This window comes from Melospiza georgiana, chromosome 1 (genome assembly GCF_028018845.1).
Source record: "Melospiza georgiana isolate bMelGeo1 chromosome 1, bMelGeo1.pri, whole genome shotgun sequence".
Lineage (NCBI taxonomy): Eukaryota > Metazoa > Chordata > Aves > Passeriformes > Passerellidae > Melospiza > Melospiza georgiana.
The window spans coordinates 154,882,567-155,026,745 of record NC_080430.1 but is presented as its reverse complement, the minus strand read 5'-3'; the positions used below and the strand labels follow the sequence as shown (position 1 = coordinate 155,026,745).

The 144,179-nt window shown below is 48.7% G+C and overlaps 3 protein-coding genes and 1 long non-coding RNA gene across 10 annotated transcripts; 1 reads left to right on the top strand and 3 right to left on the bottom strand.

Annotated features, from left to right (window-relative positions):
• Positions 1-67,106: 67,106 nt before the first annotated feature.
• On the bottom strand, positions 67,107-119,069 carry THUMPD2 (THUMP domain containing 2). 7 transcript variants are annotated; one of them, XM_058022355.1, is made up of 11 exons: positions 118,971-119,069; positions 118,230-118,362; positions 116,717-117,132; positions 115,199-115,276; positions 112,507-112,559; positions 112,116-112,203; positions 111,313-111,384; positions 110,430-110,544; positions 108,135-108,252; positions 104,639-106,695; positions 67,148-67,194 (listed from the first exon to the last, which is right to left on the bottom strand). In XM_058022355.1, the coding sequence occupies exons 1-10, from the start codon at positions 119,067-119,069 to the stop codon at positions 106,194-106,196; spliced, it is 1,674 nt and encodes a 557-aa protein (XP_057878338.1). In that variant the 3' UTR covers positions 67,148-67,194; positions 104,639-106,193. The 7 variants fall into 7 exon arrangements, 1 of the variants encoding a protein (XP_057878338.1); XR_009114358.1 differs by lacking the exons at positions 104,639-106,695; positions 108,135-108,252; positions 110,430-110,544; ... (5 more) ...; positions 118,230-118,362; positions 118,971-119,069 and adding exons at positions 67,535-67,844; positions 67,962-68,037; positions 68,725-68,788; positions 69,407-69,471; positions 73,214-73,261 and having other exon boundaries at positions 67,107-67,194; XR_009114359.1 differs by lacking the exons at positions 104,639-106,695; positions 108,135-108,252; positions 110,430-110,544; ... (5 more) ...; positions 118,230-118,362; positions 118,971-119,069 and adding exons at positions 67,535-67,844; positions 67,962-68,037; positions 68,725-68,788; positions 69,407-69,471; positions 71,995-72,126 and having other exon boundaries at positions 67,107-67,194.
• On the bottom strand, positions 84,791-85,266 carry LOC131082466 (uncharacterized). The gene is made up of 4 exons (XR_009114365.1): positions 85,221-85,266; positions 85,076-85,119; positions 84,954-84,994; positions 84,791-84,872 (listed from the first exon to the last, which is right to left on the bottom strand). It is a non-coding gene; the product is annotated as an uncharacterized LOC131082466 (long non-coding RNA).
• A 1,004-nt stretch (positions 119,070-120,073) lies between the features above and the next one.
• MAPK15 (mitogen-activated protein kinase 15) lies at positions 120,074-135,103 on the top strand. The gene is made up of 13 exons (XM_058033228.1): positions 120,074-120,157; positions 123,279-123,377; positions 123,686-123,715; positions 125,805-125,895; positions 126,028-126,158; positions 126,944-127,107; positions 128,617-128,756; positions 129,163-129,220; positions 129,980-130,117; positions 130,338-130,443; positions 130,856-131,147; positions 131,390-131,532; positions 132,915-135,103. The coding sequence occupies exons 1-13, from the start codon at positions 120,089-120,091 to the stop codon at positions 133,119-133,121; spliced, it is 1,668 nt and encodes a 555-aa protein (XP_057889211.1). The 5' UTR covers positions 120,074-120,088; the 3' UTR covers positions 133,122-135,103.
• FAM83H (family with sequence similarity 83 member H) lies at positions 135,019-142,382 on the bottom strand. Its single transcript, XM_058033213.1, has 4 exons — positions 141,936-142,382; positions 140,433-140,597; positions 139,993-140,117; positions 135,019-137,897 (listed from the first exon to the last, which is right to left on the bottom strand). The coding sequence occupies exons 1-4, from the start codon at positions 142,380-142,382 to the stop codon at positions 135,251-135,253; spliced, it is 3,384 nt and encodes a 1,127-aa protein (XP_057889196.1). The 3' UTR covers positions 135,019-135,250.
• Positions 142,383-144,179: the final 1,797 nt, after the last annotated feature.

The following is a 144,179-nucleotide window of genomic DNA, read 5'->3' as shown; positions in this document are numbered from 1 at the left end:
GGAGATTTAGACTTGCCCCGGGAATTGAGACCTCAGCAAGAATGAAGGCTACTGGTCACTGCTCACGTTGCCTTCTTGAACTTGACTGCTGAAATCCACCTTGGCATCCTAAAAACAAAGACAAAAAACAGACCTGTAACACGGTCACACTTACCACACACCCTGCACAGACAACTGTTGACTGACCTGATTTCAGGAACCCCTCACGCAGGATGGGGTGCGCAGCGATGGATGCAATGCACCTGCACCTGAAAGAAAGTAAGAACATAGGTCAAATACCAGGATGATAACTCAAAATCGGCAAAAACCTTCTATCGACCTAGGAGTATTATCTAGAGTCCAAGTACACCCAACATTACAAATTCCAAGTCAGCAGGATTACTCCAATTACACCAGGCTAGGCAACAGGGCAGAGCAGCTCCGGCACAAATGTGTGCAGACACCCGTGACACAGAACAAACAGGACAGGACAAACAAAGGGCACAACAGACAGACAACAATCTCTTGGCAAGGAAAATGGCTGCAAGGACTGAGAGAATGCAAAGGGAGATGACTGAGTTCAAACTGACGGTCAGCTGATGAGGCTCAGAGAACCCTGGAGGAAGAAGATGCTAACTGAAGGATTTATTCCAAGAACAGCAAAGATCGATGCCTAGGAATCCTATGGTCAGAATCCTCTGCCTGCCCTCACATTCTTACAAGTCCTAATCCACCAAAATGGATCCAGGTGGGGCACAGCTGTCCGGACAGCTCAGAACAAGACCTGACAAGACACCTGACTGGATGCGTCCGAAGACAGAAGAGAGTCTGATGCCTGTCTGAGCTCCTCAGTCAAAAGTTCTGTGGCCTGGGTGCCAGGCCAGGGAATGCAGTGATCACAGATGCTAACAAGGATGCCAAGGTTTCTGACAGGCGCTCCTAAGGTAAAAGACACGGGATACACAAACAACACATAATGCACAACAGACAAGTGACACGAGACACACCGGGACTGCTCTGCCCTGCGCTCCTCAGCACTGGGATCAAAAGTGAGACGTGGCTTTTATGGGGCCTAAGGGGCCACTTCATGAACACCCCCCACCTCCAAACGGGACTCAAAAACCCCTCCCAGTAATTCCCAAAACAGCACCATGCCTTCATCCCCTCTGTGGGTCACAGCCCTCTACTTATCTCTCAGACATCTGGGGATGCCAGTCCGTCTCAGGTGCAAAGAAAGGCCACCTCGTCAGCTGGGAAGGTCCTGCTGGCACCGGGCTGATGTCTCTCAGACAGCTAGATGAAAGAGAACCAAACATCAGCGCCTGACCTTGGCACCGCATCGGCCGAAACCCCACCACTCTGCTACTCACCGCGCTCCTAAGAAGGCCCGGCACCTCCTAACCCTGACACTCTGCCACACCTGGAATCCATCTGCACCTGAAAGAAAGTTAGAACATATGTCAAACACCACCAGGATAACTCAAAAGATGCAAACACCTTATGTCAATCTAGGAAGAGCATCTAGAGCTCAAGTACAGCCCACATTACAAATTTCAACTCCCCATGGTTTGTCCTATTGCAGCAGGCCAGGCGGCAGGGCAAAAGAGTTCCAGCACAAATATGTGCAGACACCCGTGACACGGAAGGTGACCAACAGGGGGACGTGAAACACGACACATCATGCTTGCGGTGAGGGCCTCAAGGGAAGAGCGCAAAAGGGACCCCACAAACACACCAGGTGACAGGCACACGGGACAACACCAGACAGACCGGAGCTGTTCTGCACTGCCCGCCTGAAAGCTGCCATCAAAAGTAGAGTCCCTCCCTTCACTTGTCCTAACATGCCCTTGGACAAGATTGCTTCTGCCTCCGCTATTTGTTAAAACTGGCCCAAAAACTCCCAATCTGCTACACTCCCATCTCAAGGCCGTGGCCCCCAACTTATCTTTTGGATGATGAGTGATGGCAATCCACGTTGGTCCTGAAATGAGTCTGCCTCGGAGGGCCCCTGATAGCCTGTTAGCCTCTTGGTCAGCTACAATAAAGAAAACCAAAACAAAAGTGTGAGTCCAGAATTATGGGGGACATATCCCAGCCAGTCAGCTACTTGCCCTCTCCTGAGTGTGCCTGGCTCCCTCAGGCTCCAGCTTCATCCTGATTCCAAGGCTGTGGCCTTCATTAGGGGTGGCACCTGGGTAAGAGAAAGGCACAGTTAAACGGCATTGCTGTGAGTGCAGTGGATGACCTTGTGTGCTGCTAGACATGGGAATGCCTCTGCTAGGCTTCTGAACAGCCTTGTGTGGGGAGGCCCTCAAATAAACACCCTTTCTCACCCTGCTGCCTGCAAACCCCCTCCCAAGAACGCCTAACTGGATACCTGATCACCCACCCTCTCCAAGTCACAATCCTCAACTCACCTGAAGCCTCAATCTCAAACATCATCCTTGACACTGGGCAGACCTCTCTTGCGAGATGATCGATCCACTGAAAAATTGTTTTTCTTGACAGCTGAGCAATAAGAACCACTTCTCTCCGCTGCTCACCTTGACTGCTGGTATCCAGATTGACTTCCTAAAAAGAAAGACAAAGAACAGTGCTGTAACACAGTCACCATACACACTTCTGCTGCAGAGACAAATGGGGCCTCACCTGGTCAGGGCAATCCCCTCAACAAGAAGGGGCCCTCTGGCACAGATTTAATCCATCTCAATCTGAAAAAAAAGGTAGGACAAGAGTCAAACAGTTGCAGGATAACTGAGGAGCGCCAGATATCCTGAGTCCATCTGCAAATCCCACCTAGAGTCCAACTACACCCCACATTACACATTCCAAGTCCCCGGGCCCTCTCCTATCGCACCAGGCTGTGCGACAGGGCAGAGCAGCTCCGGCACATACGTGTGCTGACACCCGTGACACAGGACAGGCAGGACAGGACAGAAAACGGGGACACAACAGGAACAGAAATCTCTTGGCAAGGAAAATGGCTGCAAGGACTGAGAAAATGCAAAGGGAGATGACTGAGTTCAAACTGACGGTCAGCTGATGAGGCACAGAGAACCCTGGAGGAAGAAGATGCTAACGGAAGGATTTATTCCAAGAACAACAAAGATCGATGCCCAGGAATCCTATGCTCAGAATCCTCTGCCTGCCCTCACATTCTTACAAGTCCTAATCCACCACAATGGATCCAGGTGGGGCACAGCTGTCCGTACAGCTCAGAACAAGACCTGACAAGACACCTGACTGGATGCTTCCAAAGAGAGAAGAGAGTCTGATGCCTGTCTGAGCTCCCCAGTCAAAAGTCCTGTGGCCGGGCTGCCAGGCCAGGGAATGCAGTGATCACAGATGCTAACAAGGATGCCAAGGTTTATGACAGGCCCCACTAAGGTAAAAGACATGGAATACACAAACAACACATAATGCACAACAGACAAAGGACACAAGACACACCGGGACTGCTCTGCCCTGCACTGCCCTGCCTCAGCACTGTGATCAAAAGTGAGACGTGGCTTTTATGGGGCCTAAGGGGCCACTTCATGAACACCCCCCACCTCCAAATCGGACTCAAAAACCCCTCCCAGTAATTCCCAAAACAGCACCATGCCTTCATCCCCTCTGTGGGTCACAGCCCTCTACTTATCTCTCAGACATCTGGGGATGCCAGTCTGTCTCAGGTGCATAGAAAGGCCACCTCGTCAGCTGGGAAGGTCCTGCTGGCACCGGGCTGGTGTCTCTCAGACAGCTAGATGAAAGAGCACCAAACATCAGCGCCTGACCTTGGCACCGCATCGGCCGAAACCCCACCACTCTGCTACTCACCGCCCTCCTAAGAAGGCCCGGCACCTCCTAACCCTGACACTCTGCCACACCTGGAATCCATCTGCACCTGAAAGAAAGTTAGAACATATGTCAAACACCACCAGGATAACTCAAAAGATGCAAACACCTTATGGCAATCTAGGAAGAGCATCTAGAGCTCAAGTACAGCCCACATTACAAATTCCAACTTCCCAGGGTTTGTCCTATTGCAGCAGGCCAGGCGGCAGGGCAAAAGAGCTCCGGCACAAATATGTGCAGACACCCGTGACACGGAACGTGACCAACGGGGGGACGTGAAACACAACACATCATGCTTGCGGTGAGGGCCTCAAGCAGAGAAGGCAAAAGGGACCCCAAAGACACACCAGGTGACAGGCACACGGGACAACACCAGACAGACCGGAGCTGTTCTGCACTGCCTGCCTGAAAGCTGCCATCAAAAGTAGAGCCTCTCCCTGCACTTGTCCTAACATGCCCTTGGACAAGATTGCTTTTACCCCCGCTATTGGTTAAATCTGGCCCAAAAACTCCCAATCTGCTACACTCCCATCTCCAGGCCGAGGCCCCCGACTTATCTTTTGGATGATGAGTGATGGCAATCCACGCTGGTCCTGAAATGAGTCTGTCTCGGAGGGCCCCTGATAGCCTGTTAGCCTCTTGGTCAGCTACAATAAAGAAAACCAAAACAAAAGTGCGAGTCCAGAATGATCAGGGCCATATCCCAGCCAGTCAGCTACTTGCCCTCTCCTGAGTGTGCCTGGCTCCCTCAGGCTCCAGCTTCATCCTGATTCCAAGGCTGTAGCCTTCATTAAGGGTGGCACCTGGGTAAGAGAAAGGCAAAGTTAAATGGCATTGCTGTGAGTGCAGTGGATGACCTTGTGTGCTGTAAGACACGGGAATGCCTCTGCTAGGCTTCTGAACAGCCTTGTGTGAGGGGGCCCCTCAAATAAACACCCTTTCTCACCCTGATGCCTGCAAACCCCCTCCCAAGAACTCCTAACTGAATACCTGATCACCCTCCCTCTCCAAGTCACAATCCTCAACTCACCTGAAGCCTCAATCTCAAACATCATCCTTGACACTGGGCAGATCTCTCTTGCGACATGATCCATCTGCTGAAAAATTGTTCTTCTTGAGAGCTGAGCAATAAGAACCACTTCTCTCCGCTGCTCACCTTGGCTGCTGGTATCCAGAGTGACTTCCTAAAAAGAAAGACAAAGAACAGTGCTGTAACACAGTCACCATACACACTTCTGCTGCAGAGACAAATGGGGCCTCACCTGCTCGGGGCAACCCCCTCAGCGGGATGGGGCCCTCTGGCACAGATTTAATCCATCTCAATCTGAAAAAAAAAATAGGACAGGAGTCAAACTGTTGCAGGATAACTGAAGAGCTCCAGAAATCCTGTGTCCATCTACAAACCCCACCTACAGTCCAACTACACCCCCTATTACACATTCCAAGTCCCCGGGATTTCTACTATTGCACCAGGCTATGCGGCAGACCAGAGCAGCTCCGGCACAAATGTGTGCTGACACCCGTGACGCAGGACAGACAGGACATGACAAACAAAGCACACAACACACAGACAGAAATCTACCGGCAAAGAAAATGGTCACAAGGACTGATAGAATGCAAAAGGACATGACCGAGTTGAAACTGATGGTGACCTGATGAAGCTCAGATAACCCTGGAGAAAGAAGGTAACCGAAGAATTTATTCCAAGAACAGCAAAACTGGATGCCTAGGAATCCTATGCTCAGAATCCTCTGCCTGCCCTCACATTCTTACAAGTCCTAATCCACCACAATGGATCCAGGTGGGGCATAGCTGTCCGGACAGCTCAGAACAAGACCTGACAAGACACCTGACTGGATGCTTCCAAAGAGAGAAGAGAGTCTGATGCCTGTCTGAGCTCCCCAGTCAAAAGTTCTGTGGCCTGGGTGCCAGGCCAGGGAATGCAGTGATCACGGATGCTAACAAGGATGCCAAGGTTTCTGACAGGCCCCCCTAAGGTAAAAGACATGGCATACACAAACAACACATAATGCACAACAGACAAGTGACATGAGACACACCGGGACTGCTCTGCCCTGCGCACCTCAGCACTGGGGTCAAAAGTGAGACGTGGCTTTTATGGGGCCTAAGGGGCCACTTCATGAACACCCCCCACCTCCAAATCGGACTCAAAAACCCCTCCCAGTAATTCCCAAACCAGCACCATGCCTTCATCCCCTCTGTGGGTCACAGCCCTCTACTTATCTCTCAGACATCTGGGGATGCCAGTCCGTCTCAGGGGCATAGAAAGGCCACCTCGTCAGCTGGGAAGGTCCTGCTGGCACCGGGCTGGTGTCTCTCAGACAGCTAGATTAAAGAGAACCAAACATCACGGCCTGACCTTGGCACCGCATCGGCCAAAACCCCACCACCCTGCTACTCACCGCCCTCCTAAGAAGGCCCGGCACCTCCTAACCCTGACACTCTGCCACACCTGGAATCCATCTGCACCTGAAAGAAAGTTAGAACATATGTCAAACACCACCAGGATAACTCAGAAGCTGCAAACACCTTATGTCAATCTAGGACGAGCATCTAGAGCCCAAGTACATCCCACATTACAAATTCCAACTCCCCATGGTTTGTCCTATTGCAGCAGGCCTGGCGGCAGGGCAGAAGAGCTCCAGCACAAATATGTGCAGACACCCGTGACACGGAGCGTGACCAACAGGGGAACGAGAAACACGAGACATCATGCTTGCGGTGAGGGCCTCAAGCAGAGAAGGCAAAAGGGACCCCAAAGACACAGTAGGAAACACGGCACACTGGACAACATGATGCAGACCGGAGCTGTTCTGCGCTGCCCGCCTGAAAGCTGCCATCAAAAGTAGAGCCTCTCCCTTAAGCTCTCCTAAGAGGCCCTTGGACAAGGTTGCTTTCCCCTCTGCTAATTTTTAAATCTGGCCCAAAAATTTCCAATCTGCTACTCTCCCATCTCCGTGGCCCCCGACTTATCTTTTCAATGATGGGTGATGGGAATCCACGTTGCACCTGAAATAAGTCTGCCTCCAAGGGCCTCGTAAAGGCCTGCGTGCCTCTCGGTCAAGTACAATAAGAAAACCAAAACCAAAGTGTGAGTCCAGAGTTATGTTGGCCAAATCCCAGCAAGGCAGCTACTTGCCCTCTCCTGAGTGGGCCGGGCTCCCTCAGGCTCCAGCTTCATCCTGACTCCAAGGCTGCGGCCTTTATTCAGAATGGCACCTGGGTTAGACAAAGAGAATGTCGAACGGCATTCCTGTGACTGCAGTGGATGACCTTGTGTGAGAAAGACATGAAAATGCCCCTGCTATGCTTCTGAAAACCTTGGGTGGGGGAGCCCTCAAATAAACACCCTTTCTCACCCTGCTGCCTACAAACACCCCCCCCAAGAACTCCTGACTGGATACCTACTCTCAATTCTCAAATCCCCTGAAGCTCCAATCTCACACATCTTCTTGGACACAGGGACGATCCCTCTTATGACATGATTTATCTGCTGAAAAATGTACTGGAGTTGACACACCCTGGAATCTGTGAAAGCTGCCCTCCTACTAAACTTTATGGAAAAAAAAAAAAAAAAAAAAAAAAAAAAAAAAAAACAACAAACACAAGAACAAAACCAGAAACTACAAATGTACTTTACCCCCCCTAAACACAAAACTCAAAACCACAAACCTAAATACTCCCTGTATTCCATGGCATTTTCTTCACTGTATTTCCCAAGCCTCTGTTACTTTAGATGCCCAGAAACACCTGCTGAAAATGAGCTGAGATAAGCTAAAAGAGACTCTTCACTGAAATGAGAGGAGAGCTCTTACCCCAGCAGTTCCCAGGGAGGGAATGAAGGCCCCCAGCCAAGGCTGGGGTTAATATACCCCTGATAGTGCCCGCCTCTCCTTCCCATGATGCCCTGGAAAAGGGAGGGGACTAATCCCACCGGGTATAAAAGCCCTCAGAAGAGCTGCAGCAGTTTGGCTCCTCTGACTCAGATTCAAGAGGAGCAAAGGGCTTGTTAAAGAAGAAAGCTCTTCATAGAAAAAACAGTGCTTTCCATTTTCACAGCGACTACTGGCAGCTGAAGAACAGAAAACTGGTAAGACATTAAACTTTTTCTTAAGGTTACATAGATAGATACATTGGGTGATATGCTGCTGCCTTACATAATTAGTCTTTGATAATTGCTAAGTAGAACATCATGTAGGACAAATTAGGGTGGAGAAGAATGATAATGACATAAATAGTCTAAGTCTCATTGGGACTCCTAATTAGGCCTAACTGCATTAGAAATAAAAATGGGAAAAAAAACCTCCTGGGTGGCTTATGTGTTAAGTACACGCCGGGCTCGCTCTTCTCTAAGATACCTGCTCCAAAGGCACGGAAAAAAAGTGGCCGGAAATGAATACTTAAATCCTAAAAATGCTGAAAAAGACACAGCTTCCTTCAAGTGAACCCATAAAAATTAGACAGCGGGGCAGTTAGGTCCACTGAAACTGATAACATGACAAATAAACTGATTCTACCCTATAATTCGTTCTCCAAAAATATTGTGAAACGAAGGGTTCTCCTCAATTTAAATCCCTCAAGCAATGAAAAAACAGAATTTTTTCTGTCAATCAAAACCCTTAACAACGAGGGACAGCTGGGGAAGGTTTGCAGGAGGCACTTAAGACTCACAAAGCTACCTGACTTTGCGGTGGTGACGGCTTGTGTCTGTGAGACGTCTGGCGCGAGGCACGTTTTTCAGCAAGCGGCCGGCCGCTCTGGTCCGTAGACCTCTGAACACCGGTGCTGGCCCTTTTCCCTAGCAATGACAGCTAACTAACTCAGGTTCAAGATGGCAATTTGCAAGAGGCACTTGGCACTACCAAAGTACCTTGAGGTGTCCCTGGTGCCAGCTGGAATCTGGAAGGCATACTTCACAAAATAGAATTTCAGCAGACACCGCACCGGGCTACAGGCCCGTGAACGCAAACACCGGCCCTTTCCCCTGGCAAACGAAACTCACCTGCCCGGGTTGGTTCAGAGGAGGCGCTTGGGACTGACTACACGGCCTGATTTTGCAGAGGTGCCGGTGTGGGCTTGAGAGGCATCCTGTGCCATGCAAAATATGAGGAGCCGGCTGGGCACTCGTGACAGCTGAGTCCTTACCAAAAATACCACCCCGTTTCCTAGGTAAACAAAACTAACCGTTCCGGGTCCCTGGTGTCCCTTTGCAGGAGGCGCTTGTTATTGTTAATGCAGCCTGAGTGTTCACTGCTGCCGGCTTGGGTCTGGCAAGGCATCTGGCGCAATGCAGAATTATAGGAGCCAAACAGCCGCTCCAGGCCGCGGGCACCCAAACACCAAAGCTAGGTCTCTCCCCGGAAAGAAAATGCAACAGACTACGTTCCTGATGGCAGATTGCGGGAGCGCCTTAAGACGCTCAAACCAGCCTGACCTGCAAGTTGTGCCAGCTTACGACCTGGAAGCATCCTGTGCAATAGGGAATTTCAACAGGCAGCAGAACACGCTGGGCCTGAGGCACCTGAAAAAAAATGCTGACCCGTTGCCCTGGGAAACAACGCTCAACGGCGCAGGGTCCTGATGGCAGATTCCGGGAGACGCTGGGCGCTGTCAAAGTAGCCTGACTTTGCAGTGGTGGCAGCTAGAGTCCGGGAGGTATCCTCTGCAATGCAGAAGTTCAGCAGGCGATGGGCCTCTCCGGACAACTGGCCCCTCAACACGGAGACCGGCCTTTTCCCCTATCAATCCACACTCACCGGATCACGTTCCAGATGGCAGATTACAGAAGCCCCTTAGGACTGTGAAACCAGCTAGAGCTGGAACTGATTCCACCTGAGGTCTAGGGGGCACCTGCGCAAGGCAAAAGGTCAGTAGGCGGACGGCCCCTAGGACCTGAACACAATAGGCAGCCCTTTACACAGGGAAGTGTAACTCACCGGCCGAGGTTCCTGATGGCAGACGGCAGGAGACGCGTGCTGAGGAAAAAGCAGCTGGAGTTGGAACTCGTGCCACCTTGGCTCGAAGAGGCATATTTGGCAATACAGAAATTTCAGCAGGCAGCCAGCAACTCCAGGCAAGGCCTCCTGAACACCAATGCCGGCCCTTTCCCAGAAGAAGAAAACTCAGCAGCTCAGGTTCCTGATGGAATATTGCTGGAGCCATTTGGGACCCTCAAACGAGACTGACTGTACGGTGGTGGCAGCTTGGGTCTGGGAGCCATCCTGCGCAATGCAGAATTTTAGCCGGCTGATGGCCACGAAGGGCCCCTGGGCCCTGAATGTGAACACCAGCCCTTTTCTCAGATAAGCGTGACTCAGCTGCCAGGTTCCTGATGGGAGATAGGAGACACGTGCCGAGGCCAAAGCAGCTGGTATTGGGACAGGGGCCAACTGGGTCTGGGAGGCAGATTGGGAAATGCAGAAGTTCAGAAGGCAAACAGCCGGCCACTCCGGGCCAAACGCCCCTGAACACTAATGCTGACCCTTTTCCCAGGTAAAGAAAACCGAGCAACCCGGGTTCCTGATTTCAAATTGCTGGAGGCGCTTGCGAGTGTCAAACCGTCTCGACTCAGCACCTATGGCAACTTGGATCTGGGAGGCATCCTGCGCAATGCGGAATTTCAGGAGCTAGCCGTCCACTAAGGGCCCCCGGCCCCTGAACAGGAACGCCAGCCGATTTCTCAGGGAAGCGTTACTCAGCCACCCGGGTTCCTGATGGCAGATGGCAGGAGACACGTGCCGAGGGAAAAGGAGCTGGACTTGGAACTGGTGCCGACTTGGGTCTGGAAGGCACATTTGGCAATGCAGAATTTCAGCAGGCAGTCAGCCGCTCGAGGCAAGGCCTCCTGAACAACGCCAGCCCTGTCCCAGAAGAAGAAAACTCAGCAGCCCAGGTTCCCGATGGAATATTGCTGGAGCTATTTGGGACCCTCAAACCAGCCTGACTTGGCGGCGGTGGCAGCTTGGGTCCGGGAGGGATCCTGTGCAATACAGAATTTCACCAGACAGCCGTCCACAAAGGGCCCCTGCGCCCTGGACACAAATGCCGCCCATTACCCCAGGTAAGTGTAACTCACCAGCTCGGGTTCTTCATGGAAGATTGCTGGGGACATTCTGAACCTTCAAACCAGCCTGACTTCGCAGTGCAGGCAGCTAGGGTTTGGGAGGCATACTGTGCGATGCAGAATTTCAGATGGCAGACAGCCAGCCCCTCTGGACCAGAGGCTCCTAAACACTAGTGCTGTCCCTTTTCCCAGGTAAGCAAAACTCAGCCCCCCAGGTTCCTTGTTGCAGATTAGTGGAGGCACTTGGGACTCTCAAACGAGCTCGATGCGGCTGAGGTGGCAGCTTCGGTCGGGGAGGCATCCTGAGCAATGCAGAACTTCAGCAGGCAGACAGCCGGCTGCTCCGGGCCACGGGATCCTTAAAATTAGTCCTGTCCCTTTTCCCAGATAAGGAAAACTCAGCCACCCAAGTTCCTGGTGGCATATTGTTGGAGGCGCTTGGGACTCTCAAAAAGATCAACTAGGCACAGGTGGCAGCTTGGGGCTGGGACGCATCCAGACCAATGCAGAATTTCAGGACACAGCAGGCCACTACGGGCCACTAAGGGCCCGGGACACCAATGCTGCCCATTACACAGGGAAGTGTAACTCAGCAGCTCAGGTTCCTGAAGGAAGATTGCTGGAGCCACTTGAGACTCTCAAACCAGCTTGACTTTGCGGTGGTGGCAGCTGGGGTGCGGGAGGCATCCTGCGCAATGCGGAATTTCACCAGGCGGCCGGCCGCTAAGGGCCCCTGGGCACTGGACAAAAATGCCGCCCATTACGCAGGGAAATGTAACTCAGCCACCCGGGTTCCTGATGGCAGATGGCAGGAGACACGTGCCGAGGACAAAGCAGCTGGAGTTGGAACTGGTGCCGGCTTGGGTCTGGGAGGCACGTTTGGCAAAGCAGAAATATCAGCAGGCAGCCAGCCAATCCAGTCAGGGCCTCCTGAACACAAATGCCAGCCCTGTCCCAGAAGAAGAAAACTCAGCAGCCCAAGTTTCTGATGGGAGATTGCTGAAGCCATTTGGGAGCCTCAAAGCCTAGTCACTCTGCAGCGGTGGCAGCTTGGGTCCGGGAGGCATCCTGCACAATGCAGAATTTCAGCAGACCGCCGGTCACTAAGGGCCCCTGAGTCCTCGACACCAATGCTGCCCTTTACACAGGGAAGTGTAACTCACCAGCTCAGGTTCCTGATGGCAGGTTACTGGACACATTTGAGGGCCCTCAAAGCAGCCTGACTCCGCAGTGCTGGCAGCTTGGGTCTGGGAGGCCTCCTGCGCAATGGAGAATTTCAACAGGCAGCTGGCCACAAAGGGCCACTGGGCTCTGAACAGCAATGCTGCCCTTTACACAGGTAAGTGCAACTCACCAGCTCAGGTTCTTCATGGAAGATTGCTGAGGCCATTAGGGACCCTCAAACCAGGAAGACTCTGTGGTGGTTGCAGCATGGATCTGGGCAGTATCCTGTGCAATGCAGAATTCCAGCAGGCAGACGGATGGCCACTCCAGGCCACAGGCTCTTGAACACTAGTGGCGTCCCTTTTCTCAGGTAAGCAAAACTCAGCCGCCCAAGTTGCTGGTGGCAGATTGCTCAAGGCGCTTGAGACACTCAAACAAGCTCAACTCGGCTGTGGCAGCAGCTTGGGTCAGAGTGGCATCCTGCGTAATGCAGAAATTCAGCACACAGCAGGTCACTAAGGGCCCCTGGGCCCTGAAAAAAAATGCTGCCCTTTACACAGGGAAGTGTAACTCACCAGCTCAGGTTCCTGATGGCAGATTTCTGGGGCCATTTGGGACCCTCCAAGCAGCCTGACTCTGCGGTGGGGGCAGCTTGGGTCTGGGAGGCATCCTGCGCAATGCGGAATTTCAGCAGGCAGACAGCCACTCCAGGCAAGACCTCTGGAACACCACTGCCAGCCCTCTCCCAGAAGAAGAAAACTCAGCAGCCCAGGTTCCTGATGGCATATTGCTGTAGGAGCTTGGGAGTCTCAAACAAGTTCGACTCAGGTGAGGTGGCAGCCTGGGTCTGGGAGGCATCCTGCGCATTGCAGAACTTCAGAATGCAACCAGCCACTAAGGACCCCTGGGCCCTGTATACCAATACTGCCCTTTACACAGGGAAGTGGAACTCACCAGCTCCGATTCCTGATGTCAGATTGCTGGAGCCATTTGGGACTCTCAAACCAGCCTGACTTTGCGGTGGTGGCAGCTTGGGTTGAGAAGGCATCCTGCGCAATGTGAAATTTCAGCAGACATCCAGCCACTCCTGTCCCCAGCCTCCTGAAGACACATGCTGACCCTTTGCCCAGGTGAGCAAAACTCAACCCCCAGGTTCCTTGTTGCAGATTGGTGGAGGCGCTTGGGACTCTCAAACGAGCTCGACTCGGCTGAGGTGGCAGTTTGGGTCTGGGAGGCATCCTGCGCAACGCGGAATTGCAGAAGGCAGTCGGCCACTAAGGACCCCTGGGCCCTATACACCAATGCCGCCCTTTACACAGGGAAGTGTAACTCACCAGCTCAGGTTCCTGATGTCAGATTGGTGGAGCCATTTGGGACCCTCAAACCAGCCTGACTTTGCGGTGATGGCAGCTTAGGTCTGGGAGGCCTCCTGCGCAATGTGAAATTTCAGCAGGCAGCTGGCCACACTGGTCCACAGGCTCCTGAACACTACTGCTGACCCTTTCCCCAGGTCAGCAAAACTCACGCCCCAGGTTCCTTGTTGCAGATTGGTGAAGGAGCTTGGGACTCTCAAACAAGCTCGACTCAGGTGAGGTGGCAGCTTGGGACTGGGAGGCTTCCTGGACAATGCAGAATTTCAGCAGAGTGCCGGTCACTAAGGGCCCCTGGGCCCTAAAAACCAATGCCACCCTTTACCCAGGGAAGTGTAACTCACCAGCACATGTTCCTGATGGCAGATTGCTGGGGCCATTGGGGATCCTTAAACCAGCCTGACTTTGCGATGGTGGCAGCTTGGGTCTGGGAGGCATCCTGCACCATATTAAATTTCAGCAGGCAGCCACCCACTCCCATCCCCAGGCTCCTGAACACTAATGCTGACCCTTTGCCCCAGGTAAGCAAAACTCAGACGCCCGGGTTCCTTGTTGCAGATTGCTGGTGGTGCTAGGGACTCTCAAATGAGCTCGACTTGGCTGAGGTGGCAGCTTACGTCTGGGAGGCATCCTGTGCAATGCGGTATTTCAGAAGGCACACAGACAGCCGCTCCAGCCCACAGGCTCTTTAAAAGTAATGATGACCCTTGCCCCAGCTAAGCAAAACTCAGGCCCCCAGGTTCCTTGTTGCAGATTGGTGGAGGCGTTTGGGACTCTCAAACAAACTCGACTCGGCTGAGGTGGCAGCTTGGGTCTGGGAGGCATCCTGCGCAATGCAGAATTTCAGCAGACAGCCGGCCGCTCCGGGCCCCTGGGCACTGGACACAAATGCCGCCCATTGCACAAGGAAGTGTAACTCATCTTCCAGGTTCCTGATGGCAGATGGCAGGAGACAGGTGCCGAGGCAAAAGCACCTGCAGTTACCACTGTTGCCAGCTTGAGTCTGGGAGGCACATTTGGCAATGCAGAATTTGAGCAGACAGCCAGCCGCTTCAGCTGAGGACTCCTTAACACCAATGCCAACCCTTTCCAAGAAGAAGAAAACTCAGACGCACAGGTTCCTGATGGAAGATTGCTGGAGCCATTTGGGACCCTCAAACCAGCCTGACTTTACGGTGGTGGCAGCTTGGGTCTGGGAGGCATCCTGCACAATGCGGAATTTCAGCAGGCAGATGGATGGCCACTCCGGGCCACAGGCCCCTGATCATTGGGGCGAACCCTTTCCCCATGTAAGCAAAACTCAGCAGCCCAAGTTCCTGGTGGCAGATTGCTCAAGGCGCTTGAGGCTCTCAAACAAGCTTGACAAAGCTGAGGTGCCAGCTTGGGTCTGGGTGACATCCTGCGTAACGCAGAAATTTAGCAGACAGCAGGTCACTAAGGGCCCCTGGGCCCTGAAAAACAATGCTGCCCTGGACACAGGGAAGTGTAACTCACCAGCTCAGGTTCTTGATGGCAGATTTCTGGGGCCAGTTGAAACCTTCAAACCAGCCTGGCTCTGCGGTGGTGGCAGCTTGGGTCCAGCAGGCATCCTGTGCAATGTTAGATTTCAGCAGACAGCCAGCCACTCCTGTCCCCAGGCTCCTGAACACTAATGCTGACCCTTTCCACAGGTAAGCAAAACTCAGCCCCCCAGGTTCCTTGTTGCAGATTGGTGGAGGGGCTTGGGACTCTCAAACGAGCTCGACTCAGGTGAGGTGGCAGCTTGGGTCTCAGAGGCATCCTGCGCAATGCGGAATTTCAGAAGACAGCCGGTCACTAAGGGCCCCTGGGCCCTGAAAACAAAAGCTGCCCTTTAGACAGGGAAGTGTAACTCACCAGCTCAGGTTCTGGATGGCAGATTGCTGGGCCCATTTGGGACCCTCAAAGCAGCCTGACTCTGCGGTGGGGGCAGCTTGGGTCTGGGAGGCATCCTGCGCAATGCGGAATTTCTGCAGGCAGACAGCCACTCCAGGCAAGACCTCCGGAACACCACTGCCAGTCCTTTCCCAGAAGAAGAAAACTCAGCATCCCAGGTTCCTGATGGAAGATTGCTGGAGCCATTTGGGACCCTCAAACCAGCCTGACTTTACGGTGGTGGCAGCTTGGGTCTGGGAGGCATCCTGCACAATGCGGAATTTCAGCAGACAGCCGGCTGCTCCCATCCCCAGGCTCCTGAACACTACTGCTGACCCTTTGCCCAGGTAAGCAAAAGTCAGCCGCCCAAGTTCCTGGTGGCATATTGCTGGAGGAGCTTCGGACTCTCAAACAAGTTCGACTCAGGTGAGGTGGCAGCTTGGGTCTGGGAGGCATCCTGCGCAACGCAGAATTACCGAAGGCAGCCAGTCACTAAGGGCCCCTGTGCCCTGTACACCAATGCTGCCCTTTACACAGGGAAGTGTAACTCACCAGCTCAGGTTCCTGATGGCAGATTGGTGGAGCCATTTGGGACCCTCAAACCAGCCTGACTTTGTGGTGGTGGCAGCTTGGGTTGAGAAGGCATCCTGCGCAATGTGAAATTTCAGCAGACAGCCGGCCACTCCTGTCCCCAGCCTCCCGAAGACACATGCTGACCCTTTGCCCAGGTAAGCAAAACACAGCCCTCCAGGTTCCTTATTTCAGATTGGTGGAGGCGCTTGGGAGTCTCAAACAAGTTCAACTCAGGAGAGGTGGCAGCTTGGGTCTGGGAGGCATCCTGCGCAACGCAGAATTTCAGAAGGCAGCCAGCTGCTCCGCTCCCCAGGCTCCTGAACACTACTGCTGACCCTTTCCCCAGGAAAGCAAAACCCAGCATCCCAAGTTCCTGGTGGCATATTGCTGGAGGAGCTTGCGACTCTCAAAATAGTTCGACTCAGGTGAGGTGGCAGCCTGGGTCTGGGAGGCATCCTGGACAATGCAGAATTTCAGAAGTCAACCAGCCACTAAGGGCCCATGGACCTTGTATACCAATACTGCCCTTTACACAGGGAAGTGTAACTCACCAGCTCCAGTTCCTGATGTCAGATTGCTGGAGCCATTTGGGACCCTCAAACCAGCCTGCCTTTTCGGTGGTGGCAGCTTGGGTCTGGGAGGCATCCTGCGCAATGTGAAATTTCAACAGACAGCCGGCCACACCTGTCCCCAGGCTCCTGAAGACACATGCTGACCCTTTGCCCAGGTAACCAAAACTCAACCCCCAGGTTCCTGGTGGCAGATTGCTCAAGGCGCTTGGAACTCTCAAACGAGCTCGACTCCGCTTAGGTGGCAGCTTGGGTCTGGGAGGCATCCTGCGCAATGTTAAATTTTAGCAGGCTGCCGGCCACTCCTGTCCCCAGGCTCCTGAAGACACATGCTGACCCTTTGCCCAGGTAAGCAAAACACAGCCCCCCAGGTTCCTTATTGCAGATTGGTGGTGGCGCTTGGGACTCTCAAACGAGCTCAACTCGGCTGAGGTGGCAGCTTGGGTCTGGGAGGCATCCTGCGCAATGCGGAATTTCAGAAGGCAGTCGGCCACTAAGGGCCCCTGGGCCCTGTACACCAATGCCGCCCTTTAGACAGGGAAGTGTAACTCACCAGCTCAGGTTCCTGATGTCAGATTGGTGGAGCCATTTCGGATCCTCAAACCAGCCTGACTTTGAGGTGGTGGCAGCTTGGGTCTGAGAGGCATCCTGCGCAATGGAGGACTTCAGCAGGCAGACGGCCGGCCACTCCAGACCACAGGCCCCTGATCATTAGGGCTGACCCTTTCCCCACGTAAGCAAAAGTCAGCATCCCAAGTTCCTGGTGGCAGATTGCTCAAGGCACTTGGAACTCTCAAATGAGCTTGACTCAGGTGAGGTGGCAGCTTGGGTCTAGGAGGCATCCTGCGCAATGTTAAATTCCAGCAGAAAGCCGGCCCCTCCAGTCCCCAGGCTTCTGAACACTAATGCTGACACTTTCCCCAGGTAAGCAAAACTCAGCCCCCCGGGTTCCTTGTTGCACATTGCTGGTGGCGCTTGGGACTCTCAAAGAAGCTCGACTCAGCTGAGGTGGCAGTTTGGGTCTCAGAGGCATCCTGTGCAATGCAGAAATTCAGCACAAAGCAGGTCAGTATGGGCCCTGGACACCAATGCTGCCCATTACACAGCAAAGTGTAACTCAGCTTGTCAGATTCCTGATGGCAGATGGCTGGAGAGAGGTGCCGAGGCAAAAGCACCTGGAGTTGCCGCTTGTGCCAGCTGGGGTGTGGGAGGCACATTTCGCAATACAGAATTTGAGCAGGCAGCCAGCCGCTTCATGGCCTCCTTAGCACCACTGCCAGCCCTTCCCCAGTAGAAGAAAACTCAGCAGCCCAGGTTCCTGATGGAAGATTGCTGGAGCCATTTGGGACCCTCAAACCAGCCTGACTTTGCGGTGGCGGCAGCTTAGGTCTGGGAGGCATCCTGTGCAAGGTGAAATTTCAGCAGACAGCTGGCCACACCTTTCCCCAGGCTCCTGAACACTACTGCTGACCCTTTCCCCAGGTAAGCAAAAGTCAGCAGCCCAAGTTCCTGGTCGCATATTGCTGGAGGTGCTTGGGACTCTCAAACAAGGCGAAGGCAGGGAACGCGGCAAAAAAGAACAGGGCGGACCCACGCCACAAACTCCTCTGAAATAAATGCCCCAAAACAACCAGGAAGAAGAAAAAAAACCCTCCTGCCTCTAACCTCATAGGATAAAAAAGAAAACAAAAACCAAAACCGAGTAAGTTCTTTTAAGAAATATTTAAATATTTTTATGAATATTTTTCATAATAATACTCACCTTTTTATTTACAATGTATATTGATGTATACTGTCTATTATACATTTTATTTATAAACAAATTTATATTCTATATTACATCTATCCCTAATACCTAAATGTATTGATTTATTTTTATACATATTTTTACGTTGTGTTACAAAAGTAAAAATGCTAACAAAAATATATACTTAATTTCTTTTAAAAAATTACTCTGCCTCCACCCGTATAAAAGCCAAAAAGAACCCCTTAAATTTACGTGTATTTAATTTTTTTAAAATTATGTTTATTATATTTATATCCAAATTTATATTCACAATGTATATTGGTGTGTATAATGTTTAACTTTTCATTTTTAATGTCCGATTACTTTATAAATTTATTTTCTATTTTACATCTGTTAGTATTCCTTATATTTATTTATATATTTTTATTAATATCTTCATATATTTATTATTTCTTTGTGTTAGGATTTTTACTTCTGTAACACTTTGAATTTTGAAAAATATTGAAATACAGTTTAAAAAAGGGGGTTCTTTTTGGCTTTAATTTGAGACAGGATTTTTTTTTAATAATCTTTTTTTTGGGTTCATACTCACTTTTACATTTAAAATGTATACTAATGTATACTCTTATTTGTATTCTCCATTACATCTCTTCCTGATATTTATATTTACTTATATAATCAAGATATATATTTCTCAATATTGAGATGTATTTGATATTTCTATGTATATTTATAACAGTAATATCCATATTCATATTATTTATAATAAAAACCCTGCCTCTAACCCAGTAAGAACCAAAAAAAACCCCAACCCTTTCTTTTAAAAGATATTTAAATATATATATCCTTATGTTTTCATATTTACATTCACATTTGTATTTACAATGTATACTAATGTATATTGCTTACTTATACATTTATCTTTATCAATGTCAATTTATAAATAAATTTCTATTCTATATTACATCTACTCCAAGCACTTATTTATATATTTTATACATATTTTGATATATTGATTATATATTCCTGTGTCAAGATTTTTACTTCTGTAACACTTATTTAAAATAAAACCCCTGCCTCTACTGAAATGAAAGCCAAAAAATTCCCTTTCCTTTAAAATATATTTACATATTTTTATATTTTTATTCCCATTTATAATTTATATTGCCATATAATGTTATTTATATTCTATATTACAAATCTGCATTTTACTTACTTATATTTATATTTTAGTTAAGATTCTCTTTATATAATTATTATATATTTCAAATTGCTGAACTATGAATATAAAGATTCACATTTTTATAATACTTATATTATTTAAAATGAAACTCCTGCCTATAACCAAATAAAAACCAAGGACACCCCTTGATTTAAACAATAGTTAAAATTCTATTCACATCTACAAATTTAATTTATTATACTTATAGATGTGATAGATTAGAGAGAATACCTTTTAATAAAAAAATAATAGATCTATTATTTTTATAATATGTATTTCTTTTACTTATATTTATTCATATTAAATGTTTATAGATATATAAATATGTAATTTATATACTGATATCTGGATTTCTACTTTTATATTATTTCTATTTATATTATTTATAAAAAAAAAACAGCCTATAACCTAAAAAAACCCCAAAAAATCTCCAAGTTATTTTAACATTTTTATATTTACATTCTATATATATATATCTTTGTTTATATATGTAATAGATTATATAATATATGGTATAGAATTGTAACATAGTATATATCAATTAGTTTTACGTATTTATCTATTTGATTTCTATATTTGTTTACCACTCTAATGTTATATTTATTTTTAAATTTATATTTATTTCTATTTTCATCTATATATTAGACCATATAAATTCATTAACCTGTCACATCAGAGCCATAAAAATACTGTACCTTTGTCAGCAGCAGTACGCAGCACAAGCTCATCGCATCGCAGCACAGCAAAATAAAACCTATTTCTATTACTAAGAGAACAAACATCCCACAACATTGAACCCCAATAAAAACTGAAATAAACCAAACTGTAAATAACTGATAGTGGGATTTAGAAGTAGCCCTAAACCTCCGCACATTCTCATCATAAACTGCCTCCTAAACCAATATCTCAAACACCCAAATACACCTTGAAAATGACACAGCTGCTAATAAAAACAAACACCCACTAAAAATTAAAGCAAAGCAACTCACTAGACTCAAAACTGTACAACTGACCCTAAACATTACTAAAAAAAAACCTCTACCTTTATGCACAAATAATAACATATAATCTATAAAAGCTATTTGACAAAATTTAAAAAAAATTAAAACCATGAAAATAAAAAATCTAAATTATTAAAATACTAAAAAAATCACGAACTAAATTACAAAAAATATTGCCTATAAAACCCCACCATATAAATGCCCCTGTCCCAAAAAATATAAATAAAAAAACCTATCCAACCAGAAAGAAATCAGAACTTAGGAACACCAAAACCATAGCGTTCAAGAAGTCACACCACATCCCTTATCATACACCAACTACAAACAACATAAAACAATATGAGTTCTTAAAAACCACCTTAAAACCACTACATCGAAAAACATTTCAAAAATTAAAAACTGCATTTAACAAAAGCCCTCTAATAAATTCACACCCAAAACTCCAGCAGCCCAGCTGGCCCTACCAAAGCTCTAGGTTTATACATACAGTAAACAAAACCAAAATCCCAGTAATACCTATCAGAAGTCTATGAAAGAAACCTATTGAAATTACTCCTACCTCAAATACAAAACAACCCATCCAAAGTCAGCTTCACTCAAAAAACAATCTACACAGAGTTAATAACACCAAGAAATTAAACAACACACCATATACCACCAATTAATGTAATAGTTTAAAAAACAAAAAGAAAAAAAAAGTGTTTTTTTTTTTCTTCACTAACTTCTTTTATTAGCTAGAACAAAAGCTTTTGCCAGGACTGTAACAACAACTCCTTCTTCTTCTGAAAGGTCCCTTCTCATTCCCAAATTCCTTACAACTTCGGAGTTTAAATCCAAGCAAAAAAGCAAAATTCGTGCACTTTGTACGTTCGATGCTACTGTCAGATTCTCTGTTTCCCTCCACATCTTCTTACATTTTCAGTCTTCACGCTGTCCTGCCGTGATGAGTTGACAAAAGATTTTGGTAAATGTTAAGAGAGGATTTTCCTCCCTCCCTCCCTCCCCAGAACTGGGTTCCTCAGCGCATTTCACTCAATCCCAAGCCGGCAATGATGCACGCTCACCTGAAGCAGGGGAATAAATCTGTAAAGGTCACTAAATAAATAAAAGCGCATCCCCATTGTTCCAGCACTCAGCAGCCCATGCGGCCAAGGTCAGAGCTCTCTGCTCACCGAGGACACAGCAACCAGCACGGACCTTTCTCCCACTGTCCAGCACAGACCTGCAAAGCCAGAGAGGAGTTTACAGAGACCGGGACGCGGCGGGACGGGACGGGCGCCCGGCCCGAGCTTCCAAAGCTGTCGGCAGCGAGGGCGGGGAGCGCCACGGCCCCGCTCCGCCGCCTGCCCGGGGCCGCCCCGCCGGGATTGTCCAGCCCGCGGTCGCTCCCAGAGCCTGGAGCAGGGCGGGGGCGGGCGCGGGGTCGGGGGCTGCCGCCCTGTTCCGATGCCGCTCGCCCGCCCCCGTCCGCTGCCCCGGAGCGCTACGACCGCACCTCCGCCGCCCGCCGAAACCGGTCCCGCCGGGCCACCCCCGCCGCGGCCATTCTTCTCGGCCATCGCGTCCCTTTGCACTCCCGAATGTCCTTCCCCCGTCCCCGCCATTTACAGACCCTGGCCCGACCACCGCTAGCTCCCGCCCCTCGCCCTTCCTTCGCTCGGCAGCGGCGTCCTTGCCCCGCCCCCGGCACTCAGCGGCGAGGGGCAGGGCGCTGGCTCGGGGGGATGCGATCCCGCTCTGTGGCCACAGGGGGGCAGATTTACAGGGGTGTGCGATTTCCCCGCCCATTTCGCCGCCATCTTGAGAAGGTCAAAGAAAGTCCGCGACATTCACGACGTGCCCTTCCCAAGCTGGCGAGTGAAAGAGGACCCTCGGAAGAGATAGGCGATTAGGCAGATGCCTGTCAGCAACCCGCCTAAATACGCCCGCCCGCAGCGCCGCTGACCACATAGCCCGTGTCTTATACACTAAAAATGCCACATAAAAAGCCGTCGGGGCCGCCCTGGCGTCGGTGTTCCATGCAGGCAGCCGATTAGACCGAGCCGGGTCCTCGACTTCCCAGCCCTTTTCACCGCCGTCTTGAGAAGGTCAAGAAAAACTCCGTGACATCCGCAACTCGCCACTCCCAACATGGCGGCCTCTCGGCTGCCTGGCGGCTGAGAGCTGCAGTACCGCGCTCTGCCCACAAAGCGGCAGCACTGCCGCCCGCCCCAGCCAGGGGCGCAGCGCGCCTCAGGGCTGCGGGCAGAGAAGGCGGCAAAAAATAACAGGGGCGACCCCCACCAAAAACTGGCCTGAAATAAATGCCAAAAACCTGCCTCTTACCCGACCAGAACCAAACAAGCCCACTTGATTTAAAGCCATGTTTACATAATATAAATAAGAAAAATAGAAATATAAAATTTCACATGCATCTTTACAGTGGACATTGATGTAGCATGTAATTTATATAACATATTCTGTCTATTCCTATTATTTATATTTACTTATATTTTCTGGTTTGATAAATATCTTTCTATATTGATTGTATATTTCTATGTTTAAAATTACATTTCTATCATGCTTTTATTGTTTAAAATAAAAATCCCATCCTAACTAAAGAAATAAAAAAGCTCTATTCTTTTAAACTATATTGAACTGTTTTTATATTTATAGCTTGCATGACTAATATAATGCTTAAATATAAACATAAATGTGAATATAATAATAATATATAATATGTATCCTATTCAAATAATATAAGAAACAATAAGTTAAAAAAGAATTTATCTGTAAGTTGGAGCAGTAGATATGGTACATATTTTTAATTTTTATATTAACTTTTACCTATTTATTGTCTATTTCTATACTTAGATTTCTAGCTTTATATTATTTGTATTTATAATTTTTATACTAAAACACTTGCTTTTGCCAAATAAAAAACAAAATCCCCCTTTATTTTAAACTACTTAAAAAAACATACAGTATAGCAATATGGTGTAATATATAACAAACTATATAAATAAGATACGATACACATAAATAATCTATTTTATATCAATATCCTATAATACACTATAATAAGATATATGCAGTATTACAGATTGTGTTGATTTAGGTTATTTTATATTTTATATAAAGAATTGTTAAATTATTTATCTGCATATATTTGAAACACATTTCTATATTTATACTTTGGTTGCGATTTTTTCTGGGTGTTTTCTGGGTCTTTTCTTGCCCTTGTTGGAATTTTCTTCTGGGTTTTTTTCTGGGTTTTTTCTTGCCCACCTTCAGGGTTTTTTTCTTGTTTTTTTCTGGTTTTTTTCTTGCCCATTTTCAGGTTTTGCTCTAGGTTTCTTCTTGCCCATCATCGGGGTATTTTTCTGGGTTTTTTCTCACCCATCTTGGGATTTTTTCCTGGGTTTTTTCTTGCCTATCTTCGTCTGTTTTTCTGGGTTTTAAGCCAACATAGGTACATACCATGTCAGAACATACAATGTAACCCAGCTGGGGATTTTTTATTCTAAATTTAACAATGAGTTGCAAAACCTGGAAAGCACAAGTCACACACACAAGCTTAAATCCAGTCAGCATGTGCTCACACATGCAGAGACGAGCAGACACAGACACAGTCACATGCTCTCACACACGCTCACACACTCTTTCCATTTACACGCTCACTGCATCCCGTACTCGAGACGCAGAAGAAAGTGCACATCTTCTGGCTGCTGGTCCCTGACGTCAAATGGCAGATTCTGGGGAAATCAGCAGGCTCGGGGACCTGTGAGATGACAGGAAGGGTCAACGAGTGGCTATCTGACAGCCAGGACTTGTCCCCGCTCGGGACCGATAAATTTTGTACCCAAAATCCCATAGAACACAGATGACCAGTAAAATTTTGATAAATGTTCTACCTAACTGTGACTACGTGCCAGGGCAGGGCAGCTCCAATCATAAATGGCACAATGTAAGTACACACAATATATAAGCTGAGGAAAACAGGGCAAGTGTACACAGGGTGTAAGCATACACCATATAAGGCGACGCACTTACATGCTGTGTAAGTACACACATGTACAAGTCAAGATAGGTACGTACAATACAAGCCAGGACTTGATATAACTCTTTGCAAGATGAATTCTTGAACCCTATACCCTTTGAGAAGATGGAACCTCCAGAACTACTGTAGTCATCTCAGGAGGTGCATCTGAAAAAAAAGTTAGGAAAGGAGGCAGACAGTTGCAGGATAACTTAAGAGCTCCAGAAATCATGTGTCCATCGACAAATCCCATCTAGAGGCCAAGTACACCCCACATTACAAATTCCAACTCCCCATGGTTTGTCCTACTGAAGCACGCCATGCAGCAGGGCAGAACAACTCCGGCACAAATACCCGCAGGCACCCGTGACACAGAACGTGACAAACAGGGGGACGTGAAACACGACACATCATGCTTGTGGTGAGGGCATCGAGGGAAGAGGGCAAAAGGGACCCCAAAGACACACTAGGGAACACGGCACACCGGACAACACGACGCACACCGGAGCTGTTCTGCACTGCCCGCCTGAAAGCTGCCATCAAAAGTAGAGCCTCTCCCTTTAGCTGTCCTAAGAGGCCCTTGGACAAGATTGCCTTTCCCTCTGCTCATTTTTAAATCTGCCCCAAGAACTACCAACCCACTATTCACTCATCTCCAGGCCATGGCCCCCGACTTATCTTTTGGATGATCGGTGACGTGGATCCACGTTGCACCTGAAACAAGTCTGCCTCGGAGGGCCTCATGAGCGCCTATGAGCCTCTTGGTCAGCTACAAGAAAGTAAACCGAAACCAAAGTGTGAGTCCAGAGTTAAGCGGGCCAAATCCCTGCAAGGCAGCTACTTGCCCTTTCCTGAGTGTGCCTGGCTCCCTCAGGCTCCAGCTTCATCCTGATTCCAAGGCTGTGGCCTTCATTAGGGGTGGCACCTGGGTAAGAGAAAGGCAAAGTTAAATGGCATTGCTGTGAGTGCAGTGGATGACCTTGTGTGCTGTAAGACACGGGAATGCCTCTGCTAGGCTTCTGAACAGCCTTGTGTGGGGGGGCCCTCAAATAAACAAATAAACACCCTTTCTCACCCTGCTGCCTGCAAACCCCCTCCCAAGAGCTCCTAACTGAATGCCTGATCACCCTCCCTCTCCCAGTCACAATCCTCAACTCACCTGAAGCCTCAATCTCAAACATCATCCTTGACACTGGGCAGATCTCTCTTGCGACATGTTGTTCTTGAGAGCTGAGCAATAAGAACCACTTCTCTCCACTGCTCACCTTGGCTGCTAGTATCCAGATTGACTTCCTAAAAAGAAAGACAAAGAACAGTGCTGTAACACAGTCACCATACACACTTCTGCTGCAGAGACAAATGGGGCCTCACCTGCTCGGGGCAATCCCCCCACTCGGGATGGGGCCCTCCGGCACCGATTCAATCCATCTCAATCTGAAAAAATATGTAGGACAAGAGTCAAACTGTTGCAGGATAACTGAGGAGCTCCAGATATCCTGAGTCCATCTACAAATCCCACCTAGAGTCCAACTACACCCCGCATTACACATTCCAAGTCCCCGGGCCCTCACCTATCGCACCAGGCTATGCGGCAGGGCAGAGCAGCTCCGGCACATACGTGTGCTGACACCCGTGACACAGGACAGGCAGGACAGGACAGGACAGACAACGGGGACACAACAGGAACAGAAATCTCTTGGCAAGGAAAATGGCTGCAAGGACTGAGAGAATGCAAAAGGAGATGACTGAGTTCAAACTGACGGTCAGCTGATGAGGCTCAGAGAACCCTGGAGGAAGAAGATGCTAACTGAAGGATTTATTCCAAGAACAGCAAAGATCGATGCCTAGGAATCCTATGGTCAGAATCCTCTGCCTGCCCTCACATTCTTACAAGTCCTAATCCACCAAAATGGATCCAGGTGGGGCACAGCTGTCCGTACAGCTCAGAACAAGACCTGACAAGACACGTGACTGGATGCTTCCAAAGAGAGAACTTTGACCGGGGAGCTCAGACAGGTATCAGAATCGCATCTATGGCCTGGGTGCCAGGCCAGGGAATGCAGTGATCACAGATGCTAACAAGGATGCCAAGGTTTATGACAGGCCCCCCTAAGGTAAAAGACATGGCATACACAAACAACACATAATGCACAACAGACAAGTGACACGAGACACACCGGGACTGCTCTGCCCTGCATACCGCAGCACTGGGATCACAAGTGAGACGTGGCTTTTATGGGGCCTAAGGGGCCACTTCATGAACACCCCCCACCTCCAAATCGGACTCAAAAACCCCTCCCAGTAATTCCCAAACCAGCACCATGCCTTCATCCCCTCTGTGGGTCACAGCCCTCTACTTATCTCTCAGACATCTGGGGATGCCAGTCCGTCTCAGGGGCATAGAAAGGCCACCTCGTCAGCTGGGAAGGTCCTGCTGGCACCGGGCTGGTGTCTCTCAGACAGCTAGATTAAAGAGAACCAAACATCAGGGCCTGACCTTGGCACCGCATCGGCCAAAACCCCACCACTCTGCTACTCACCGCGCTCCTAAGAAGGCCCGGCACCTCCTAACCCTGACCCTCTGCCACACCTGGAATGCAGCTGCACATGAAAGAAAGTTAGAACATATGGCAAACACCACCAGGATAACTCAAAAGCTGCAATCACCTTATGTCAATCTAGGAAGAGCATCTAGAGGCCAAGCACAGCCCACATTACAAATTCCAACTCCCCATGGTTTGTCCTACTGAAGCACGCCATGCAGCAGGGCAGAACAGCTCCGGCACAAATACCCGCAGACACCCGTGACACAGAACGTGACAAACAGGGGGACGTGAAACACGACACATCATGCTTGTGGTGAGGGCCTCGAGGGAAGAGGGCAAAAGGGACCCCAAAGACACACTAGGGAACACGGCACACCGGACAACACGACGCACACCGGAGCTGTTCTGCACTGCCCGCCTGAAAGCTGCCATCAAAAGTAGAGCCTCTCCCTTTAGCTGTCCTAAGAGGCCCTTGGACAAGATTGCCTTTCCCTCTGCTCATTTTTAAATCTGCCCCAAGAACTCCCAACCCACTATTCACTCATCTCCAGGCCATGGCCCCCGACTTATCTTTTGGATGATCGGTGACGTGGATCCACGTTGCACCTGAAATGAGTCTGCCTCGGAGGTCCTCAAGAGCGCCTATGAGCCTCTTGGTCAGCTACAATAAAGTAAACCGAAACCAAAGTGTGAGTCCAGAGTTAAGCGGGCCAAATCCCTGCAAGGCAGCTACTTGCCCTTTCCTGAGTGTGCCTGGCTCCCTCAGGCCCCAGCTTCATCCTGATTCCAAGGCTGTGGCCTTCATTAGGGGTGGCACCTGGGTAAGAGAAAGGCAAAGTTAACTGGCATTGCTGTGACCTTGTGTGCTGTAAGACACGGGAATGCCTCTGCTAGGCTTCTGAACAGCCTTGTGTGGGGGGGCCCTCAAATAAACAAACAAACACCCTTTCTCACCCTGCTGCCTGCAAACCCCCTCCCAAGAACTCCTAACGGGATACCTGATCACCCTCTCTCTCCCAGTCACAACCCTCAACTCACCTGAAGCTTCAATCTCAAACATCATCCTTGACACTGGGCAGATCTCTCTTGCGACATGATCCATCTGCTGAAAAATTGTTCTTCTTGAGAGCTGAGCAATAAGAACCACTTCTCTCCACTGCTCACCTTGGCTGCTAGTATCCAGATTGACTTCCTAAAAAGAAAGACAAAGAACAGTGCTGTAACACAGTCACCATACACACTTCTGCTGCAGAGACAAATGGGGCCTCACCTGCTCGGGGCAATCCCCTCACCCGGGATGGGGCCCTCTGGCACAGATTCAATCCATCTCAATCTGAAAAAATATGTAGGACAAGAGTCAAACTGTTGCAGGATAACTGAGGAGCTCCAGATATCCTGTGTCCATCTACAAATCCCACCTAGACTCCAACTACACCCCGCATCACACATTCCAAGTCCCCGGGCCCTCTCCTATCGCACCAGGCTGTGCGGCAGGGCAGAGCAGCTCCGGCACATACGTGTGCTGACACCCGTGACACAGGACAGGCAGGACAGGACAGGACAGACAACGGGGACACAACAGGAACAGAAATCTCTTGGCAAGGAAAATGGCTGCAAGGACTGAGAGAATGCAAAAGGAGATGACTGAGTTCAAACTGACGGTCAGCTGATGAGGCTCGGAGAACCCTGGAGGAAGAAGATGCTAACTGAAGGATTTATTCCAAGAACAGCAAAGATCGATGCCTAGGAATCCTATGGTCAGAATCCTCTGCCTGCCCTCACATTCTTACAAGTCCTAATCCACCACAATGGATCCAGGTGGGGCACAGCTGTCTGTACAGCTCAGAACAAGACCTGACAAGACACCTGACTGGATGCTTCCAAAGAGAGAAGAGAGTCTGATGCCTGTCTGAGCTCCCCAGTCAAAAGTTCTGTGGCCTGGGTGCCAGGCCAGGGAATGCAGTGATCACAGATGCTAACAAGGATGCCAAGGTTTATGACAGGCCCCCCTAAGGTAAAAGACATGGCATACACAAACAACACATAATGCACAACAGACAAGTGACACGAGACACACCGGGACTGCTCTGCCCTGCATACCGCAGCACTGGGATCAAAAGTGAGACGTGGCTTTTATGGGGCCTAAGGGGCCACTTCATGAACACCCCCCACCTCCAAATCGGACTCAAAAACCCCTCCCAGTAATTCCCAAACCAGCACCATGCCTTCATCCCCTCTGTGGGTCACAGCCCTCTACTTATCTCTCAGACATCTGGGGATGCCAGTCCGTCTCAGGGGCATAGAAAGGCCACCTCGTCAGCTGGGAAGGTCCTGCTGGCACCGGGCTGGTGTCTCTCAGACAGCTAGATTAAAGAGAACCAAACATCAGGGCCTGACCTTGGCACCGCATCGGCCAAAACCCCACCACCCTGCTACTCACCGCGCTCCTAAGAAGGCCCGGCACCTCCTAACCCTGACCCTCTGCCACACCTGGAATGCAGCTGCACATGAAAGAAAGTTAGAACATATGGCAAACACCACCAGGATAACTCAAAAGCTGCAATCACCTTATGTCAATCTAGGAAGAGCATCTAGAGGCCAAGCACAGCCCACATTACAAATTCCAACTCCCCATGGTTTGTCCTACTGAAGCACGCCATGCAGCAGGGCAGAACAGCTCCGGCACAAATACCCGCAGACACCCGTGACACAGAACGTGACAAACAGGGGGACGTGAAACACGACACATCATGCTTGTGGTGAGGGCCTCGAGGGAAGAGGGCAAAAGGGACCCCAAAGACACACTAGGGAACACGGCACACCGGACAACACGACGCACACCGGAGCTGTTCTGCACTGCCCGCCTGAAAGCTGCCATCAAAAGTAGAGCCTCTCCCTTTAGCTGTCCTAAGAGGCCCTTGGACAAGATTGCCTTTCCCTCTGCTCATTTTTAAATCTGCACCAAGAACTACCAACCCACTATTCACTCATCTCCAGGCCATGGCCCCCGACTTATCTTTTGGATGATCGGTGACGTGGATCCACGTTGCACCTGAAATGAGTCTGCCTCGGAGGTCCTCAAGAGCGCCTATGAGCCTCTTGGTCAGCTACAATAAAGTAAACCGAAACCAAAGTGTGAGTCCAGAGTTAAGCGGGCCAAATCCCTGCAAGGCAGCTACTTGCCCTTTCCTGAGTGTGCCTGGCTCCCTCAGGCCCCAGCTTCATCCTGATTCCAAGGCTGTGGCCTTCATTAGGGGTGGCACCTGGGTAAGAGAAAGGCAAAGTTAAATGGCATTGCTGTGACCTTGTGTGCTGTAAGACACGGGAATGCCTCTGCTAGGCTTCTGAACAGCCTTGTGTGGGGGGGCCCTCAAATAAACAAACAAACACCCTTTCTCACCCTGCTGCCTGCAAACCCCCTCCCAAGAACTCCTAACGGGATACCTGATCACCCTCTCTCTCCCAGTCACAACCCTCAACTCACCTGAAGCTTCAATCTCAAACATCATCCTTGACACTGGGCAGATCTCACTTGCGACATGATCCATCTGCTGAAAAATTGTTCTTCTTGAGAGCTGAGCAATAAGAACCACTTCTCTCCACTGCTCACCTTGGCTGCTAATATCCAGATTGACTTCCTAAAAAGAAAGACAAAGAACAGTGCTGTAACACAGTCACCATACACACTTCTGCTGCAGAGACAAATGGGGCCTCACCTGCTCGGGGCAATCCCCTCACCCGGGATGGGGCCCTCTGGCACAGATTCAATCCATCTCAATCTGAAAAAATATGTAGGACAAGAGTCAAACTGTTGCAGGATAACTGAGGAGCTCCAGATATCCTGTGTCCATCTACAAATCCCACCTAGACTCCAACTACACCCCGCATCACACATTCCAAGTCCCCGGGCCCTCTCCTATCGCACCAGGCTGTGCGGCAGGGCAGAGCAGCTCCGGCACATACGTGTGCTGACACCCGTGACACAGGACAGGCAGGACAGGACAGGACAGACAATGGGGACACAACAGGAACAGAAATCTCTTGGCAAGGAAAATGGCTGCAAGGACTGAGAGAATGCAAAAGGAGATGACTGAGTTCAAACTGACGGTCAGCTGATGAGGCTCAGAGAACCCTGGAGGAAGAAGATGCTAACTGAAGGATTTATTCCAAGAACAGCAAAGATCGATGCCTAGGAATCCTATGGTCAGAATCCTCTGCCTGCCCTCACATTCTTACAAGTCCTAATCCACCACAATGGATCCAGGTGGGGCACAGCTGTCCGTACAGCTCAGAACAAGACCTGACAAGACACCTGACTGGATGCTTCCAAAGAGAGAAGAGAGTCTGATGCCTGTCTGAGCTCCCCAGTCAAAAGTTCTGTGGCCTGGGTGCCAGGCCAGGGAATGCAGTGATCACAGATGCTAACAAGGATGCCAAGGTTTATGACAGGCCCCCCTAAGGTAAAAGACATGGCATACACAAACAACACATAATGCACAACAGACAAGTGACACGAGACACACCGGGACTGCTCTGCCCTGCATACCGCAGCACTGGGATCAAAAGTGAGGCCCCATAAAAGCCACGTCTAAGGGGCCACTTCATGAACACCCCCCACCTCCAAATCGGACTCAAAAACCCCTCCCAGTAATTCCCAAACCAGCACCATGCCTTCATCCCCTCTGTGGGTCACAGCCCTCTACTTATCTCTCAGACATCTGGGGATGCCAGTCCGTCTCAGGTGCATAGAAAGGCCACCTCGTCAGCTGGGAAGGTCCTGCTGGCACCGGGCTGGTGTCTCTCAGACAGCTAGATTAAAGAGAACCAAACATCAGGGCCTGACCTTGGCACCGCATCGGCCAAAACCCCACCACTCTGCTACTCACCGCGCTCCTAAGAAGGCCCGGCACCTCCTAACCCTGACCCTCTGCCACACCTGGAATGCAGCTGCACATGAAAGAAAGTTAGAACATATGGCAAACACCACCAGGATAACTCACAAGCTGCAAACAACTTATGTCAATCTAGGAGGAGCATCTAGAGCCCAAGTACAGCCCACATTACAAATTCCAACTCCCCGTGGTTTGTCCTACTGAAGCACGCCATGCAGCAGGGCAGAACAGCTCCGGCACAAATACCCGCAGACACCCGTGACACAGAACGTGACAAACAGGGGGACGTGAAACACGACACATCATGCTTGTGGTGAGGGCCTCGAGGGAAGAGGGCAAAAGGGACCCCAAAGACACACTAGGGAACACGGCACACCGGACAACACGACGCACACCGGAGCTGTTCTGCACTGCCCGCCTGAAAGCTGCCATCAAAAGTAGAGCCTCTCCCTTTAGCTGTCCTAAGAGGCCCTTGGACAAGATTGCCTTTCCCTCTGCTCATTTTTAAATCTGCCCCAAGAACTCCCAACCCACTATTCACTCATCTCCAGGCCATGGCCCCCGACTTATCTTTTGGATGATCGGTGACGTGGATCCACGTTGCACCTGAAATGAGTCTGCCTCGGAGGTCCTCAAGAGCGCCTATGAGCCTCTTGGTCAGCTACAATAAAGTAAACCGAAACCAAAGTGTGAGTCCAGAGTTAAGCGGGCCAAATCCCTGCAAGGCAGCTACTTGCCCTTTCCTGAGTGTGCCTGGCTCCCTCAGGCCCCAGCTTCATCCTGATTCCAAGGCTGTGGCCTTCATTAGGGGTGGCACCTGGGTAAGAGAAAGGCAAAGTTAACTGGCATGTCTGTGAGTGCAGTGGATGACCTTGTGTGCTGTAAGACACGGGAATGCCTCTGCTAGGCTTCTGAACAGCCTTGTGTGGGGGGGCCCCTCAAATAAACAAACAAACACCCTTTCTCACCCTGCTGCCTGCAAACCCCCTCCCAAGAACTCCTAACTGGATACCTGATCACCCTCTCTCTCCCAGTCACAACCCTCAACTCACCTGAAGCTTCAATCTCAAACATCATCCTTGACACTGGGCAGATCTCTCTTGCGACATGATCCATCTGCTGAAAAATTGTTCTTCTTGAGAGCTGAGCAATAAGAACCACTTCTCTCCGCTGCTCACCTAGGCTGCTGGTATCCAGATTGACTTCCTAAAAAGAAAGACAAAGAACAGTGCTGTAACACAGTCACCATACACACTTCTGCCGCAGAGACAAATGGGGCCTCACCTGCTCGGGGCAATCCCCTCACCCGGGATGGGGCCCTCTGGCACCGATTCAATCCATCTCAATCTGAAAAAATAGGTAGGACAAGAGTCAAACTGTTGCAGGATAACTGAGGAGCTCCAGATATCCTGTGTCCATCTACAAATTCCACCTAGAGTCCAACTACACCCCACATCACACATTCCAAGTCCCCGGGCCCTCTCCTATCGCACCAGGCTGTGCGGCAGGGCAGAGCAGCTCCGGCACATACGTGTGCTGACACCCGTGACACAGGACAGGCAGGACAGGACAGACAACGGGGACACAACAGGAACAGAAATCTCTTGGCAAGGAAAATGGCTGCAAGGACTGAGAGAATGCAAAAGGAGATGACTGAGTTCAAACTGACGGTCAGCTGATGAGGCTCGGAGAACCCTGGAGGAAGAAGATGCTAACTGAAGGATTTATTCCAAGAACAGCAAAGATCGATGCCTAGGAATCCTATGGTCAGAATCCTCTGCCTGCCCTCACATTCTTACAAGTCCTAATCCACCACAATGGATCCAGGTGGGGCATAGCTGTCCGTACAGCTCAGAACAAGACCTGACAAGACACCTGACTGGATGCTTCCAAAGAGAGAAGAGAGTCTGATGCCTGTCTGAGCTCCCCAGTCAAAAGTTCTGTGGCCTGGGTGCCAGGCCAGGGAATGCAGTGATCACAGATGCTAACAAGGATGCCAAGGTTTATGACAGGCCCCCCTAAGGTAAAAGACATGGCATACACAAACAACACATAATGCACAACAGACAAGTGACACGAGACACACCGGGACTGCTCTGCCCTGCATACCGCAGCACTGGGATCAAAAGTGAGACGTGGCTTTTATGGGGCCTAAGGGGCCACTTCATGAACACCCTCCACCTCCAAATCGGACTCAAAAACCCCTCCCAGTAATTCCCAAACCAGCACCATGCCTTCATCCCCTCTGTGGGTCACAGCCCTCTACTTATCTCTCAGACATCTGGGGATGCCAGTCCGTCTCAGGTGCATAGAAAGGCCACCTCGTCAGCTGGGAAGGTCCTGCTGGCACCGGGCTGGTGTCTCTCAGATAGCTAGATTAAAGAGAACCAAACATCAGGGCCTGACCTTGGCACCGCATCGGCCAAAACCCCACCACCCTGCTACTCACCGCGCTCCTAAGAAGGCCCGGCACCTCCTAACCCTGACCCTCTGCCACACCTGGAATGCAGCTGCACATGAAAGAAAGTTAGAACATATGTCAAACACCACCAGGGTAACTCACAAGCTGCAAACACCTTATGTCAATCTAGGAGGAGCATCTAGAGCCCAAGCACAGCCCACATTACAAATTCCAACTCCCTATGGTTTGTCCTACTGAAGCACGCCATGCAGCAGGGCAGAACAGCTCCGGCACAAATACCCGCAGACACCCGTGACACAGAACGTGACAAACAGGGGGACGTGAAACACGACACATCATGCTTGTGGTGAGGGCCTCGAGGGAAGAGGGCAAAAGGGACCCCAAAGACACACTAGGGAACACGGCACACCGGACAACACGACGCACACCGGAGCTGTTCTGCACTGCCCGCCTGAAAGCTGCCATCAAAAGTAGAGCCTCTCCCTTTAGCTGTCCTAAGAGGCCCTTGGACAAGATTGCCTTTCCCTCTGCTCATTTTTAAATCTGCCCCAAGAACTCCCAACCAACTATTCACTCATCTCCAGGCCATGGCCCCCGACTTATCTTTTGGATGATCGGTGACGTGGATCCACGTTGCACCTGAAACGAGTCTGCCTCGGAGGGCCTCATGAGCGCCTATGAGCCTCTTGGTCAGCTACAATAAAGTAAACCGAAACCAAAGTGTGAGTCCAGAGTTAAGCGGGCCAAATCCCTGCAAGGCAGCTACTTGCCCTTTCCTGAGTGTGCCTGGCTCCCTCAGGCCCCAGCTTCATCCTGATTCCAAGGCTGTGGCCTTCATTAGGGGTGGCACCTGGGTAAGAGAAAGGCAAAGTTAAATGGCATTGCTGTGAGTGCAGTGGATGACCTTGTGTGCTGTAAGACACGGGAATGCCTCTGCTAGGCTTCTGAACAGCCTTGTGTGGGGGGGCCCTCAAATAAACAAACAAACACCCTTTCTCACCCTGCTGCCTGCAAACCCCCTCCCAAGAACTCCTAACGGGATACCTGATCACCCTCTCTCTCCCAGTCACAACCCTCAACTCACCTGAAGCTTCAATCTCAAACATCATCCTTGACACTGGGCAGATCTCTCTTGCGACATGATCCATCTGCTGAAAAATTGTTCTTCTTGAGAGCTGAGCAATAAGAACCACTTCTCTACACTGCTCACCTTGGCTGCTAGTATCCAGATTGACTTCCTAAAAAGAAAGACAAAGAACAGTGCTGTAACACAGTCACCATACACACTTCTGCCGCAGAGACAAATGGGGCCTCACCTGCTCGGGGCAATCCCCTCACCCGGGATGGGGCCCTCTGGCACAGATTTAATCCATCTCAATCTGAAAAAATAGGTAGGACAAGAGTCAAACTGTTGCAGGATAACTGAGGAGCTCCAGATATCCTGTGTCCATCTACAAATCCTACCTAGAGTCCAACTACACCCCGCATCACACATTCCAAGTCCCCGGGCCCTCTCCTATCGCACCAGGCTGTGCGGCAGGGCAGAGCAGCTCCGGCACATACGTGTGCTGACACCCGTGACACAGGACAGGCAGGACAGGACAGGACAGACAACGAGGACACAACAGGAACAGAAATCTCTTGGCAAGGAAAATGGCTGCAAGGACTGAGAGAATGCAAAAGGAGATGACTGAGTTCAAACTGACGGTCAGCTGATGAGGCTCGGAGAACCCTGGAGGAAGAAGATGCTAACTGAAGGATTTATTCCAAGAACAGCAAAGATCGATGCCTAGGAATCCTATGGTCAGAATCCTCTGCCTACCCTCACATTCTTACAAGTCCTAATCCACCACAATGGATCCAGGTGGGGCATAGCTGTCCGTACAGCTCAGAACAAGACCTGACAAGACACCTGACTGGATGCTTCCAAAGAGAGAAGAGAGTCTGATGCCTGTCTGAGCTCCCCAGTCAAAAGTTCTGTGGCCTGGGTGCCAGGCCAGGGAATGCAGTGATCACAGATGCTAACAAGGATGCCAAGGTTTATGACAGGCCCCCCTAAGGTAAAAGACATGGCATACACAAACAACACATAATGCACAACAGACAAGTGACACGAGACACACCGGGACTGCTCTGCCCTGCATACCGCAGCACTGGGATCAAAAGTGAGACGTGGCTTTTATGGGGCCTAAGGGGCCACTTCATGAACACCCCCCACCTCCAAATCGGACTCAAAAACCCCTCCCAGTAATTCCCAAACCAGCACCATGCCTTCATCCCCTCTGTGGGTCACAGCCCTCTACTTATCTCTCAGACATCTGGGGATGCCAGTCCGTCTCAGGTGCATAGAAAGGCCACCTCGTCAGCTGGGAAGGTCCTGCTGGCACCGGGCTGGTGTCTCTCAGACAGCTAGATTAAAGAGAACCAAACATCAGGGCCTGACCTTGGCACCGCATCGGCCAAAACCCCACCACCCTGCTACTCACCGCGCTCCTAAGAAGGCCCGGCACCTCCTAACCCTGACCCTCTGCCACACCTGGAATGCAGCTGCACATGAAAGAAAGTTAGAACATATGTCAAACACCACCAGGATAACTCACAAGCTGCAAACACCTTATGTCAATCTAGGAGGAGCATCTAGAGCCCAAGCACAGCCCACATTACAAATTCCAACTCCCCATGGTTTGTCCTACTGAAGCACGCCATGCAGCAGGGCAGAACAGCTCCGGCACAAATACCCGCAGGCACCCGTGACACAGAACGTGACAAACAGGGGGACGTGAAACACGACACATCATGCTTGTGGTGAGGGCATCGAGGGAAGAGGGCAAAAGGGACCCCAAAGACACACTAGGGAACACGGCACACCGGACAACATGACGCACACCGGAGCTGTTCTGCACTGCCCGCCTGAAAGCTGCCATCAAAAGTAGAGCCTCTCCCTTTAGCTGTCCTAAGAGGCCCTTGGACAAGATTGCCTTTCCCTCTGCTCATTTTTAAATCTGCCCCAAGAACTACCAACCCACTATTCACTCATCTCCAGGCCATGGCCCCCGACTTATCTTTTGGATGATCGGTGACGTGGATCCACGTTGCACCTGAAACAAGTCTGCCTCGGAGGGCCTCATGAGCGCCTATGAGCCTCTTGGTCAGCTACAAGAAAGTAAACCGAAACCAAAGTGAGTCCAGAGTTATGCGGGCCAAATCCCTGCAAGGCAGCTACTTGCCCTTTCCTGAGTGTGCCTGGCTCCCTCAGGCTCCAGCTTCATCCTGATTCCAAGGCTGTGGCCTTCATTAGGGGTGGCACCTGGGTAAGAGAAAGGCAAAGTTAAATGGCATTGCTGTGAGTGCAGTGGATGACCTTGTGTGCTGTAAGACACGGGAATGCCTCTGCTAGGCTTCTGAACAGCCTTGTGTGGGGGGGCCCTCAAATAAACAAATAAACACCCTTTCTCACCCTGCTGCCTGCAAACCCCCTCCCAAGAGCTCCTAACTGAATGCCTGATCACCCTCCCTCTCCCAGTCACAATCCTCAACTCACCTGAAGCCTCAATCTCAAACATCATCCTTGACACTGGGCAGATCTCTCTTGCGACATGTTGTTCTTGAGAGCTGAGCAATAAGAACCACTTCTCTCCACTGCTCACCTTGGCTGCTAGTATCCAGATTGACTTCCTAAAAAGAAAGACAAAGAACAGTGCTGTAACACAGTCACCATACACACTTCTGCTGCAGAGACAAATGGGGCCTCACCTGCTCGGGGCAATCCCCCCACTCGGGATGGGGCCCTCCGGCACCGATTCAATCCATCTCAATCTGAAAAAATATGTAGGACAAGAGTCAAACTGTTGCAGGATAACTGAGGAGCTCCAGATATCCTGAGTCCATCTACAAATCCCACCTAGAGTCCAACTACACCCCGCATTACACATTCCAAGTCCCCGGGCCCTCACCTATCGCACCAGGCTATGCGGCAGGGCAGAGCAGCTCCGGCACATACGTGTGCTGACACCCGTGACACAGGACAGGCAGGACAGGACAGGACAGACAACGGGGACACAACAGGAACAGAAATCTCTTGGCAAGGAAAATGGCTGCAAGGACTGAGAGAATGCAAAAGGAGATGACTGAGTTCAAACTGACGGTCAGCTGATGAGGCTCAGAGAACCCTGGAGGAAGAAGATGCTAACTGAAGGATTTATTCCAAGAACAGCAAAGATCGATGCCTAGGAATCCTATGGTCAGAATCCTCTGCCTGCCCTCACATTCTTACAAGTCCTAATCCACCAAAATGGATCCAGGTGGGGCACAGCTGTCCGTACAGCTCAGAACAAGACCTGACAAGACACGTGACTGGATGCTTCCAAAGAGAGAACTTTGACCGGGGAGCTCAGACAGGTATCAGAATCGCATCTATGGCCTGGGTGCCAGGCCAGGGAATGCAGTGATCACAGATGCTAACAAGGATGCCAAGGTTTATGACAGGCCCCCCTAAGGTAAAAGACATGGCATACACAAACAACACATAATGCACAACAGACAAGTGACACGAGACACACCGGGACTGCTCTGCCCTGCATACCGCAGCACTGGGATCACAAGTGAGACGTGGCTTTTATGGGGCCTAAGGGGCCACTTCATGAACACCCCCCACCTCCAAATCGGACTCAAAAACCCCTCCCAGTAATTCCCAAACCAGCACCATGCCTTCATCCCCTCTGTGGGTCACAGCCCTCTACTTATCTCTCAGACATCTGGGGATGCCAGTCCGTCTCAGGGGCATAGAAAGGCCACCTCGTCAGCTGGGAAGGTCCTGCTGGCACCGGGCTGGTGTCTCTCAGACAGCTAGATTAAAGAGAACCAAACATCAGGGCCTGACCTTGGCACCGCATCGGCCAAAACCCCACCACTCTGCTACTCACCGCGCTCCTAAGAAGGCCCGGCACCTCCTAACCCTGACCCTCTGCCACACCTGGAATGCAGCTGCACATGAAAGAAAGTTAGAACATATGGCAAACACCACCAGGATAACTCAAAAGCTGCAATCACCTTATGTCAATCTAGGAAGAGCATCTAGAGGCCAAGCACAGCCCACATTACAAATTCCAACTCCCCATGGTTTGTCCTACTGAAGCACGCCATGCAGCAGGGCAGAACAGCTCCGGCACAAATACCCGCAGACACCCGTGACACAGAACGTGACAAACAGGGGGACGTGAAACACGACACATCATGCTTGTGGTGAGGGCCTCGAGGGAAGAGGGCAAAAGGGACCCCAAAGACACACTAGGGAACACGGCACACCGGACAACACGACGCACACCGGAGCTGTTCTGCACTGCCCGCCTGAAAGCTGCCATCAAAAGTAGAGCCTCTCCCTTTAGCTGTCCTAAGAGGCCCTTGGACAAGATTGCCTTTCCCTCTGCTCATTTTTAAATCTGCCCCAAGAACTCCCAACCCACTATTCACTCATCTCCAGGCCATGGCCCCCGACTTATCTTTTGGATGATCGGTGACGTGGATCCACGTTGCACCTGAAATGAGTCTGCCTCGGAGGTCCTCAAGAGCGCCTATGAGCCTCTTGGTCAGCTACAATAAAGTAAACCGAAACCAAAGTGTGAGTCCAGAGTTAAGCGGGCCAAATCCCTGCAAGGCAGCTACTTGCCCTTTCCTGAGTGTGCCTGGCTCCCTCAGGCCCCAGCTTCATCCTGATTCCAAGGCTGTGGCCTTCATTAGGGGTGGCACCTGGGTAAGAGAAAGGCAAAGTTAACTGGCATTGCTGTGACCTTGTGTGCTGTAAGACACGGGAATGCCTCTGCTAGGCTTCTGAACAGCCTTGTGTGGGGGGGCCCTCAAATAAACAAACAAACACCCTTTCTCACCCTGCTGCCTGCAAACCCCCTCCCAAGAACTCCTAACGGGATACCTGATCACCCTCTCTCTCCCAGTCACAACCCTCAACTCACCTGAAGCTTCAATCTCAAACATCATCCTTGACACTGGGCAGATCTCTCTTGCGACATGATCCATCTGCTGAAAAATTGTTCTTCTTGAGAGCTGAGCAATAAGAACCACTTCTCTACACTGCTCACCTTGGCTGCTAGTATCCAGATTGACTTCCTAAAAAGAAAGACAAAGAACAGTGCTGTAACACAGTCACCATACACACTTCTGCTGCAGAGACAAATGGGGCCTCACCTGCTCGGGGCAATCCCCTCACCCGGGATGGGGCCCTCTGGCACAGATTCAATCCATCTCAATCTGAAAAAATATGTAGGACAAGAGTCAAACTGTTGCAGGATAACTGAGGAGCTCCAGATATCCTGTGTCCATCTACAAATCCCACCTAGACTCCAACTACACCCCGCATCACACATTCCAAGTCCCCGGGCCCTCTCCTATCGCACCAGGCTGTGCGGCAGGGCAGAGCAGCTCCGGCACATACGTGTGCTGACACCCGTGACACAGGACAGGCAGGACAGGACAGGACAGACAACGGGGACACAACAGGAACAGAAATCTCTTGGCAAGGAAAATGGCTGCAAGGACTGAGAGAATGCAAAAGGAGATGACTGAGTTCAAACTGACGGTCAGCTGATGAGGCTCGGAGAACCCTGGAGGAAGAAGATGCTAACTGAAGGATTTATTCCAAGAACAGCAAAGATCGATGCCTAGGAATCCTATGGTCAGAATCCTCTGCCTGCCCTCACATTCTTACAAGTCCTAATCCACCACAATGGATCCAGGTGGGGCACAGCTGTCTGTACAGCTCAGAACAAGACCTGACAAGACACCTGACTGGATGCTTCCAAAGAGAGAAGAGAGTCTGATGCCTGTCTGAGCTCCCCAGTCAAAAGTTCTGTGGCCTGGGTGCCAGGCCAGGGAATGCAGTGATCACAGATGCTAACAAGGATGCCAAGGTTTATGACAGGCCCCCCTAAGGTAAAAGACATGGCATACACAAACAACACATAATGCACAACAGACAAGTGACACGAGACACACCGGGACTGCTCTGCCCTGCATACCGCAGCACTGGGATCAAAAGTGAGACGTGGCTTTTATGGGGCCTAAGGGGCCACTTCATGAACACCCCCCACCTCCAAATCGGACTCAAAAACCCCTCCCAGTAATTCCCAAACCAGCACCATGCCTTCATCCCCTCTGTGGGTCACAGCCCTCTACTTATCTCTCAGACATCTGGGGATGCCAGTCCGTCTCAGGGGCATAGAAAGGCCACCTCGTCAGCTGGGAAGGTCCTGCTGGCACCGGGCTGGTGTCTCTCAGACAGCTAGATTAAAGAGAACCAAACATCAGGGCCTGACCTTGGCACCGCATCGGCCAAAACCCCACCACCCTGCTACTCACCGCGCTCCTAAGAAGGCCCGGCACCTCCTAACCCTGACCCTCTGCCACACCTGGAATGCAGCTGCACATGAAAGAAAGTTAGAACATATGGCAAACACCACCAGGATAACTCAAAAGCTGCAATCACCTTATGTCAATCTAGGAAGAGCATCTAGAGGCCAAGCACAGCCCACATTACAAATTCCAACTCCCCATGGTTTGTCCTACTGAAGCACGCCATGCAGCAGGGCAGAACAGCTCCGGCACAAATACCCGCAGACACCCGTGACACAGAACGTGACAAACAGGGGGACGTGAAACACGACACATCATGCTTGTGGTGAGGGCCTCGAGGGAAGAGGGCAAAAGGGACCCCAAAGACACACTAGGGAACACGGCACACCGGACAACACGACGCACACCGGAGCTGTTCTGCACTGCCCGCCTGAAAGCTGCCATCAAAAGTAGAGCCTCTCCCTTTAGCTGTCCTAAGAGGCCCTTGGACAAGATTGCCTTTCCCTCTGCTCATTTTTAAATCTGCACCAAGAACTACCAACCCACTATTCACTCATCTCCAGGCCATGGCCCCCGACTTATCTTTTGGATGATCGGTGACGTGGATCCACGTTGCACCTGAAATGAGTCTGCCTCGGAGGTCCTCAAGAGCGCCTATGAGCCTCTTGGTCAGCTACAATAAAGTAAACCGAAACCAAAGTGTGAGTCCAGAGTTAAGCGGGCCAAATCCCTGCAAGGCAGCTACTTGCCCTTTCCTGAGTGTGCCTGGCTCCCTCAGGCCCCAGCTTCATCCTGATTCCAAGGCTGTGGCCTTCATTAGGGGTGGCACCTGGGTAAGAGAAAGGCAAAGTTAAATGGCATTGCTGTGACCTTGTGTGCTGTAAGACACGGGAATGCCTCTGCTAGGCTTCTGAACAGCCTTGTGTGGGGGGGCCCTCAAATAAACAAACAAACACCCTTTCTCACCCTGCTGCCTGCAAACCCCCTCCCAAGAACTCCTAACGGGATACCTGATCACCCTCTCTCTCCCAGTCACAACCCTCAACTCACCTGAAGCTTCAATCTCAAACATCATCCTTGACACTGGGCAGATCTCACTTGCGACATGATCCATCTGCTGAAAAATTGTTCTTCTTGAGAGCTGAGCAATAAGAACCACTTCTCTCCACTGCTCACCTTGGCTGCTAATATCCAGATTGACTTCCTAAAAAGAAAGACAAAGAACAGTGCTGTAACACAGTCACCATACACACTTCTGCTGCAGAGACAAATGGGGCCTCACCTGCTCGGGGCAATCCCCTCACCCGGGATGGGGCCCTCTGGCACAGATTCAATCCATCTCAATCTGAAAAAATATGTAGGACAAGAGTCAAACTGTTGCAGGATAACTGAGGAGCTCCAGATATCCTGTGTCCATCTACAAATCCCACCTAGACTCCAACTACACCCCGCATCACACATTCCAAGTCCCCGGGCCCTCTCCTATCGCACCAGGCTGTGCGGCAGGGCAGAGCAGCTCCGGCACATACGTGTGCTGACACCCGTGACACAGGACAGGCAGGACAGGACAGGACAGACAATGGGGACACAACAGGAACAGAAATCTCTTGGCAAGGAAAATGGCTGCAAGGACTGAGAGAATGCAAAAGGAGATGACTGAGTTCAAACTGACGGTCAGCTGATGAGGCTCAGAGAACCCTGGAGGAAGAAGATGCTAACTGAAGGATTTATTCCAAGAACAGCAAAGATCGATGCCTAGGAATCCTATGGTCAGAATCCTCTGCCTGCCCTCACATTCTTACAAGTCCTAATCCACCACAATGGATCCAGGTGGGGCACAGCTGTCCGTACAGCTCAGAACAAGACCTGACAAGACACCTGACTGGATGCTTCCAAAGAGAGAAGAGAGTCTGATGCCTGTCTGAGCTCCCCAGTCAAAAGTTCTGTGGCCTGGGTGCCAGGCCAGGGAATGCAGTGATCACAGATGCTAACAAGGATGCCAAGGTTTATGACAGGCCCCCCTAAGGTAAAAGACATGGCATACACAAACAACACATAATGCACAACAGACAAGTGACACGAGACACACCGGGACTGCTCTGCCCTGCATACCGCAGCACTGGGATCAAAAGTGAGGCCCCATAAAAGCCACGTCTAAGGGGCCACTTCATGAACACCCCCCACCTCCAAATCGGACTCAAAAACCCCTCCCAGTAATTCCCAAACCAGCACCATGCCTTCATCCCCTCTGTGGGTCACAGCCCTCTACTTATCTCTCAGACATCTGGGGATGCCAGTCCGTCTCAGGTGCATAGAAAGGCCACCTCGTCAGCTGGGAAGGTCCTGCTGGCACCGGGCTGGTGTCTCTCAGACAGCTAGATTAAAGAGAACCAAACATCAGGGCCTGACCTTGGCACCGCATCGGCCAAAACCCCACCACTCTGCTACTCACCGCGCTCCTAAGAAGGCCCGGCACCTCCTAACCCTGACCCTCTGCCACACCTGGAATGCAGCTGCACATGAAAGAAAGTTAGAACATATGGCAAACACCACCAGGATAACTCACAAGCTGCAAACAACTTATGTCAATCTAGGAGGAGCATCTAGAGCCCAAGTACAGCCCACATTACAAATTCCAACTCCCCGTGGTTTGTCCTACTGAAGCACGCCATGCAGCAGGGCAGAACAGCTCCGGCACAAATACCCGCAGACACCCGTGACACAGAACGTGACAAACAGGGGGACGTGAAACACGACACATCATGCTTGTGGTGAGGGCCTCGAGGGAAGAGGGCAAAAGGGACCCCAAAGACACACTAGGGAACACGGCACACCGGACAACACGACGCACACCGGAGCTGTTCTGCACTGCCCGCCTGAAAGCTGCCATCAAAAGTAGAGCCTCTCCCTTTAGCTGTCCTAAGAGGCCCTTGGACAAGATTGCCTTTCCCTCTGCTCATTTTTAAATCTGCCCCAAGAACTCCCAACCCACTATTCACTCATCTCCAGGCCATGGCCCCCGACTTATCTTTTGGATGATCGGTGACGTGGATCCACGTTGCACCTGAAATGAGTCTGCCTCGGAGGTCCTCAAGAGCGCCTATGAGCCTCTTGGTCAGCTACAATAAAGTAAACCGAAACCAAAGTGTGAGTCCAGAGTTAAGCGGGCCAAATCCCTGCAAGGCAGCTACTTGCCCTTTCCTGAGTGTGCCTGGCTCCCTCAGGCCCCAGCTTCATCCTGATTCCAAGGCTGTGGCCTTCATTAGGGGTGGCACCTGGGTAAGAGAAAGGCAAAGTTAACTGGCATGTCTGTGAGTGCAGTGGATGACCTTGTGTGCTGTAAGACACGGGAATGCCTCTGCTAGGCTTCTGAACAGCCTTGTGTGGGGGGGCCCCTCAAATAAACAAACAAACACCCTTTCTCACCCTGCTGCCTGCAAACCCCCTCCCAAGAACTCCTAACTGGATACCTGATCACCCTCTCTCTCCCAGTCACAACCCTCAACTCACCTGAAGCTTCAATCTCAAACATCATCCTTGACACTGGGCAGATCTCTCTTGCGACATGATCCATCTGCTGAAAAATTGTTCTTCTTGAGAGCTGAGCAATAAGAACCACTTCTCTCCGCTGCTCACCTAGGCTGCTGGTATCCAGATTGACTTCCTAAAAAGAAAGACAAAGAACAGTGCTGTAACACAGTCACCATACACACTTCTGCCGCAGAGACAAATGGGGCCTCACCTGCTCGGGGCAATCCCCTCACCCGGGATGGGGCCCTCTGGCACCGATTCAATCCATCTCAATCTGAAAAAATAGGTAGGACAAGAGTCAAACTGTTGCAGGATAACTGAGGAGCTCCAGATATCCTGTGTCCATCTACAAATTCCACCTAGAGTCCAACTACACCCCACATCACACATTCCAAGTCCCCGGGCCCTCTCCTATCGCACCAGGCTGTGCGGCAGGGCAGAGCAGCTCCGGCACATACGTGTGCTGACACCCGTGACACAGGACAGGCAGGACAGGACAGACAACGGGGACACAACAGGAACAGAAATCTCTTGGCAAGGAAAATGGCTGCAAGGACTGAGAGAATGCAAAAGGAGATGACTGAGTTCAAACTGACGGTCAGCTGATGAGGCTCGGAGAACCCTGGAGGAAGAAGATGCTAACTGAAGGATTTATTCCAAGAACAGCAAAGATCGATGCCTAGGAATCCTATGGTCAGAATCCTCTGCCTGCCCTCACATTCTTACAAGTCCTAATCCACCACAATGGATCCAGGTGGGGCATAGCTGTCCGTACAGCTCAGAACAAGACCTGACAAGACACCTGACTGGATGCTTCCAAAGAGAGAAGAGAGTCTGATGCCTGTCTGAGCTCCCCAGTCAAAAGTTCTGTGGCCTGGGTGCCAGGCCAGGGAATGCAGTGATCACAGATGCTAACAAGGATGCCAAGGTTTATGACAGGCCCCCCTAAGGTAAAAGACATGGCATACACAAACAACACATAATGCACAACAGACAAGTGACACGAGACACACCGGGACTGCTCTGCCCTGCATACCGCAGCACTGGGATCAAAAGTGAGACGTGGCTTTTATGGGGCCTAAGGGGCCACTTCATGAACACCCTCCACCTCCAAATCGGACTCAAAAACCCCTCCCAGTAATTCCCAAACCAGCACCATGCCTTCATCCCCTCTGTGGGTCACAGCCCTCTACTTATCTCTCAGACATCTGGGGATGCCAGTCCGTCTCAGGTGCATAGAAAGGCCACCTCGTCAGCTGGGAAGGTCCTGCTGGCACCGGGCTGGTGTCTCTCAGATAGCTAGATTAAAGAGAACCAAACATCAGGGCCTGACCTTGGCACCGCATCGGCCAAAACCCCACCACCCTGCTACTCACCGCGCTCCTAAGAAGGCCCGGCACCTCCTAACCCTGACCCTCTGCCACACCTGGAATGCAGCTGCACATGAAAGAAAGTTAGAACATATGTCAAACACCACCAGGATAACTCACAAGCTGCAAACACCTTATGTCAATCTAGGAGGAGCATCTAGAGCCCAAGTACAGCCCACATTACAAATTCCAACTCCCTATGGTTTGTCCTACTGAAGCACGCCATGCAGCAGGGCAGAACAGCTCCGGCACAAATACCCGCAGACACCCGTGACACAGAACGTGACAAACAGGGGGACGTGAAACACGACACATCATGCTTGTGGTGAGGGCCTCGAGGGAAGAGGGCAAAAGGGACCCCAAAGACACACTAGGGAACACGGCACACCGGACAACACGACGCACACCGGAGCTGTTCTGCACTGCCCGCCTGAAAGCTGCCATCAAAAGTAGAGCCTCTCCCTTTAGCTGTCCTAAGAGGCCCTTGGACAAGATTGCCTTTCCCTCTGCTCATTTTTAAATCTGCCCCAAGAACTCCCAACCAACTATTCACTCATCTCCAGGCCATGGCCCCCGACTTATCTTTTGGATGATCGGTGACGTGGATCCACGTTGCACCTGAAACGAGTCTGCCTCGGAGGGCCTCATGAGCGCCTATGAGCCTCTTGGTCAGCTACAATAAAGTAAACCGAAACCAAAGTGTGAGTCCAGAGTTAAGCGGGCCAAATCCCTGCAAGGCAGCTACTTGCCCTTTCCTGAGTGTGCCTGGCTCCCTCAGGCCCCAGCTTCATCCTGATTCCAAGGCTGTGGCCTTCATTAGGGGTGGCACCTGGGTAAGAGAAAGGCAAAGTTAAATGGCATTGCTGTGAGTGCAGTGGATGACCTTGTGTGCTGTAAGACACGGGAATGCCTCTGCTAGGCTTCTGAACAGCCTTGTGTGGGGGGGCCCTCAAATAAACAAACAAACACCCTTTCTCACCCTGCTGCCTGCAAACCCCCTCCCAAGAACTCCTAACGGGATACCTGATCACCCTCTCTCTCCCAGTCACAACCCTCAACTCACCTGAAGCTTCAATCTCAAACATCATCCTTGACACTGGGCAGATCTCTCTTGCGACATGATCCATCTGCTGAAAAATTGTTCTTCTTGAGAGCTGAGCAATAAGAACCACTTCTCTACACTGCTCACCTTGGCTGCTAGTATCCAGATTGACTTCCTAAAAAGAAAGACAAAGAACAGTGCTGTAACACAGTCACCATACACACTTCTGCCGCAGAGACAAATGGGGCCTCACCTGCTCGGGGCAATCCCCTCACCCGGGATGGGGCCCTCTGGCACAGATTTAATCCATCTCAATCTGAAAAAATAGGTAGGACAAGAGTCAAACTGTTGCAGGATAACTGAGGAGCTCCAGATATCCTGTGTCCATCTACAAATCCTACCTAGAGTCCAACTACACCCCGCATCACACATTCCAAGTCCCCGGGCCCTCTCCTATCGCACCAGGCTGTGCGGCAGGGCAGAGCAGCTCCGGCACATACGTGTGCTGACACCCGTGACACAGGACAGGCAGGACAGGACAGGACAGACAACGAGGACACAACAGGAACAGAAATCTCTTGGCAAGGAAAATGGCTGCAAGGACTGAGAGAATGCAAAAGGAGATGACTGAGTTCAAACTGACGGTCAGCTGATGAGGCTCGGAGAACCCTGGAGGAAGAAGATGCTAACTGAAGGATTTATTCCAAGAACAGCAAAGATCGATGCCTAGGAATCCTATGGTCAGAATCCTCTGCCTACCCTCACATTCTTACAAGTCCTAATCCACCACAATGGATCCAGGTGGGGCATAGCTGTCCGTACAGCTCAGAACAAGACCTGACAAGACACCTGACTGGATGCTTCCAAAGAGAGAAGAGAGTCTGATGCCTGTCTGAGCTCCCCAGTCAAAAGTTCTGTGGCCTGGGTGCCAGGCCAGGGAATGCAGTGATCACAGATGCTAACAAGGATGCCAAGGTTTATGACAGGCCCCCCTAAGGTAAAAGACATGGCATACACAAACACCACATAATGCACAACAGACAAGTGACACGAGACACACCGGGACTGCTCTGCCCTGCATACCGCAGCACTGGGATCAAAAGTGAGACGTGGCTTTTATGGGGCCTAAGGGGCCACTTCATGAACACCCCCCACCTCCAAATCGGACTCAAAAACCCCTCCCAGTAATTCCCAAACCAGCACCATGCCTTCATCCCCTCTGTGGGTCACAGCCCTCTACTTATCTCTCAGACATCTGGGGATGCCAGTCCGTCTCAGGTGCATAGAAAGGCCACCTCGTCAGCTGGGAAGGTCCTGCTGGCACCGGGCTGGTGTCTCTCAGACAGCTAGATTAAAGAGAACCAAACATCAGGGCCTGACCTTGGCACCGCATCGGCCAAAACCCCACCACCCTGCTACTCACCGCGCTCCTAAGAAGGCCCGGCACCTCCTAACCCTGACCCTCTGCCACACCTGGAATGCAGCTGCACATGAAAGAAAGTTAGAACATATGTCAAACACCACCAGGATAACTCACAAGCTGCAAACACCTTATGTCAATCTAGGAGGAGCATCTAGAGCCCAAGCACAGCCCACATTACAAATTCCAACTCCCCATGGTTTGTCCTACTGAAGCACGCCATGCAGCAGGGCAGAACAGCTCCGGCACAAATACCCGCAGACACCCGTGACACAGAACGTGACAAACAGGGGGACGTGAAACACGACACATCATGCTTGTGGTGAGGGCCTCGAGGAAAGAGGGCAAAAGGGACCCCAAAGACACACTAGGGAACACGGCACACCGGACAACACGACGCACACCGGAGCTGTTCTGCACTGCCCGCCTGAAAGCTGCCATCAAAAGTAGAGCCTCTCCCTTTAGCTGTCCTAAGAGGCCCTTGGACAAGATTGCCTTTCCCTCTGCTCATTTTTAAATCTGCCCCAAGAACTCCCAACCCACTATTCACTCATCTCCAGGCCATGGCCCCCGACTTATCTTTTGGATGATCGGTGACGTGGATCCACGTTGCACCTGAAATGAGTCTGCCTCGGAGGTCCTCAAGAGCGCCTATGAGCCTCTTGGTCAGCTACAATAAAGTAAACCGAAACCAAAGTGTGAGTCCAGAGTTAAGCGGGCCAAATCCCTGCAAGGCAGCTACTTGCCCTTTCCTGAGTGTGCCTGGCTCCCTCAGGCCCCAGCTTCATCCTGATTCCAAGGCTGTGGCCTTCATTAGGGGTGGCACCTGGGTAAGAGAAAGGCAAAGTTAACTGGCATTGCTGTGACCTTGTGTGCTGTAAGACACGGGAATGCCTCTGCTAGGCTTCTGAACAGCCTTGTGTGGGGGGGCCCTCAAATAAACAAACAAACACCCTTTCTCACCCTGCTGCCTGCAAACCCCCTCCCAAGAACTCCTAACGGGATACCTGATCACCCTCTCTCTCCCAGTCACAACCCTCAACTCACCTGAAGCTTCAATCTCAAACATCATCCTTGACACTGGGCAGATCTCTCTTGCGACATGATCCATCTGCTGAAAAATTGTTCTTCTTGAGAGCTGAGCAATAAGAACCACTTCTCTACACTGCTCACCTTGGCTGCTAGTATCCAGATTGACTTCCTAAAAAGAAAGACAAAGAACAGTGCTGTAACACAGTCACCATACACACTTCTGCTGCAGAGACAAATGGGGCCTCACCTGCTCGGGGCAATCCCCTCACCCGGGATGGGGCCCTCTGGCACAGATTCAATCCATCTCAATCTGAAAAAATATGTAGGACAAGAGTCAAACTGTTGCAGGATAACTGAGGAGCTCCAGATATCCTGTGTCCATCTACAAATCCCACCTAGACTCCAACTACACCCCGCATCACACATTCCAAGTCCCCGGGCCCTCTCCTATCGCACCAGGCTGTGCGGCAGGGCAGAGCAGCTCCGGCACATACGTGTGCTGACACCCGTGACACAGGACAGGCAGGACAGGACAGGACAGACAACGGGGACACAACAGGAACAGAAATCTCTTGGCAAGGAAAATGGCTGCAAGGACTGAGAGAATGCAAAAGGAGATAACTGAGTTCAAACTGACGGTCAGCTGATGAGGCTCGGAGAACCCTGGAGGAAGAAGATGCTAACTGAAGGATTTATTCCAAGAACAGCAAAGATCGATGCCTAGGAATCCTATGGTCAGAATCCTCTGCCTGCCCTCACATTCTTACAAGTCCTAATCCACCACAATGGATCCAGGTGGGGCACAGCTGTCTGTACAGCTCAGAACAAGACCTGACAAGACACCTGACTGGATGCTTCCAAAGAGAGAAGAGAGTCTGATGCCTGTCTGAGCTCCCCAGTCAAAAGTTCTGTGGCCTGGGTGCCAGGCCAGGGAATGCAGTGATCACAGATGCTAACAAGGATGCCAAGGTTTATGACAGGCCCCCCTAAGGTAAAAGACATGGCATACACAAACAACACATAATGCACAACAGACAAGTGACACGAGACACACCGGGACTGCTCTGCCCTGCATACCGCAGCACTGGGATCAAAAGTGAGACGTGGCTTTTATGGGGCCTAAGGGGCCACTTCATGAACACCCCCCACCTCCAAATCGGACTCAAAAACCCCTCCCAGTAATTCCCAAACCAGCACCATGCCTTCATCCCCTCTGTGGGTCACAGCCCTCTACTTATCTCTCAGACATCTGGGGATGCCAGTCCGTCTCAGGGGCATAGAAAGGCCACCTCGTCAGCTGGGAAGGTCCTGCTGGCACCGGGCTGGTGTCTCTCAGACAGCTAGATTAAAGAGAACCAAACATCAGGGCCTGACCTTGGCACCGCATCGGCCAAAACCCCACCACCCTGCTACTCACCGCGCTCCTAAGAAGGCCCGGCACCTCCTAACCCTGACCCTCTGCCACACCTGGAATGCAGCTGCACATGAAAGAAAGTTAGAACATATGGCAAACACCACCAGGATAACTCAAAAGCTGCAATCACCTTATGTCAATCTAGGAAGAGCATCTAGAGGCCAAGCACAGCCCACATTACAAATTCCAACTCCCCATGGTTTGTCCTACTGAAGCACGCCATGCAGCAGGGCAGAACAGCTCCGGCACAAATACCCGCAGACACCCGTGACACAGAACGTGACAAACAGGGGGACGTGAAACACGACACATCATGCTTGTGGTGAGGGCCTCGAGGGAAGAGGGCAAAAGGGACCCCAAAGACACACTAGGGAACACGGCACACCGGACAACACGACGCACACCGGAGCTGTTCTGCACTGCCCGCCTGAAAGCTGCCATCAAAAGTAGAGCCTCTCCCTTTAGCTGTCCTAAGAGGCCCTTGGACAAGATTGCCTTTCCCTCTGCTCATTTTTAAATCTGCCCCAAGAACTCCCAACCCACTATTCACTCATCTCCAGGCCATGGCCCCCGACTTATCTTTTGGATGATCGGTGACGTGGATCCACGTTGCACCTGAAATGAGTCTGCCTCGGAGGTCCTCAAGAGCGCCTATGAGCCTCTTGGTCAGCTACAATAAAGTAAACCGAAACCAAAGTGTGAGTCCAGAGTTAAGCGGGCCAAATCCCTGCAAGGCAGCTACTTGCCCTTTCCTGAGTGTGCCTGGCTCCCTCAGGCCCCAGCTTCATCCTGATTCCAAGGCTGTGGCCTTCATTAGGGGTGGCACCTGGGTAAGAGAAAGGCAAAGTTAAATGGCATTGCTGTGACCTTGTGTGCTGTAAGACACGGGAATGCCTCTGCTAGGCTTCTGAACAGCCTTGTGTGGGGGGGCCCTCAAATAAACAAACAAACACCCTTTCTCACCCTGCTGCCTGCAAACCCCCTCCCAAGAACTCCTAACGGGATACCTGATCACCCTCTCTCTCCCAGTCACAACCCTCAACTCACCTGAAGCTTCAATCTCAAACATCATCCTTGACACTGGGCAGATCTCACTTGCGACATGATCCATCTGCTGAAAAATTGTTCTTCTTGAGAGCTGAGCAATAAGAACCACTTCTCTACACTGCTCACCTTGGCTGCTAATATCCAGATTGACTTCCTAAAAAGAAAGACAAAGAACAGTGCTGTAACACAGTCACCATACACACTTCTGCTGCAGAGACAAATGGGGCCTCACCTGCTCGGGGCAATCCCCTCACCCGGGATGGGGCCCTCTGGCACAGATTCAATCCATCTCAATCTGAAAAAATATGTAGGACAAGAGTCAAACTGTTGCAGGATAACTGAGGAGCTCCAGATATCCTGTGTCCATCTACAAATCCCACCTAGACTCCAACTACACCCCGCATCACACATTCCAAGTCCCCGGGCCCTCTCCTATCGCACCAGGCTGTGCGGCAGGGCAGAGCAGCTCCGGCACATACGTGTGCTGACACCCGTGACACAGGACAGGCAGGACAGGACAGGACAGACAACGGGGACACAACAGGAACAGAAATCTCTTGGCAAGGAAAATGGCTGCAAGGACTGAGAGAATGCAAAAGGAGATGACTGAGTTCAAACTGACGGTCAGCTGATGAGGCTCAGAGAACCCTGGAGGAAGAAGATGCTAACTGAAGGATTTATTCCAAGAACAGCAAAGATCGATGCCTAGGAATCCTATGGTCAGAATCCTCTGCCTGCCCTCACATTCTTACAAGTCCTAATCCACCACAATGGATCCAGGTGGGGCACAGCTGTCCGTACAGCTCAGAACAAGACCTGACAAGACACCTGACTGGATGCTTCCAAAGAGAGAAGAGAGTCTGATGCCTGTCTGAGCTCCCCAGTCAAAAGTTCTGTGGCCTGGGTGCCAGGCCAGGGAATGCAGTGATCACAGATGCTAACAAGGATGCCAAGGTTTATGACAGGCCCCCCTAAGGTAAAAGACATGGCATACACAAACAACACATAATGCACAACAGACAAGTGACACGAGACACACCGGGACTGCTCTGCCCTGCATACCGCAGCACTGGGATCAAAAGTGAGGCCCCATAAAAGCCACGTCTAAGGGGCCACTTCATGAACACCCCCCACCTCCAAATCGGACTCAAAAACCCCTCCCAGTAATTCCCAAACCAGCACCATGCCTTCATCCCCTCTGTGGGTCACAGCCCTCTACTTATCTCTCAGACATCTGGGGATGCCAGTCCGTCTCAGGTGCATAGAAAGGCCACCTCGTCAGCTGGGAAGGTCCTGCTGGCACCGGGCTGGTGTCTCTCAGACAGCTAGATTAAAGAGAACCAAACATCAGGGCCTGACCTTGGCACCGCATCGGCCAAAACCCCACCACTCTGCTACTCACCGCGCTCCTAAGAAGGCCCGGCACCTCCTAACCCTGACCCTCTGCCACACCTGGAATGCAGCTGCACATGAAAGAAAGTTAGAACATATGGCAAACACCACCAGGATAACTCACAAGCTGCAAACACCTTATGTCAATCTAGGAGGAGCATCTAGAGCCCAAGTACAGCCCACATTACAAATTCCAACTCCCCGTGGTTTGTCCTACTGAAGCACGCCATGCAGCAGGGCAGAACAGCTCCGGCACAAATACCCGCAGACACCCGTGACACAGAACGTGACAAACAGGGGGACGTGAAACACGACACATCATGCTTGTGGTGAGGGCCTCGAGGGAAGAGGGCAAAAGGGACCCCAAAGACACACTAGGGAACACGGCACACCGGACAACACGACGCACACCGGAGCTGTTCTGCACTGCCCGCCTGAAAGCTGCCATCAAAAGTAGAGCCTCTCCCTTTAGCTGTCCTAAGAGGCCCTTGGACAAGATTGCCTTTCCCTCTGCTCATTTTTAAATCTGCCCCAAGAACTCCCAACCCACTATTCACTCATCTCCAGGCCATGGCCCCCGACTTATCTTTTGGATGATCGGTGACGTGGATCCACGTTGCACCTGAAATGAGTCTGCCTCGGAGGTCCTCAAGAGCGCCTATGAGCCTCTTGGTCAGCTACAATAAAGTAAACCGAAACCAAAGTGTGAGTCCAGAGTTAAGCGGGCCAAATCCCTGCAAGGCAGCTACTTGCCCTTTCCTGAGTGTGCCTGGCTCCCTCAGGCCCCAGCTTCATCCTGATTCCAAGGCTGTGGCCTTCATTAGGGGTGGCACCTGGGTAAGAGAAAGGCAAAGTTAACTGGCATGTCTGTGAGTGCAGTGGATGACCTTGTGTGCTGTAAGACACGGGAATGCCTCTGCTAGGCTTCTGAACAGCCTTGTGTGGGGGGGCCCCTCAAATAAACAAACAAACACCCTTTCTCACCCTGCTGCCTGCAAACCCCCTCCCAAGAACTCCTAACTGGATACCTGATCACCCTCTCTCTCCCAGTCACAACCCTCAACTCACCTGAAGCTTCAATCTCAAACATCATCCTTGACACTGGGCAGATCTCTCTTGTGACATGATCCATCTGCTGAAAAATTGTTCTTCTTGAGAGCTGAGCAATAAGAACCACTTCTCTCCGCTGCTCACCTAGGCTGCTGGTATCCAGATTGACTTCCTAAAAAGAAAGACAAAGAACAGTGCTGTAACACAGTCACCATACACACTTCTGCCGCAGAGACAAATGGGGCCTCACCTGCTCGGGGCAATCCCCTCACCCGGGATGGGGCCCTCTGGCACCGATTCAATCCATCTCAATCTGAAAAAATAGGTAGGACAAGAGTCAAACTGTTGCAGGATAACTGAGGAGCTCCAGATATCCTGTGTCCATCTACAAATTCCACCTAGAGTCCAACTACACCCCACATCACACATTCCAAGTCCCCGGGCCCTCTCCTATCGCACCAGGCTGTGCGGCAGGGCAGAGCAGCTCCGGCACATACGTGTGCTGACACCCGTGACACAGGACAGGCAGGACAGGACAGACAACGGGGACACAACAGGAACAGAAATCTCTTGGCAAGGAAAATGGCTGCAAGGACTGAGAGAATGCAAAAGGAGATGACTGAGTTCAAACTGACGGTCAGCTGATGAGGCTCGGAGAACCCTGGAGGAAGAAGATGCTAACTGAAGGATTTATTCCAAGAACAGCAAAGATCGATGCCTAGGAATCCTATGGTCAGAATCCTCTGCCTGCCCTCACATTCTTACAAGTCCTAATCCACCACAATGGATCCAGGTGGGGCATAGCTGTCCGTACAGCTCAGAACAAGACCTGACAAGACACCTGACTGGATGCTTCCAAAGAGAGAAGAGAGTCTGATGCCTGTCTGAGCTCCCCAGTCAAAAGTTCTGTGGCCTGGGTGCCAGGCCAGGGAATGCAGTGATCACAGATGCTAACAAGGATGCCAAGGTTTATGACAGGCCCCCCTAAGGTAAAAGACATGGCATACACAAACAACACATAATGCACAACAGACAAGTGACACGAGACACACCGGGACTGCTCTGCCCTGCATACCGCAGCACTGGGATCAAAAGTGAGACGTGGCTTTTATGGGGCCTAAGGGGCCACTTCATGAACACCCCCCACCTCCAAATCGGACTCAAAAACCCCTCCCAGTAATTCCCAAACCAGCACCATGCCTTCATCCCCTCTGTGGGTCACAGCCCTCTACTTATCTCTCAGACATCTGGGGATGCCAGTCCGTCTCAGGTGCATAGAAAGGCCACCTCGTCAGCTGGGAAGGTCCTGCTGGCACCGGGCTGGTGTCTCTCAGATAGCTAGATTAAAGAGAACCAAACATCAGGGCCTGACCTTGGCACCGCATCGGCCAAAACCCCACCACCCTGCTACTCACCGCGCTCCTAAGAAGGCCCGGCACCTCCTAACCCTGACCCTCTGCCACACCTGGAATGCAGCTGCACATGAAAGAAAGTTAGAACATATGTCAAACACCACCAGGGTAACTCACAAGCTGCAAACACCTTATGTCAATCTAGGAGGAGCATCTAGAGCCCAAGCACAGCCCACATTACAAATTCCAACTCCCTATGGTTTGTCCTACTGAAGCACGCCATGCAGCAGGGCAGAACAGCTCCGGCACAAATACCCGCAGACACCCGTGACACAGAACGTGACAAACAGGGGGACGTGAAACACGACACATCATGCTTGTGGTGAGGGCCTCGAGGGAAGAGGGCAAAAGGGACCCCAAAGACACACTAGGGAACACGGCACACCGGACAACACGACGCACACCGGAGCTGTTCTGCACTGCCCGCCTGAAAGCTGCCATCAAAAGTAGAGCCTCTCCCTTTAGCTGTCCTAAGAGGCCCTTGGACAAGATTGCCTTTCCCTCTGCTCATTTTTAAATCTGCCCCAAGAACTCCCAACCAACTATTCACTCATCTCCAGGCCATGGCCCCCGACTTATCTTTTGGATGATCGGTGACGTGGATCCACGTTGCACCTGAAACGAGTCTGCCTCGGAGGGCCTCATGAGCGCCTATGAGCCTCTTGGTCAGCTACAATAAAGTAAACCGAAACCAAAGTGTGAGTCCAGAGTTAAGCGGGCCAAATCCCTGCAAGGCAGCTACTTGCCCTTTCCTGAGTGTGCCTGGCTCCCTCAGGCCCCAGCTTCATCCTGATTCCAAGGCTGTGGCCTTCATTAGGGGTGGCACCTGGGTAAGAGAAAGGCAAAGTTAAATGGCATTGCTGTGAGTGCAGTGGATGACCTTGTGTGCTGTAAGACACGGGAATGCCTCTGCTAGGCTTCTGAACAGCCTTGTGTGGGGGGGCCCTCAAATAAACAAACAAACACCCTTTCTCACCCTGCTGCCTGCAAACCCCCTCCCAAGAACTCCTAACGGGATACCTGATCACCCTCTCTCTCCCAGTCACAACCCTCAACTCACCTGAAGCTTCAATCTCAAACATCATCCTTGACACTGGGCAGATCTCTCTTGCGACATGATCCATCTGCTGAAAAATTGTTCTTCTTGAGAGCTGAGCAATAAGAACCACTTCTCTACACTGCTCACCTTGGCTGCTAGTATCCAGATTGACTTCCTAAAAAGAAAGACAAAGAACAGTGCTGTAACACAGTCACCATACACACTTCTGCCGCAGAGACAAATGGGGCCTCACCTGCTCGGGGCAATCCCCTCACCCGGGATGGGGCCCTCTGGCACAGATTTAATCCATCTCAATCTGAAAAAATAGGTAGGACAAGAGTCAAACTGTTGCAGGATAACTGAGGAGCTCCAGATATCCTGTGTCCATCTACAAATCCTACCTAGAGTCCAACTACACCCCGCATCACACATTCCAAGTCCCCGGGCCCTCTCCTATCGCACCAGGCTGTGCGGCAGGGCAGAGCAGCTCCGGCACATACGTGTGCTGACACCCGTGACACAGGACAGGCAGGACAGGACAGGACAGACAACGAGGACACAACAGGAACAGAAATCTCTTGGCAAGGAAAATGGCTGCAAGGACTGAGAGAATGCAAAAGGAGATGACTGAGTTCAAACTGACGGTCAGCTGATGAGGCTCGGAGAACCCTGGAGGAAGAAGATGCTAACTGAAGGATTTATTCCAAGAACAGCAAAGATCGATGCCTAGGAATCCTATGGTCAGAATCCTCTGCCTACCCTCACATTCTTACAAGTCCTAATCCACCACAATGGATCCAGGTGGGGCATAGCTGTCCGTACAGCTCAGAACAAGACCTGACAAGACACCTGACTGGATGCTTCCAAAGAGAGAAGAGAGTCTGATGCCTGTCTGAGCTCCCCAGTCAAAAGTTCTGTGGCCTGGGTGCCAGGCCAGGGAATGCAGTGATCACAGATGCTAACAAGGATGCCAAGGTTTATGACAGGCCCCCCTAAGGTAAAAGACATGGCATACACAAACACCACATAATGCACAACAGACAAGTGACACGAGACACACCGGGACTGCTCTGCCCTGCATACCGCAGCACTGGGATCAAAAGTGAGACGTGGCTTTTATGGGGCCTAAGGGGCCACTTCATGAACACCCCCCACCTCCAAATCGGACTCAAAAACCCCTCCCAGTAATTCCCAAACCAGCACCATGCCTTCATCCCCTCTGTGGGTCACAGCCCTCTACTTATCTCTCAGACATCTGGGGATGCCAGTCCGTCTCAGGTGCATAGAAAGGCCACCTCGTCAGCTGGGAAGGTCCTGCTGGCACCGGGCTGGTGTCTCTCAGACAGCTAGATTAAAGAGAACCAAACATCAGGGCCTGACCTTGGCACCGCATCGGCCAAAACCCCACCACCCTGCTACTCACCGCGCTCCTAAGAAGGCCCGGCACCTCCTAACCCTGACCCTCTGCCACACCTGGAATGCAGCTGCACATGAAAGAAAGTTAGAACATATGTCAAACACCACCAGGATAACTCACAAGCTGCAAACACCTTATGTCAATCTAGGAGGAGCATCTAGAGCCCAAGTACAGCCCACATTACAAATTCCAACTCCCCATGGTTTGTCCTACTGAAGCACGCCATGCAGCAGGGCAGAACAGCTCCGGCACAAATACCCGCAGACACCCGTGACACAGAACGTGACAAACAGGGGGACGTGAAACACGACACATCATGCTTGTGGTGAGGGCCTCGAGGGAAGAGGGCAAAAGGGACCCCAAAGACACACTAGGGAACACGGCACACCGGACAACACGACGCACACCGGAGCTGTTCTGCACTGCCCGCCTGAAAGCTGCCATCAAAAGTAGAGCCTCTCCCTTTAGCTGTCCTAAGAGGCCCTTGGACAAGATTGCCTTTCCCTCTGCTCATTTTTAAATCTGCCCCAAGAACTCCCAACCCACTATTCACTCATCTCCAGGCCATGGCCCCCGACTTATCTTTTGGATGATCGGTGACGTGGATCCACGTTGCACCTGAAATGAGTCTGCCTCGGAGGTCCTCAAGAGCGCCTATGAGCCTCTTGGTCAGCTACAATAAAGTAAACCGAAACCAAAGTGTGAGTCCAGAGTTAAGCGGGCCAAATCCCTGCAAGGCAGCTACTTGCCCTTTCCTGAGTGTGCCTGGCTCCCTCAGGCCCCAGCTTCATCCTGATTCCAAGGCTGTGGCCTTCATTAGGGGTGGCACCTGGGTAAGAGAAAGGCAAAGTTAACTGGCATGTCTGTGAGTGCAGTGGATGACCTTGTGTGCTGTAAGACACGGGAATGCCTCTGCTAGGCTTCTGAACAGCCTTGTGTGGGGGGGCCCTCAAATAAACAAACAAACACCCTTTCTCACCCTGCTGCCTGCAAACCCCCTCCCAAGAACTCCTAACTGGATACCTGATCACCCTCTCTCTCCCAGTCACAACCCTCAACTCACCTGAAGCTTCAATCTCAAACATCATCCTTGACACTGGGCAGATCTCTCTTGTGACATGATCCATCTGCTGAAAAATTGTTCTTCTTGAGAGCTGAGCAATAAGAACCACTTCTCTCCGCTGCTCACCTAGGCTGCTGGTATCCAGATTGACTTCCTAAAAAGAAAGACAAAGAACAGTGCTGTAACACAGTCACCATACACACTTCTGCCGCAGAGACAAATGGGGCCTCACCTGCTCGGGGCAATCCCCTCAACGGGATGGGGCCCTCTGGCACCGATTCAATCCATCTCAATCTGAAAAAATAGGTAGGACAAGAGTCAAACTGTTGCAGGATAACTGAGGAGCTCCAGATATCCTGTGTCCATCTACAAATTCCACCTAGAGTCCAACTACACCCCACATCACACATTCCAAGTCCCCGGGCCCTCTCCTATCGCACCAGGCTGTGCGGCAGGGCAGAGCAGCTCCGGCACATACGTGTGCTGATACCCGTGACACAGGACAGGCAGGACAGGACAGACAACGGGGACACAACAGGAACAGAAATCTCTTGGCAAGGAAAATGGCTGCAAGGACTGAGAGAATGCAAAAGGAGATGACTGAGTTCAAACTGACGGTCAGCTGATGAGGCTCGGAGAACCCTGGAGGAAGAAGATGCTAACTGAAGGATTTATTCCAAGAACAGCAAAGATCGATGCCTAGGAATCCTATGGTCAGAATCCTCTGCCTACCCTCACATTCTTACAAGTCCTAATCCACCACAATGGATCCAGGTGGGGCATAGCTGTCCGTACAGCTCAGAACAAGACCTGACAAGACACCTGACTGGATGCTTCCAAAGAGAGAAGAGAGTCTGATGCCTGTCTGAGCTCCCCAGTCAAAAGTTCTGTGGCCTGGGTGCCAGGCCAGGGAATGCAGTGATCACAGATGCTAACAAGGATGCCAAGGTTTATGACAGGCCCCCCTAAGGTAAAAGACATGGCATACACAAACACCACATAATGCACAACAGACAAGTGACACGAGACACACCGGGACTGCTCTGCCCTGCATACCGCAGCACTGGGATCAAAAGTGAGACGTGGCTTTTATGGGGCCTAAGGGGCCACTTCATGAACACCCCCCACCTCCAAATCGGACTCAAAAACCCCTCCCAGTAATTCCCAAACCAGCACCATGCCTTCATCCCCTCTGTGGGTCACAGCCCTCTACTTATCTCTCAGATATCTGGGGATGCCAGTCCGTCTCAGGGGCATAGAAAGGCCACCTCGTCAGCTGGGAAGGTCCTGCTGGCACCGGGCTGGTGTCTCTCAGACAGCTAGATTAAAGAGAACCAAACATCAGGGCCTGACCTTGGCACCGCATCGGCCAAAACCCCACCACCCTGCTACTCACCGCGCTCCTAAGAAGGCCCGGCACCTCCTAACCCTGACCCTCTGCCACACCTGGAATGCAGCTGCACATGAAAGAAAGTTAGAACATATGTCAAACACCACCAGGGTAACTCACAAGCTGCAATCACCTTATGTCAATCTAGGAAGAGCATCTAGAGCCCAAGTACAGCCCACATTACAAATTCCAACTCGCCATGGTTTGTCCTACTGAAGCACGCCATGCAGCAGGGCAGAACAGCTCCGGCACAAATACCCGCAGACACCCGTGACACAGAACGTGACAAACAGGGGGACGTGAAACACGACACATCATGCTTGTGGTGAGGGCCTCGAGGGAAGAGGGCAAAAGGGACCCCAAAGACACACTAGGGAACACGGCACACCGGACAACACGACGCACACCGGAGCTGTTCTGCACTGCCCGCCTGAAAGCTGCCATCAAAAGTAGAGCCTCTCCCTTTAGCTGTCCTAAGAGGCCCTTGGACAAGATTGCCTTTCCCTCTGCTCATTTTTAAATCTGCCCCAAGAACTCCCAACCCACTATTCACTCATCTCCAGGCCATGGCCCCCGACTTATCTTTTGGATGATCGGTGACGTGGATCCACGTTGCACCTGAAATGAGTCTGCCTCGGAGGTCCTCAAGAGCGCCTATGAGCCTCTTGGTCAGCTACAATAAAGTAAACCGAAACCAAAGTGTGAGTCCAGAGTTAAGCGGGCCAAATCCCTGCAAGGCAGCTACTTGCCCTTTCCTGAGTGTGCCTGGCTCCCTCAGGCCCCAGCTTCATCCTGATTCCAAGGCTGTGGCCTTCATTAGGGGTGGCACCTGGGTAAGAGAAAGGCAAAGTTAACTGGCATGTCTGTGAGTGCAGTGGATGACCTTGTGTGCTGTAAGACATGGGAATGCCTCTGCTAGGCTTCTGAACAGCCTTGTGTGGGGGGGCCCTCAAATAAACAAACAAACACCCTTTCTCACCCTGCTGCCTGCAAACCTCCCTCCATCCACAATAACTCCTAACTGGACACCTGCTCACCCTCCCTCTCCCCATCACAATCCTCAACTCATCAGAAGCCTCAGTCTCAAACATCATCTTGGACACTGGGCAGATCCCTCTTAAGACATCATGGATCTGCTGAAAATTTGTTGTGCTTGACACAGCTTGGTATTTCAGGGAGTCTCACTCCTCAATTAAAAAAAAAAAAACAAACAAACAAACAAAAAAACCCAAAAAAACAACAAAAAAAAAAAAAAAAAACAAAAACAAAAACAAAAAAAAAAAAAAACAGAGCAAAACCAAAAATTACAAAGGCACCTTACCACCCCTAGACACAAAACCCAAAATCACAAACCTAAATATTCCCTGTGTTCTATGCTGTTTTCTTCACAGAATCTTCCAAGCCTCTGTGCTTTAGATGGCCAGAAACACCTGCTGAAAACAAGCTGAGACGAGCTGAAAGAGCCTCTTCGCTGAAATGGGAGGAGAGCTCTTACCCCAGCACATCCCCGAGAGGGAATGAAGCCCCTCAGCCACGGCTGGGGTTAATATACCCCTGATGGTGCCCGCCTCTCGTTCCCATGCCACCCAGGAAAAGGGAGGGGGCTAATCCCACCAAGCCCTCAGAGCAGCTGCAGCTGTTTAGCTCTGACTCAGATTCAAGGGGAGTAAAGGGCTTGTTATAGAAGCAAGTTCTTCAGAAAAATAGCAGTACTTTCTTTTTTGCAACAACTACTTGGAGCAGAAGAACAGAAAACTGGCAAGATATAAATCTTTGTGGTAAGGTTACTTAGCTGGATAAATTGGGTAATTGAGTAATTTGCTGTTACCTTATATAATTATTCTGTGTTTAACAAAAGCCATCTAATAAATTCACACCCAAAACTCCAGCAGCCCAGCTGGCCCTACCAAATCTCTATGTTTATGCATACAGTAAACAAAACCAAAATCCCAGTAATACCTATCAGAAGTCTATGAAAGAAACCTATTGAAATTAATCCTACCTCAAATACAAAACAACCCATCCAAAGTTAGCTTCACTCAAAAAACAATTTACACAGAGTTAATAACACCAAGAAATAAAACAACACACCATATACCACCAATGAATATAACAGTGAAGAAAAAAAAAACACTTTTTTTTTTTTGTTTTTTAAACTAACTTCTTTTATTAGCTAGAACAAAAGATTTTGCCAGGACTGTAACAACAACAACTTCTTCTTCTGAAATGTCCCTTCTTCTTCCCAAACTCCTTAAAACTTCTGAATTTACATCCAAGCAAAAAGCAAAATTCGTGCACTTGTGCATTCGATGCTCCTGTCAGATTCTCTGTTTCCCTCCACATCTTCTTACACTTTCAGTCTTCACGCTGTCCTGCCGTGATGAGTTTGTCGGAAGAATTGGTAAACGTTAAGAGAGGATTTCCCTGGCTCCCTCCCCAGAGCTGGTTTCCTTAGTGCATTTCACTCAATCCCAGGCCGGCAACGATGCACGCTCACCTCAAGCGCGCAAGGCTCACAGCTGCTCGGCTAAATTCGGCTGTAATCGGCTAAACTCGGCCATTGTCATCTGCATTCGGCTGGACTCGACCCTTCGGCACGGCTCGGCTCGCTTCGGCCGAACTCGGAGCCGCTCTCTGCGCTCGGCGCGGCTCGGCTCGCTTCGGCTCAACTCGGAGCCGCTCTCTGCGCTCGGCGCGCCTCGGCTCGCTTCGGCCCAACTCGGAGCCGATCAGTGCGCTCGGCGGGGCTCGGCTCTCTTCGGCCGCACTCGGAGCCGATCAGTGCGCTCGGCGCGCCTCGGCTCGCTTCGGCCGAACTCGGAGCCGCTCTCTGCGCTCGGCGCGCCTCGGCTCGCTTCGGCCGAACTCGGAGCCGCTCTCTGCGCTCGGCGCGCCTCGGCTCGCTTCGGCCCAACTCGGAGCCGCTCTCTGCGCTCGGCGCGCCTCGGCTCGCTTCGGCCCAACTCGGAGCCGATCAGTGCGCTCGGCGCGGCTCGGCTCGCTTCGGCCCAACTCGGAGCCACTCTGTGCGCTCGGCGCGCCTCGGCTCGCTTCGGCCCAACTCGGAGCCGCTCTCTGCGCTCGGCGCGCCTCGGCTCGCTTCGGCCGAACTCGGAGCCGCTCTCTGCGCTCGGCGCGGCCCGGCTCGCTTCGGCCGAACTCGGAGCCGCTCTCTGCGCGTTAGGCTGAGCTCGGCTCCGCTCGGCTCCCTGAGGGCGGGCAAGCGGCGCCGCCTCACGTTAAACTCGCCCGGCTCGGGGCTCTCCTGCTGCCGCGTCCCGCGGGCGGCCCGGCCATCGCACGGACACGCTCGGGAGCGCGGCGTGGCACAGGAGCTCATTGGGCTGTGACCGCACTCGCGCTAATTAGCGCGCACGAGAGCGGCGGGCTCGGTTCGGCTGATCTCTGCTCGGTTCAGGCAGCCTCGCAAGCCTGGCCTCGGTTCGCTCGAGGCTGTCAGGTTCCGCCGGTCTCGCCTTGGTTCGGCTGAGCTCGTTCCATTCGGCCGAAGGAGGCGTCGTTCGCTCGTGTTTTTACAAATATCTTTCTATATTGACTGTATATTTCTATCTTTAGTTTTATACTTCTATAATACTTCCATTATTCCAAATAAAAACCCCGTCTCTAACCAAATAAATAAAAAAAAACCCTTCTTTTAAAGGATATTGAAATATTTTTTATTTATACTTTGTATAATTATACATTCATATTTTAATTTATCGTTTCTTTGGATGTATTACATTAATAATGATATATATTATATATATAAAATTTTAAAATAGATTTAAATTATTATTTAAATTATGTATAATATCTACTGCTACAACTAATTTTTTCTTATATTTTTAATTTTTATATTTATCTGTATGTATTTATTATATATTTCTAAACTTAGATTTCTACCTTTATATTATTTGTATTTATAATTCTTACAATCAAAACCCTGCCTATTGACCAATAAAGAAAACTCGCTTTATTTAAGTATTTTAAAAATATTTTCATGTTTATAATTTTCATATTTATATTTATAATTTGTTCAATATTAGATGAGAACACACCTGCTCCTGCACCGCTCCCTCTCCTGGGGACCTTGGGGTGCCCCAACGGCATCAGAGCCCCGAGTCTTCACCCCCTTCTCCTCTATTTAGAAACTACACTACAACTCTTTTCTGGAAACAAAGACATTACCTAAATCCTCTCCCCGTGTCCCAGACAGATAGATATTCAGTTATTAGTTGGCTGGGCAGCAGTTTCTTAAATATAATGATAAACAAGATGTGAACATTTCAGCTACAAGCAAATAGGCAAATCTGAACAAGGTACTGGTGGCCAACACCAACCACCGAAGTTATTTTGAAGGAATTTTTTAAACAATAAAATACTGATACCACAAAAATTAAGCAAAAAGCTAACTACTGGCTAAGAAAAAATTAACTTTTGACAGCAACAACATTCCAACCACACAGGCTTTTTCCCGATGTCATACCTTATAACTACCTCTCTTGGGAATTCTCATCACGTATCCCAAAAGGAATAAATACCTCAGAGCGTCCTAAAGCAAAAAGTAGCACACATGAGCTCCTCACACTCCCGGGAGGCCGGCACAGCGTGCACTGAGTCTGCAACAAATTCTGCTCACTGAGGGTCTGCAAACAAAGGTTCAACTGATGAACTGAACTGATTTTAAAGGGAGGTTTTCTAAGCACTGAAGCACAACAAAGAACAAGCAACAACAATTCTTAAAAAAAATCTGCAAGTTTTATTTAGCATATATGCGACTGATTTCCACGCTGTGGCTTCTCACTTTGATTTGTCTGTAGGTTCAGGAAGATGACAATGCACACTCGGCCTTCCCTGAGCCCCCCACAGCAGCTGCGTGCTTCTCTGTGTGCTCAGATCATCAGGAACTGGATTACACGTGCCCGGATGGACTGGAACTGCTCTGCTGCAGATTCAGGAGACGATGGCAGAGAGGGGCTGGCCAAGGCGTCGTCCCAATTCCATTTCTGTGTGACGAGAAGCGGTTTGTTCCCAACAGCCGCAACAATCCCCAGCTCGCTTCCGTGGTGAGTACCGATGGCACACAAATGGCAGCCCGAGGAAATCGTGTTCTGGGCTCTAAGTGGTTGGGACAGGGTCTGATTTTTTGTTTTGCACTTGTATGATGATTAGTATGACAGGGCCCTGATCGATGACATGGCAGCACAGAATTAAAAACTCCTCCACAGGATTACATCGACTTCTAGGAAAAGACAAAAGCTTAGGGCCCTTCTGAAATCTACTTTTAATCCAAAGCACGGGGCTTGTCAGCATGCTGCACCTTCCAGCTTTTCAAAGCAGCTTCCCTCTGAAGACCAGGAAACATTGATTTCTACAGAAACAATGGGCAACCCCCAGGCTAATCTCAGCACTACTGTTTAATAGGGGACCTGCCAGCGTGCCAGTCCAGCTTCAAGTGTGCTTTACTTCAGTCTAACATCCCCACAAAATTCTTCTCACAACTTCCAACCCTGAAATCTTATTTTCCCCTAAAGCTTCTCTTCATTAGCAATTTCCAAGTAACATGGTATTTTTACAACATTCAAAAATGTCATGCTGGACTGTGCTAGAGAGTAATCTGCAAATATAAGCTTAGCAAAGTTTGAATTGACTTGTCCAGAGAAAAAAACTACAAGTGAACACCTAAACCTGCCTACAAAGAGCTAACAAGCCCCTGGCAGCTGCCAGCATCAAAGCACAGCGGATGTTTCTAATACAGGGTAAGGATAACAACATCACCTTCTGTTCTCTCCAGCTTCTTTTCCCTGCAGTCGTATTTTGCTTCTTATGATTTTTTTAGTCTCTGTATCTTCTTGGACAGCACCGAGCCCGACGACAAGGATACGAGAGTCTTTCCCTGCCGGACAGAGAGAACCAGGAAAACAGTTAAAATAAGAACAGGGCAGTTTGAAATTCATACTTGCAATGAGAAGCAGCGCCTAACCAACACAACAAAAGTAAACAAAGCATGACACCTCCCTGGGGACAGAAGACTTACAAACTCTCCAGAATTTACAATTCTAGCGACCATCCCCTTCAGGACAGCAGCCAAGTGTCCCATGAGGTGGTGCTGTACCAAAGAACGATCTAAGAGGTTCCAAAGAGTGAAATGCACAATATTTTGCAAAGACAAAAAATCTTGCAAAATAACAAAAATACAATAGATGTAAACTACAGGGCAAGAGTACAAGTGTTACCTTTGGGAGCTGGAACCATCCAGGTGGGCACCTGATAACTGGATCCTCACCAGAGTTTGAACCCTTCAGGACACAGAAGGGTTTTCCCCAGGAATTTCACAGACTGAGTTTTGACAGAAGCACGCTCGCCGGATCCTCAGAAACGTCACCCATTCTCCAGGTGTCTGGAGAGAACTGCAAATGGCTCTCACGTAGTTGGAGCTGGTTCTGTAAGGTCTCAGGGTGAATTTCACCAGATGCAACCAAATTGGGCAACTCCCAGTGGGACAGAAGGAACCCAAAGCTTGGGTAAGCAGAGCTGCAGCAAATACTGAGGAAACAAACATAACAGCGTAAAAAATACTAAACCATCCTTTTTTTTCTCTTGCTTTTGTTTTTTTTCTTATTCAGATCAGCATAGCAATTAAAGAGAAGGTGAAAAACTCACCATTACTGAACATTTCATCACCTGTAAACTCAGCATCCTTAGCATAGGGGACTCCAAAGTTAAAATTCACCGATCCCTGGGAAATAAAGCCAAATATCGTATGGTAAACAAACAGCAGACATAAAAATTTGTTTCCTCTAAGGACTTTCAGGTATGTATGTATCTTTGCATTACACATTAGAACATACACTTTATACCATCACCTAATACATAATAATTTACCTTTGAATTTTGATAGCATAGCATGAATTTTAAACTTAAACTGGTGATCTATTATTATTCAGTTGGTGCCTAAAGTTATTTCTGCTGTCACGTTCAAAAAAACATGATTTTTTTTTTACTGGAATGAGCAATTGATTTCAAAGTCATCACAAGCCCACCAAAACACAAAGCTGGGTTCACTGGACGGGTCTGTGAGCTAGAAGTAGTTAGGCTTGTACTTCCCTCTTGTTCCTCCAGAACCAATAAATCCTGTCAACAAAACCAGGATCTATAGCCCACTGCTGTGAAAGATTCTACAAGGATGATGGTTTGCTTTGTGTTTAGAAGTTTTGATTTGAAATGGCCAGTCCAATGGATAAAGACAGTTTAGGTAGTATTACATTACTATTATTATTATTTCTATTATTATTTTTACTAGTACTACTGCTATTATTATCACCTGCTACTGGAAGAAACAAACCAGTAGTACCTATACTTAATTACTTTTATTTCCAGGAAATAATAAAGAAAAAGAACCAAACCAATAAAAGTCACTTCCTACCTTTTATATCAAGGGATGAAAAATTTCTCTTGGGCTCTTCTCCAATTGATCAAGACTCATAGCACTGAAAGGCAAACAAAACAGTGCTTTACAGAAGGCCAAGTGCACGTTTCAAGGCTGAACCACCAACTGATTGCAGTGACAGCACTTACAACATGAATCGTTCCCAGAGCCTCTGTGAAATGGAATGTTCTGTGGAACTGCCATTTCTTTCCCAAAACACTAACTTCCAACACTTCCTAAACGTACTTTGTATTTTAAAACCACAGAAATTAGTGAGACTCTGTGTCGAGATCAGGTTTAAATTTATTTCCTTTTAAAGCACAGAGCTCTGTTCCATCACCCTTCCCTTCGGCTCTACACTGAATCATGGTGAGCATTTGAGGAGTGCTCAATAATCAATTCTATTTCTCTCTTTTTCTAGTTCTCTCTATTCCTAAATCATTCAAGACATGTCAAATGAAAAATGACAAGTTCAGCATCAGAGTCACACTTTTCCCCTTTGTCTGCTCAAGAACAGGCTCCAAATCCACTTATTGCTGCCTTCAACGATTCAGACTTGCAAAACCATTCTTACATGTTTTACAGGTTTATCATACAACCCACAGAACGCAAGCTCTGAATTACAGGAAAAGGTACACAGGAAAATATCTAAAGGGATCACTTATTTGTAAATACATACCTTGATAGAGATCGCACTGAGAACCTTTCCGTGGGACTCTAAGGGAGACGTATTTTCTCAGTACCCTGTAAACAAGAAAAGCTACGATATATTACAGGACATCCCCACTTTTTCTACATATTCAAATAGGATTTTTAATAAAAACAGTTCAGTTACAAAAGAAGGAAGAAAACCAACCTAATTTTACTCAGCTGTATTTACTGCCGATTTAGAGAAAAATGCCGGGCCGCGTCGGCCGTTGCGTCACACGCCGCGCCGGCAGCAGGGCCTGCCGGGAGCTGGAGTCTCGGGCTGGCAGCCACTCATGTGCCGCGTCAGCCGTTGCGTCACACGCCGCGCCGGCAGCACGGCCTGCCGGGAGTTGTAGTCTTGGGCTGACAGCCGCGGCTCCGTCCCCCGGGAGCCACCGGCAGCTGCCGTCCCTCCCGGGCATCAAACGGGTCCTTCGCCCCCGGGCGGGGAAGGACCTGAGGCAGCACCGCTCCTCCCGAATGCCCTCTCTTTTTCCCTCCAACTCTTTTTACTTTTTTCACTCTGTTTTTCACCACTTCCCTTCCCTCTTGCTCTCCTGCTTCCCTTCCTTCCCTTCCCTTCCCTTCCCTTCCCCTTTCTTGTATTTCTGATCTTGGTTTTCCTTTCTACCTTTAGAATAAAAGAGCAGCAGTAGAAACTTTCAGGCTAAGCGGGAGTAAAAACAAAACTCCAAAACGAAAATGATTTAAAGAAAACTATTTATTCCCTGGGAGCCTGAAATTTTCTACTGCAGTACGTGACATGGAACTTTTATTCCTTCTTATAGATAGTTGATATTTTCTTTATATTTATTTATATTTATAGTTTATATTGATGCATTATATTAATAACTATATATAATATGCACCTTATTCAAAAAATATACGGAAATTATTTTTTAAATTATTTACAATATCTACTGCTACAACTTATTTTTCCTTATATTTCTAATTTTTATATAAATCTTTAATGTGTTTATGATATATTTCTATACTTATATTTCTACCTTTATATTATTTGTATTTGTAATTTTTACACTAAAACCCCTGCTTTGGCAAAGAAAAAAACAAAACCATCCATTATTTTAAACGACCTAAATTTTTTTTATATTTATATTTATCATAATATACAACAAATGATAGATATATATAGATAGATAGATCACATCCATATTTATATCCATTTTATATCCATTTCCTATAATATTTTTAATAAAATATATACAGTATTACTTGTATTATATATTGTATCAATTTATGTTATTTTACATTTACAATTTATTATTAATTTTTTATATATCTGCATATAGTTGCAATACATTTATATATTTGTATTTTTGTTTGGGTTGTATTTACATTTATATTCTTTATTCATATACCTATAAACATACACAATACTCTATTAAAATTAGAATAACTTATTGTAACATATAATGACTTATGTTACATGTTAAATTTTAAAAATTGACCGAATATATAAAAATAAAATTGGCTCATTCCCATTGCTACACATCTATTTCTTTTGTTTCAATATAGTTAGAGTCATAATTGTATATATAAAATCCAATTCCTAAATGAAATGACAGAACAAACAGCATCAAATTCCCACCAATATCTTCCAAAAACATCAAGAAACCTCCAACAGCCAAACAAGTGTCAGCGAAAAAACAAAGAACACTCTTTTCAATAACAATTCTCATCACGACAGAAAAATGGAACCAAAATAAAAGAAAATCCTATAGAAACACACACAGCAAATTACAAAAAGTACTAAAAAAAAGTCAAACCAATGTACTAAACTCAAGACAGTGCCACTCACCCTGAACGACGTTACTAAAAAAAAAAAAAAACCAAGAAAATTCTACCTCTACACTAACTCAAAGAATAAACAATCCTCTGTAAAAATAACTTTAAAACCTGAACTAATTAACAAAATGGAAAAACATCTCAACCACTAAAAACTAAGAAATTAACTACCCAAATAAATAAATACTTTAAAAACCCACCATATAAATACCCATGTTCCCAAAATAAACCCTGATAAACAATACTCAAATACATTAAAAGACAACAACAACAACAACAAAAAAAAGAAAATAAAGAAACCAACAACAAGAATAATACCAAAAAAACAGATAAACTGAAATCTGCAACAAAAAAATTATTCCCAACTGAATAAACCCATAATGCCTCAAGCTATCAAAATAAAAATACCACCTAGAAACAAACACAAAGACTAAAGACAAACGTAACCATAAACAATGTCTCCCAAATTACCCGTAACCATAAAACATACACTACAATCAAACAAACCAAACAAATAAAAGCCCTGGAAGACGATAAACACACATGCAATTATCGAGATTAAAACCCCGCTGCTATGAACGACACGACGCAACCCCAAGCCCCCCAAAACAAACACTACACACTCACGCTAATAAAAGCCACCGCAACAGAATTAAAATGCGAACCGCTGCTTCGCGCTACGACCCGTAAAAACCATTGCGCGCCCTTCTAAACATAACACCCCGGAAAAAAAAATATATATCCGACTACAAAACCCAATCCGAAACGAACCTTTATCATCCCTACCGGCACCGAGAACCGTGCCGCTCAGGAAGAACACCGTAACCCTTAGCGTACACCCGCTGCAAACCGAACCCAGCGATGCCATCAACGCCTCCAAAGCGCCTCCGAGCCACGGCACCGCCGAACTTGGAGCGGCCGAACCCCGCGCTCGCTGCCGGCCCCGGACGGAGCGCGGCTCCCGGCAGGAAAGCGGCTCCTGCGGCGGCTGCTCCGGCGCGCGGGGCCGGCGCCGTCCCGGGGAGCCCCGCCCGCTGCCCCTGCCCGGCGGGGCCGGCACCGGGCCCGGGGCTACCGGCGGCGCCCGAGCCCCGCGCCCGGAGCGGACGGAGCGGCCGGCACCGCCCGGGCCGGCGCAGCAGCGCCCGCGCCGCCTCTGCCGCCCTTGGCCGGCCCGGCCCGGCTCCGCTCGGCTCCGCACGGCTCGCACCGGCGCGGCTCCGCCACTGCCGCCCTCGGCCGGCCCGGCCGCGCCGAATCCCCCGTGCGCCCCGGCAGCTGCCCGGGCCGTGCCAGCAGCGCTCCCGAGCGGGAACGTTCCGGGCCGGGCCGCGGGCACGGGGAGCGCCCTCCAATGCAGCGGCACAGCCCCATTGCAGCCCTGCAAACGCTGCCGGAGCTGCGGCTTCCCGCAAGCCAACCCCGAAACCTACGCCGCAGGCGGGCTCACCTCACTTCAACAAGGGCAAAGAAATGTGTTCTCCCCTCCAATTTCACCCCCTAGGAGAGCAGAAAAGAAGGGGCGCTCCTCAAATGAAAGCCTTCGACTGATGGGAAAGGGCGATTTCGAAGGGCGATTTCTCCATTCAAACCCTTCAAAAGGAGGGACACCAGGGCTGCCCCCTCCATTTAAACCCGAGGGTGGTGAAAATGGGGTGGCTGCCTTCAAATCAAACCCAGAATACCACAAGAATACTTTTCCCATTCCCCTTAGAATAGAACGCAGGGATTCCCTGTCACCTCCGGGATACCCCTAACAGCCTGGAAAAGGCAGCTTTTCCTGCAATCAACACCCTTAAAACCACAAGTCAAGAGGGATCCCCTCAGGTCAAACGCAGACAATAAAAGAAGAGGAGCTGCTTCCTTCTCCTTAATTCCTTTTGTCTTCATAAACTCCATTTTTGTTCCTGGGGAACCGGGGAGGGACTGGCAAGATGAAATTGCAAAGGGGAAGGAGAAAATTCCCCGCTCCAAACCCACACGGGCTCACCTGTTCGGCTGCTGCTCCCCGGCACAAAGATTCGTCCCTCGGCGCCTCCTTTAAGCGATGCTCCACGTACCATCCACGATCCAAGCGCGGATCCAGGTGTTGCCCCCGACCCTGTGGGAAGCTCTCGCAGTCCTTCCATGAGACAGCGCCGGGAGCGCCCCATAAACCCCTCCACTCAGCAGCTCCATGCAAAAGGGAGCTGAGGCAAAGCCTCCCCCTAAAACAGCCTCGCCCCGGCTGGAGCCGGCCCCTCATCATCCTCACACTCACACCTGGGCTGCTCCGAGCCCCCATCATCCTCACACTCACACCTGGGCTGCTCCGAGCCCCCATCATATATTTTTCATATTTATATTCGCATTTATATTTAGAATTTATATTACTGTATAATAAAAATTATATTATATATTGCATGTCTTCATGTTACTTACATAGATTTCTATTTCTATTCATAGTTTGGTATTATATCTTTATATCTCTATATATTTATTATATATTTCTGTATGTCGATTTACATTTCTATAGTACTTATATTATTTAAAATAAAACCCCTGCCTCTAACGAAATAAAAAGCAAAGACACTCCTTTATTTAAAACACATTTAAAATTTTAAAAATAATTTTGTTTGTCATAATTCTATTCACACCTATATTTGTAATTTTCATTTGTTATATTTATAGATATTATATATATTGGAGAGAATACCTTTTTCTATAATAATAGGTATATTCTTTTGACACAATATATTTCTTTTACTTACATATTGATGTACACTGTCCATTTATACATTTCTTTTTATAAATATGTTTCTATACCATATTGCGTATATCCCTAAAACTTACATTTATTTGCATATTTTTATAAATATTTTCACATAGTAAGTATATATTTCTGTTACGATTTTTACTTCTGTAACACTTGGATTATTTAAAATAAAGCCTTTGCCTCCATCCACATTAAAGCCAAAAAGAACCCCTTTCTTCAAAACTGTACTGAAATATTTTTTTAAATTCTAATTTTCAGGTTCATATTCACATTTACATTTAAAATGTATACTTTTGTATACTGTTATTTGTATTCTTATTACATCTCTTCCTATTATTTGTATTTATTTGTATTTTGTGTTTATATATATATTTATATCTTGATTGTATATCTCAATATTTAGAAATATATAACAATAATATCTACATTCATATTATTTAAAATAAAAACCCTGCCTCTAACACAAGAAGAACAAAAAAACCCCCAACCCTTTTGTTTTAAACAATATTTAAATAGATTTTATCCTAATGTTCAATTTTTATATTCATATTTGTATTTATAATGTATATTACTGTATATTGCTTACTTATACATTTATCTTTACCAATGTCAATTTATAAATAAATTTATATTCTATATTACATCTGATGTGAGTAGTTATTTATATTTTTTATATATTTTTTCATATTTTTTTATATTTGATTAAGTATTTCTGCATCAAGATTTTTACTTCTGGAAGACTTATAATATTCAAAATAAAACCCCTGCCTGTACTTAAATAAAAGCCAAAACATTCCCTTTCTTTTAAACTATATTTATATATTTTTATATTTCTATTCCCATTTATAATTTATATTGCCATATAATGTTATTTATATTTTATACTACAACTCTTCATATTATTTACATATATTTATATATAAATTTATATTCATACTTTAGCAATTTCTCTTTATATATTTATTATATATTTCTATCTTAAGATCCACATTTCTATATTACTTATATTATTTAAAATAAAACTCCTGCCTCTAACCAAATAAAAACCAAGGACACCCCTTTATTTGACCCAGATTTAAAATTTAGGAAGTAAATTTATTTTTCAAAATTATAATGATATTTATATGGATATTTTTATTTATTTTATTCATAGATATTATATATATTAGAGAGAATACCTTCTAATATAATAATAGATATATGTTTTCTGTATTATATATTTTTTTACTTATATTTATTTAAATTAAATAAATATATACAAATATATATACAAAAGCAACCTGATAAGAGACTAAGAACTTTTTCAACAGATAACCACAGTACTAATTTCAGACTTGGAAAAATATTTAGCCGTAATCACTACCACAAAATTAACCCAAAGTAGAAAAATAACCAGAAAACCAACAAAACAAACTAAACTCATTTCTGAGCACCATAGTCCTTCCTCACTCACAATATGCAATTAATTCTCTCCTGCCATTTACATCCCCAGCATCATTCCATACTGAGCATTCCTGGCACCAGAAGTCACTTGGAGCCAATTAACATCCAACTTTCCCTTCCTCAGGACTGTGTGCTTTCTGTGTCTTTATGCACACAAGGAGCAGCTGTCAGACCCACCTCTCAGCAGCCTAACAAGCACTCAGATGTTCTCTCCAGGTTCAGGGGCTGCTCACAGTGAGGCAGCTTTCAATCCAGTCAGGATTGCCTCGCTTCTTCCCTGGCAGTAGCCTTGCACAATTACCTCAGCTGGAAGTCAGACCCCACTCCCTGAATTCTCATCTCTGCCTTTAAGTAATGCGTTGTGTGGAAGACTGTGCAGCAGTTTCTGAAAGAAAGTGATTTCAGGAGAAATGGGAAATTCATGGTCTCCAGTTTCTCAGTTAGTTGGTGAGTGTCAGGGTTCATCTAATAACAGCACCATCAACAGTTTCAGCACTACCTCTGTGCAACCAACACTTGTTAGGACATGAAGTGCAGTGCTGTCATGGCTAAAGTGAAGTGCTGTCATGGCTAAACGCTTTCAGGGATCAGGGAAATGGGGAGGAAGCAGGAAGGCAGGAGATCAGGAGTTTCACACTGCCTCTCACCATAGCTCTGTGCCAAGTACTTGACACTGGCAGGGGTCTGTGCACAAATCACAAACAGGGCAGGGCTGCTGGGAACTGCCTTGAGCCGTTTGATTTTCCAGCATCAGCCTCATTCCATGGTTACGGCAATGGGAAGATGCCACCAGCTCACATCCCAGGCAGCAGACCAAGAACTCAATGTCACAACTCACTTTATCAGTTTTTTGCCCAATCACACAAAGCAAAAGCACATTGACAGTAGCTCTATCCAACCACTGTAAGCACAGGTGCCTTTGGTTAAACAATGCTTGCTTATTTCAAATACAATACCTGCTTGTGAGCCTTAAACACAATGCACAGAGCTCCAGTATTAAGCCTAGAACTTCCTAATATCTTGCTAGATAAACTTTCTGTAGCTTAGGGAGTTATTCTAGGCAAGTGTTAATACACAGACCATTGTTCTATTTGTCTTTGCTTTTCCACAGTGTAAATAGTTTTTCTGCTGACCAATCTCATGGCTGCTGCTCAGCTCTGATCACAGTTCTGCTGTCTCTGAGGCCTGCCTTTTGCAGCTTTCCCAAACCCCTCTGATTTTACACATTCCCACAGTACTCAGTGCTGGATGAACCCTAGTGCAGAAACAGAGGAAGCAGGATTTAGAGTGAGTCTACTCACCCAAAGTACTGGGAAAGAAACTCCCTATCAGATGAGTTCTGCAGATCACAGACAGGAGGAAATGCAGTTACAATGGGTTACGCCTGAGAACTGTGCTCACATGCAGTTTCCCTGGGGGTTTTTGGCCCTGCTAGCAAACATCACCCTTGGAAGCACATGAGCAGAAACAGATGGGTCCCCCAGCGAGCACCTTGCTAAGATAACCCTCACAAAAAAACCATTCCATTCCCTGTGGTAAATTATAACTCTGAACTGCCAGCTGATGGCATTGCTGCCCCAGGGCTCTGTGTTTGTAACTCTGCACACGTTGGGAGCGACAGCAGCTGAGCTGACACCTTTCTATGGGGAAGAGCCTTCAGTCTGCACGTCCTTTTCAACCATTTCAAGCAAAGACACCGGCCCAGGGTTACAAGGAATAACAGCTGTGGAACTTCTCCTTGAAAATGCTACAGCTGAAATAAAGCTGCCAAGGTGTGCTGATATGGGCCATTCTTGTTTCTCACACAGAACCTGTCACAAAACTAAATGCTGCAACAGGAGCAGACAGCATGCCAAGCAGGCACTGCTGATCTGAAATGTATCCAAAATAACTAAACCTCCTGAGCCTGGAAATCCTGGCTTGAAATTCCATTACAATAAACTTTCCAGCACTGGCACTCTGGGATTTGGAAAGTAGAGTGTGTTCTCTTGGTCTTGTTAATTCCTTGATTTATCCTCACTTTTGTGTTCAGCCCCAAATAAGTCAGATTCTACTCAATTACAGTCTGAACTGGACAATATTTCCCTACTCAGCTGAGTGGTGTTCCATCACAGTGAAATAAAAAAAAAAAAAAGGCTACAAAGATGCAGCACAGGTCTTTTCTTTCCTTAGCTTGCTATGCCTACTTTTTTATTACTACTCCATTTTCCTAGAAACCTACTTAGACTGGGAGAATACTACCAGTTACCTGCCTATCTGTGAAAGTTATCACAAAAACCAGAAGAAATAATCCAGATTAGGACCAAAAACAGCCCCCCCCAAAAATTGCCACATCTGCAGAAGAGAATTCCACCAATAAGCCTGTTCTGGTGCAGATATAGCAGGCAGAATTTTTTTCCAAGCAAAATACAGCTGGACCTTGACTAATCCTTCACATTGAAATGAAGTTGTATTTTTGTACCTGGGAAAACTCTAATAAGTATAGTCAAAGAAACTATTCTGATAGAGAAGGGAAATACCTCCTGTATTCACATGTTAAAAAGTCTTGGATTGGTTCCTCAACATTTTGGAATTCACTTCCAGTTTTCTTGCCCAGCACAGCAGTCACTGCCAGTCTCAGTCACAGGTGCATTGACAGAATCCTAAAAGATGCTGAGGACCAGTCCTAAATTCATTTATGAGTCCAGTTCTGTTATCAGAAGGATAGCATCAGTTTTCTTTGTCCCTATCTAGTTTTCTTCCTTGATTTTCAATTTCCCAGAAGGGAAGCCCCAGACTCCCACATTTGTCCTTTCCTTACTGGAAGCCTCCTCAGGGAAGATGAGGCATTATCAGATGTCATTTCTTCCCTTGTCCTGGGGACCCTCAAACACCACCACAGTCTGATTACTTGTTTAGAGACAAAACCATTTGAATTAGTGCTAGGAACCTTGTCCCACCTCTATTGGACCTCTATTTCTGCTTCTCTTGTATTTTTATTTCACCAGACTGCAACTTGTTCAGATTTGTTTGTCAGCAAACCTGGTATGTCAAAAAATTGTTCAACTGAGAAGCTCCATCTCAAAGTGCTTAGGCTATCAGATAACCAGGCAATGTTTTACTCACACCCTGATACTTAAAACTATTAAACTTGCATCCCACCTAGCATGTTGACACAGCGTTACCAGGAAACAAAGTTCATTTTGTCTACACATGCAAAAATGACGAGGTGAAAGACGTGGCAGAGCATTTTGACTGATACAGCAAAGTTCTTACGACATAAAGTAGTGTGTGTGGTTTTCCTGGTTGTTTTTTTTTTTTTTTCTGTTGTTGCTGTATCTTTATTTTTTTTAATAATACACAAAGTTCAGTCATTTGAGAAAATCATCAAAGAGTAATTGCCACACCAGCACTATTTAGCATGTTCCTTTCTCCTTTTTTCCCTGACTGAAACCCACATCAAGTAATTACATGCAATTAAACATATTCTTTCCAATGCTTTTGCCTTGTTTTCTTTTTTCATTTCACTACAATTACTGCGAAATCTCTTTTACTCATCAACTTGCACTTTTCAAGCAAATTTTCATGCATTTTATGCATCAAAAGGGCCAATACCTCAAAGAGGAGGATCTTTGTAGCCTGCCCTGATGGAGGGCCATTTCATCCAAATCTCATCATTTTCATCCAAATCTGTGCTGCGCCTCATCAAGGCTCTGATAATGGGCTCTACACAGCAGAAATAGTCAAATTGCAATTGGAACCAGAGAAATTTTTTTTATTTGCTGCAAAGTAGCAATTACACGAATCTTCAGCTACAAAAGGGAACCTCTCAAACAACAATGCTGTAAATCAAGCAGTTTGTTCACTTGAGATAGGAACCTAATAAGAGAAAAATATTCTCCAAAAGAATTCATCCCATCATTGAATTTTTAGGCTGTTTGCGATACAGACTGTGTCTGGATGCCTAAGGGGGTCTTAAGAGCCACACAGGCAGTGGTATGGTGCAAATAACAAACACATGTGAGTCAGCACTGACAGACAGAAAGGGCAGGATCCCTGTCCCTTATCAAATCACTATGGATAGGATCTTCCTTGTCTCAAATATTTTAGGAGCACAAACACTCTTCAGCCTCCATTAAATAACATGGTATTGACTCCTATCTATGCCAAGGATTGAAGAAACATGCTAGAGCCTCACCTAGAGGAGTTACAACAACTCCCAGTCCTATGCACAGGTGACCTGTCCAATTGCTAACTAAAACAGATTAATAACAGAAATATAGTCAGAGACCAACAGAACTAATAAACCTTCTACAGAACATCATACTTGTTTCTCATCCTCTCCATGAACCAGTCGCCACCAAAAACATATTGGGAAACCAGAGAGCCTGAAGGAAACCATTCCTCCATGCACTCCATGTTCTTAGCACTCAAAGCTCCAGGGAATTTTCCTTGAGCAGGTAAGGATATGGTGACAATGCACTTTGAGACTATTACTGCATGATGCTCCCAGGCAATCCATTCAAACAGACTGATTCACCTCAGCCCAGCTGAGCACACCACAGGAGCAGAATAACTCTGCTAGAGCTGGTTTCTGTATGGAACAGGCTGATGAGCTCCAGCCACTGTGCTGTGCCCAATGATTCCAGCTCAGCTCTCTGAATTTCTGCTGAAATGAGAAGGCAGGTTGCCAACACAGGCTGGGATTAGACAGAAGGCAGCACTGGAATCAGCTGGGGGCTCAGGACTCAGGAGCTCCCCACCTGAGAGCTCACATGTGTTTTGTTCTGTTGAAAATCCAATTTTGTCACTGGTCTGGAAAGAGGAGTGTTCTTGAATCATTTTCATCTGAGAAGCAGTTGAAAATATGTATAGAAATATATAGTATACATAGAAATAGATGTTATATAGAATATATACTTTATATATAATATATCAATTATTATATATAATTATATATTTTATAGATTATATATTATTAATATATGTAATATATCTAATTCTATATATCTAGAGCTATATCTAGAGCTATGTGTTAAACCATCCATTTTTGCCTGAACATCAGTTCCCTGTCTGAAGTTAAAACCATGAACATTGAACATGTTATGGACAGTGGAAGTTGTAAGTGAAACTAATTGACAGATGGACAGTCGCGCTTTACGGCACATTTTACGACAGTCGCGCTATACGGCACCTTTTACGACAGTCGCGCTTTACGGCCGTCTTTACGACAGTCGCGCTTTACGGCACCTTTTACGACAGTCGCGCTTTACGACCGTCTTTACGACAGTCGCGCTTTACGACACCTTTTACGACAGTCGCGCTCTACGGCCGTCTGTACGACAGTCGCGCTTTACGGCACGTTTTACGACAGACGCGTTTTACGGCACCTTTTACGACAGTCGCGCTTTACGACACCTTTTACGACAGTCGCGCTTTACGGCACATTTTATGACAGTCGCGCTTTACGGCCGTCTTTACGACAGTCGCGCTTTACGGCACCTTTTACGACAGTCGCGCTTTACGGCCGTCTTTACGACAGTCGCGCTTTACGGCACCTTTTACGACAGTCGCGCTTTAAGGCCGTCTTTACGACAGTCGCGCTTTACGGCCGTCTTTACAACAGTCGCGCTTTACGGAACCTTTTACGACAGTCGCGCTTTACGGCCGTCTTTACGACAGTCGCGCTTTACGGCACATTTTATGACAGTCGCGCTTTACGGCCGTCTTTACGACAGTCGCGCTTTACGGCACCTTTTACGACAGTCGCGATTTACGGCCGTCTTTACGACAGTCGCGCTTTACGGCACCTTTTACGACAGTCGCGCTTTACGGCACCTTTTACGACAGTCGCGATTTACGACCGTCTTTACGACAGTCGCGCTTTACGGCCGCTTTTACGACAGTCGCGCTTTACGACACCTTTTACGACAGTCGCGCTTTACGACACCTTTTACGACAGTCGCGCTTTACGGCACCTTTTACGACAGTCGCGCTTTACGGCCGTCTTTACGACAGTCGCGCTTTACGGCCGTCTTTACGACAGTCGCGCTTTACGGCACCTTTTACGACAGTCGCGCTTTACGGCCGTCTTTACGACAGTCGCGCTTTACGGCCAGCTTTACGACAGTCGCGCTTTACGGCACCTTTTACGACAGTCGCGCTTTACGGCCGTCTTTACGACAGTCGCGCTTTACGGCCAGCTTTACGACAGTCGCGCTTTACGGCACCTTTTACGACAGTCGCGCTTTACGACACCTTTTACGACAGTCGCGCTTTACGGCCAGCTTTACGACAGTCGCGCTTTACGGCACCTTTTACGACAGTCGCGCTTTACGGCCGTCTTTACGACAGTCGCGCTTTACGGCACCTTTTACGACAGTCGCGCTTTACGGCCGTCTTTTCGACAGTCGCGCTTTACGGCCAGCTTTACGACAGTCGCGCTTTACGACACCTTTTACGACAGTCGCGCTTTACGGCACCTTTTACGACAGTCGTGCTTTACGACACCTTTTACGACAGTCGCGCTTTACGGCCGTCTTTACGACAGTCGCGCTTTACGGTACCTTTTACGACAGTCGCGCTTTACGGCCGTCTTTACGACAGTCGCGCTTTACGGCCGTCTTTACGACAGTCGCGCTTTACGGCACCTTTTACGACAGTCGCGCTTTACGGCACCTTTTACGACAGTCGCGCTTTACGGCCAGCTTTACGACAATCGCGCTTTACGGCACCTTTTACGACAGTCGTGCTTTACGACACCTTTTACGACAGTCGCGCTTTACGGCCGCTTTTACGACAGTCGCGCTTTACGGCCGCTTTTACGACAGTCGCGCTTTACGGCCGTCTTTACGACAGTCGCGCTTTACGGCCGTCTTTACGACAGTTTTTACTTGCCCATCTTGGAGTTTTTTCTGGCTTTTTCTTGCCCATCTTGGGGGGTTATTTCCAGGTTTATTCTTGCCCATCTTGGTTTTTTTTTCTGGTTTTTTTTTGCCCATCTTTGGGGGCTTTTTCTGAGTTGTTTTCTGGATTGTTCTTGCCCATCCTTGGCTTTTTTTCCGTTTCTTTTTCCTGTTTTTTTTTTTCTTGGCTTTCTCAGGTTTTTTTTCTGGTCCATCTTGGTTTTTTTTCTGAGATTTTTCTCATCCATCTTGGGGTTTTTTCCTTGGTTTTCTGTGGGTGTTTTCTGGGCTTTTTCTTGCCCATCTTGGGGGTTTTTTCTATGATTTTTCTGGGTTTTTTGTGGATCTTCTCCTTGCCTATCTTGGGGTTTTTTTGGGGGGGTTTTTTCCCTGCCCATCTGGGGGTTTTTTTCTTGATTTTTTCTGGGTTTTTCCTTGCCCATCTTGGGATTTTTTTCCAGTTTTTTTCCCTGTTTTTATTTTTTTCCTGGTCTCTCCTGGTTTTTTTCTGGTCCATCTTGCATTTTTTTTCTGGGATTCTTCTTGCCCATCTTGGGGTTTTTTTCTTGGTTTTCTGTGGGTGTTTTCTGCGTTTTTTCTTGCCCATCTTGGGGTTTTTTTTCTGGGTATTCTCGCCCATGTTGCTTTTTTTTTCTTGGTTTTTTGGGTCTTTTCTAGCCTATATTGGGGTATTTTTCTGGGTTTTTACTTGGCTGGGACCAAAAAAAAAAAAAACAGACAGGGTGGAAGGCAGCTGGGGATTTTTTATTCTCAATTTAACAATGAGTTGCAAAACCTGAAAAGCAAAATTCATATACACAAGGTTAAATCCAGTCAGCAGCAAATCCACACACGCAGAGACGAGCAGACAGACACAGCCACGTGCTCTCACACATACTCCTTCCACTTACATGCTCACTGTGGCCCTTACCTGAGATACTAAAGAAGGTGCTTTGACACATCTTCGGGCTGCCGCTCCTTGAGGTAAATGGCAGATCCTGGGGAAATCAGCAGCCTTGGGGACCTGTGAGACAACAGGAAGGGTCAACAAGCGGCTGACAGCTAGGACTTGTCCCCACTCTGGACTGATAAATTTTCTACCCAAAATCCCACGAAAGACAGATGAACAGTAAAGTTGTTAAACCTGTTCTACCTAACTGTGACTACGTGCCAGGGCAGGGCAGCTCCGATCATAAGTGGTACAGTGTAAGTACACACAATATAAGCTGACGCATACAGTGCAAGTGCACAGAGTGTAAGTACACACAATATAAGGCGACATGCTTACATACAGTCTAAGTACAGACAATATAAGGTGATGCACTTACATACAGTATAAGTACATACAGTATAAGCCAACACAGGTACACACAGTATGAACCAACCCAAGTACATGCAATGTAAGTACATGCAATATAAGCCAACATAGGTACATACAGTATAAGCCAGCATAGGTACATGCCATGTAAGTACATACAGTATAAGCCAGCATAGGTACATACAGTATAAGTACATACAACATAAGCCAATATAGGAACATACAATATAAACCACAACTTAAGATAACTCTCTGGAAGATTACTTATTGAGCCCTGTACCCTTTGAGAAGATGGAACCTATAGAACTACTGCAGTCACGTGAGGAGGGTGTAAGATGCTCCCTCTAGAAGTCCAAGAAAATGGAAAAAAAAACACTACCAAAGCTGATAGTGAGAAGGAAGATGGATGAGAACATCTTGTCCCTGTGAGACATTCCTGTCTCAAAGAGTAAAAATGTAAAGATGCTGGAATAAGGGATATCCGGAAAGGAATGTGAGTAGAACACAGCCTATATGGCACAGAAGAGAGCCGATAAAGCATCGAGATGTAACAAAGGCCTATGACGGGGAAGACAACGGACACACACTACATAACACAGACACCATAACATAGACACAGATGACATAACACAGAGACAAGTTGCAACTGCTTGGCACTTTCCCTTTAGGGACCCAAGAGTCCTAGCACAAGACGAGCCAGAGGCCAATCAGGCCAAGGGAAAGGAAGTCCTATGACAACAGCACGTGATGATGAAATGCAACTCATTAAAGGAAGTTAGGGCCAAAGCAGTTAGGAGGATGCTCGAGAGGCTCAGCAAGCCTAGAGAAGGAAGCGGACTGCCAGGTGACTGCGGCTACAGCTCCGGACCAGAAGGCGAGCTCCACGGGGGAAAGAGTCGTGACGACGTCAAGTCGAGGAAGGCAGATGACACAAAGTTCATGAGAATGTGGAGATGGGTTGGAACTGCCCTGCCCGGCAAAGGCTCTGGTGAGGCTGAGGAGAAACCCTCTCCCTTTACTTCCAGGGAGCCCGTCCCACTACAGACCTCTCCGCTAAGCTGACATCAGATTGCCTCCTGTGATAGTAAAGGCTTTTCCCCTTCTCCCAACCACTGGCCCCGACACTTAGCTTTTGGAAGACAAGCGGACAAAATCCATCCTCGGTCGGACATGGACGTTGAGATGTTCTCGATGTGTGTGCTTCGGTGCTGCCGCTTCCAAGCTGTGGCTACAAGCCTCCCCAGGGTACCTAAGGCAAAACAGAAAAGGTGACTATTGCCCTCAAAAACAGTAATCCCCAGGACTCCTCCGCACCCCTGCCCCAGCTCACCTCAAGTCTTGATTTGACTCCAGAGGCCGCCCGGAAGATACCTGCAAAAAGAAAATGTACACACTTAGCATGCTGCTGCATAACGCTCACCTAGGAATCAGCCTGCCTAAACACCAAGTCACCTGCCCTCCTCTCTTCCCCGGCATGCCTAGGGCAGCGACAGCACCTGCAAAGAAACAAAGCTGAAAAGCATGCTGAGATATTGTGAAAACACAACCTCCCAACCCTGACAAGTATGCTACACTGATACCTTAAGCTTGAACCCACCTGGCATGGGCATGCTGAGCTAGGATAGATGGCAAGCAGTCCATCTAAAATAAGAAGAAGAATAATACATACTTAGAGCTGCACCAGAAACTGAGACCTCAGCAATAACAACTGCTTCGGTACCCTACTCAATGCTCACCTTGCCCACTCAGCCTTGACAGCTGCTCTCTGCCTTGACTTCCTATGCCCACCCAGCCTTGACAGCTGCTCTCTGCCTTGACTTCCTAAAAAGAAAGACAAAGAGCAGAGCTGCAGCAGCCACAATTTATGCTTCCTCTGAAGAGACAAACAGTGACTGATCTTCACGGGGGAATCCCCTCACCCGGGATGGGGGGCTCTGCCCTGGATTTATCCTTCTGCAACTAAAAGAAAGTTAGGATGAAAGTCAAAGGGCTGCAGGATAACTTATGGGCTCCAGGTATCCTGTGTCCATCTGCAAATCCCATCTAGAATCCAACTACACCCGACATTACAAATTCCAAGTCCCTGGGACTTCTCCTATTGCACCAGGCTATGAGGCAGGGCAGAGCAGCAGCTCCGGCACAAATGTGTGCAGACACCCGTGACACAGGACAGACAAGACGTGACAAACACTGGGGACACAACAGGAACAGAAATCTCTTAGCAAGGAAAATGGCTGCAAGGACTGAGAGAATGCAAAAGAAGAAGAGTTGAAGCTGATGGCGAGCTGATGAGGCTCAGAGAACCCTGGAGAAAGAAGATGCAAACTGAATTATTTATTCCAAAAACTGCAAAGATGGATGCTCGAGAATCCTACAGTCAGAATCCTCTCCCTAACCTCACATCCTTACAAGTCCTAGTCTGCTATAATGGATCATTGCGCAGCATGGCTCTCTGTACAGCTCAGAACAAGACCTGGCAAGACATCTGACTTGATGCTTCTAAAGAGAGATACATTTCTGATGCCTGTGTGAGCTCCCCAGTCAAAATTTCTATGGCATGGGTGCCAGGGCGAGGAACGCTGAGATCAAAGATGCTAGGAAAGGTTTCTGAGAGGACCCTCACAGGGCTAAGATAAGAGACATGAGATATCCAGACAACACACAATACACAAAAGACAAGTGACACGAGACACACCGGGACTGCTCTGCCCTGCTGCACACCTCAGCACAGTGATCAGAAGTGAGACTTTGCTTTTATGGGGCCTAAGGGGCAACATCTTGGCTACCCTCATTGCCAGAGCCAACTCAGACCCCCACCTCAGGGAGTCCTGACCCAGCACCCCATGTTCATCCCCACTGTGGGTTGCAGCCCTCTGCTTATCTCTCAGACATCTGGAGATGCCAGTCTGTGTCAGGCGCAAAGAAAGGCCACCTCGTCAGCTGGGAAGGTCCTGCTGGCACCGGGCTAGTGTCTCTCAGACAGCTGAATTAAAGAAAACCAAACATCAGTGCCTGATCGTGGCAGCCCATTGCCCAAAACCCCACCAGTCTGCTGTTCACCGTGCTCCTAGGAATGCCCGGCTGCTCGGGCCGCACGCTTCGGGCACACTCAGAGACCGAGGCCGTCGTCACAGGGGGTACCTGGGTTAAGAGAAGATGAGGTGATTTCCCATGAGTGAAACCTGAGTGGACCCTCACTCCTCCTCCCTGCTGCCCTGACTCACCGCAACTCCTTGGCAATTGCTGAAGGCCACCCGGATGGCACCTTTAAATAGAAAAGTTCAGGGCTTCATCACCAGATGCACCACCACTGTAATGCACCCACAGGGCTGACACGTGCAGCAAACGCGGTGCATCGACCAGGTGGTGATGGGGGCTTGGCATGCTCAGAGTGGATTGCCTAAAGTTCAAAAACAAGAATGGAAACTTAGAGCTGCACCAGAAATTGAGAGCTGAGCGATAACAACCACTTCTCTCCACTGCTCACATTGACTGCTGGTATCTAGATTGACTTCCTAAAAAGAAAGGCAAAGAACAGTGCTGTAACAGAGTCACCCCATATACACTTCTGCTGCAGAGACAAATGGGGCCTCACCTGCTCAGGGGAATCCCCTCACCCAGGATGGGGCCCTATGGCACAGATTTAATCCATCTGAAGCTGAAGAAAAATTTAGGACAACAGTCACACTGTTGCAGGATAACTTAAGAGCTCCAGATATCCTGTGTCCATCTACAAATCCCATCTAGAGTCCAACTACACTCCACATTACAAATTCCAAGTCGCCGGGCCCTCTCCTATTGCACCAGGCTATGTGGCAGGGCAGAGCAGCTCCGGCACAAATGTGTGCAGACACCGTGACACAGGACAGGACATGACAAACAATGGGGAAACAATAGGAACAGAAACCTCTAGGCAAGGAAAATGGCTGCAAGGACTGAGAGAATGCAAAAGAAGAAGAGTTGAAGCTGACGGTGAGCTGATGAGGCTCAGAGAACCCTGGAGGAAGAAGATGCTAACTGAATGATTTATTCCAAGAATGCAAAGATGGATGCCCGAGAACCCTACAGTCAGAATCCTCTACCTACCCTCACATTCTTTCAAGTCCTAATCCGCCATAATGGATCCAGGTGGGGCACAGCTGTTCCATACAGCTCAGAACAAGACCTGCAAAGACATCTGTCTGGATGCTTCCAAAGAGAGAACTTTTGACCGGGGAGCTCAGACAGGTATCAGAATAACATCTAGGTCCTGGGTGCCAGGCCAAGGAATGCAGAGATCACAGATCCTAAGACGGATGCCAGGGTTTCTGATAGGCCTCTCAAATGCGAAGGCAAAAGAAATGAGGTAAACAAACAACACATAATGCACAATAGACAAGTGACACGAGACACACCGGGACTGCTCTGCCATGCGCACCTCAGCACTGGGATCAAAAGTGAGACTTTGCTTTTATGGGGCCTAATGGGCCACTTCATGGACACCCCCCACCTCCAAAGCAGACTCAAAACCCCCTCCCAGTAATTCCCAAACCAGCACCCTGCTTTCATCCCCTCCGTGGGTCGTAGCCCTCTACTTATCTCTCAGACATCAGGGGATGCCAGTCTGTGTCAGGTGCAAAGAAAGGCCACCTCATCACCTGGGAAGGTCCTGCTGCCACCGGGCTGGTGTCTCTCAGACCACTGTAGTAAAGAAAAGCAAACATCAGTGCCTGATCTTGGCACCACATCGGCCAAAACCCCACCAGTCTGCTACTCACCGTGCTCCAAAGAAGGCCCGGCACCTCCTAACCCTGACCCTCTGCCACACCTGGAATGCAGCTGCACATGAAAGAAAGTTAGAACATATGGCAAACACCACCAGGGTAACTCACAAGCTGCAATCACCTTATGTCAATCTAGGAAGAGCATCTAGAGCCCAAGTACAGCCCACATTACAAATTTCAACTCCATATGGATTGTCCTATTGCAGCAGGCCATGCAGCAGGGCAGAACAGCTCCGGCACAAATACCCGCAGACACCCGTGACACAGAACGTGACAAACAGGGGGACATTAAACACAACACATCATGCTTGTTGTGAGGGCCTCGAGGGGAAAAGGCAAAAGGGACCCCAAAGAAACACTAGGTAACACATCACACCGGACAACACGACACAGGCCAGAGCTGTTCCGCACTGCCCACCTGAAAGCTGCCATCAAAAGTAGAGCCTCTCCCTTTAGCCATCCAAGAGGTCCTTGGAGAAGATTGCTTTTCCCTCTGCTCATTTTTAAATCTGCCCCAAGAACTCCCAACCCACTGCTCTCCCATCTCCAAGCTGTGGCCCCCAACTTATCTTTTGGATGATGGGTGGTGGGAATCCACGCGGCACCTGAAATGAGTCTGCCTCGGAGGGCCCCCCTCGTGATGGCCTGTGAGCCTCACAGTCAGCTACAATAAAGAAAACCAAAGCCAATGTATGAGTTCAGAGTTATGTGTGCCAAATCCCAGCAAGTCAGCTACTTGCCCTCTCCTGAGTGTGCCTGGCTTCTTCAGGCTCCAGCTTCATCCTGATTCCGAGGCTGTGGCCTTTATTAGGAGTGGCACCTGGGTTAGACAAAGGCAAAGTTGAATGGCATTGCTGTGAGTGCAGTGGTTGTCTCTGTGTGCTGTAAGACATGGGAATGCCTCAGCTAGGCTTCTAAGAAGCCTTGTATGTGGGGGGGGGTCCTCAACTAAACACCCTTTATCACCCTGCTGCCTTCAAACCTCCCCCCATCCACAATAACTCCTTACTGGATACCTGCTCACCCTCCCTCTCCTAGTCACAATCCACAACTCACCTGAAGCCTCAATGTCAAACATCACGTTCACACTGGGCAGATGCCTCTTGTGACATGATGAATCTGCTGAAAAATTGCTGTGGTTGAGAGCTGAGCAATAACAACCACTTCTCTCCACTGCTCACGTTGACTGCTGGTATCTAGATTGACTTCCTAAAAAAAAAAAAGACAAAGAACAGTGCTGTAACAGAGTCACCCCATATACACTTCTGCTGCAGAGACAAATGGGGCCTCACCTGCTCAGGGGAATCCCCTCACCCAGGATGGGGCCCTATGGCACAGATTTAATCCATCTGAAGCTAAAGAAAAATTTAGGACAACAGTCACACTGTTGCAGGATAACTTAAGAGCTCCAGATATCCTGTGTCCATCTACAAATCCCATCTAGAGTCCAACTACACTCCACATTACAAATTCCAAGTCCCCGGGACTTCTTCTATTGCACCAGGCTATGCGGCAGGGCAAAGCAGCCCCGGCACAAATGTGTGCAGACACCCGTGACACAAGACAGGACGTGACAAACAATGGGGACACAACAGGAACAGAAACCTCTAGGCAAGGAAAATGGCTGCAAGGACTGAGAGAATGCAAAAGTAGATGACTGAGTTGAAGCAGATGGTGGGCTGATGAGGCTCAGAGAACCCTGGAGGAAGAAGATGCTAAACTGAATGATTTATTCCAAGAACAGCAAAGGTGGATGCCCAGGAATCCTATGGTCAGAAGCCTCTACCTGCACTCACATTCTTACAAGTCCTAATCCACCATAATGGATCCAGGTGGGGCACACCTGTCCATACAGGTCAGAACAAGACCTGAAAAGATATCTGACTGGATGCTTCCAAAGAGAGAAGAGAGTCTGATGCCTGCCTGAGCTTCTGAGTCAAAAGTTCTATGGCCTGGGTGCCAGGCCAAGGAATGCAGACATCACAGGTGCTAGCAAGGATGCCAGGGTTTGTGACAGGCCCCTCACAGGGCTAAGATAAGAGACATGAGATATCCAGACAACACACAATAGACAAGTGACACGAGACACACCGATACTTCTCTGCCCTGAGCACCTCAGCACTGTGATCCAAAGGGAGACTTTGCTCTAATGGGGCCACCTCATCAACACCTCCCCCCCTCCAAAGCTGAATCAAAACCCCCTCCCAGTAATTCCCAAACCAGCACCCTGCTTTCATCCCCTCCATGGGTTATGGCCCTCTACTTATCTCTCAGACATCTGGAGATGCCAGTCTGTGTCAGGCACAAAGAAAGGCCACCTCGTCAGCTGGGAAGGTGCTGCTGGCACCGGGCTGGTGTCTCTCAGACCGCTGTATTAAAGAGAAACAAAAATTAGTGCCTGATCTTGGCACCATATTGGCCAAAACCCCACCAGTCTGCTACTCACCGTGCTCCAAAGAAGGCCCGGCACCTCCTAACCTTAACCCTCTGCCCTGGATGCAATGCATCTGCACCTGAATGAAAGTTAGAACATATGTCAAACACCTCCACGATAACTCACATGCTGGAAACACCTCCTGTCAATCTAGGAATAGCATCTAGAGCCCAAGTACAGCCCACATTACAAATTCCAACTCCCCATGGTTTGTCCTACAGCAGCAGGCCATGCAGCAGGGCAGAACAGCTCCGGCACCGATGTGTGCAGGCACCTGTGACACAGAACGTGACAAACAGGGGGACATTATACACGACACATCATGCCTGCGGTGAGGGCCTCGAGAGGAGAAGGCAAAAGGGACCCCAAAGACACACTAGGGAACACAGTAGACTGGACAACACAACAAAGACAAGAGCTGTTCTGCACTGCCCACCTGAAAGCTGCCATCAAAAGTAGAGCCTCTCCCTTTAGCTGTCCTAACAGGCCCTTGGAGAAGATTGCTTTTCGCTCTGCTAATTTTTAAATCTGTCCCAAGAACTCCCAACCCACTACTCTCCCATCGTCCCGTCTCCCGGCCATGTCCCTCAACTTATCTTTTGGATGATCGGTGAGGGGAATCCACGCTGCACCTGAAATGAGTCTGCCTCAGAAGGCCCTGTGATGGCCTGTGTAGCTGACCTCTCAGTCAGCTACAATAAAGAAAACCAAAACCAATGTATGAGTTCAGAATTATGTGGGCCAAATCCCAGCAAGTCAGCTACTTGCCCTCTCCTGAGTGTGCCTGGCTCCTTCAGGCTCCAGCTTCATCCTGATTCCGAGACTGTGGCCTTTATTAGGAGTGGCACCTGGGTTAGACAAAGGCAAAGTTAAATGGCATTGCTGTGAGTGCAGCGGTTGACTCTGTGTGCTGTAAGACATGGGAATGCCTCAGCTAGGCTTCTGAGAAGCCTTGTGTGGGGGGACCCTCAACTAAACACCCTTTATCACCCTGCTGCCTTCAAACCTCCCCCCACCCACAATAACTTCTAACTGGATACCTGCTCACCCTCCCTCTCTTAATCAGAATCCTCAACTCACCTGAAGCCCCAATCTCAAACATCATCTTTGACTCTGTGCAGATCCCTCTTGTGACATGATGAATCTGCTGAAAAAATTGCTGTGCTTGACACAGCTTGGAATTTCAGGGAGTTGCACTCCTCAAATACAAAAACACCCCCCCAAAAAACATCCCTAAAAACGAAAAACTACCCCACAAACAAAAAAAAACCAAACCAAATCCCCCACAAAAACAACAACAAAAAAACCCACAAAAACCCCCCAAAAAACCAAACCTCCAAAAACCAAAAAAACCCAAAAACCAACGAAAACCAACCAAAAACCCCAAAAAGAAAAAAAAAAAAACAACCCAAAAATTCCACCAAAAAAAATTCCAACCAAAAAAAAAAAACAGGGCAAAACCGAAAATTACAAAAGCACCTTACCACCCCTAAACACAAAACCCAAAATCACAAACCTAAGCATGCCCTGTATTCTATGCTCTTTTCTTCACAGTCTCTTCCAAGCCTCTGTGCTTTAGATGTCCCATAACACTAGCTGAAAACAAGCTGAAATAGGCTGAAAGAGCCTTTCCACTGAAATGAGAGGAGAGCTCTTACCCCAGCACATCCTGGAGAGGGAATGAAGGCCCTCAGCCTAGGCTGGGGTTAATATACCCCTGATGGTGCCCGCCTCTCGTTCCCATGGCACCCAGGAAAAGGGAGGGGGCAAATCCCACCGGGTATAAAAGCCCTCAGAGCAACTGCATCTGTTTGGCTCCTCTGACTCGTATTCAAGGGCAGTAAAGGGCTTGTTATCGAAGAAAACTCTTCAGAAAAATAACAGCGTTTTCTTTTTTGCAACAACTACTTGGAGCAGAAGAACAGAAAACTGGTAAGATATAAAACTTTGTGGTAAGGTTACATTACTGGATAAATTGGGTAATTTGCTGTTACCTTACATAATTATTCTGTGTTTAACAAAAGCCATCTAATAAATTCACACTCAAAACTCCAGCAGCCCAGCTGGCCCTACCAAATCTGTATGTTTATACATACAGTAAACAAAACCAAAATCCCAGTAATACCTATCAGAAGTCTATGAAAGAAACCTATTGAAATTAATCCTACCTCAAATACAAAACAACCCATCCAGAAAGTTAGCTTCACTCAAAAAACAATTTACACAGAGTTAATAATACCAAGAAATAAAACAACACACCATATACCACCAATGAATATAATAGAGAAGAAAAAAAACCTTTTTTTTTTTTTTTTATTTAAGCTAACTTCTTTTATTAGCTAGAACAAAAGCTTTTGCCAGGACTGTAACAACAACTTCTACTTCTGAAATGTCCTTTCTCATTCCCAAATTCCTTACAACTTCTGAGTTTACATCCAAGCAAAAAGCAAAATTCATGCACTTGTGCGTTTGATGCTCCTGTCAGATTCTCTGTTTCCCTCCACATCTTCTTACACTTTCAGTCTTCACGCTGTCCTGCCGTGATGAGTTTGACAGAAGAATTGGAAAACGTTAAGAGAGGATTTCCCTGCCTCTCTCCCCAGAGCTGGTTTCCTCAGCGCATTTCACTCAATCCCAAGCCAGCAGTGATGCACGCTCACCTCAAGGCTCACAGCTGCTCAGCTAAATTCGGCTGTAATCAGCTACACTCGGCTATTGTCGGCTGCATTCGGCTGTACTCGCCTCTTCGGCGCGGCTCGGCTCGCTTCGGCCGAACTCGGAGCCGCTCAGTGCGCTCGGCGCGGCTCGGCTTGCTTCGGCCCAACTCGGAGCCTCTCCGTGCGCTCGGCGCGCCTCAGCTCGCTTCGGCCGAACTCGGAGTCGCTCTCCGCGCGTTTGGCGCGCCTCGGCTCGGCTCCCTAAGGGCGGGCAAGCGGCACCACCTCACGTTAAACTCACCCGGCTCGGGGCTCTCCTGCTGCCGCGTCCCGCGGGCGGCCCGGCCATCGCACGGACACGACCGGGAGCGCGGCGTGGCACAGGAGCTCATTGGGCTGTGACCGCACTCGTGCTAATTAGCGCACACGAGAGCAGCGGGCTTGGTTCGGCTGAGCTCGGCTCCGTTCAGGCAGCCTCGCAAGCCTGGCCTCGGTTCGCTCGAGGCCGTCAGGTTCCACCGGTCTCGCCTTGGTTCGGCTGAGCTCGTTCCATTTGGCCGAAGGCGGCGTCGTTCGCTCGTGTTTTTACAAATATCTTTCTCTATAGATTGTATATTTCTATATTTAAATTTTTATTTCTATAATACTTATTTTATTCAAAATAAAACCCCCATCTCTTATTGGAAAAAATGCTCCCAATATTACCAGTTAGATTGTGCCTGGGCCAGTCTGACCCTCGCTGCTGGGCCAAAGGCAGCAACTGCGGTGTATCACCCCAGAGATACCTTGGCTTGCTGGTGGTTGCAGCTGGGCACTGAACAAGTCCAGGCTTGTTAGGAACCCTGTTTACCTCAGGAGGAATAGCTTCAGGCGATGGTGAAGAGAAAAAGGAGAGGATTCTGCTGGAGGGTTTAATGTCCAGAGGTTTATTCCATGGTTACAGAGGTCTGAATGTGAGGAGCTGCTCCAACAGAACCCCGACCGCATGGTCTGATCACCTTTTTAAGCTCAGGGACAGGGGGAGGGGAGGTACAGGTGAGCCACCAACCAGGTGAGAGGGGCAGGGTCTCAGGGGAAGATGACACCCAGAAAGGCCAATGACCTCTGGGCATAGGGGCATCCTTTGAACTTGACCAACCACACGACGCCTTGCTGGAATGTTAAGTCTGATTGACAGGACTCACTCAGCATGGGGGTAAGGGGGAAGGGAGAGAGGTATAAGCACACTTGGGGAAATGACCTGGAAGGCCAAAATGGGACGTTACAGCACACCACAACAATCTCTAACGAAATAAATACAAAAAAAACCTTCTTTCAAACGATATTGAAATATTTTTATACTTAGTATAATTATATTCACATTTATATTTATAGTTTCTTTTGATGCAGTGTATTAATAATTATATAAAATATATAGAGAATTCTATAAATGTATTTATTTATATTATGTATCATATCTACTGCTACAACTAATTTTTTCTTATGTTTTTAAAATTTTTATATATATATCTCTATTTATTTATGCTATATTCCTATACTTAGATTTCTACCTTTATATTATTTGTATTTATAATTTTTATAATCAAAACACTGCCTATTGACAAATTTAAAAACCCGCTTTATTTAAGTATTTAAAAATACTTTTATATTTATGATTTTCATATTTATATTTATAATTTATTCTATATTACATGAGAACACACCTGCTCCTGCATCCCAGTGGGGCTCTCTCTCCTGGGGACCTTGGGGTGCCCCAACAGCATCAGAGCCCCGAGTCTTCACCCCCTTCTCCTCTATTTAGAAACTACACTGGAACTTTTTTCTGGAAACAAAGACATTACCTAAATCCTCTCCCCGTGTCCTAGACAGATAGATATTCAGTTATTAGTTGGCTGGGCAGCAGTTTCTTAAATAGAATGATAAACAAGATGTGAACATTTTAGCTACAAGCAAATAGGCAAATCTGAACAAGGTACCGATGGCCAGCCACTGAAGTTATTTTGAAGCAGTTTTTGAAACAAGAAAATACTGATACTACAAAAATTAAGCAACAAGCTAACTACTGGCTAAGAAAGAAGGAAAAATTATCTTTTGACAACAACAACATTCCAACCACACAGGCTTTTTCCCGATGTCATACCTTACAACTACCTCTCTTGGGAATTCTCATCCCAAAAGGAATAAATATCTCAGAGCGTCCTAAAGCAAAAAGTAGCACTCATGAGCTCCTCACACTCCCGGGAGGCCGGCACAGCGTGCACTGAGTCTGCAACAAATTCTGCTCACTGAGGGTCTGCAAACAAAGGTTCAACTGATGAACTGAACTGATTTTAAAGGGATGTTTTCTAAGCACAGAAGCACAACAAAGAACAAGCAGAAACAATTCTTAAATAAATCTGCAAGTTTTATTTAGCATATATGCGACTGATTTCCACGCTGTGGCTTCTCACTTTGATTTGTCTGTAGGTTCAGGAAGATGACAATGCACACTCTGCCTTCCCTGAGCCCCCCACAGCAGCTGCGTGCTTCTCTGTGTGCTCAGATCATCAGGAACTGGATTACACGTGCCCGGATGGACTGGAACTGCTCTGCTGCAGATTCAGGAGACGATGGCAGAGAGGGGCTGGCCGAGGCGTCGTCCCAATTCCATTTCTGTGTGACGAGAAGCGGTTTGTTCCCAACAGCTGCAACAATCCCCAGCTCCCTTCCGTGGCGAGTACCGATGGCACACAAATGACAGCCCGAGGAAATCGTGTTCTGGGCTCTAAGTGGTTGGGACAGGGTCGGATTTTTTGTTTTGTACTTGCATGATGATTAGTACGACAGGGCCCTGATGGATGAGATGGCAGCACAGAATTAAAAACTCCTCGATGGGATTACATCGACTTCTAGGAAAAGACAAAAGCCTATCACCCTTCTGAAATCTACTTTTAATCCAAAGCACGGGGATTGTCAGCATGCTGCACCTTCCAGCTTTTCAAAGCAGCTTACCTCTTAAGACCAGGAAACATTTATTTCTGCAGAAACAATGGGCAACCCCCAGACTAATCTAAGCACTACTGTTTAATAGGGGATCTGCCAGCGTGCCAGTCCAGCTTCAAGTGTGCTTTATTTCAGTCTAACATCCCCACAAAATTCTTCTCACATCTCCCAACCCTGAAATGTCGCAGACATTTCTCCACAGAAATCCTTTCTTTCGGATTTCTGCATCTTCGGGAGGCCAGAGGCCTCCGAAGAGAAGGTAAACAATTATTATCAGCTGCTGTGGAATGCAACAGGGACACCTTGATTGGCTCATTTCCTATGTTTATAATTAAGGTCCAATCACCAGTGCAAGCTAGGGGACTGAGTCCCTGGACACAACTTTGTTTGGGATTCTTTTCTATCTATTCTTAGCTTAGCTAGCAGCTCTGCAAACCTCTCTCTATATTCTATTTAGTATAGTAATAATGTATTATATATATTATCTTAATAAATCAAGCCTTCTGATCAAGATACAAGATTCACCGTCTCTCTATCACCAGCAGCGACCCACTCAGGTCGCTGTAATACTGAAATCTTATTTTCTCTTAAAGCTTCTCATCATTAGCAATTTCCAAGTAACATGGTATTTTTACAGCATTCAAAAATGTCATGCTGGACTGTGCTAGAGAGTAATCTGCAAATATAAGCTTAGCAAAGTTTGAATTGACTTGTCCAGAGAAAAAACCTACAAGTGAACACCTACACTTGCCTACAAAGAGCTAACAAGCCCCTGGCAGCTACCAGCATCAAAGCACAGTGGATGTTTCTAATACAGGGTAAGGATAACAATATCACCTTCTGTTCTCTCCAGCTTGTTTTCCCTGCAGTCATATTTTGCTTCTTATGATTTTTTAGTCTCTGTATCTTCTTGGACAGCACCGAGCCCGACAACAAGGATACGAGAGTCTTTCCCTGCCGGACAGAGAGAACCAGGAAAACAGTTAAAATAAGAACAGGATAGTTTGAAATCCATACTTCCAATGAGAAGCAGCACCTAACCAACAGAAAAAAAAGTAAACAAAGCATGGTACCTCCCTGGGGACAGAAGACTTATAAACTCTCCAGATTTTACAATTCTAGCGACCAACCCCTTCAGGACAGCAACCAAGTGTCCCATGGGGTGGTGCTGCACCAAAGAACCATCTGAGAGGTTCCAAAGAGTGAAATGCACAGTATTTTGCAAATACGTAAAATATTGCAAAATAACAAAAATACAATAGATGTAAACTACAGGGCAAGAGTACAAGTGTTCACTTTAAGAGCTGGAAACATCCAGGTGAGCACCTGATAACTGGATCCTCACCAGAGTTTGAACCCTTCAGGACACAGAAACTTCACAGACTGAGTTTTGATAGAAGTACACTTGCCAGATCCTCAGAAACGTCACCCATTCTCCAGGTGTCTGGAGAGAACTGCAAATGGCTCTCACATAGTTTGAGCTAGTTTTGTAAGGTAAGCACAGCTCCAGCAAATACTGAGGAAACTGACATAACAGGGTAAAAAATAACAAACCCACGGGCACCGCCGGGGGCAGCTGCAGCTACAGTTCGTGCCCAGGCTGCGGAGGGCTCTGCTCCCTGCGCGAACGAGGGGCGGCCAGGGCAGACCCCGGAGAGCTGCCAGGGAAACGTGGCCGGTCCGTGGCCAGCACCTTCCGGCTGAAGCCATGGCAAGAGCCAGCTGGGATGGCCCTGGCAGGAGGCTTTCCTTGCATGCCCTCAATCTGGCCTCTGAGCGTGGCTCTGTTCCTCTCTCTTGCAGCTCTTCAAGCCCTGAGGGAAGATGAGAGCCCATCCTGCCTCAGCATACTGCTTCAGCTGACCTTTGAGAGAAGATCTGCAGGACTTGGATTGTCTGCTGGATCAGATGGACTGGCGTCCATCGGCGATTTCCAGCTCCCACTGAAGATAGCAGCAACTGCAGAGCAGGATGGACCAGCTGGAGCTCCAGGCACAGCTCTGGCTGCTCAGAGCTGAGCCAGTGGGAAGCTCCAGGAGCTCAAGCTCCAGCAGCTCGTGCCATCTCTCTCTCTCCCTGTTGGCAGCTCCCTCCCTGCAGCCCTCAGGCCCTGCCCACTCCCTGTTTTTATCTCCCAGCTCACCCCTTTGCTTCACTTTCCCTTAATAAACAGTTTGGGTTTTTCACTTGACCCGCGTCTCCGTGGAGCTGAAGCGACACAAAACCTGAGCCCGGGGACACGCAGGGCCCTGCTGCCGTTCTCATCCGCACTGTGTTCTGTGCAGGGACAGAGAGGAACAAGGGCAGCTGTGGCTGCAAAGGTGCCTGTCCTGCTGCTCCAGCTGCACAGCACCGTGGAGTTAAAGGTCGTGCTGAGCACACTGAAGGGGACAAGGACCCTGGGTTTTAGAAGAGCCAATTTGAGTTTGCTCTGAACCCAGCCGTGAGGGATTCCATGGTGTCCTGGTTCAGGGCAAAGTTTCGAGAGAACCCCCAAAGTGTCTCCTTTAAGAAAGCAGATCCAATCGGTCCCTCCTCCCAACCGGTCTGGGAGAAAATACTTCCTTGGAGAAAAGTGGAAGAAATCTGTTTATTAAACAATAAAACCTCTTGCAGCTCCAAAAGAGATGACAAACTGACAAAATCCCCTCCCCAGGTTGCAGCTCAGCTCACTCACTCCCTCTGGTGCTGCAAATGTTCCCAGGCCAGGCCTGGCCCGGTGGGCCACAGCTGCAGCTGCCGGTGCTCCCCCAGGTATGCAGTCCAGAGCAGTTTCAAGAGGTCCAAAGAAAAAAGAAAAAACTAGTCCAGGGAACTTCTTTGGCTCAGCTAGCTAACACTAACTAAAAGCAAAGGAGAGCTCAGTCCCACAGTCTGTCCATCTGCAGACAACACAGTCAGGAGCAGGAATGTGGAGGAGTGAGTGCAGTGTCTGAAAACAAACTGCGCGCTTCTTCTCTCCCCCCTTCACTCTCTGGAACAAGTCTTAAATGTGCAAATTATTATTCAGCATAAACAGGACAAGATGACTGGGGATAAAAGCATCATATAGTCAACCTAGGACATTGCACCTCTTATCCCCATATCGTCCGCTTACTACTAAAACTAATATAAATTCTAACTCTACAAACACATACATTATACATCCAGTATACAGCTATACACAAAGGTAATAACATTCAGCAAACAGTGATATTTACATATAGGTCTCACCCAACAATCAGATCTCCCTGAGGTACACATTGTGTTCTTCCATCTTTTTGCATTATCCACCATGTGCAACCTGGTCCCTGAGCAAAAACAACCCCACAAATGGGTTTGTCTGTATTCGAGGCAGGATTAATCCAAACTGTCTTCCCTAACAAAGCTCTGACATGTACCACTGGGACTTTGTCTCCATCTACTCTCTGCAAAGGCTCAGATTGGGCAGGGCCCACTCTGTTAGTAGAGCCTTGGGTGTTAACTAACCAGGTGACTTTTGCCAGATGCTGCTCCCAGTTTTTGAAAGATCTCCCACCTAATGCTTTCAATGTGGTTTTTAACAGTCCGTTGTACCTCTCCACTTTGCCTGCAGCTGATGCATGGTAGGGAATATGGTACACCCACTCAATGCCATGTTCCCTAGCCCAGGTGTTGATAAGGCTGTTCTTGAAATGAGTCCCATTGTCTGACTGAATCCTCTCAGGGGTGCCATGTCTCCACAGAACTTGCTTTTCCAGGCCCAGGATGGTGTTCAGGGCAGTAGCATGAGACACAGGGTAGGTTTCCAACCATCCAGTGGTGGCTTCCACCATGGTCAGCACATAGTGCTTGCCCTGGCATGTCTGGGGCAGTGTGATGGAGTCAATCTGCCAGGCCTCCCCATACTTGTACTTGGGCCACCGCTCACCGTACCAGAGGGGCTTCACTCGCTTGGCCTGCTTGATGGCAGCACACGTCTCACAGTCATGGATAACCTGAGAAATACTGTCCATGGTTAGATCCACCCCTCGGTCTCGTGCCCACTTACAGTTGGCATCCCTGCCCTGATGGCCTGAGGCATCGTGGGCCCATCAAGCTGGGAATAACTCTCCCTTATGTTGCCAATCTAAGTCTATCTTTGACACCTCTATCTTTGCAGCCTGGTCTACTTGCTCATTGTTTTGGTGCTCCTCATTAGCTCTACTCTTGGGAAGGTGAGCATCTACATGTCGGACCTTCACAGGTAGCCTCCCTACCCTCGTAGCAATGTCTTTCCACTCTTCAGCAGCCCAAATTGGTTTTCCTCTACGCTGCCAGTTAGCCTGTTTCCACCTCTCCAGCCATCCCCACACAGAGCATTGGCTACCATCCATGAATCAGTGTAGAGGTGGAGCTTTGGCCATTTCTCTCTTTCGGCAATGTCTAGGGCCAGTTGAACAGCTTTGAGTTCAGCAAGTTGGCTTGATCCACCTTCTCCTTCAGTGGCCTCTGCCACCTGTCGTGTGGGGCTCCATACGGCTGCTTTCCACTTCTGGTTCATTCCCACAATGCGGCACGAACCATCAGTAAAGAGAGTGTATCGTGGATCTTCTGCTGGCAGTTGGTTGTATGGTGGAGCTTCTTCAGCCCGTGTCGCTTCTTGTTCCCCTTCATCAGCGAGACCAAAGTTTTCACCTTCCAGCCAGTTTGTCATTATTTCCAGAATCCCAGGGCGATTCAGTTTACCTAGACGGGCATGCTGGGTGATAACAGCAATCCACTTGCTCCTAGTAGCACTGGTGGCATGGTGAGTGGAAGGAACCTTGCCTTTGAACATCCACCCCAGCACTGGTAGTTGGGGTGCCAGGAGGACTTGTGCTTCAGTGCCTATTACCTCCGAGGCAGCCTGGACTCCTTCATAGGCAGCCAAGATTTCCTTCTCTGTGGGAGTGTAGTTGGCTTCAGAGCCTCTGTAGCTTCGACTCCAAAATCCCAGTGGTCGACCCCGAGTCTCCTCAGGCACCTTCTGCCAAAGGCTCCAGGACAAGCCATGGTTCCCAGCTGCAGAGTAGAGCACGTTCTTCACCTCTGGTCCTGTCCTGACTGGGCCAAGGGCCACTCCATGAGCGATCTCCTGCTTGATCTGTGCAAAGGCTTGTTGTTGTTCAGGGCCCCAGTGGAAAGTGTTCTTCTTGCGGGTGACCAGGTAGAGAGGGCTCACGATCTGACTGTACTCAGGAATATGCATCCTCTAAAAACCTATTGCACCCAAGAAAGCTTGTGTCTCTTTCTTATTGGTGGGTGGAGACATTGTGGTGATCTTGTTGATGACATCTGTAGGAATCTGACACCGTCCATCTTGCCACTTCACTCCCAGGAACTGAATCTCACGAGCTGATCCCTTTACTTTGCTCTTTTTAATGGCGAAACCAGCTCCCAGGAGGATCTGGGTGATTTCCTTCCCTTTCCCAAACACTTCCGCAGCTGTTTTCCCCCACACAATGATGTCATCAATATACTGCAGATGTTCTGGAGCCTCTCCCCTTTCTAGTGCAGTCTGGATCAGTCCATGGCAGATGGTGGGGCTGTGCTTCCACCCCTGGGGCAGTCGGTTCCAGGTGTACTGCACTCCCCTCCATGTGAAGGCAAACTGAGGCCTGCATTCTGCTGACAGAGGAATGGAGAAAAATGCATTGGCAATGTCTATAGTGGCATACCACTTTGCTGCCCTGGACTCAAGCTCATACTGGCGCTCTAATATGTCTGGCACGGCAGCACTCAGTGGTGGAGTCACTTCATTCAATGCACGATGGTCCACAGTCAATCTCCATTCTCCTTCAGATTTTCGCACAGGCCAAATGGGGCTGTTGAAGGGTGAGTGGGTCTTGCTGACCACCCCTTGGCTCTCCAGCTCTTGGATCATCTTATGGATGTGAACCACAGCATCTCGAGTGGTCCTATACTGCTGTCGATGCACTATGGAAGTGGCAATTGGCACCTGTTGCTCTTCTCCCTTCAGAAGCCCTACTGCAGATGGATTCTCAGACAACCCAGGCAAGGTGTTCAATTGCTGGATGCCCTCTGTCAATACAGCTGCTATCCCAAATGCCTACCTGAGATCCTTTGGGTCCTTGAAAGACCCTCTTTGGAGGTAATCTATGCCCAAAATACATGAGGCCTCTGGGCCAGTCACAATAGGATGTTTCTTCCACTCATTTCCCATTAGGCTCACATCAGCTTCCACCAAAGTGAAACCCTGGGATCCCCCTGTCACACCAGCAATAGAAACAGACTTTGTCCCCACACGTCTTGATGGGATTAATGTGCATTGCGCACCAGTGTCAACCAAAGCTTTGTACTCTTGTGGTTCCCATGTGCCAGGCCAACGAATCCACACAGACCAGAAAACCAGATTTTCCCTGGCCTCTACCTGGCTAGAAGCAGGGCCCCTCTAAGCCTGGTTATCCTTCTTTCCCTGGGCATATGTCTTGGATATTCCTTGAAGGGGATTAGACATGTCATCATCATCATACCTAGCAGTTCTGCTGCGGGCAACTGGAGCTGCTTTCCTTTTGGTAGAACTCCCTCTCTGAGCCCTGTCTTCCTTCAATTCACGCACCCGTTGTGCCAGAGCAGCAGTAGGTTTTCCATCCCATCTCCTCATGTTTTCCCCACAATCATGCAGGTAGAACCACAGATCAGCTTGTGGGGTGTACCTTCTCTCACCATCTGGGGAACGTCTGTGTTGGGCACCAGAATCTCTGATCCGTAATGCTGAGATATGGAGAAGGTTGTCTTTAATCTCCTCTCTGAGCTTCTTGTGATTCTCCTCTATCTTATCTTCCAATTTCTGCAGACATGTTTCTACTGCTGCGATTCTGGCATGTGTTGGGCCATGTACAGCATCTGCATATGCTTGGAGTTTCCTTGCCATGTCAAGCACAGTCTCATCCCTCTCATCCCTCTTCATTATGGCTAAGGCAGAAGCATATTCGTGTGGCCCAAGTCGTACAAGTTTCCACCACATCACAGACGTGCATGGTACTGAGTCTGGGTTCCTAGTTGTTACATCATCTGAGAAGATAATCTCTGCCACTGCCATTTCTGTCAGGTGTTGGATCCCTTGCTCTATGGTCTTCCACTGGGTTTGTTGCATATAGAGATCATCTGCACACAGGTATCTTTGTGCAACAATTTTCAGGACCCGTGCCCAGAGGCTGTGTGGATTAGCCCCCCTCATCATTCCTTGGCCGATGACAGGATCCTGCGACAGGGATCCCAAATGCTTGGCTTCAGTGCCATCCAGAATTGTAGCCTCGTCTGCAGCATCCCAGAGATGGACCAGCCAACTAATTATGGATTCATCGGGTCATCATGTGTAATCCTTCCGTAAGCCACGAAGGTCCTTCAGGGAAAAGGACTCAATATTGGCTTCTGATCTTGCACCTGCTGCTTTGACTCCTGATTTTATGTCAGGAGGCATTGAAGGTCCTTCTCCTGTATCATCATCATCATCCACTGGTCCATCGGTCTTGTCCGTGAACTTTCCACTTCTAGTGCTGGTAGCCACAGCCATTGATTGAGGCTCATTGTCTGGTTTAGCTGCTGGCCTAGGCTCACTATAGGGTTTAGCTGCTGGCCTAGGCTCACTATCTGGTCTGGCTTCGAGCCTGGAGTGTTAGCTGCAGCCTGAGTCACCAGGACAGTTGCTGATTTATCTCCCTGCCCCCCTGCCTCTGTCTGCTGCCCTACATTATCTTGCAGTGTGCGATAAGCACAAGCCAGGGCCCAGCTCACTGCAATGATCTTTTCCTCCTTAGGGTCATCCTGCTACTTCTCTTTCAGATACTTCCCCACCTCAGCTGGGTTCTGAATTCGTTCATGGGGAAAATCCCAGACTATAGGGTCAGAGAATTCCTTCAGGATTTGGCCTATATCCTCCCATTTCCCACACCACTGAGGATTTTCCACACCTGGGTCTACTCCTGGGTGAGGGGTCTCATCAGCCCGTCTAGAAATCTCAGCCCTCACTCTAGAGAAGCAGCATGCTGTATAGAGGAAGCTTACCAGATTGAATACCAGAAAGATGATCTCTTACACATTCATGGGAAACTGAACATTTTTCAATAGTGATGCAACAGATTCTGAGGAGAAGAAGGAAAACAATGGCTGAAAGCCTCATCCCCTGCTCCTCCTCTAACAAACTGGGTGCATAACCATAGCCACAAGCCATTCATACCTGGAGCAGACCCCAGCATGTTTATAAACTTCTTACAAATCATTGCCACCAAGTCAAGCAGGAAAGCTATCTTTATCACAGACTGCACATCTGCAAAAATACACATTAATAACTACAAGATACTTAAGGACAAAAATATGTTTGAAAATGCAAATATAGTCCTATTTTATACTTTTCTCAGTAAAAACATTTGAGAGAAACAGTGTTGAAGTCAACAAAATAACATTATTAAACAAAACTCTGCTCTTTAAGGTGATCTTCAGTCAAAAGCTTGACACAGAAACATACAGAAATGTATTTTATCATAATTTTCCCTTCCCAAAAGGCCTCCAGTGTTCCTGCATGGCTTAGGAAAGCAGTGAGAAGTCTTTATGTTTAGTTCTCACAGAAAATGTGCAATGATTTTTGGTTTTTGGTATCTCAGCCTTTGTACAAAGGACGCTAAAACCCAAAGGAGGGAGTGCTTTCACTATTGCCTTGGGCCCTTTCTTTAATGCTGGTACAGTTCTAAAAGCCCTATTTTGATGGGACAGAAGAACCAAGAGAAAAGAAAAGGTACAGGGGAGAGAAAAAGGTGTCCCAAAAGTGCAGGAGGGAGGGGGACAGGCAGGGCAGGGAGGACCCAGGACACACAAAACAGAGCTGGTGTCCAGGGCCTGGGACTGGCTGCAACTCCAGCTGTCAGTGCTGCTGCTTCTCCTTCAGCCTCCCTTCCTGCTCAGCATCTCAGGGGGCTCGCCTATCCTCCACCTAAGAACAACCCAAACAATAACTAGAACCCGAAGAATAACTAGAATAGACAAACTTGTAGCTTAAATATTACTTAGAAATGAATAGATGGAGTGCACAGCCCAAAGATCATGGGCTACCACATCTGGGTTTGCAGTTCTGCAAATCAAGACTTTCTCTCCTACAGAAACTCCTCCCAATACTGAGCAGCTTTGCCTAAACAAGGATTTGAGGACTCTGCCACACTGCAATACACTTTATCCAATACAGCAGAACTGGCATCTTCCACTGTCACACACATCTTCTATGAAAAATCCTTTCCTTAGGATTTTTCCTCCTGAGAAGCTGGGAGGCCTCAGGAACAAAATGTAAACAATGGTTATCTGCTGTTGTGGAATGCAACAGGTGCATCTGTGATTGGTCTCATAGAGTTGTTTCTAATTAATGGCCAATCACAGTCAGCTGGCTGGGACTCTCTGTCCGAGCCACAAGCCTTTGTTACCATTCCTTCTTTTTCTATTCTTAGCCGGCCTTCTGATGAAATCCTTTCTTCCATTCTCTTAGTATAGTTTTAATATAATATATACCATAAAATAATAAATCAGCCTTCTGAAACATGGAGTCAGATCCTCGTCTCTTCCCTCATCCTCAGACCCCTGTGAACACGGTCACATTCCACCTCTCCTGAAAACCAGAGACACAACAGCACAGTGCCTTAGGACATGCCAGGAAGGTGAGGCAATCTAAGGGATGGCAGTGGGTGTGTCTGCATCAGCAGAGCCCCACCGAGTCCTGCCCTGCTGCTCCCAAAGCTTTCCAGTTCCCTTCAGCCCAGGCCCAGAGAGTTCCCAGCTCCAGGGAGTGTCCCAGTCCTGGGAGAGCTCCCAGGCCCAGACACCTTCCTGTATTTGTGGATGAAAGCATCAGTCTTGCCCAGGCTAACAGCATAGACACCCTCTGGCAGCAGGGACCCAAAATGTCTGCTGAGAACAGGTTCTGCACGCCCCTGGGCCAAGGAGGAGGAATTCCCATCCACACTAGGGGCTGCTCTGCTGTCACCATCAGCAGGGTCACCTCCAGCACTGCTGGTCAAACCATCCATGGCCTGTGCAGGAGCTGCTCCAGTGTCACTGTCAGCAGAGGCCTCAGCAGGGTCACGTCCAGCACTCCTGGTCAAACCATCCACGGCCTGTGCAGGAGCTGCTCCAGTGTCACCGTCAGCAGAGGCCTCAGCAGGGTCACATCCAGCACTGCTGGTCAAACCATCCATGCGTCTGTGGAGCTCCTGGCTCAGCAGCAACACCAGGGTCCCTCCAACTCGAAGCACTCTGCCAATCACAGGAAAAAGAAAGGTTAGGTGTTGATCCCTCCTGGCATCCCTTTGCCACTGCTGACACTTCAGATGCCACCTGCGTTCAGTGAAACGCCCGAGTGTGCCACGGCTCAACTCAGTGAGCTGCACCTCCAAGAGGAGTTTAAATCCCTGATCTTCTTACCTCTTTCTAAATGGGAGAACAGGGCCCTGTCCTGACTCCAAAACATTTCTGATGACAGCAGTTCTTTCTGTTGCGTTAGTAGGGAAGATGGACTAATTTTTTACTCCCCTCAGCACTCTTTCAAGGATCAAGGGCACCATCAAGCCCAGAGTTTTTGGAGATTGCAAAGGAACAGCCTCCCAGTGCAGCAAGGGCTGCTCAGATTAGCATGGTAACTCCCTTCCTTTTGGAAACTTCAAAAAACAGCCTTTTGGAACTTTCCCTGTTCCACTGATCCTTCATGGCTTTCAAACTCAGGAAGCAGAAGAAAATTAATAAATGTTTGCAATTAATTTTTCTAGGTAAATGTCCAAACATTACACGTGGCTTTGAAGGAAGGGAAAAAGAAATACTGTCCTGATTCAGTTTACAGCAAGTAGTTTGAACAGCTTTACTGGTGGGGCTCTCATGGCCCCTTCCTAAGGAAATATTTTACTTAGGATGGACCAATAGAGCAAATAAGGGCAGAAAACAAGCACAGTAAGATTGCCACACCATTCTGTGGAGCCATGCAACCTTCTCCATCACCTTCCCACCACATTCCTGCATTGGCTGAGCGAGATCAACACCTGCTCAAGAGCAGTCCTAGAGAAAGAGCTTCTTGGCAGGCAAGAATAGAGGGGAAGATGGCTTGACCTGTCTGCTGGAAGCAGCCCAGCTATCAGCTTGGCCCAACTCTGCCATCAAATGACATGGTGAGGGATGAAAGGACACACCTAAAATCAGCCCAGGCTGCTAGTGAAGCATTCCTGGACAGCAAGGACGATGCATGCCCCTTCTTCTAGTCTGAGATCCTTCCTGCCAAGCCAGGCTGGTCAAAGCTGGGCTGTGACCTCGAAAAGGAAAGACTATGACCTTACACAAGCAGGCCTAGAAATGATTACAGCTTTATTTGCCTGGCCATGCTTTAACTTTGTCCGGGTAGGCCTCTCCTCTTTCTCCTTTCTGCCACACTGGAGCGTGGCTCAGAAACATTTCCCCACCGTGCCTTGCAAAGAGCATTCGTGAGCATGGCTCACACAGGAGCCTCCACTGGCACTCAGAGCTGGTGAGACACAACACAACAGCCTCCAAGGGACAGGAACGGGCTGGGACCCCCACAGCCTGCACAGGGTCACACTGCAAAGCTGCAGACCATGGAGCAAAGCAGGTCTGAAGCTGGCTAAATGCTCAGATCACAAACCATCATGGCACTTCCATCAAACCCTGAGCATGCCGAAGGCCACACGTACCTCTCCATTTCCTGGAGAAGATCTGGTAGGAGCTGGGCATCTCTCGTGGTCTTGAACTTCTTCCCAAATGGAATATCCGAAATAACGCTGTCAAAGCTTTCTGAAGGCAATGGCAGCGCTGCAGGATAAAGGCAGGTCTTTATTTATCTCTGTGTGAAAAATGCACAGCAGCTCTGCCCCCGTTCCCCCTTCAACACTGCCTGCCAGCTCTTTTTGGGCTATGCACATTCACACAATCCACATTTTGGATTATGCAGACTCACAGCTCCTTCTGCACTTGCCCTCCACCACGGAGACACCACCCCTCTGCAGACTGGCAGGAGACAAATGTGTGGCAGCACTGCTCAGCCTGCAGAGTCTCTGCCCCTGCAGCAAGACTCTCCTAGGGCACTACATGTTCCCAAATTAACTGCTGCCCCTCAACACCCAGTACATCTTAAACATGAAAATCACTGAGCAAAACACAAAAGAAGAGCTACGTTTGTGAGCACTTTACTCGGTGAAAATGTTCTAGTGCATGTGTATGAATGGCAAGGAGCCACCTTCAATTCCTCTCCACGCCCCTTTTCTCCCCCCAGGAATCTGGTTACAGCCAGAATCACCTGGATTCTGTCAGAGCTGATGCTGTTGAAGGGTCTCCTTAGAGCTCCTGCATCCCACCCAGGTCAGCTCCCCTAGGGAAGATGTAGCACTGTGCCTGTGGTGATGGAGGCTGGCCACGTGCCAGGCTGTGCAGGCCAGCTGAGACCCCTCCTGAGACCCTGGGGTCCCTCCATCCTGTGCCAGGCTGTGCAGCCAGGCTGGGATCCCTCCATCCTGTGCCAGGCTGTGCAGCCAGGCTGGGATCCCTCCATCCTGTGCCAGGCTGTGCAGTCAGGCTGGGGTCCCTCCATCCCGTGCCAGGCTGTGCAGTCAGCCTGGGGTCCCAGGGTCCCTCCATCCTGTGCCAGGCTGAGATCCTGGGGTCCCTCCATCCCGTGCCAGGCTGTGCAGGCCAGGCTGGGATCCCAGGGATCCTCCATCCTGTGCCAGGCTGTGCAGCCAGGCTGGGGTCCCTCCATCCCGTGCCAGGCTGTGCAGGCCAGGCTGGGATCCCTCCATCCCGTGCCAGGCTGGGATCCTGAGGATCCTCCATCCCATGCCAGGCTGTGCAGCCAGGCCGGGGTCCCTCCATCCCATGTCAGGCAGCCAGGCCTGGGCCCTGCACAGACCCTGGGGTCCTCCATCCCTCAGGGTGCTCCAAACTCACTGGACACGGCCTTGAGCAGACAAGCAGGACTAAAGACTTCCAAGAGCCCCTCCTCACCTAAACTGTGCCAAGATTCTATGCCAACTTTTCTACAACTAGCTGGAGATGTTTCCTGGACCATTCTTTTTTCAACACTTGCAGCACAACAACTGGGTATCAATTTTATCTGCAAATGAAAGGACATGCCACCTACAGCCCTGCTCAAGACATGCAGGAGTGACAGCTTCTGACCAGCGATGGAGACAGCAACTTGCTCCGTTTAGAAAACCTGGCAGCTAAGCACCCTTCATTATCCTAGAAACCAAAGTCAAACACATCTTTTAAGTGAGAAATAAACCTACATTTTTATAAAAAAATCAATAATGTTTCTTACCATTCCAGTAAGAAATGAATACTGCAAGGTAAAAAAATATGCACACTTCATCACTCATGCAGAGGGAAACTCAGCCAGCTTGCCTGTCATGGATTTCATATTGACATAATTTAGCCTCAGACTCTGAGGTCCAGAATAAGGTCATGAAATTATTTCCTTCTCTACAGAATAGCTTGCAAATCAAGAGCAAACAGACTCCCTCTTACAGGAGAAAGGAACCATCATTCAAAATACTCCTACTGCAAAACATGAACAATTCAGCTCAGTTTAATGTGTCCTCATCAATGCTCACCTGGTAAATTTAAGTTACAGGCTGCATTCCATTTGGATTTGTCCTGGCTGTGCTCCACTAAGATACAAAAAACTCTCACATGGTACATACTCTTTATGTATTGTGGTGGTAAATCACACATTTACCATGAAGAGAGACAACTGCTGTCCATGGCAGACAATTGTAGTTTTTATTGTCTTCTGATGACTTGAGTCTTAAAGTTGAATGAAAGTTCCAGGTGCAGGCAGCAGGGAGGAATTACAAATAATTATCCCTTCACTAGCAGAGAGTCACCACCCAGCTATTTGTGGGGAATTAGCTCTGCAATGTATCACCTCAGGAGAACCTACCTGTCCAATCCCAGAAACACGAAAAATCCACCTGGAAATAACACAGACATACCTTTCACAGAAGCTTTCAGCAGCTCAATCTTATCCACCAGGCCTGCAGCTCTGATATTGCCATCTGCACCCTCTAACTGTGAGTCACTTATATCAGCACCCCAGTACCAGGCGTCCTGTCCAGAGAGAGAGAAAAGCAATTTTGTGAACACTCCAAACTGCCTTGTTGCACAGCTCTTGCAAGACAACCCCCTTCCTGGGACATCTGCTGTTGTTACACAAAACAATTCACAATCCAGAGGATGGAAGAACGGAGGAAGTATGTGCTGTCTCCACTCCTTTAATGTTCAGAAATATTAATGATCAGAGAAGTATGTGCTGTCTCCACCCTTTCAAGGTTCAGAAATATTAATGATCAGAACTATGTGTTGTCTCCACCCTTTCAATGATCAGAAATATTAATGATCAGAGAAGTATGTGCTGTCTCCACTCTTTCAAGGTTCAGAAATATTAATGATCAGAAGTATGTGTTGTCTCCACTCCTTTAATGCTCTGGTCTGCTCAAGGCCCTTGAAATGACAGAAGTACCAAGAGCATGTCCTAACAGCAGGACCCCAGCTAGGTTCAGCCAGGCTCACTGCTCCTAATGCTGACGACTGCCCCATGACACCGACCCCTCTGAGCCCAGGCAGCTCCACAAGCTCGTGGCTGCCTCACACAAACCCTGCAGTGGAAATCACCAGCTGCACCAGCCTGCAGGACACATTCACCTGGGGGCACCTTTGCACTGAAGCGCTTCTAGCAGCTGCCTGGAAAGGTTGGTTTGGTTTCAGCTTTCCAGGCAGCAATGGGCTTTGGCCTTACTGGCAGAGAGAAAACCCTGTCCCACAAGCACCAGTCTCCCTGCAGAGGGAAACTCCAGCAGCTGGGGCTGGGATACTCACAGGCCACTCCTTGGCAGCCTCCAGCAGGATGGTTCCTAGCCCACACATGGGATCCAGCACAAGGGCACCAGCCTACAAAAACAGAGGGGTTACTGCATCCCCAGCAAGACAGACTCCTCAGCCAGGACAGAGCTCACAGAGGGATGTGCATAATCCCACTGAAACCAGCACAGGTTAGCAAGAATCTCTGGTAGTCCATGGCCAAACTCGCCTGTAAGGGAATATAGTGAAAAGCACCCATAGCTTCGCTGCAGACAGCCCTGAGGAGACATTCAGGAGGAAATATTACAAGTGGGCTGCAGACAGATATTTGTACCACTGTGAAAAGAGATCACATTTCCTTGGAAAACAACACCAATGTTTCATTTTTTCACTGTCACAGAACAGCAGACAAAACCTCACCATTTAGACATGTATCTGTACAAGGATTACCAGCTCTGTTGGGAAGCACCTAGAGTTACAGCAGACACCTGGCTGAACTGCAGGTGACAGCACACTCATCACAGGCATGGCAGACCCTGTCCATCCACAGACACTAGGGAATGGGGCACTGAAATCACCCCACTGCTCCCCAGTAAATGGAGCACTGAAATCACCCCACTGCTCCCCAGTGAATGGGGAGAATGGGGCACTGAAACCACCCCAATCCTTCACAGCCAGTGGGGAGAATGGGGCACTGAAATCACCTCACTCCTCCCCAGTGAATGGAGCACTGAAACCACCCCACTCCTCCCCAGCCCCCATGGGCAGCGCCCCATTCCCTTAATTCAGGACCCACTTCTTGGCAAGGAACACTCACTGACCCTGATTTCAGCCAGAGATGCCATGGCCCATGCCACTGTTGACCGCAGTCCTGCTGTTCTGATGTACTCTCTGTTTGCCAATGGAAGCCTGCAGACAGCAAAAAACCAAAAAAGTTAACTAAAACAGCAGCAGAACCACCCAGAAAAGCCCATGTGATGTCAAAGAACAAATGAACTGGACAGATCTCCTGAGAGACAGAGAAGTCTCTTTTAACCATAACTCACTGTAAAGCCTGGCTGTGTGTTCATTTAAAACCCAGGCAGATCACAAGACTAATATGACAACAGTGGTTATTAAACCAAAAGATAAATACTCATGGTGGAGAGCAAGATTTACAAATCCTGTCTGTTCTGATACTGCCATGACAAATCCAGTGGGGAAAACACTTACCTGAAAAGAGGAATCCCCACCACAGAGTGAATGTCATTGAGATGTACAAAGATCTAGAAGAGGAAAAAAAAAAAACCAACCCAAATATTTTAAAGTCTCAAACTGACACGACAATAGCTTTAACTCACTTAAACCAGACATAGATGCTTCTACAACTTTTGCTTTCAGTTTTTAAGAACAAAAATGCATACTATAAACAGTAACAATTAATTGGAAGAAATCCTACTGGACGATCTGAATGCCACTTTGCAGATGATTTAATGCTTAATCAAGCTGAGGGGTATTTTGTCAGCCAGGAATCCATCAGCAAGCACTTGAATTTATAAGGGGGGCTATTTTTCCTTAACACAGCATAGGAATTTTTAGTTATAAATCCATTTACTACAAGTGGGAGAATATTATTCACTGTATACTAGCAACAAAATAATAAACATTAAAAAAAACACCAACTAAACAAAAAAAACCCAAACAAAAAAAAAAAAAAATCAAACAAAAAAACCCAAACCAAACCCCACCAAACAAAAAATCCCAAAACAAACAACAACAAGCAGCTGTAGGCAGTTACAAGAAATTGTCCTGCTGTTCCATAGAGAACATCCCAAAAGAAGACTGAGCTCCCCAGCAGGTCTTGCATGACTGCAATCCCTGCTCCCAGGAAGCACAAAGGGAAACAGGATGCTGCTGGAAAATCCCAGTCCTCAGCACCTGAACAGCTTCAGAGCAAAAACCTGGGCAAGAACAGGAGGGGCACGTGAGCCTCACCAAAGCTGTACACAGTACCTAGTGCTGAGTGTGGGCACCAGTGCCAGGAAATGAACTCCAGAGCCTCTGCAGGTCTGGCATCGCTGGGCATCAGAGCTGAGAGCAGCTCCCACAGGCCAAGGGCAGGGATGGACAAACACCCCTGGGGAAACACTCCTCGTCAGGAGTCAGGAGTCCTCTGGGAGGTCCCCAGGCAGCTGCACCAGGAAGGGTGCACCAAGGGAGCTGTTTGCTGTTTGTGTGGGAGCCTTCCCCAGGCCCTGTCTGTCATATCCTCAAGTCCAGCTCCCTGAGAACAGCCAATGCTGCCCGCTCCCTTCCCCTTCAGGGGCCACAGACACCCCATGGCTCAGGTGAGCTCCATTTTCACACAGTCAGAGCCCAGCAGTCTGTGAGGGTGCTGGATCCTCTGGAGACCCTTTCACAGACACAGAATCACAGAAATTCTAGGCTGGAAGAGACCTGTAAGATCATCGAGTCCAACCCATGTTCTAACATCTCAACTAGATCATGGCACCAAGGGCCACATCCAGTCTTTTTTTAAACTCTTTGAGGGATGGTGACTCCACCACCTCCCTGGGTAGATGATTCCAGTATTTGACCACTCTTTCTGTAAAATACTTCCTCCTTAATTCTAGCTTGCATCTCTCTTGGCGCAGCTTGAGACTGTGTCCTCTTGTTCTGTCTGTTGTTGCCCGGAGAAAGAGACTGACCCCCAGCTCACCACAGCCACCCTTCAGGAAGCTGTAGAGAGTGATGAGGTCACCCCTGAGTCTCCTTTTCTGCAGGCTGAACAACCCCAGCTCCCTCAGTCGTTCTTCATACAGCTTGTGTTCCAAGCCCCTCACCAGCCTCGTTGCTCTCCTTTGGACTTGCTCAAGCATCTCAACGTCCCTCCTAAAGTGAGGTGCCCAGAACTGGATGCAATACTCCAGGTGAGGCCTCACCAGTGCTGAGTACAAGGGAAGAATGACCTCCCTGCTCCTACTGGCCACACCATTCCTGATACTGGCCAGGATGCCATTGGCCTTCTTGGCCACCTGGGCACACTGCTGGCTCGTGTTCAGCCGACTGTCAACCAGCACCCCCAGGTCCCTTTCCACCTGAGCACTGTCCAGCCACACCGTCCCCAGCTTATATCGTTGCAGAGGGTTATTGTGGCCGAAGTGCAGGACTCGGCACTTGGACTTATTGAACTTCATCCCATTTGATTCTGCCCATCCATCCAACCGTTCCAAATCTCTCTGTAGAGCCCTACGTCCCTCTAACAGATCAACACACGTTCCCAGTTTAGTGTCGTCTGCAAATTTGCTGATAAAAGACTGTAAACCCTCATCCATGTCATCAATAAAAATATTAAACAGAACTGGCCCCAGTACAGACTCCTGAGGGACACCACTGGTGACTGCCCTCCAGCTGGATGCAGCACCATTCACCAGCACTCTTTGGGCCCGGCCATGCAGCCAGTTCTGAACCCAGCAAAGAGTGCTCCTGTCCAAGCCACAGCCTGCGAGTTTGTCTAGGAGTATGCTGTGGGAGACAGTGTCAAAGGCCTTGCTGAAATCCAAGTAAACAACATCTACAGCTTTCCCTGCATCCACTAGGCGGGTTACCTGGTCATAAAGGTGACCAGGTTGGTCAAACAAACCCCATGGCTCAGTTGAGTTCCATTTTCACAGAGCCCAGCAGTCTGTGAGGGTGCTGGATCCTCTGGGGATCCTTCCCCTCCCATGCTGGCAGCCCCAGCCAGGCTGGGGTCCATGCCAGAGCTCTGGGAGGCACACACACACCAGGGCCACACACGTGCTGATTTTCAAGTAAATTCAGCAGCAGGGACAGGCCATGGTCCCACGTGCAGAGGGAGCAGAGAACCAAAGCAGAGGTGCCAGGGTGAGTCTGGAAGCACCCACAGGCACACGAGCAGCCCTACCTCCAGGTCAGGGTCCCGCAGATCAGCTCGCCACCCACACTGCTTCACCAGGGCTGTGCCAAGGGCTCTGCCGACCTCCTGCGAGGGGACAACAGTCACAGGCATGAGGAAACCACACAGAGCTGGGGAACTGCAGAGCACAGGCATGAGAAAACAGCTGGGGAAATTGCACAGAGCTGGGGAAACTGCAGAGCACAGGCACGAGAAAACAGAGCTGGGGAAACTGCACAGAGCTGGGGAAACTGCAGAGCACAGGCACAAGAAAACAGAGCTGGGGAAACTGCAGAGCACAGGCACAAAAAAACCACAGAACTGGGAAACTGCAGAGCACAGGTATGAGAAAACACAGAGCTGGGGAAACTGCAGAGCACAGGCACGAAAAAACACAACTGAGGAAACTGCAGAGCACAGCCTCAATGCACAACCCTCAGAAATCCCAGGGAAGAGCCTATGCCTAAGACAGTAACTCACACAACTCACAGTAGAAGAAGTACAACAGGGCAGAGCAGGTGAGTGAGGGGCAAAGCAAACACAGCACAAGGCAAACAACCAATGCAAACAACCAAACAACCAATGCTCAGCTGCAGCAGGAGACGAGAGGCTGAAGTTCCAGTCCTGACCAAGTCACAATAAAACACTGACTTGAGCTGGACTTGATCCTTGTGGGTCCCTTCCAACCCAGAATATTCTGTGACTGCCACCATTTTGGAATTCTTAATTACATGCACAAAATACCTCCAATGGCTCTAAGGCAGATTACCCAACAGAAAATCTGCAAGTGAACAACTACAACTCACAGTTTTAATGCTTTTGTTACGTATAGAAAGCTCTGATTACCTTCAGAGTATAGGTTCAAATAGCAGAAATTTAGTCAAACACTTCCCTCGTAGGGAAGCTCATGTGTCTCACCTCACCAAGGTACTAGCTTTAGTAGGAAAAAAATCTAAATACTGACACCTTCCAGTAAGAGTAACCAGATGGGAAGAGGGCTGAATGGAACAGACCCCTGGAGGACTGCACACCACTATTCCTTCCCAAGGACCGAGCTCCACTACTCCCAAGACTCCCAGGGCTGTATTCCTGAAGAACAAATTCTCCCCAATACCCAGCCAGAGGCAACTGAAGTTGTGAGTTCTGGCTTTTACCCCTTTGTCCAGACTGCACAACTGAGAGGAGTCTGGCCCCACAGTCCTTGCAATGGCCCTTCAAGGAGATGTAAATTATCCAATCACTCCTCAGCTCCACTGGCCCAGAACCTAAAACTCTTACCTTTGCTTTTCCTCAACAAAAGGTATCGATTTGGAAAACATGAAGGGTAACAGTGCACAGAAATCAAAACCAGCATTTTTACTTCCACTTGTTTAAGGTGAATGCAGGTTAGGGACTTTTTGAGAAAATACAGAAAAAGCTTACACCAGTTTATTATTCCAGAAGACACAACACAACTGCAATGACAAACAAAGTACACATCTCTGTTCACCCTTGCTGGATTATTTTAAAGCAGGTAGCTCAGCATACCTGTGAAGTCAGTGTTCTGGCAATGGCTCCACTGCAGCGACACGACACCCTGAAGCTGAAGCCAAGCTCCTCAGGGGCAGCAGGATCCTCTGCACTGCCCATGGAAGGCAATTCTGAGCAAGTCCTGCTCTCAGTCCAGCACTCCTGCCTGCTCATTCTGGCTAGTGCCTCACAGGTCTCTCCAGCTCCCACCTGACACTCCTCAGACACAGCTGTCCTCACTTGTTTTGTCTTTTGCCTCTTACTTGCAGTATTTGTCTCTTCTTCTGACTTTCTCTTCAGAGCCAATGCATTTTCTATAGAGCCATCATCTGTTTTCCCCTTGTGTCCATGAAGCTTTCTCCAAACAGAGACAATATCCAGCCAGTATTTCGGGTCCTCAATGACAAGGCTTTTAATCTCATGAAGCATTTTCCCTGGAAGAAAAAAGCAGTTTTGGGTTAAGTACCTCAGCCTCGGGATTTCACTTCCCTGTGCCCAGATTTCATCCATGTGTGAGTCCAGAATCACAGGCACAGCTGAGCCCTCAGCAGGAGCCACACAGGCGCCCCTCTGATTACCAGCTCTGCACAACCAAGACTAAATCACACAAGGGCTGAATTCTGCACAAGAACTCAGCAGCTGCAGAAAGCCAGAGCACCTGTGAGAGCCATTCCCAGGGACAGAGCACCAGCCTAGCATGCCACCCTCCCCAGAAAACACCTGGCACAGGTTTAAGCGACGCAGAACACTCTCCAGAATCAAAAGACAGATACAAACATGAATTACTTTGAGTCATCTCAGGCAAAATCAAGTTTATTCTTCCAGAAAGAAATTTTTTTGCTTCCCACTCATCACTGTGTCTTCAGTCCTGCAACACACACCGACACATGTGGGCAGTCCCCAGCTAGCCACAAGAGAGGCATGAGGAACAGAGAGGCCAATTCACTTAAATGCATCAAAGCTGGTCAAGGAAAAAAAATAAAGGTCTTTCTAGTTATCGCTTAAAATCTTAGAATCATGACCAAATTTCATCCTCAAAGCTGAAGGTAATCTCCCAGATAAAAATCAATCCATCTAACTTGAAATTCTCACTCCAACACTGACAAAGAGCACAACCCAAGGAGCTGAGACTTAGAAGGGAGCAATGTACTTAGGAGTAAATTGACACAATATATAGATCGGGATTCACTTTGTTTAACAGAAAGTAAGACTTCTTGTTAAAATAAACACAAGAGATCCAGGGCTGAACGCTGCTTTTTGGGTGGGGCATTATTCTCTTTTTTGGGGCTAGGCGGGGGAGAGAGTCTCTGAAATACACATATACACTCAGTGCCGGCAGAAAACAGGCTGCAAGGTAGCTATTGAAAACAATTTAAAAGCCCTTTTCAGGTCAAAAACATGTTGAAAACACACGTGGGTGAAAGACACTTTAGAATCGACTACTGCCAATTAGAACTACAGCCACCGGTAAAAAACTAAACACTTCAAATGTTATAACCAGGACTCAAACCAAGGCCTCTCGTCTCCGTACCTCTGTTCCCGGACACCGGCAGCGGGCTGTGCTTCTTCAGCAGCAGGAACAGGCGCTCCGCCGACCGCAGCTGCCGCAGCTCTGCGGGCCCCGCCGCCGCCCTGAAGAACACTTTTCCCGAGACGGAGTCCACCTCCGGGAGGAACACCCATCGGGCCGGGCCGGGCGGCTCCGGGTGAGCGCTCCCGCACCCTCCGGGTGAATCCTCCCTCAGCCCCGGCTCCCTCCGGCTGAGCCCCTCCGACCCCGGCCAGCCCCGCGCGTGGGCCGGCACAGCCCGGGCCGTGCTCCGGACGCGGAGCTCCCTGCTGAGCCGGACCGGACCGCCCGGGTGGTCACCGGCACCGGCTCCCCACTCACCCAGACCGGACCGGACCGCCCGAGTGGTCACCGGCACCGGCTCCCTGCTCACCCGGCTGGCCACTGGCTCCGGCTCCCCACTCACCCAGACCGGACCGGACCGCCCGAGTGGTCACCGGCACCGGCTCCCTGCTCACCCGGCTGGTCACCGGCTCCGGCTCCCCACTCACCCAGACCGGACCGCCCAGGTGGGCACTGGCTCCGGCTCCCCGCTCACCCGGCTAGTCACCGGCTCCCACTCCCTGCTCACCCGGACCGCCCGGCTGGTCACCAGCTCCGGCTCCCCGCTCACTCGCACCGAACCGCCCGGCTGGTCACTAGCCCAGACTCCCCGCTCACCCGGACCGCCCGGCTGGTCACCAGCTCCGGCTCCCCGCTCACCTCGGTGGCGCCGAGCCGCGCCCGCACCTCCCGCGCCAGGAAGGGCTCCAGCCCGCGGCCCGCGGTGCAGAAGAACCGCCAAGGCTCTGCCGCCGACATCTTGGAGAGGCGGGGCGTAATGGGGGCGGGGCTTCTCGGGGCTACCGGGGGCGGGGCCTCCTGGGGCGTGGCCTAATGGATAAGTAATTACATTGAAAATTAAAAAATTAAATTTAAATTTTAAATTTATTTAAAATTCCTAGTTCGCTTCCTACAGAAATCCATGCTGTTATTTAAGTAACTGCTCTTTCACTCAAAAAGGACAGCGCAGACTTGAACCGTCTTCTACTGCTGAGAGGTTGCTTTTGCCTTGATTGCCAGCTAAATCTGCGTGAGGTTTGGGAATTACTAATGGAGAACAGAGCTTTCATGTGGAGTCTGCAAATGCAATAGGCAACGAGAAGGAACTGAAGAATTTGGAGAAGACAGGAACACTCAAGATTCTCATGGAAAAGCTTTCAGCATAAATGTCTGAGAATTACTCATTTAATATTTTCGTGCAGTTGTGTGTATTATTCAACAGACAAGACTCAAATAATGTAAAGTGAATGAAAAAAAAGGTAATGAAAGTGTAAATTAGCACCCACCCCCTTTCCACAATGGTATTTAATAAACAGCCAACAGGTGTGCAAACATCAGATTGTATGGTTCTTACTGAGTTCAGTACATTCAAATACAGAAATATTTCCTGAACTGTTTAAAAGCTTACCCAGGAGAAAAATACCAGAAAAATCACCACACAAATCCTGCTTTAAAATTCATCTTTAATAATCCAGAATCCTTCTCCTCCCTTCTCCTCTCCTCCCATCACCTCACATCTCCTCCCATCACCTCCCCTCTCCCTACTCCTCTCCTCCTTTCTCCTCCCCTCTCGTCTCTTCTCGTCCCATCTCTTCTCATCGCCTCCCCTCTCCTCCCATCACCTCCCTTCCCCTCTCCTCCCATCTCCTCCCCGCTCCGTCTCCTCCCTCAGGGCCCGGTCTCACGGCGCCCCCTGGCGGGCCCCACTGTGTGCCGTGCGCATGCGCGGTGCGTGGTGCCGTTGCCATAGCAGCGGGAACCAACAGGGAGGCGCCGCCATGAGCCCGCCCGAGGTGGAGCCGCTCGTGTGCCGCAAGTACGAGATCAAAAGGCGCCTGGGCAAGGGGGTGAGTGCCTGGCGGGGGCTGGCCTGGGGGAGCCGGGGCGGCCTGGGGGAGACGGGGTGGTCGCGGGAGCTCGGAGGGCGCGTGAGAGCCCGGGGGGCCCGTGTGGAGTTCAGGGCACCGTGAGGGCTCCGGTCCGCCGGGGGCAGCTGAGGGGGTGTTTGGGAGTTCATGCTCCCGTGGGAGCTCTGTCTGTCCCTCAGGGCCCTGTGGGAGCTCCAGGTGATCCCGGGGAATTCCGGGGGACTGTAAAAAGTAAATAGTAAAATAGATCTGAGTCTCAAAGTACATTCTCTGTATGCCTGCCAAATCCTTCTACATTTACTGTAACCCCATCACTTCAGATCATGCTGCATCAAGTCATATCTTCTACGTAAAATGTATTTTTAAACTTAAGCCAATGGCAATTTCTAAGATATGTCTCCTCAGACAGTCTCTAAACCCTTCCAAGTTATCTGCTTTACTATTCTGGCAGCTCTTTGCTATCATTTACTTGAGTATTTAAGTATTTTCCTCATTATGTTCGCAGGGTCAAGGAGTCACTGGGGTGGAAAAGCCCTCTGAGCCTGTGCAGTGCAGCTGCTCCCCAGCAGTGCCAAGGCCACCGCTGACCCCTGTCCCCCCCAGTGCCATTAAATCTGTTAAACCCCCCAGGGATGGGGACCCCCCTCTGCCCTGAGGCAGTCTGTGCCAGGGCTGCACAGCCCTTTGCAGAAGAGTTTTTTCCAATATCCAACCTAAACCTCCCCTGGCACAACTCGAGGCTGTTTTGCAGTTGCCAGCAGGGTAGTGCTGTACCACTTACCTGAGGCACTTTGTACAACTGTTTGTACTGTCTGATGGGGGGAAAGGTCCTGGTGCCATGCTCCAGGACCACACATGCTACTGGGGCAAGCCTCCTCGATGTCCTTACATGAGTGTTTAATCACCGGGATCATACATTGCTGCTCTTCTGCTTTGTACAAGTATTTAAACAGTAAATGGGCATTTCTGAGCAGGATGTGATCCCTCTGTGTAAAGGTAAATCTGCTCCTAGGCTGTGGAAAGTCCAGATTCAAATCTATGGCCTAAAATGAAAAAACTGGATCTGTACCACAAGTGAGACTGAGTAATCATCATTTGCAAGGATCACAGTCATGCAGAATAGGGAAAACTCAAGTAGAAGTTCCCGTTCCCTTAACAGACAACACAGCTCTTAATTGAAAAAAAAAGTTTAGTGTTGGACCTGACAGTGCTGTGTTAGTGCTTGGACCCGATGGTTTTGGAGGGCTTTTCCACCCTCAGCAGTTCTGGGATGCTGTCACTACAGACTTTGGTAAAAAGTCTCTCTCCATCATTTTTACCACCCCCTTTCAGTTCTGAAGGAGCACAGTGAATTGTCCCTGGACTGAGCAGCCCAGGTGTCCCAGCCTGGCTGCAGAGCAGAGCCCTGGACCCTCGGAGCATCTCTGTGCCCTTCTCTGCAGTTGCTCAAACTGCTCTGTGTCCTTCCTGTGCTGAGCAGCTCCAGGCTGGAGGCAGTGCTCCAGCTGGGAACCTCACCAGAGCCAGATGTGGGCAATGATCTCTCTCGACCTGCCAGCCACACCATGGCTGCTACAAGCCAGGTGCCACTGCCCTCTTGCCACCTGGGCACACCTGGCCTCATGTTCAGCCACTGTCACCAGCACCACCAAGTCCTTCCCAGCTTCCCAGCCCCTCTGGGAGGTGGAAAACACACAGTCCTTCTGCTCAGCTCCCAAGCCTGGCACGTTTCGGGGGGTTGTTGTGACCCAAGAGCAAGATCCTGGCCTTGTTGACCTGTGCACCACTGGCCTCAGCCTGTCCATCCCATCCCATTGTCCCACCCCATCCCATTATCCCACCGCATCCCATCCCATCCCATCCCATCCCATCCCATCCCATCCTATCCCATCCCATCCCATCCCATCCCATCAATCCCATCCCATTATCCCATTATCCCATCCCATGCCCAGCTTCTTGGGGCAGCTGATGCCAGGGCCTCACCACCCTCACAGGGAACGATTTATTCCCAAATCCCATCTAAACCCTGCCCTCTGGCCGTGGGAAGCCCTTCCAAGTTGTGTTGTCCCTCCAGGCCCTTGTCCATAGTTCCTCCTGAGCTCTCTTGGAGCCCTTTCAGTCGCTGGAAGCAGCTCTAAAATCTCCTGCAGCCTTCTCTTTGCCAGGCTGCACAACCCCAACCTGTTGGGAAGGAGGAAAGTTTGACAGAAAAGTCTCTCAGATATGTGTGCTTAGCAGAAAGATTCTTAAATGTTGAGTCTGATGAAGGAATAGAGATAGAAGCAAGTTTTGATATAGAAGAAAAGAATTGCTGAGCCAGTCTTACTGGATAACCAAGAAGGCAAAGGGTGTGTTAGTGAGAAGGGGTTTTTACGCCTTAGAACAAAGGATAAACCCACTCCAAACAAGAAGATGTTTTTACCAAGCAGAAAGAGAGCACAGGCAAACAAATCAGCAAAGCTGCAAGTAGAAAAAAGGTCTCAGAATTTTCCACTGCAAGAAAACTGAAAAACAACTTCTAGCTTAGACTTAATGTACTAACTTTTAGTGACTGGAGAACAGTAACATGAATATGGTAATTACAGTAGTTATGATAGACTGTAGATAAAAGTTAAGGTATAGGTTGGTTCTACTGTATTAAGATGCTCAGCAAAGAAAAGTCTATAATGCATTGTGACCAAAACCAAAGGGTCTCCAGGCCTGCATGAAGCTTGAGCTGACAGCTGTTGGCACAGCTCTGTTGCCCACGACTTTGGACTGCTCTAACACCTTGGATGGAATAAACTGCATTTTGTATACAATAAACTGCATTTTGTATACTATAAACTGCATTTTGTATGCAATAAACTGTATTTTGGAGAGCTGCCTGGAGTCCCAGAACCCTCATTCAGGCTCTTACACCAGCCCTCTCAGTGTGTGTCCTGAGTCTGTCTCCTTGGCCTGGTCTCTCTGTCCTCCACGTGGCTCCCATCCCTCCTGCTCCTGCTCCAGTCCCTCCCTGAGCCCGTCCTGGTCCCGTGGCAGCCCAGGCTGCATGCAGCTGCCAGCACTTTTGTTGTTATAAATTGTGATTTTTCTCACCTGTCCTGCCTCTCCACAGGCCTATGGCATCGTCTGGAGAGCAACCGACCGCCAGACAGGAGAAACAGTTGCTGTTAAAAAGATTTTTGATGCTTTCAGGAACAGAACAGATGCTCAGGTGAGAAATTACGGTCCTGATGTGTTCTGAGACGTGGTGGGATTCCATAGGTATTTTCAGGACTTCTGTCTCTGAAAGATGATAATTATGCACATAACAATACAGTCTGCAGCTATACTGGGATAAAAACAAGCAATAAACATCAAGCTGTGTGTATCATGGCATGTATAAAAAACAAGCAATAAACATCAAGCTTTGTGTATCATGGCGTGTATAAAAGAGGAGTGGATTTAACCCTGTCATTGAGCTGCCTCTCTGTTCTGCTATTCTCTTGAGGTGACGATAAACTGTTTTTTCTTTATTTCTAGAGAACATTTCGAGAGATTATGTTCCTGCAGGTAATGTCCATGTTTCCCCTCCTCTCTGATTTTTTTAATATCTCTGATGTCCAAGTATTTTCTTCCCACTGTTTTCCAAAATGCAGCAATCATTGATTAGTGTTGGTAAGTCTTTAATTTCTATTCTTCACCATCTTGGCAAAGAAGCTTTCAGGGTGAACCCACCTGAATAAAACACTCTCCATTTGGACTTGTTTTTACTCTTTCCCCATTTTTAGCAGTTTTAGCTGCACAGCACATCAGCACCTTCTGTCACTTATTGCTGCTTTGTGGATAGAAACTATTTTCTCTTACATTTTAACTGCTGTAATTGGAGGATGGCTGGGGTGGGAGAGGGATTTACACTCCAAAATTGTTTTCCTCCATCATGCTATAAGCAATTTAATAACTTAAAATAACCTAACCAAAAGAAAAAGGGAAGTTCTGCAGGGAATAACTTAACACTACTCTTGTTTTCATATAATTAATCTTATCAGTGGCTTTCCAGTTATTTGTCCACTCCTCCTTAGACTTAGCATGTTTCTACATGTTTCCAATATTTTGGAATAATGTTGTTATAAATTATTATTTTCTAAGGACACAAGTGAGGCAGGGCTCATAGAAGAGCTATTTCCTAAGACTGCCAAGTTTAAGTAGGAAAGAGATTATTTTTTTAACATTTTAGTCATTCTTGAAGCCTGAAATAGAAACTGAAAACTTTAAAGCTAAAAATATAAACATTCCTTAGAAATTAACTACCTTGGAAGTTTGATCATCTCTGAAGGTGCAGCACTCCTGGAATGGATGGATGGAGTAGGAGCAGGGGAAAAAAGGATCTTTCTTCTGAAGGAAAGGAGGAGTCACTTGGCAGAGGAGGGCAGGGAGAGGGAAGTTAATGTGCTGCTCAGCCCATACTTCCATAACTTCTGGTGCTCAATAGACTTTAAGAATTTTAGTTTCCCCTGCTATTTTAAACCTCTTTCTTGAGGTTGAAGACTGAGGGCTCAGAAAGGAAAAGATGTGAAAAATACTCCGTTATTCTTAATTGCCTGTTTGTCTTAATTTGTTTGCCTGTGCATAATAATTGTTTTGTTCAGTCTTGATGTTGATCACGAGGTCATTTGATGGACTGGGTTATTGTTTTATGTAGTGTATCTCAATTATTCTAATTGAGAAGTCACTGTAGAGTCTGGTGTGTGAATGATTCGCTGATGCTCTGGTGGTCATTGCAGCTTTTGTGTTTGCTGTTCAGTTGTAGTTTACAGGTGTATTTTAGGCCAATTTTAGAATGTCATTTTGGTAGGTGTATTAGTAGCATTATTATTCTTTAAGCAAAGATTAATATAACTGGCCCTAACAAGGTTTTTTTTTCTAGGTAAGGTGGTTTTTTAGTACAAACTGAAGTTTTGTCATGACTTTCTGTTATCAGTTCCAGGGCAAGGCAGTGTGAGACAGTGGAATTTTCCTTCTTAAACAGCACTCCAGTAACACTGTCCAGATTTAGCTGCATCTCTAGAACAATACCCTCTTTTGGGTAAAAACCTTCTTTAGATCATTTGGATGGGTATCGTGGCTATGCTCAGAATGAAAACAAGTGTGTGATGGGCTGGCTGTGTCTCACTGCCTTGTGGGTGTGTTTCCACAGGCTGCTGCAGGTGAATGTGTTGTTCTGGGAGCTTTCCTGGATGTTACACATTATAAAATGTCACAGTATTGTGAAGTGTTTGCGGTGTCCCTGGCTGCACGGAAGTGAGAAATAAAGCTGGGGATGAACTTAAAGATCCCATGATGTTAGTCGTGGGAAATGTCAGCCTGTCAAATGTCAGTCATGGGAAATGTCAGTGTCAGTCTGCAGAAATGTGAGGCTGGCCTCCACCTGCAGTGTGCTACCTGTGTTACCTGTGTTCAAGTATCTCTGAGTGATCTCCATGCAGTCAGTTCCTCAGTGCAGCCTGTGAGTGTCTGAGCCAGCCCTCAGATTGACATGTTCTGATTGTTTGGGGTTTTAACTATCAATGTTGGTGACAGCTATGATCTATTTTCATGCCACAATAATTCTAATTCACAGTAAAACATATGATTTTGACAGCTGGGTCTCTTCCCTGTGCAGGAGTTTGGAGAACATCCAAATATCATCAAGCTGCTCGATGTTATCCCAGCAGAGAATGACAAGGACATCTACCTCATCTTCGAGTCCATGGGTGAGACCCAGCACTGCAGCAGCCAGACAAACCCAGCCTCTCTTAGGAGTTATCTTTGTTACCTCTTTGATAGTGAATGCTCATGGTACTATTGATATTTACTGATGTCAGTATATTACTGATGTATTACAGAGACTGATTTACATGCTGTGATTAAGAAGGGGAATTTGCTGAAAGACATCCACAAGTGTTACATTCTCTACCAGCTCCTGAAGGCAACTAAATTCATCCACTCAGGGAATGTTATTCACAGGGATCAGAAGGTACACCTCAGTCATGGTCTGTATTCTTTACCCCAGTTTTCTGTTGAACACTAAATAAAATCAGATTGTTTTGGGATGGGAGGGACCTTCAAAGCCCATTCCCACCCCCTGCCATTGACAGGGCACCTGCCAGGGCTGGGGCAGCCACAGCTTCCCTGGACAATCTGTGCCACGGCCTCACTGCTCTCACAGGGCAGAATTCCTTCCCAATATCCTGTTTGATCCTGCCCTCTGCCAGTTCCCAATATCCCATTTAACCTTGCCCTCTGCCAGTTCCCAATATCCCATCTAACCCTGCTTGTGCCAGTTCCCAATATCCCATTTAACCTTGCCCTCTGCCAGTTCCCAATATCCCATCTAACCCTGCCTGTGCCAGTTCCCAATATCCCATCTAACCCTGCCCATCTAACCCTGCCCTGTGCCAGTTCCCAATATCCCATCTAACCCTGCCTCTGCCAGTTCCCAATATCCCATTTAACCCTGCCCATTTAACCCTGCCTCTGCCAGTTCCCAATATCCCACCTAACCCTGCCCTGTGCCAGTGGGGCGCCATTCCCCCCTGTGCTGTCCAGGCTGTTTTCAAAGGCCCTCTCGAGCACTTTGGGCACCCCTTTAGCCCCTTGAAGGGGCTCTGAGGTCTCCCCTGGAGCCTTTTGTCCCCACAGCCCCAGCTGTCCCAGCCTATGTCGGTAGGAGAAGTATGAAGACATGTACAAGTGTGAGACTAGAAAAGAGCCTTGGTGATTGCTGTCCAGAGGTGACGGGTTGTGCCGTGTCCCCCGCAGCCCTCCAACGTGCTGCTGGATGCGCAGTGCCGGGTGAAGCTCTGTGACTTCGGGCTGGCGCGCTCGCTGTGCCAGCGGGGGGAGCCCCGGCCCGGCCCCGCGCTCACCGAGTACGTGGCCACGCGCTGGTACCGAGCGCCCGAGATCCTGCTGGCCTCCCGCCGGTGAGTCCCTGCTCACTCACTCGCACCTTCCTTTGTCTGAAAGCCTTCAGTCTTTCCATCGTCAGTGTCGCCAGATGCGGTGTCATGTCAGCAGTCTGCTTTCTCAGTGTACCATTGAACTTCTGCAACACAAAAACCTCTTAAGGTGGACATGTCCTTCCTGCTGTGAAGAACGCCAATCGCTTGTTTTTGAAATTTTAAAAGTTTAATAGTAATAAAATGGTTATAAAAGTAGTAATACAATTAGAGTAATAATAATTTGGACAAATTGAATTAGGACAATATGAGACAATAAAGACAAAGAGTTACGGACAGTCCAGGTACTTCTTTCTGGGCAAAATAAGCCCGAAAAGGACCCACATTAACAGAGGATTAACCCTTAAAAACAATAGCCTGTTGCATATTCATACACTTCATACATGATGCATAAATTCCATTCAAATACAGGATTCTGTCTGGTCATCCTCAGCTTCTTCCTCTGAATCCTAACAGTGCCTTCGAGGCAGGAAGAAGTTAGTTTCTTCTGATAAGAGGGCAATAAATTCTTTTTCTCTGAAAGATTTAGGTGCTATCTGGTGCGAGTGCCTCATTCCTTTCTTAAAAAAATCCCACTAACATAGTTCTTATTTTAACTACAAAAATTACCTTTTAATTACAAGACTACATTTATTATTAAAATGTTAATACAGCACTACTAATCAATACACCAAAATACATATGGTAAATATCTGCGTAGAGCCATATAAGATGCACTTTTCACACTGTGTTCTTAGAGTGTCAGTGGCTATACATGAGCAGCTCATCTGCTTGTCCCCTTTTCTCCCACCAGACTTAAGTCTTCTCCCTTAAACACACAACTTTCCAACATCTGCTTGAGAACCTGAATCCTCTTTTCCAAACTGAAGCAGTGCTTTTTGAAAGACCTTCACGAAATATTCCCTCATCAAATTTTAAACCAGCTGCCTGTTTGTTGGGCTTAGTCCTTTCCTTAAAAATTAAATATTCAAAGCCAGAAAAGTCAATAAATAGATGCGGGGTATTATCCTGAATTTTAGGTGTGGATGTTTTGCAAACTGTCTTATACCCACTGTTTGGCATTTACTTTGCTTAAAAATGTAATTTTTAAGTAATTGTGACTACTCTGTATGTGCATTATGACCAAAGAACAATGTGTATCTTCATTCTTGGTCATATGAAAAGGGTATAATACCTTGTTCTGGCATTACCTTTAATATAGTACCTTGTTCTAGCACTTCCCTGTAACGTATTTCCTTTTATGGTTTTTTAGACTAGACTTTGAGAAGGATAAATCTCCTTTCTGTTTCATGCTTGCCAGTCTCATGATTCCCAAATGTTATTCAATTTATAGTTCAAACCTGTGAGCATTTATATTTGAGAAGTCACCAAGCACGCTTTCTAGCGAATAAATCAATGCAGGTGATGTGAATACCAGGTACAGGAAAATATTTGCTTGATTTAATCCTACGTCTGTTCTGTTCCTGTTTGTAGTTACACTAAGGGTGTGGACATGTGGAGCATTGGCTGTATTCTTGGAGAGATGCTGCTTGGAAAGCCTCTTTTTCCTGGAACATCAACAATGAACCAGATAGAGCAGATCCTGAGGGTCATCCCTGCCCCGTCCCCAGAAGGTGGGACCCTGCTGTGGGGAGAGGGATCTAGAGAAGGGCTTCAGTGCAAGAAAGCAGCCTGGCTGGGTCAGGGAAGGAGGAATCTCATTCATTCTGGCACCTTTCCAAAGGAATTAAAATCCTCATCTTGAATGTCAGTGTTAAAAAAAATCAGAAATTCAGATGTCGTGGTGCTCTGCATCTGTTGCTGTGAGAATGCAAGTTTATGAAGTGTATGATTAATAAATAGGAATTCAAAAATCAACTTAGAAAATTCATAAGTATTCCATCCCCCTTCCATAGATCTCCGACCAAGTTCTGTGTGGATAATTTCCTACATTAATATCAAATGTTGGCTTTCCTTCATAAACTGTGCAGCTCTGGTAATCCTCATCTTGGCAGTAACAGTATGTTTTAATTCTTGCAGATATTTTGGCTCTGCAGTCGGAGTACAAGGCCTCAGTTATTAAGCACATGAGTTCCAGGTAAGCCTGAGGTGTTTGTGGGTCTCTAATCACCTAATGTGGATCATCTAATGTAGGACCCAGGATTCACAGAACCACAGAACAGTTTGGGTGGGAAGGGACCTCAAAGCTCACCTCATTCCACCCCCTGACATGGACAGGGACACCTTTCACAGGTCCAGGCTGCTCCAAGCCCCATCCAGTCTGGGCTTCCAGGGATGGGGCAGCCACAGCTTCTCCAGGAAACCTTTCCAGTCCCTCAGTACCCTCACAAGCAGTAATTCCTTCCCGGTATCCCATCTAACCCTGCCCTCTGGCAGTGGGAAGCCCTTCCCTCTTGTGCTGTCACTCCACACCCTTGTTGAAAGTCCCTCTCCAGCTGCCGTTGATCCTGTTACAGACTGGAAGGGGCTCTGAGTTGTCTCCTTAAATAAAAATTATTTAAAATATGAGTAAGATTTGATGCTTAAAACTGATTTTTTTTTTCATGATACTTTCTTCTTCATTATGTTCACAATTGTATTTGGGATTTTAAAATCCAAAACCAGATTTTTAATTTTATCTTCTCTGTAAATTACAGAGAAGTATGTTTCTATAATCTGAGGTCTACATTTGCAGGATCATGGGGCTGGGAAGTGATGAGCTTTAAGGTTCCTTCCTGGCCAAACCATTCTAAGATTCAGTGATTATGGCACACTTGGCGTGATCCTGGAGCTGTCATTCCTGCCTTCTCTGGAAATTAGACACTGAGAGCTTGTATAATTTCCTTCTGACTTCTAGGCAGCGAGTGGCATTTGAGGAGATTTTCCCACCCTCCACTCCACTGCCTGCCTTGGATCTGCTGAAGAAACTTCTGGTCTTTAACCCTGACAAGAGGCTCACAGCAGAGGAGGCTCTGCAGCATCCTTACATGAGCAGGTGAGAGTGACACCAGTGTGCAGCTTCCCCTGATGCCTTCTGAGGCATTACAAACCTGCCCTTGGCTCAAATTTTCTTTAAATGCATTACAGAAAAAATGGCAAAGCTAATTCTTTATTTTCTCCAACCCTATTTACATGAGCTTGTTTAACAATCCTGTTTAAATTTTAATAATCTGTTTCCAGTCAGTGAATTACATGATGTGTTCTCATTCCCTCAGATTCCACTGTCCTTCCAGGGAGCCCTCTTTGGATTTTGATGTGATCCTTCCTTTGGGTGATGATGTCCAGCTGTCTGTGGCAGAATATAGAAATAAATTATATGAGGTACTTTCATGCTATTTTCCCAAATCCTAATCCTCCAGGTAACCTGCCATTCTTGCACACACTTACCAAATTCTGTCATTGTCTTGTCTCTGTGTTCCCCTGGGTTTTCTGTACCTGCTGGCACAGTTACACCGGTGTTTGATCAGTTCCATACTGTCCTAATCTTTGAGAGACCTTTACATGTAAAATTCCCACAGGGCAAACAAAAATCTCTGAAGTATGATGTCTGAGAAAGATTCACAGAATGGTTTGGGTTGAAAGGTACTTTAAAGATCATCTAGTTGCAAAATTATACTTGTTACTTACCCTGCAAAATAAATTGCAGATATTTATAAGTATTCTTCTTTGTTCTGATGTTTTATTTTTCTGCTGTATTGCTGTGTTAAGTCTAAGTAGCTTTTCTGTTCTGCAGATGATCCTTGAAAAGAAGTCCAAGGGCCTTCCAAAGGAGCCCGGGCAGAGAGAAAACATTCAGCTGAGCCAGTCTGAGTGCAGCACAGCTCTGCCAGGTGTCAGCTCAGAGGCTGCACCCACCAGGAAAGGGCAGCAAGAGCCAGCACCCCCTGTGCCAAACCCTCCACATGTGCCCCCTGCAGCCTCAGCTGGGGCCCAGCCTGCAGGGCCCAGCCAGGGCAAGGATTTGGGGCAGAGATCCCAGATGAGTGTGATGATGTACAACCCCATCACACACACCACTGTGCAGAGTGGGTACCACCTCCTACACCGGGGTGTGACACACCTTGGGCTGTTGTGTGGGGAAGAGAGTATGAGTGCTGTAAAATAAATGAGGGGAATTTGCATGGTGAGATGAGGGGCTGGAAGTGTGGGAGGGAAATGACATAAGAACAAAACACTGGTGAATGAGTGCTGAGTACGGGACTGTCTCTGCCTCAGTCAATGTGTTCTGCTGATTTTCCTACTTTCTCTCATGTTTTTCCTTCTGCAGGAAATGCAAATCCTGGTGCTGGGATCAGGAACTGTTCTGCACCACCTCAACAGTCCAGAATCCCCAACAATGAGAAACTAGGGAGACAAATCACATGGCCAAACACTCGGCTCTCTCCTACAAGTGTGCAGAACCTTTACAATGTGAGTAGCTTAACTTCTAGCCCTTAGCTGTGCTAGCCTGGGTCACAGCAACTCCCTGTAGTGCTCCAGAAAGCTGGAGAGGGTCACCTGCTGGTGCTGATGACAGCAGCTGAACATGAGCCAAGGTGGGCAAGAGGCCAGAGGCACCTGGCTTGTGGCAGCCACGGTGTGGCCAGACAGCCAGGGCAGTGACCATCCCCTGTGCTGGCACTGCTGAGGGACCTCCAGCCCTGGGGGCAAGCTTGGGCTCTTCACAACAAGAAAGGAGGAGCCCCATGGAGGGGCTGGAGTGTGCCCAGAGAAGGGAAGAGAGCTGGGGGAACAGAGCTGCTGGAGCTGCAGCAGCAGCTGTGGAGAGAAGAGGCACAGGGAGGACATTCTCACTCTGCAGCTCCCTGACTGGAGGGTGCAGCCGGGTGGGGTCAGGGTCTCCTCAGGAAACAGCAATGGGATGAGAGGAAATGGCCTCAGGTGGTTCCAGGGGAGGTTTAGGTTGGATATTGGAAAAAAAACACCTGCAAAGGGCTGTGCAGCCCTGGCACAGACTGCCTCAGGGCAGTGCTGGAGTCCTCATCCCCTGGGGGGTTTAACAGATTTAATGGCACTTGGGGACAAGGCTCAGTGGTGGCCTTGGCAGTGCTGGGGGAGCAGCTGGACGCAATGAGCCCAGAGGGCTTTTAGTGATTCTCTGATTTCATGATTCTGTGGATCTAAGGAGTTGCTGTTGCTGAGCTGTGAGGGCGTCAGTCCTGTCCTCTCTGCTCCTCCTCTTCCCTGATTTTGGCCATGCTTCCTTGGAGAAGTCCTCCCCCTCACTGGGTGCTTTAATGACCTCTTGCTCCTGCTGTTTTCCTTCCTGAGCTGGCTGCCTGCTGCCTGCTGGCACCTGCAGAGGTGATGGAGGAACCTTGTGACAAAGGAAGGGCATGGAAGGAGGCAGCACAAATTCACTGCATCACAGACTGCCTGGGTTGGAAGGCACCTAAAAGGGGGGTTCCACCCCTCTGCCATGGTCAGGAACAGCTTCCACTAGTCCAGGCTGTCAGAAACCTTCAAGCATTTCCACCTTTCAGCCCCTCTGATTTGGAATCCCTTCCAAAATGTTTTCAGAGAAAAAGAAGCCATCAATTCCCCAGGATGAGATTGTGGAGCTTGCTGCACATGCAGGTGTAGACATGACCAATGCATTTGGAAGGATCTTTAGGGAATTCTGACCTATTATCTGTGACAAGAGCAGAAGAGAGAGATCAGCCTACACATGCCCTGAGTTTGTGTTTGTTTCCTGAGAGGATAGTACTGACCAAAGCCAAACCTGTGTCCTATTTGCACTCGACAGCTGATTCTGGCTTATTAACTTTTCTTGGCTTTTCTTTCTCACACAGAATCCCAGAAACCCTCAGTGTCCTAGCAAGGATGTTCGTCCCCTTCTGAAGCCCAGTAAAAAGATGTTCCAGATCACTGCAAATGTGGGAGCTGCAGGTGACCCAAGGGCATCCATGGGCAGCTACTCGCAGGCCTATGGAACCATCAGTAAATCTGCACTGCAGAGCCTTCCCATAGCAAAGGCCTCCAAGAACCCTGAGCAGTGACTGGAGATGTTCCAGGCAGGTGAAGCACAGCTCATCCCTCAGCCCTGACAGGGCAAGAGCAGCAGGGGAGAGCACAGCAGGAGGAAATGCTTTATTCACTGCTCAGGACCATGTCCTTCTCTCCTCTGAACAAGCTCATGGGAAAGGGAATCCCACTCCTCTGCCTTCCAGTCTCAGCAGGCAAGGACTCAGCGTGTTTGCTCTCACACCCTGAGAGCAGTGAACGCTGCCACTTCACACTCCTTGTTTGAATTACTGCAAAAACCATAGAAAACTGCAAAACTGCATTGTTCTGATACTTGAGTGGTTTTTAGACATATTCAGGGTCCATGGGAACCTCCTGAAGTTCAGCAAGGCCTAGTGCAAGGCCAAGAAAATGCTCTGAAGGCTTGAGTCCTTCTGCTCTGGAGATAGGCTGGGAGAACAGGAGGTATCCAGCCTGGAGGAAAGAAGGCTCCAGGAACACCTCAGAGTCCCTTAAAGGGGCTCCAGGAGAGCTGGAGAGAGATTTTGGACACGGGCCTGGAGTGACAGGACAAGGGGAATGGCTCCCACTGCCAGGGGCAGGGATGGACGGGGTGTTGGGAAGGAATCCTTCCCTATGAGCGTGGCAGGCCTGGCACAGGTGCCCAGAGCAGCTGTGGCTGCCCCTGCATCCCTGGCAGTGCCCCAGGCCAGGCTGGACAGGGCTGGGAGCAGCCTGGGACAGTGGGAGGTGTCCCTGCCATGGCAGGCAGGGTTGGGACTGGGTGACCTTTAAAAGGTCCTTTCCAACCCATCCCAGCATTCTTCAGCAGTCTGCCTAAATGGTGGATATTCTTTTGAGCAGAACAGGTAACTTCTCTGAAGACCTAACTCTCCACAGATAATCTTACAGCCCTTCACTTGTTTCTATGACTGTTCTAGGCTAGATGAACAGAATTCATTATGGTCTGGTTTTGTTAAAATAATTTGAAATACAGGTGCGTTCTCCTATAATATTTAACAGCTTCTCTAGTACGTAATATTCTAATAATAAATCCTTTATATTGCACTGCAGAAACTTTGTCTTTCAAGCAGCATTTGCTGTGTTGAGAGGGAAACGGCCTATTGGTAGGGCTGTCTTCTTCAATGAATAATTGGTCATTTTTATTGGTTTTGCTTTCAGAAAGTAAAGTTTCATGAGGTACTATTGCTGAGACGTCATAAAGGTGTAGCCAGTCTACAGTGGGACTGCAGGAAACTTTATATTCCTGCTTCAGTGATGGTTTTGGATACATTTTCCTCATTAACTTGAAGCTCTTGTCTCTGTCCCTGAGGTTTTACTCTGCCTGTGATGAATGATTGTTATTCCCCCCAGCTCTCTCATCTGCTCCAGACCTGTCACCTCATGAACTCCACACTGCTTGGCCAAGGCAGGACTTTGGATGCTTATTTAAACTGAGACTCACCTGAAAAGGCCTCCTAAAGCCAAGCCCTTCCCCATCAGTAGCACCTCAGCAGCTTCTTTGAGCTCAACCCCTAAAGCAGATAATTCCCTTTACACAAGGGAACAAACCAGGCCCCGCAGGCTCAGTAAACACAAAAGCTGGAGAAGATCAGAACCACAGATAAGGCCAGAACTTTGATTACAAATATTTTTTGTATGCAAACCTTCAAAAAGGTGCCTCCTGTGTCTGATTCATTGTGAGATACAGAAAAAGTGTAACTGCACCTGAGAAAACACTGAGCTTTAAATACTTTTTTCCAGTTAATACCTGTGTGTGTGCATCTGTATTTCTCTTTTCTGGCCCAAACTCAAGTCTGAATTTTCTGGTTTTCTTTTTTTTTCTGAAATTTGAATGTTTTTTTTTCTGCTGAAAATATTCCTCGGGTTTAACAGAGACTATCACTTAGTTTGGACAGTAACAGAGACTTGTTTTTTAAGCACATTGGCATTTTAATTGTTTTATTTGGAACATACTGTGATAAGGTTTGATACCACCTGACTTTTGAGCAAACTGTGCCGTGGGAGGCTCACGCTGGATACATTTCTGCTCACTAATGAAGAAGAGCATTGCCGTTGGGGTTTGCAGCCATCATAGACAAGCTTCTTCCTCGTTTCCCTGTGACAGTCAGTGATTAAATGGAATTAAATAGGATTTCTAGGATCATTTTTTGGTCTTGAAGGTCCCCAGGATTTTGGGCATGAATTTTCCCATTTTCTTGTCTTTGGCATCTGTGTCATATTCCTCTTCACTGGGACTCGTGTGCTCATCCTTCTTGCAGAACACCTCAAACCTGCTGTAGACTCGCTTCTCCTTCCTCATGTTCTCCATCTTCTTGAGGAGGGTGTCTCTGTCCTCCGACGGCTGCCGCTGCAGGTTCCGCTTCTGGCTCCCAAAGCTCTCCGACCTGTGGATGTTGCAGCTTTTCTCCTTTTCCCCTTTTCTTTCCAAGCTTGTGGTGGACCTGGAGAGGTCGGGGTTGCTGGTGGACGGCAGCTGCTTGGCCAGCTCGGCTCTGTTCTTCTGGCTGTTGGCAGAGATCTGCTCCAGGATCACCTTGGTGTCGTCGCGCAGGTTGCTGCTGTACAGGATGTTGGCTGTGGAGGACGGGAACCTCCCCTGCGTTGTCTGGCTGCTCTTGGGGGGCAGTGGGGCTGCGAATTTGGGGGGTTTTTCTTCCTCCATTGCTTCCTGGCAGTCCCCTATGGATGATCGTTTGAGCACCACTGCCTGCTTGTCACATTTCCCACTCTCAGAAGCAGGTTCCTCCTCCAATTTCTTTTCACCTTTTGGGTTCAAAAACTGCTTCAGCCGTAGTGACCCTTTTCTTAAAAACTCCATGGGATTTTGCTCTTGTTTTGAACAGTCTTCCTCAGATTTGTTGAGAGAGCTGTCAGATCCTTGACTTCTGGACAGGCTTTCTAGAACTGAGGATGTAGTACTTGTCCTCACCTGTGGTTTCTTAATTTCTGTGTTGACTAATTTTGGAGAGTCTTCTCTGAAGGTCACTCTGTCCTTCTTCTCTGGGAGAGCCAATTTCTGAGTGTCTCCTACAAATATCAGGCTCTCCTTCTCTGGAAGAGGAGGTTTGTTCTCGATGGGGTAAAACCGGGATGACAACTTGTCCACCTTAGTGCCAAGATGTCCCAGGGGATCTTTACTCAACGCGTCCCCAAGCTGGGGGGTGGATGAGGCCATTCCAAATGCTCTGTCCAAATCTCCATGCATCTTGTAAGTACTGCAGGAGTCTTTGGAGTCCAGCACCCTGCTCTCCAGAATCTTATACTGCACAGATTTGGTACATTTCTTCTCCGTATTCTGAGATTCCTCCTGTAGGTAACCCGAAACAGCTTTGGTGTGGGTGACCGTGCCCCGTTCCATGTCCTTGCCCACAGCTTTGTACTTCTCCAGCAGCTCAGCCACTTTGGAGGAGGCAGCCGTCTTGATGGTTTCATTGTCCTTTGTTAACTCACTGGACATTTGCTCTTTTTGGATCATCTGCACCTTTTCTATTGTGGTGTTGGGCTGATCTAATTTGGCAGCACTGAAAATCAGAGAGGACCTGAGCCTGGAGCTCCTCTGGATCAAGGGATTTATCCTGGACCTGAAGGCATCTGGTTTCATGATGGAGGTTTCTTCACCTGCTCTATCAGTATCCGCAGATTCCTTGGCACTGTCAATTCCCAGTTTGCTGCTGAAGGGCGTGGGGGGTTTGAAGGCTGGGACGAGGTCAGTGGGGTGCTTTGTGAGGGGATCCCCCAGAGCATCGTTGTACGCCTCGGACTCCATCGGCATCGGGAGCCCCTCCTCTGGTTCCGACTGGTACGCGCTGAGGTACGAGGAAATCCTCCAGTTCCGCAAGCCCGTTCTGTTTTCCTGCGTGCTCTTGTCGTCATCCTGCTCCTCATCCTTGTCCTGCAGGAACAGGCGCTGCTCCAGGCTCTGCTTCTGCGTGGGAGAAGTCTGGCAAATGAATTTCTGTCCGATGTTCTGCCTCCGTAGCATCATTCCCATGGGGCCGTTGCCCGCGGGGTTCAGCTGGTCGGAGCCGTGTCTCACCTCCCTGGAAGAATTGGAGGGCACGTAGTCCAGCCGCAGGGGGAAACCCTCCTGTGAATAACTGGGCTCCAGTTCAGGGTATCGGGGTCCGTCTCCATAGTCTTCCAGCTCATTGAATCCCGGCCTCCCCCCTCGAATCCTCTCAAAGAATCCCTGAGGTCTGCCAGGAAGATGGGGTTGTTCAAACTGGTACTGGTAGAACTGGTCCTTCTGGAAATGACTGGATTGGATTTTGAACTCGTCCATGTTGTTCATGAACATCTGCCGGGTGTACTGCTTGGCAGAAGCAAAATTTTCAAACGTTCCTTCTGCAAAACTGTGTCTCTTAAAAGCGTCCAGCTCCAGCTGCTTGGAACGGAGGAAGCCCCTGACGGGATCCATCTGGGAATTCTCCATTTCCACCTTTTTGTACATCCGCATGGCCGACCCCTCCACGGTGTGCCGCAGCATGTCGTCCCGCCGGAAATTGGACAGGAAGTACCTGTCGGGATCCACCCTGTCCATGAAGGAGGGGAAGAGGCTCTCGTCCCTCTGGAACATCAAGGGCCCTTTCTTGGGGAAGAAGGGCATGTTATTGCCAAAGGGAGCCAGGGCAAACGTGTTCTCTGCCTTTGCCAGGACGTTGGCTGGAGGAACCAGAGGCTCCGACTGTGCAAACAAGATGCGGAATTCTTCATCAAAGCTGGCCACCAGCTCACCCTGGAAGATGTGGGCAATGCTCCTGTGAATCTTCTCAAAGGACCACATGAAACTGAAGAGAGAACAGAAGCGATGGAGTAACTCAGCTGTACCTGTTTTTATTAAAACATTTGCTCACCTGAAGCAAATTCTAAATTTTCTGTTTGGGCAGAAATAGGGCAAAATAAAGGCAGACAATTCCCTTGCAGCTGTGTTACACATGACTGTTCCCAAACCTAACAGCTTGATTGATTTGGGATCACTTCTTTGCAGAGAATTTTACAAAGCAGTAAATGATTTCTGTTCTAAAAAGCCAGTCAGTCATGTCACCCAGAGTGAGCTGATGATAGTCCTTGTGTGAAGCACGTGTTCCTGTTTTTAGCACTGTCAGTAATGACCTGGACAACAGTCAGTGTGTCCCCTCAGCACCTGGCAGGTGACACCGGTCAGGGGCACCCCAGAGGCTGGGAGATGTGCTGACAAGAACCTCTGAAAACACAAACCCAAGGTCTTACTCCTGGGGTGGCACAGCCCTTCCACCCACACAGTTTGAGGGGACTGAACAGAGGAGCTGGGCTGGAAATGGGGAAGGAAGATGTTCAGTGTTATGGCGTTCATCTTCCCAGGTCAAGCTCTGTTTTTTTCCCCGTCTGCTGAGCGATGGGAAGCAGGGAAGGATCTCTTACTTTGCCCTGCCTGTGTCTGCAGGTTTGACGCAGCTGTTAAAACTGTATCACAACCCAGGAGTGTTCCCACCTTCACAGTTCTCTACCACATCCTGCTGGGAATGATGAGGGACCTTTGTGAGGCTTGGCTGCCTGCTGGGCTTAACCAAAACCCTTATAATTGCTGTCTTTTTTTTCCCCCACAGATTTTTTAATTCCTTATGTGAAGGAAGTTTGGTTTGGGTTGTCTGTGCTCAAGGCCTTCTTCAGTTGGTGTATCTACCTCCACTGCAAAATGGAGTATTTTTCCCAAAAAATTGCTACTCAGTGTCCTTGCTCAGTGAGCAAATCTTGTGTCCCTGATATCCATGTGGCAGTGCCAAAACGCTGCTTTACCAATTCACCAGCCAGTCTCTCAGAATCCCAGACAGGTTTGGGTTGGAAGGGACCATCACACCTTGTTTCACCCCCCTGCCATGTGCAGAGACACCTTCCACTAGCTCAGGCTGCTCCAAGCCTTGGTGAGCCTCCCCTTGAATGCTCCCACAACTTCCTACTTCAGGAATGATACAATATTGGAAAGCCCAAAGCACATGGGAGTGTGGCAGAAGCAGTCCTGAACAATTTACTGGATGCTCTCATAAACAAGAAATGATCCAATCGGAACAGTTAGTTGTTTGGTACAGCATCAAATGTGAGTAACTCTTTTCAAATATCAGGGAAAAAAACCAAAGTGAAATCTTACTGTCATGGAATGTGCACTTTAATCAGATTTCTACCATTTTTTCTTCATATACTGTGGTTTTAAATACCCCTAATTCTATTTGCTTAACCTCCACCATGAGAAGCGACTTATGGTAGGCTTGGATCAACCTGGCCTAGAAGTTTCCCTGCCAACAGCGCGGGGAGAAACCATATAAGCTTTAGGGTCTGTCCAACCCAAACCATTCTGTGATTCTATGATTACATTCTCAGAGCATGACAGGTGTTTCCCCATCACCCTTTTAATATGTGAAGGAGAAATTCTTCTACTGCAACTCACTAAAAACATTTATTCTGCCAGAAATTAATGTTTTAGCTGGTAAGATTGTTATTCCCAAAAGGATGGTAATGTGTTCATGGCTGCTCTCAATCCTAACTAAAACCACCCCCACTAAAACCATCCACCTCTCTGCTGCCCAGAAAAGCTCCCATCCCTGGAAGTGTCCCAGGCCAGGCTGGATGGGGCTGGGAGCAGTCTGGGACAGTGGAAGGTGTCCCTGCCCATGTGGGGGTGGAACAAGATGAGCTTTCAGGTCCCTTCTCACACAAACCATGCTGTGATTTGATGATTCTGTGAGTGGAGGTCCAAGTTCATTTGGTCCTGGCTAAGATGCAAATCTTGCACTCCTCATGCTATGGCAAATTGTCCCTGGGGATCGGATGGGAGCTGAGCTCCTCTGCAGCCAGCCCCGTGCACAAAGCCCCTGAGTGTCTCTCTGTGAGCTGGACAGGGCTCCTCACCTGTAGTTGCCACTCAGCACCACCATGCAGTCCACCAGCAGGAACTTCTCCTTCAGGTGCCCCTTGAAGGACATCCCCGTGCGGCAGTAGTAGGTTGGGCCAGACACCGTCCTCACCCTCAGGAACTGCAAACCAGGAAGGCACAGACTCAGATGGGACCCTCATTCCCTCCCCTGCCCTCCTTCCCTGCCTCCTTTAACCCATCCAGCCCCACTGGGGTTATCCAGCTCCAGTGGTTCTGCCTGCACACAGCCATGTACAAACCCCTTTCTCAGCACTTCTCCAGCCCTCAGCCCGTGTCGTGCCAGCTCTCCTCACTTTCTTCACCTCATCTTTCACCAGGTTCTGCCCCTTGTCAGGCGTTTCCTGCCATACTGGCCCTCTGTGTGCAGGACACGCCCCCTCAGGACACCCATCAGGTAGGGCAGGTCTGTGCTCACCTCCACGTAGTTGAGGTTGACTCTGCACTTGGCAGCTGTGTCGAGGAAGAGCTGGGAGTTCATTTCATCCAGCAGGATGTAGACAGGCACCCGGCGAGAAGCAGCATCCAGCACCTCAAACAGCAGATCCACGTCGGTGAAAATGTCCATCACGATGGCCACCACCTGGCAAGGGGTGCAGAAGGACTCATGAGCCCCTGTGCTGCCCTGACCCACCGTGTATCCCAGCTTCTCACACCCCGCAGCTGCACTGTCCCCAGCTCAGCTTCCTTCTCAAACAGGAAACATCCCAATTAAAGGTCCCCTTAAGCACTGTGGGCCCCAAACTGGAAGGAGAATTTCTGCCCAGGAACGTGCATGTACTGTGTATGCAGGTGAGGGGAAACCTCCCTGTGTGCTTCCCGACTCATCAATCCAATAATTCCATCAATTTTTTGGCCAGTAATCACACTGGATGGTGTGTGGAGCTGGTCCCTCCACTCCAACATCCCCGTGCCATTTTTGGGTAACTTCCTGGCCAGCATTCAGGCAGCCATTCTCAGCTGAATCCATGTGCTGATTTTATGGAAAGCAGCTTCACAGCTTCACCTTCCTGTCCTTCCCAGCTCCCTGAGTGCAAATACTTGATGGGTGATGGAAATACTTGAAGGGTGTAAGGAAGGAGAAAACTCTTCTCAGTGGTGCCCAGTGGGAGGACAAGGACAGACTGAAACACAGGAAATTACAGATCAGTTACAGAAAAGCCTCTGGGACTGCAAGGAGACCATCAGCATGGAACAGGCTGTCCAGAAAGGTTTAGTCTCCACCTTTGGAGACGCTCAAGGACACATCCTGAGTGACCCTCTCTAAGTGACCTCCTCTGAGCGGGGGAGTGCACAGGACCAGCTCTAGAGGCCCCTTCCAATCTCTAATGTTTTGGGACTCTGTGAACTCTTGGTGTGTTTTAGCAAGGCCTAGGACATGGTGCCATGACAGCAGAGCAAAGACAAGCTTTGATGCAGTCAATGCTGGATTTGGATCACCCTGCTCCTCTGTCAGGTTCTGAAAGCAGAGTTCAGGGACTTAGCAGAGGACCTGATGTTCCTCAGCCTGGAGAAGAGAAGGCTCCAGGAAAACCTTACAGCCCCTTCCAGTGCCTAAAGTGGCTCTGAGAGCTCAGGAGGAACTTTGGACAAGGGCCTGGAGTGACAAAACAAGGGGAGTGGCTTTACACTGCCAGAGGGCAGAGTTGGATGAGATATTGGGAAGAAATTGTTCCCTGTGATCAGGCCCTGGTACAGTGTGCCCTGGGCAGCTCTGGCTGTCCCATTCCTGAAAGTGTCCAAGAGCAGGTTGGACAGGGCTTGGAGCAAGCTGGGCTAGTGGAAGGTGTCCATCCCCATGGCAGGGGGGTGGAACTGGATGAGCTTTAACCCAAACCACTGCACTATGATTCTCCTCCTGATGCTTCTCTGGCACAGGTGTGGTTTTAGCTCTGCTCTGGCCGGGCTCTCCCTGACTCACCTGCTGAGCTGCCCGGATCATCCTGCGAGCCTCCTCCTTGATGCTGGGGTTGTCTGGCGGGGGCGGCTGCACCAGCGTGGTCACCTCCGTTCCCCTGAAGCCAAAGACCATGGGCCAGCCCAGATCCAGCTCAGGCACGGCCAGGTCTGAGTTCATGGGCCAGTAAGTCCCGGAGGAGCCGTCCATGTCGTTGTCCCCCGCCGTGTCTGTGCTGCCCTCCTGGTTGGCATACTGGGGCTTCTGCAGGTTCTGGATGATGTGCTCCACCTCGGAGGCACAGAGGAAATCCGGGGCGTTCTCCTCGGCCAGGAAGCGCTGGTAGCTCTCCTTGCCCTCCTCCGTGAGCACATCCAGGGCCAGGCGGTAGTACTCCTTGTAGTGGGGGGGAAGGTAGTTGGGGTCCAGGGGGTTGTCCCCCTGGGAGGAGCTTTGGGATCGACGAGCCATCGGGGGAGGGAGAGCTGGAGGGAAACAGAAACATCCCTGAGAGGCGGCAGTGTCATGACAGCAACGCGTCCAACACATCCTCCGCAGGGAGCACAGGCAGAGATTAAAACAACATGGAGCAATGCTGGAGAAAGTTCAATTCAAAGGCACGGGAGACTAAAATTAGGCAGAGGTGTGAGTCACTTAACCATTACCTTCACAGAGTTAACTGTTTTGGGCCAAAATATGGAACAATCAGCCAGGCAGCCCTGGGATAAGCAAGGCCAATGCATCCAACAGAATGATCAACTTTCTCTTTTAGGCTGCTGGTTGCTAAGCTTCAATCTATTGTTTGTTTGAAAGTCAAGAGCAAAGCTCCAGGTGGTTATTATCTACACCCCATTAAAATTAATTTCCAAATGCTACAGAAGTTATTTACTATGTGTAATGTGGCCCTAAACCAAAAGCACCTGCCTGAACACAAGGACACCCTCTGTACCCTCACAGATTGGGTTATCACCACCTCAGCACATGAACAAAGCAGGTGGTGCAGGGTGTCCTGCTGGTGTAACACAGCCAGAAGGCAGAGGAGCCTCCATGAGATGAATGAAGAAATAAAAAACAAGGCATGTGATCACTTCTTCAGTCTCCTCATGTTAAGAAAAAACACAGCTGAAAGGGCCTCACAAGCAATATTTGGTAATTGTCTATAGGGGACAATTATTTGAGACTATAGAAAAATCTGATTTTAACCCGTTTTTGACAGAAAAGTTTGTTGTGCCACAACAGTAATATCTGACTGATCCACAAATGCTCCAAGCACTTTGGCTTTAGACTCTGAACTAATGTCAGTGCTGGAATGTTCTTTTCCTGCACTCCAGCACTGAGGTGCCAGCAGAGATTTCCTCCTGATGCCCAAAGAGTGAGTGACTCCTGCTGGGTGGTGCTACTGAGTGAGCACAGGAGGTGAGGGAGGCTACTGTCCATCCAACACATCTGCTCCCAAAACGGGAGGGATTGCCGGGGACTGGGAGATCAAACCTCACACTCCCACTATCACTCATCAGGATCTGTAAGATAAACCAGTTTTGAGTTCTTACCCGACCACCTGCCCAGCACACAGCGGTGCTGCGTTACTCCTGCCTCAACCTCCCACAAATTGCTCCTGCTCTAAACTGGAACCCCTGGTAAAGCTGCGTGATACAACAGGAAAAATTATAGTCTTAATGTAAGGGTAAGAAAATCCAACAGCTCCATGTGTGAGGTACTGCAACAGATACTCATCTCTACAGTTCTGACGTGCAGCTGCCTATGCAGTCTGAATTGTCTGCATTTATCTTTCCTCTCTAATTCTTTCTTATTTTCTCTGTGTAAGAGGAGAAGTACAGAGCACTGCAGTGTGTATCTCTGGTGGAAGGTGCCCCTGCCCATTGCAGGGGTGTGGAACAAAATGGGCTTTAAGGCCCGTTTCCACCCAGACCATCCTGGGATTCTGTGATTTTAGGATGCTCAAGTCACCTGTGTTCCTGCTTTTAACTGTTTCAGCAGTGTCATTTTAAGGACTTGCTCCCACATGCCAACAATCTTGGACAGAAGAACATCATATCCAACTCATTCATACATTACCCAGGAAGGGGACAGAGGTCCCACAGCAAACTGCTCACACTGCTCAGAGATGGGAGCGGGAGAGACAAAGGACCAAGTGCAGCCTCAAAAGGAAGAACTGCCAGAAGAACCCTCTGGTACTGCTGGGCAATCAAAACAGCAGAGGAAAGGTCATGCTGGTGAAGTGGCCAAGCAATTTTATACTGATTAATA

Excerpts from the sequence above, each read along its gene's own strand:
- FAM83H (XM_058033213.1), bottom strand. The coding sequence starts at position 142,382 with ATGGCTCGTCGATCCCAAAGCTCCTCCCAGGGGGACAACCCCCTGGAC. Across the intron at positions 140,118-140,432 it reads TCAACCTCAACTACGTGGAG|TTCCTGAGGGTGAGGACGGT; the intron begins GTGAGCACAGAC and ends CCTGGTTTGCAG. Across the intron at positions 137,898-139,992 it reads GTGCTGAGTGGCAACTACAG|TTTCATGTGGTCCTTTGAGA; the intron begins GTGAGGAGCCCT and ends TTCTCTCTTCAG.
- THUMPD2 (XM_058022355.1), bottom strand. The coding sequence starts at position 119,069 with ATGTCGGCGGCAGAGCCTTGGCGGTTCTTCTGCACCGCGGGCCGCGGG. Across the intron at positions 112,560-115,198 it reads TGCGGGACCCTGACCTGGAG|ATCTTTGTACATCTCAATGA; the intron begins GTAGGGCTGCTC and ends TTCCTCTTCTAG. Across the intron at positions 111,385-112,115 it reads CATCTCTGGCTGAAATCAGG|GCTGGTGCCCTTGTGCTGGA; the intron begins GTCAGTGAGTGT and ends CTGTTTTTGTAG.
- MAPK15 (XM_058033228.1), top strand. The coding sequence starts at position 120,089 with ATGAGCCCGCCCGAGGTGGAGCCGCTCGTGTGCCGCAAGTACGAGATC. Across the intron at positions 120,158-123,278 it reads AAAGGCGCCTGGGCAAGGGG|GCCTATGGCATCGTCTGGAG; the intron begins GTGAGTGCCTGG and ends GCCTCTCCACAG. Across the intron at positions 123,716-125,804 it reads GAGAGATTATGTTCCTGCAG|GAGTTTGGAGAACATCCAAA; the intron begins GTAATGTCCATG and ends TTCCCTGTGCAG.